The sequence below is a fragment of the Cucurbita pepo genome, chromosome 1 (genome assembly GCF_057944985.1).
Source record: "Cucurbita pepo subsp. pepo isolate OVF chromosome 1, ASM5794498v1, whole genome shotgun sequence".
In the NCBI taxonomy this organism is placed as follows: Eukaryota; Viridiplantae; Streptophyta; class Magnoliopsida; order Cucurbitales; family Cucurbitaceae; genus Cucurbita; species Cucurbita pepo.
Genome location: NC_141798.1, coordinates 14,409,405 through 14,552,799, shown reverse-complemented (window position 1 = coordinate 14,552,799; position 143,395 = coordinate 14,409,405). Strand labels below are relative to the sequence as shown.

The 143,395-nt window shown below is 36.6% G+C and overlaps 4 protein-coding genes and 40 non-coding genes across 44 annotated transcripts in view; 1 reads left to right on the top strand and 43 right to left on the bottom strand.

Moving 5' to 3' along the window:
* The window catches only part of LOC111799612 (zinc finger protein CONSTANS-LIKE 16), a 1,535-nt gene extending 355 nt beyond the window's left edge, over nt 1-1,180 (bottom strand). The window contains exons 1-2 of the mRNA XM_023683028.2: nt 97-1,180; nt 1-3 (exon numbers count right to left, since the gene is read on the bottom strand). The exon at nt 1-3 is cut by the window's left edge and continues 355 nt beyond it. Of these exons, the coding sequence (XP_023538796.2) occupies nt 1-3; nt 97-1,014 (921 nt within the window). The 5' untranslated portion in view covers nt 1,015-1,180. The remainder of the gene's footprint in view (nt 4-96) is intronic.
* A 40,774-nt stretch (nt 1,181-41,954) lies between these two features.
* Nucleotides 41,955-54,604, top strand: LOC147794868 (uncharacterized). The gene is made up of 6 exons (XM_087125854.1): nt 41,955-43,175; nt 44,189-44,309; nt 44,415-44,597; nt 44,687-44,780; nt 45,258-45,660; nt 54,560-54,604. The coding sequence occupies exons 1-6, from the start codon at nt 41,955-41,957 to the stop codon at nt 54,602-54,604; spliced, it is 2,067 nt and encodes a 688-aa protein (XP_086981980.1).
* A 9,387-nt stretch (nt 54,605-63,991) lies between these two features.
* Nucleotides 63,992-64,065, bottom strand: TRNAI-AAU (transfer RNA isoleucine (anticodon AAU)). Its single transcript has one exon. It is a non-coding gene; the product is annotated as a tRNA-Ile (tRNA).
* Nucleotides 64,066-64,660: 595 nt separating this feature from the next.
* Nucleotides 64,661-64,734, bottom strand: TRNAI-AAU (transfer RNA isoleucine (anticodon AAU)). Its single transcript has one exon. It is a non-coding gene; the product is annotated as a tRNA-Ile (tRNA).
* An 800-nt stretch (nt 64,735-65,534) lies between these two features.
* Nucleotides 65,535-65,608, bottom strand: TRNAI-AAU (transfer RNA isoleucine (anticodon AAU)). The gene has a single exon. It is a non-coding gene; the product is annotated as a tRNA-Ile (tRNA).
* A 705-nt stretch (nt 65,609-66,313) lies between these two features.
* On the bottom strand, nt 66,314-66,390 carry TRNAI-AAU (transfer RNA isoleucine (anticodon AAU)). Its single transcript has one exon. It is a non-coding gene; the product is annotated as a tRNA-Ile (tRNA).
* An 875-nt stretch (nt 66,391-67,265) lies between these two features.
* TRNAI-AAU (transfer RNA isoleucine (anticodon AAU)) lies at nt 67,266-67,339 on the bottom strand. The gene has a single exon. It is a non-coding gene; the product is annotated as a tRNA-Ile (tRNA).
* An 888-nt stretch (nt 67,340-68,227) lies between these two features.
* Nucleotides 68,228-68,301, bottom strand: TRNAI-AAU (transfer RNA isoleucine (anticodon AAU)). The gene has a single exon. It is a non-coding gene; the product is annotated as a tRNA-Ile (tRNA).
* A 248-nt stretch (nt 68,302-68,549) lies between these two features.
* TRNAI-AAU (transfer RNA isoleucine (anticodon AAU)) lies at nt 68,550-68,623 on the bottom strand. The gene has a single exon. It is a non-coding gene; the product is annotated as a tRNA-Ile (tRNA).
* A 925-nt stretch (nt 68,624-69,548) lies between these two features.
* Nucleotides 69,549-69,622, bottom strand: TRNAI-AAU (transfer RNA isoleucine (anticodon AAU)). Its single transcript has one exon. It is a non-coding gene; the product is annotated as a tRNA-Ile (tRNA).
* A 266-nt stretch (nt 69,623-69,888) lies between these two features.
* On the bottom strand, nt 69,889-69,962 carry TRNAI-AAU (transfer RNA isoleucine (anticodon AAU)). The gene has a single exon. It is a non-coding gene; the product is annotated as a tRNA-Ile (tRNA).
* A 573-nt stretch (nt 69,963-70,535) lies between these two features.
* TRNAI-AAU (transfer RNA isoleucine (anticodon AAU)) lies at nt 70,536-70,609 on the bottom strand. The gene has a single exon. It is a non-coding gene; the product is annotated as a tRNA-Ile (tRNA).
* Nucleotides 70,610-72,317: 1,708 nt separating this feature from the next.
* TRNAI-AAU (transfer RNA isoleucine (anticodon AAU)) lies at nt 72,318-72,391 on the bottom strand. Its single transcript has one exon. It is a non-coding gene; the product is annotated as a tRNA-Ile (tRNA).
* Nucleotides 72,392-73,209: 818 nt separating this feature from the next.
* TRNAI-AAU (transfer RNA isoleucine (anticodon AAU)) lies at nt 73,210-73,283 on the bottom strand. The gene has a single exon. It is a non-coding gene; the product is annotated as a tRNA-Ile (tRNA).
* Nucleotides 73,284-73,534: 251 nt separating this feature from the next.
* TRNAI-AAU (transfer RNA isoleucine (anticodon AAU)) lies at nt 73,535-73,608 on the bottom strand. Its single transcript has one exon. It is a non-coding gene; the product is annotated as a tRNA-Ile (tRNA).
* A 251-nt stretch (nt 73,609-73,859) lies between these two features.
* TRNAI-AAU (transfer RNA isoleucine (anticodon AAU)) lies at nt 73,860-73,933 on the bottom strand. Its single transcript has one exon. It is a non-coding gene; the product is annotated as a tRNA-Ile (tRNA).
* Nucleotides 73,934-74,832: 899 nt separating this feature from the next.
* Nucleotides 74,833-74,906, bottom strand: TRNAI-AAU (transfer RNA isoleucine (anticodon AAU)). The gene has a single exon. It is a non-coding gene; the product is annotated as a tRNA-Ile (tRNA).
* A 568-nt stretch (nt 74,907-75,474) lies between these two features.
* Nucleotides 75,475-75,548, bottom strand: TRNAI-AAU (transfer RNA isoleucine (anticodon AAU)). The gene has a single exon. It is a non-coding gene; the product is annotated as a tRNA-Ile (tRNA).
* Nucleotides 75,549-75,798: 250 nt separating this feature from the next.
* Nucleotides 75,799-75,872, bottom strand: TRNAI-AAU (transfer RNA isoleucine (anticodon AAU)). Its single transcript has one exon. It is a non-coding gene; the product is annotated as a tRNA-Ile (tRNA).
* A 615-nt stretch (nt 75,873-76,487) lies between these two features.
* TRNAI-AAU (transfer RNA isoleucine (anticodon AAU)) lies at nt 76,488-76,561 on the bottom strand. The gene has a single exon. It is a non-coding gene; the product is annotated as a tRNA-Ile (tRNA).
* A 247-nt stretch (nt 76,562-76,808) lies between these two features.
* TRNAI-AAU (transfer RNA isoleucine (anticodon AAU)) lies at nt 76,809-76,882 on the bottom strand. Its single transcript has one exon. It is a non-coding gene; the product is annotated as a tRNA-Ile (tRNA).
* Nucleotides 76,883-77,435: 553 nt separating this feature from the next.
* Nucleotides 77,436-77,509, bottom strand: TRNAI-AAU (transfer RNA isoleucine (anticodon AAU)). Its single transcript has one exon. It is a non-coding gene; the product is annotated as a tRNA-Ile (tRNA).
* A 248-nt stretch (nt 77,510-77,757) lies between these two features.
* TRNAI-AAU (transfer RNA isoleucine (anticodon AAU)) lies at nt 77,758-77,831 on the bottom strand. Its single transcript has one exon. It is a non-coding gene; the product is annotated as a tRNA-Ile (tRNA).
* A 904-nt stretch (nt 77,832-78,735) lies between these two features.
* Nucleotides 78,736-78,809, bottom strand: TRNAI-AAU (transfer RNA isoleucine (anticodon AAU)). Its single transcript has one exon. It is a non-coding gene; the product is annotated as a tRNA-Ile (tRNA).
* Nucleotides 78,810-80,207: 1,398 nt separating this feature from the next.
* On the bottom strand, nt 80,208-80,281 carry TRNAI-AAU (transfer RNA isoleucine (anticodon AAU)). Its single transcript has one exon. It is a non-coding gene; the product is annotated as a tRNA-Ile (tRNA).
* A 541-nt stretch (nt 80,282-80,822) lies between these two features.
* TRNAI-AAU (transfer RNA isoleucine (anticodon AAU)) lies at nt 80,823-80,896 on the bottom strand. The gene has a single exon. It is a non-coding gene; the product is annotated as a tRNA-Ile (tRNA).
* A 248-nt stretch (nt 80,897-81,144) lies between these two features.
* On the bottom strand, nt 81,145-81,218 carry TRNAI-AAU (transfer RNA isoleucine (anticodon AAU)). Its single transcript has one exon. It is a non-coding gene; the product is annotated as a tRNA-Ile (tRNA).
* Nucleotides 81,219-81,484: 266 nt separating this feature from the next.
* TRNAI-AAU (transfer RNA isoleucine (anticodon AAU)) lies at nt 81,485-81,558 on the bottom strand. Its single transcript has one exon. It is a non-coding gene; the product is annotated as a tRNA-Ile (tRNA).
* An 897-nt stretch (nt 81,559-82,455) lies between these two features.
* On the bottom strand, nt 82,456-82,529 carry TRNAI-AAU (transfer RNA isoleucine (anticodon AAU)). The gene has a single exon. It is a non-coding gene; the product is annotated as a tRNA-Ile (tRNA).
* A 1,398-nt stretch (nt 82,530-83,927) lies between these two features.
* On the bottom strand, nt 83,928-84,001 carry TRNAI-AAU (transfer RNA isoleucine (anticodon AAU)). The gene has a single exon. It is a non-coding gene; the product is annotated as a tRNA-Ile (tRNA).
* A 497-nt stretch (nt 84,002-84,498) lies between these two features.
* On the bottom strand, nt 84,499-84,572 carry TRNAI-AAU (transfer RNA isoleucine (anticodon AAU)). The gene has a single exon. It is a non-coding gene; the product is annotated as a tRNA-Ile (tRNA).
* Nucleotides 84,573-85,466: 894 nt separating this feature from the next.
* TRNAI-AAU (transfer RNA isoleucine (anticodon AAU)) lies at nt 85,467-85,540 on the bottom strand. The gene has a single exon. It is a non-coding gene; the product is annotated as a tRNA-Ile (tRNA).
* Nucleotides 85,541-86,212: 672 nt separating this feature from the next.
* TRNAI-AAU (transfer RNA isoleucine (anticodon AAU)) lies at nt 86,213-86,286 on the bottom strand. Its single transcript has one exon. It is a non-coding gene; the product is annotated as a tRNA-Ile (tRNA).
* A 250-nt stretch (nt 86,287-86,536) lies between these two features.
* On the bottom strand, nt 86,537-86,610 carry TRNAI-AAU (transfer RNA isoleucine (anticodon AAU)). The gene has a single exon. It is a non-coding gene; the product is annotated as a tRNA-Ile (tRNA).
* An 863-nt stretch (nt 86,611-87,473) lies between these two features.
* On the bottom strand, nt 87,474-87,547 carry TRNAI-AAU (transfer RNA isoleucine (anticodon AAU)). Its single transcript has one exon. It is a non-coding gene; the product is annotated as a tRNA-Ile (tRNA).
* Nucleotides 87,548-88,409: 862 nt separating this feature from the next.
* TRNAI-AAU (transfer RNA isoleucine (anticodon AAU)) lies at nt 88,410-88,483 on the bottom strand. Its single transcript has one exon. It is a non-coding gene; the product is annotated as a tRNA-Ile (tRNA).
* A 250-nt stretch (nt 88,484-88,733) lies between these two features.
* On the bottom strand, nt 88,734-88,807 carry TRNAI-AAU (transfer RNA isoleucine (anticodon AAU)). Its single transcript has one exon. It is a non-coding gene; the product is annotated as a tRNA-Ile (tRNA).
* A 250-nt stretch (nt 88,808-89,057) lies between these two features.
* Nucleotides 89,058-89,131, bottom strand: TRNAI-AAU (transfer RNA isoleucine (anticodon AAU)). Its single transcript has one exon. It is a non-coding gene; the product is annotated as a tRNA-Ile (tRNA).
* Nucleotides 89,132-89,543: 412 nt separating this feature from the next.
* Nucleotides 89,544-89,617, bottom strand: TRNAI-AAU (transfer RNA isoleucine (anticodon AAU)). Its single transcript has one exon. It is a non-coding gene; the product is annotated as a tRNA-Ile (tRNA).
* A 250-nt stretch (nt 89,618-89,867) lies between these two features.
* TRNAI-AAU (transfer RNA isoleucine (anticodon AAU)) lies at nt 89,868-89,941 on the bottom strand. Its single transcript has one exon. It is a non-coding gene; the product is annotated as a tRNA-Ile (tRNA).
* Nucleotides 89,942-90,191: 250 nt separating this feature from the next.
* TRNAI-AAU (transfer RNA isoleucine (anticodon AAU)) lies at nt 90,192-90,265 on the bottom strand. The gene has a single exon. It is a non-coding gene; the product is annotated as a tRNA-Ile (tRNA).
* A 1,746-nt stretch (nt 90,266-92,011) lies between these two features.
* TRNAI-AAU (transfer RNA isoleucine (anticodon AAU)) lies at nt 92,012-92,086 on the bottom strand. Its single transcript has one exon. It is a non-coding gene; the product is annotated as a tRNA-Ile (tRNA).
* Nucleotides 92,087-94,532: 2,446 nt separating this feature from the next.
* LOC111799749 (uncharacterized) lies at nt 94,533-97,258 on the bottom strand. The gene is made up of 3 exons (XM_023683212.2): nt 97,074-97,258; nt 96,400-96,605; nt 94,533-95,029 (listed from the first exon to the last, which is right to left on the bottom strand). The coding sequence occupies exons 1-3, from the start codon at nt 97,170-97,172 to the stop codon at nt 94,762-94,764; spliced, it is 573 nt and encodes a 190-aa protein (XP_023538980.1). The 5' UTR covers nt 97,173-97,258; the 3' UTR covers nt 94,533-94,761.
* Nucleotides 97,259-100,219: 2,961 nt separating this feature from the next.
* Nucleotides 100,220-101,728, bottom strand: LOC111799757 (uncharacterized). Its single transcript, XM_023683225.2, has 3 exons — nt 101,569-101,728; nt 100,962-101,193; nt 100,220-100,876 (listed from the first exon to the last, which is right to left on the bottom strand). Exons 2-3 carry the CDS (start codon nt 101,163-101,165, stop codon nt 100,559-100,561), a joined length of 522 nt encoding a protein of 173 aa, XP_023538993.2. The 5' UTR covers nt 101,166-101,193; nt 101,569-101,728; the 3' UTR covers nt 100,220-100,558.
* Nucleotides 101,729-143,395: the final 41,667 nt, after the last annotated feature.

Below are 143,395 nucleotides of genomic sequence, written 5' to 3'. Positions count from 1 at the left end.
CGCCTGCATCAAAGCAAATTTATTCAATTAATTAATTAATTAATTAATTAAGGTGTTGAAGGCAATTTTATTTACCAAGGACAAATTGAAAAATACCACGCAGTGGGGCCACCAGTTGTCCGGCTCGAAATCCGGGCGTTCTCCGGTCGTCCATGGAGACTTATGGTTACCCCAGGCTGCAATCACTGCATCACAGTCCAATTGCAACCCCACTTTTCTCTTCTTCTTCAATTTATCTTCTTCCACTTTCCAATCCTCCTCTTCTCTTTCGTTCTTCACTCCCACCATCTTCAATTCCTGCTCGTACTCCTCCAAGTTCAACTCGAATGGTTCTCTCATCAGATCCACCTCAGCCTCCAATTCATTTTCAAATCTACAATTTCCTCTGTTAGCTTCTTCACCATCTTCCTCCACCTTAACTCTCCGGGTTGACGTGTCATCTTTTTCTATGCTCAGCCCAATACCCAGCCCCTCCATGTCAAAGCACTCGCTCTCTAAATTCCTCCCCAGCAAGCTCTCCACGTCGGCAGCGAACTCTTCCAGATCCAAATCGGAGGGGAGGAACCCATGAAAATTCCCTGCCTCATCACCCATCGATTTGGAGGATTGGATTTCGTCAACAAACGGCTCAAACGTGGGGACTCTATACAACAGATGATCCTCTTCATTCTCTTCAACCCAGGTGCCTTCGTCCGCCTCTGGCACCAGGGAGAACGAGGGGTTGGACAGAAGGGAGACAACATCGTCGGACTTACGGCGTGGGCGCGGGGTGCGTGGCTTCCGGGTGAACCCGGATACCCAGGACGGAGAAGGGGGTTTTGAGGAGGCGGTGTTGAGACGGAGGCGTTGATGGCGGCGAGCAAGAGGGTTGGCAGAGTGGACGGCAGAGTCGCAGGATTGGCAGAGGAAAGCGTCGTCTGCGGCGCAGTACCAACGGGCACGCTTACGGACGCAACTGTCGCAGGCTCTGGCGGTCTTGCCGCCCACTGCGTTGGCTATGTTTTTGGTTAACATGTTTTGAAGCAGTTTCAATTTGGAATAACACTGAAAGGGGAGTGGAGAAATGAGAGGAAAAGTGGGTGCATGGAGGATGAGTTCGCGAAAAATTGTTGGCGTCGGGCGCTTTACTTAGAGGCAGAACATGTCAGAATAATGGCCCCACTTTTCTACTCACTCATTTTTACTGGATAAAAAGTATTTATAGAATTGAAGGCATGAAGTGTGATGATTATATTATAAAACAACACACACTTCAATTTAATCGTAAAAATAAAAATGAGAACAAAAATTGAGGATGGTTCGGGAAGTGTATGTTTTGTTTGGGTTCGCTTTAACGCCATATGACCCACATGTTGCTCTTTTTACAGTCCATGGAACAGCGGTGTATGTTTCAGCATTGCAGTTTGAAGGTTATCCATGGGCACGACGGAAGAGAGAGCGAGAGAGAGAGAGAGAGAGAGAGGTCTTATCTGGTTTCCAATTGGGTGAGGGTGTAACATGATCCTAATCTGTGGACTCCTATTGGGCAGCTCTCTAATCGCAGGGATTTCATGGTGGGGCGCACCCAGAAAGCGAAGCCAGTCTTGATCCTGTGGGGTTGAAGGGGACTTGGTGGGGTATTGTGGGGTATTGTGGGGTTTTGTTGGTTTGTCTCTCTTTTCTCACTTAAAAAGTTGAGTTCTTGTTTGGAGGTTAAATGGGTCCATTGGAGTGCCACCTAATTTTGGTCCCTCTAAATTATTCTTTCTATGCACTAAAATGAACGCAACCAAACCAAACCCATCCCTCTTTCTATTCAACCATTTTTCACCCCCCAACCTTTCCCTTTCCAGTAATTTGTGGGTTAAATTACTCCATTCCTCTTTAATCTTTCATCATGTTTGCATTTAATTTCTAAACTTTTACATTTTTCAAAACTTAATTCTGTAACTTTAAAAAATATTTTGAAATTTCTTTTATTATTATACCATAAATTTATTCTCTAAATTTTACAAAATTTTAAATTTAGGAGTCTCTATCGTTTATCTCCTTAAATTCAAACAAATTGACAAAGAAAAATATTATTTGTAGTGCTCTTCAAGATTGGGTGGAAAAATTCAAATGTTAGCCTTAATTCTTTTCTTTTCTTTTTTCCTTAATTTCCAATGAAAATAATGTTTTAAAACTAAGTTTAAGTGAGTGAGAATAATTTAATTACATAAGTTCCAAAATTTTATAAGGTTCAAATTTCTACTTCAAAATATAATAAATAAAAATCTCAAATTTAAATTAATTATATATCTCCCTGCAATTCAAATAAAAATATTATATACTTTAGCTCATATATATATATTTAATTCAATGAGTGAGAAATTCAAAACTCTAATCCCCATTCATTCCTATTAGATATCTTAATACATGGTACAAATTGAGCTATACTCATATTGACCATAAAATTTGTGTGTTACAACGTCCATGTACATAAAATTTCCAATTATTTATTAGCCAATCAAGCAATAGAGTTACTAAAATTAGTGAATTGAAATAAGATCGGGTGAAAATTAGTTGTTTTTCAAAATAAAAAATGTAATGATACATGCCCATGATTTGAATCGAGATTCAACACCTAATGACCTCAACATTTTTCTGCATCATTTGTGACAAGGTCACGTTACTTACTTCTCATTTATATGAGTGAAGATTATCCCCCACAAACCAATACAAGTCTTTCCAACATGCTTTGTTTTCACTCGCATGCATTTTACGAAAATTTTCAAGAGATCACATAACATAGAATTGCTCCAAGTAAAACACGTTTAACTATGACATTCCTATGATTGAACCACCGAAAATGAATTTGCAACTTATACGAATGACAATATCGCAAAGGAAGTCATGGACGGAAGTTAAGATAGTTACATTTATATTTAAATAGTATTTGTTAAGGTTGAATTATTTTGTTTCAACTATTTCCTTTATGATTATTTTTATTTGAAATAGATTTTATTTATGTTTAAGTCATTCCATTGTTTACAAAATACTTTTAAAAAAATTTCTATGCTTATTAGACGACCTTATTATTTTTAAAGGAAAAATAGGGTATTTACCAAAATAATAATAATAATAATAATAATAATAAAAAGAAAAGAAAGAAAGAAAAGAGACAAAAACGTAATTGAATTTTGGGCATTTTCTTCGGGTTTACTGGTGAGTTAGATGGGTCGGTTTGTGTTGTCCCCAGTGGGATGCCATTATTAGTATAATGATGTGTGCATATAGCCCACAGAGATATTGTCCATTTGGGTGTGGTACTTTTTTTTTTTTTTTTAAATTCTGCAGTACATTCTCACATTGATGTAACAATCATAGGAATTATGTGTATATTTTTAAAAATGTATGCCAAAATATTATTTTATAATAACTAATATCTTTCAGTCGTTGTCTTGGATGGAAATTATCTCAATTTGTGAATTATATTTATGGTTCTAAGATTTCGCCATAAATTAATTCCTTAACCTTATCTTCAAACTATTTTCATCCTTTCAACTCATTCCTCTGCTTCTCAATCTCTAATTCATCGTTCCTTTTATCCTTTAGCAAATACCAATTTTAAAAAGAAGGATAAGGAAACTGAGAGGGTTGAAATCTAGTTTAAAATTAGCTTCGAAACTAATTAAATGAACATCCATTCGAAAAATTTAATGACTTTAATTTAGGCCAACTAAGTAATGGTTCCATGTAACAACAGTAAAAAAAAACAAAAAAAAAAAATTATAATAATAATAATTTTAAATAATAATAATAATAATAATAAATAAAGAATAACAATTAAAAAAAGATAAATAATTAATTACGAAGAGAAAACGTTTCTTAAACCACCTAGTAGTTCCTGAAAAAAAAAACAAAAATAATAATAATAAATAATAAAAGTGTCTATCAGCAAATTTACCGTACTTGCTGCATAATTATGAGACTTAACCTGTAAGTTACCTTTCGCAGAAATTAAGTGATCTTATTTTCCCTTGTCTGACTTTTTATAAGAAATTAGGTCATTTCTCATTTTTCTTATCCAATTAATTATATTTTTTAATTAAAAATTACGAGATATTACGTCCGATTTGGCTGTGATTCCACTTACCACAATCACACTTCTGAGGTAGCGAGATAACTATTGAGCAACACATATTCTAATCCAACGTACAAGTCAACCGTGTGAAATTTGAAATTCATGGACAATATCGACGTATGTTCGAGCCTTGGTCAATTTGAGATAAATATTTTGAAAAATGTGAGTGAGGAAATACGTCCAATTTTTTTTTTAAAGAAAACAATTTTATAAACTAAAAAAAAGTAGGCAACAACAACGATTTTGATAATATATAACCTAGGTATAAAAAATTGACAACTAGTCATATCACTCTATAGTACATCTTGAGCCATTTTAGCCTTCGCAGGTGTAGACATGATTTTGGTGACCAGTCATACACCTCCGTATTGTCACAACAAGAAATATTAAAGACCCATTTAACATGAAAGCAAGTAAAATGCGTTTTGAAATAGGCATCTGGCCATAGACAATACGTCCTGGACAAACATGACTGAGACATTTGACTTGTGTTTATATGCAATACGCATTGGACATGCATGACCGTGACAAACGACTCGTGTTTTGTGGCCCCTCCACGCACTGTGTCTTGGAGCTTATTAACATATATCATGTTATAATATGCTATGACATGATATTTATGTGGTAGGTTATACTATGAGATGTTTGTGTTATGTCATGTTATGTATCTTGTTGTGACTTCCATGTTGTATGATACATGATGCCTCTATTTGTTAAACTATGCACACTATGTTAGCATGTTCACTTTAGATTTATGAAATACTCTTAAGTCATATGTTATTCATGAAAGTTATGTTAAAAGAACGGAGGTATGACCTGCATCATACATATATGTTATGATTTGAAGCTATGGGAACCTCATGCATTTTGTGTGTCACGTGCATCGAGATACTTTCTCCTTAAGATGGGTACAGACGCGTATACTACGATATTATGTACACCATGATATTATATACACTCCTTTCCCTTTGCAGCTTTTTTGGCAATGTGAGTGTGCGCTAGTCGAAGACCAGGTCTAAGAGGTAAGTATACAGGCCCTCCTGGGGTCCATGTGCGCATACGTGGGCCATGTGTAGAGAAATAATGCACATCCAATCGACACAAACTAGAAAGTCAAACCCAGGTCATAATCATAATAAAAGGATAGGTCCCAACATGGTTGCATGTGTTTGCATTTTCTAACCTCAATAGTAGGGTTACTTACTGAATATTTCTTAAAATACTCAAGGCACATGCTACTTTTATTTTTTAAGTAAAGGTCAGGCCCCTCTGCTTGGATGACGGCGTCACTGTAGAAGCCACGAAATCGAACCTAAGGTAGTTGTAATTCTTTTTAAATTGAAGCCCTTATGCTAGATCAAGACGTTCTCATTGCTTGACCTTATTGTTATTCTGTCTTCAGTTTTTTCATTATTTTTATTTTATTTAAAATGAATTATGCGAATGCTTAAGTCCATGACGTCGTTTGTGAAATGTTTTAAATGAACTATTCAAACATATTCGATATACCATGCATGTTGTAGCGGCTTTATTTTAGTAGTAAAAATAGGATTGTTACAAACGGTAAACGCTACATAAAGTTTCATGTATCAAACTCTGTTGCATACATAGTTAGCATATAAATTAGAGTTTAGGAAAATACTGGGCTTTGCATAGTAGTTCTCATGTCATAACATTTCGTACTCAAAACATAAACATCATTCAAGTTGGAACTTAAGTGAAATAGTAGGCCCTACGTATGATGGTATAGCATTTCATACTTAATCATGATCACCATTCAGTTACAGGTAGAGCATATGTAGGATACTAGGTCCGTCTTGCATCGAAATTCTCGATGTCAAGATATAGGATTTTATACTTAATCATAATCATCATTCAATTAGGGCATAGGTAGAATCCTAGGTCACATATCGTAATTCTTGTGTCGAGCTATATCATGTCATTCACTTTCATGTTCCTCATACAAACAATAGCTTGAATATTTATCCAATTAGCTACTTATCTCGAGAAACTTCAAAAGGTGAGAAATAGTATATTTCTTTCTTCAATAGTTATCGAAAACTCTCAATTAAGCCTTAAAATCACACTGAAAACTAGCATGGTTGAAACCCGCTAAAAGTTAGAGAAAATTGAACCAAATTGATTAAATTGAACTAGACAAATCAAAATAAACTAGATCAAATCAGTTGGATCAAGTGTGTCAGTTTGAACCACTCTAATGGATCAAAGTTCTACAATACTTATGTTTGATGTTTTAATTTTTTGTGTGGTTCTCATTTTAAAAAATAAAAATTTTATCGTGTTTCGATTCATTCCATGTGATATCTCATATTGGTTGGGGAGGAGAACGAAACACCCTCTATAAGGATGTGGAAACCTTTCCCTAGCAGACACGTTTTAAAGCCTTGAGGGGAAGCCCGAAAGAAAAAGTCCAAAGAAGACAATATCTGCCAGCGGTGGACTTGGGCCATTACACTCCATGTCAGTTACATTGCGATCGTGACAGTAAGTATCTGGTAATCAGATAATTTTATGAGAACCTAAGACTAGAGTATTTTTATATACACCCATGCTAGATGACACATGGACCTACATAAAAGTGATTATTGTAATATAAAACTTATGTAAAATTCTTATGGTCAATGCTAATAAATGATCCGACCCTAATATTTTTTTCAATATTGTTTTAGTCGTTTAATAAATTTAACCGTTTTCATCTAATTTAACAAGTTTTTCACCATTATTGTAAAATTTTTATCTCGTGATTTGCAGCAACTCCCAACAATCATGTACCATGGCTCCGTACAATTATTTTGGAAAATGAGTCGATAAAAATAGGGTAAACATATAACTTTCATGATCCCTAATTATTAAACATTTAAGGAAGGATAACATATTAGTTTAATAATGAAAATTTGTTATAACAAAAAAACATAGATAAAGTAAGTTACTAGATATTCAACCATTAATTCAAGGGGAAATGTATATTGACATTATATTATTTTGTGACAATAAGAAGAAAAAGTAGAGAATAAACTAAAAATATTTCATGCAAATTATATTTTAAACTTTTTATATTGTCATTTAAGTTGAAAGCTATTTATCGAAACTAACTCATTTGGGAGGCAATAAATATGTTTTTTTGCCCATAGATATTATTTTTCCACCATCTAAGCTTGGTTCACAGAAGTCCACGTGGTTGGTGTAAAAAAATTGTTTATGACGTATAAATAAACTTTGGAGGACAGGAAAATGATTTGATAGTAACACTAAAATGATGCCTAATAATGTCGCAATGAAAGGCATCAAATTTATAATGTCAAAGGGCAACTTAAAATAAAAAAAAAAAAAAAAAAAAAATTAAGGTCTTGTTTCTTTTCAAGGATTTGGTATTTATATATTTTCTGGGCAAAAATTGATATTAATTTTGTTGTTTTTAATTTTCAATTGAACTAAATAAGCTAATCAATCAAATGGAATAAAATTGACTGAAATTGATAGATTAATTTAGATTCATATGTATTGTTCAGTCATGACTAGACTCAGAACATTGTTGATGATTTTTTTTTTCTTTTCTTTTTTTTTGGATCTGTGACTTGTACCTTTATCATCAACAATGTGAGTGTAGTTATACTCCTATGGTTTGAAGATATTATATTGCTATGTTTAGGTGACACTATACGAGCATGTATGAATTATTTATGAACATGTAAGCACCTCTTTTTGATTAAGAGATCGTGTCATAGACAATTATAAGACCCAAGTCTTTAAGTGAATTTATCTTTCAATCTTTTTTTTTTAAAGTTTAAAATTTCGAATTTTTTTAAGAGTCTTAGAGATTGAATTACAGTAAATAAAATCAACGTTGAGAAAAAAAAAAAAAAAAGAGAGGTTATTTCGACCTCTAATAAAGGTGATAAGGAATCATGCGAACCGAAATAACCTAAGGAAAACTCTAATACCAAATGACAAGAAATCATTATAAAGGAAATAATATTCAAATTACCTTGTTGATCGAATATCTCAAGGCAAGAACACTTGTTTGATATTCCGAATCACTCCACAAGTAAGATCGATCATGATAAGCTTGAATGATTCTAAATATGCAATCTAAACTACATAGAATTGCAAAGAAACTTAGCCATTGGCTAAAGGAAAGAACAAATGTTTTTTTTACTACAATCAATGGTAACATACATGACTTTGTATAACTTCAAAACGAAACCCTTGACCTTCACGAGACATTTCAAGAGTTTGTAATATTCATACTTTATGACTGTAATTAGCGCAATGTAAATGTAACCTAAAAATAACTAAAAAGTTTTCAAACTTAAAATACAATAATAAAACATCATAAATCCAGTTTTCAATTATCTATCATAAATTTGTAATCATCTAAGAATAAATGAAGCCCCACAAGTATCTTGAAGACTTTGTTACATACATGAAGCTTGATTTTCTTTAATGTGGCATTATGTCTTGGTTCATATCAAATGGTAGCGACTTTGGGTCGAAATATGGTCAAGGTCTCTTCTCAAGAGAAGTTTAGTCAACATTGGAGAGCTAATCTGGGTGTTTGGCTCATCCTAGTTCCTCAAGAATGGAGGAAAAACGAGAGGTAAGATTTTTAGATTTTAGACTAAATTTTTCTTCACATCCATGAGATTTTAGGAGAGTTATGTTTTGAAATTTCAATATGTTGTTCTAGGGAAGAACTTGCACCACTTTTATGAAGAAAGCCAGAGTTGAATCAAACCAGAAGTTAGAGTTTTGACGATCTTCAATAACGGTAAATTTTTTAATTTTTGACCGATTTTGCATGAGATTATTTCTCTCCATATTTAATAAAAATGCATGAGGTTAATTTTGTTGGAGTGTTGGATTAAAATTCTACAATTTTGGTGAAGGAACCTAGTTGGCTTGAGTTCGGGAGAAAAAAAAATATGAAATTTGAAAGAAAGAAGAAAAAACATGAGTTCTAGAAAGAAAAAATAACAAAGGAAATCGCATATGCACGCAACCCACATTACGAATGGAAGTGGCAAACGTGTTGGGCGACGACTAGGACACGTCTCAAAATGAAAGTGGTGAAATGCAACCGGTTCTCGTGTGGACATACATCGATAGTAGAGGGAGGCACACATAAATAGAGGGAGACCTAAACTACCTCCTCTAACCTTATATGAGACCTAGCTTTGCCAATACATGATTTTGCCAATGAGAGCGTGCCACATTTCACGAGATAGCGCGAGTCTCGCCTAAGCATGTGTCTGTACTCGGACCTGAGCTGCGCACATGGGGTAAAATTAAAATAAAATAAAAATGTGTGAATGTCATGACCCAAATTTAGAAGCTTCACAATTTAGATTGAGAATAAAAAGATTGAAGAAAATAATAATAAAAAAAGTAATAAATATTAAATAAATAAAACGGTAAAATTAAAACTAGATTAAAAAGACAGACAACACCACAATAAAATATAAAAATTATTTTCAATTATAAGATATGGTTGTTGAAATTTATCATAATTACGGAAAGTGTTCCGGATACAATTATAAAATAAAATAGAAAAGACTCAGATATAAAATAGAGTAACGCTCCAGATCTCTATGTGATTATACAGCTCTCGAATGCTCCTTCACTTGATCGACAACCTACGAACACTTGAAAAAAAGAAGGGAAGGGTGAGTAAAAAAATACTCGCTTCTTTGGAATCTGTTAAGTTTGCGCCTCATTTAGGAATCCGTTAACTATTACCACACTCTATAGTGACACCTATCATGAACTAAACTATTTATATAGTCCCTTGTCTCTTATAAGAGTGGGTTTATTCCACACACAATACTAACCTATATACTACTTATGTAGTCCATAGTTCCTTCTCAAGGTGGTTTGTTCTACACACCATAGTATATCCTCAATTAGCTACTTGTGTAGTCCTTCGTCCCTTGTTAAGGCGGGTTATTATACACACTGTAGTTGTTCATCATGTTATCTACTCATGTAGTCCCTTGCCCCCTCTAAAAACGAGTTTGTTCCACACTCAATCGTGGTTTTTTATGTTACTTAATCGTGTAGTCCCTCATCTTCTCTCAAGACGAGTTTATAGGACTTAACATGTTTCTACTCACAATGGTAATTCTTTGTGTCATCTATTTATATAGTCCTTCGTCTCCTCTCAAGGCAAGTTTCTTCTACACACAATAGTAGTTCCTTGTGTCATCTATTTTTGTAGTCCCTCATCCCCTCTAAGGACGAGTTTCTTCCACATACAATGGTAGTTCTTCATGTTACCCTCGTCCATGTGGGTTTACGGGTCTTGCCCCATTTCTACACACAGTGGTAATTCCTCATATCACCTACTCATGTAGTTCTTATTGAATAAACGTTAAATGTTATTTTTAGTTAATTTTAGTGGGTTTTAAATTCAAAATTCAGTCGTAAAGGAAAAGGCCAAGAGTGTTGGAGATGAAAGGTCGAGAGCATTTATAGGAAATAGTGGCATTTTATGGGTTCGGAAAGAGTGGCATTCTGATGGGTATATTCAGTTTTAGAAGAGCTTATAAATACATTGTACTCTCTATTGTGAAAAAGAGAAAAAGAAAAAGAAAAAAAACAGAGAAGTAATAGAAGAGGGTTTTTTCAAATAGACAGTGTTTTTTGTCTCTTTCTTATCGTTAGTGTGTATGAGATTTATTTCACAAATTTGTGCGATTTCTTTAACAAATTGGTATCAGAGCCAATGACGAATGTGACGGGTCAAATGCCACTACCGCGACTAACGAAGACAAACTACGAGAATTGGAGCATTCAAATGAAAGCTCTTCTCAGTTCTCAAGATGCATGGGAGGTGGTCGAAGAAGATTTCGAAGAACCAAAAGATACCACGGGTTATACAGCGGCACAAAACAAGGCGTTAAAAGAGGTGCGATTAAAGGATAAGGCGGCACTATACATGTTGTTCCGAGCCGTTGACGAGTTGGGCTTTGAGAAGATTGCCAGTGCAATTACTTCAAAAGAAGCGTGGGACACTTTGAAAAGTCTTCAAAGGAACCGACCGAGTCAAGCAAGTGCGTCTCCAAACTCTTCGTGGCGAGTTGGAGAGCATGAAGATGAAGGAGTCTGAAAGTGTATCTGATTACGTCACACGTGTACAGACTGTGGTAAACCAACTCAACCGAAACGGAGAAATGTTAGCCGAGACGCGAGTTGTGGAGAAGATTTTAAGATCATTAACCAACAACTTTGAGAATGTTGTATGCGCGATAGAAGAGTCAAAGGACCTAGCGACGTTCACAGTCGACAAGCTTGCAGGTTCTCTCGAGGCATAGGAGCAACGTAAGAAGAAGAAGGAAGAAGCACTCGATCAAGCACTTCAAACCAAGGCGTCAATCAAAGATGAAAAGGTACTCTACTCTCAAAATTTTCAAGGTAGAGGTCGTGGCCGTGGAAATGGTTGCGGTGGTTAAGGCAGCAATTATGAAGGATACTATAAGGAGAAGGGACAGTCGAGCCAAGCAAATTGGCGTGGAAGAGAACGTAGTCGAGGAAGAGGCGGCCGATCAATTTTTTCCAACATTAACTGCTACAAATGTCACAAATATGGTCACTATGCGAATGATTGTAACTCCGACAAATGTTACAATTGTGGCAGAGTGGTGCATTTTACAAAAGATTGTCGAGCCGATAAAAAGATGGAAGGAACAACCAACCTAGCCTTGGAAGACGTAACAAATGAAGGTCTTCTCTTGATGGCTCAAAATGAAGACAACAGCAACGACAAAACTTTGTGGTACCTCGACTTAGGGGCAAACTACCATATGTGTGGTCACGAGTACCTATTCAAAGAGATGCAAAATATTGAAGATGGTCATGTGTCATTTGGAGATGCGTCAAAGGTGGAGGTCAAAGGCCGAGGTACGATACATTTCTTGCAAAAGGATGGTTTAACAGGGTCAATCCAAGATGTTTATTACGTACCAGACCTCAAGACCAACATATTGAGTATAGGGCAACTTACAGAGAAAGGTTACTCGATATTCTTAAAAGACCGTCTGCTACACTTGAAGGACAAGCAAGGGCGGTTGGTTGCTCGAGTCGAGATAGGAAGAAATCAGATGTACAAACTGAATTTAAGAAGCATACGAGAAAATTGTTTGTGAGTCGACGTAGAAGACAAGATCTCACTGTGGCATCTCCGCTTTGGTCACCTACATCATGGCGGCCTAAAAGAATTAGCAAAGAAGAATATGGTGCACGGGCTACCCAACATGGACTACGAAGGAAAATTTTGTGAAGAATGCGTGCTCAGCAAGCATGCGAGAACCTAAATTCAAATCAAGGCTGAATTTTGGGCTAAACAACCTCTCGAGTTGATTCATACAGATATATATTAGATAAATCCCTAGGTTGAAAATCTCCCTCAAGATCATTTATATTTTTAGTTTTTAGTTACTATTTTTTAGTTAACCCCACAATTAAAGTGAGTGGATTCACACGTCCAATGAATGACTTTAGTTCAGTTGCCATTTCCTTTTCTATTTTGAGGATATACTGTTATTTAAATATGCCAATTGAATGACAAACAGACATCGGGTCTTCAGCGCATACTCTCTCTTTGTTATTTTTCCGTTAGTTTCTTTTTCCAAGAGTATTCCTTGGACTTTTTCCTCAAACTTTTTCCTCAACGCTTTCCTCCTCAGTCAAAACAACAAGTGGTATCAGAGCCTAGTTTAATCCACCGGTGGTATATCATTGCGGAGGAGCCAAACTTTATCAAAAGCCAAGTTGAATAGCTCAATTGGTTAGAACATCGACCTAACAACACAGAGGTCTCAGGTTTAAGTAGAAGAAAATGTAAAGCGCAAAATTACACACATCGTGGGGTCCATCCCGAGCAGGCTCACTCACTCCTCCACGCCGTCGCCAAGTGCTGGTTTCTCCATCTTGCCACTAAGAGGCCGACGCCGTGAAGACAGACGTCGAGTTATCGTCAAGCAGGTGGTTAGGAAGACAAACGCCTTTGTGTAGTACCTGATGCTGACGTCTCTTTCCACCAAGCGCATCGCACAATCGATCTGGGAGGGTATCAAATCCCGTCGGGTTGGTGTGCAGCGAGTGTGAGAATTCAACATCGAGCGGTTGTAGAAGGAGCTCTTAAAGATCCGCTTTAAGGACAGCGAATTCGTCAATGAATTTTCAATGCGGATCACGGGGTGCCGCTTCAGCTGTCGACAATGGCTTGCACGCCTAAAGCTCCACGACAACACTGGCGAGAGTAACGATCCTCTAGTCGCAAAGGCAGTAAGAAGCCATGGAAATCTCGCGGGCGGGCGCACGCGCGAGAAAGAAGAGGATCAAAAGAAGGAGTCGACTGATGGCGGGCCGCTTAGATCAGTGAGAGGGGTGAGCCTGTCGACAATGGCTTGCACGCCTAAAGCTCCGCGACAACACTGGCGAGAGGAACGGGTCCTCCAACCGTAAAGGAGGCGGTAAGAAACCATGAAAATCTCGCGGGCCCCTTCCAACCGCAAAGGAGGCGGTAAGAAACCATGAAAATCTCGCGGGCCACTCAATCGGCTAGAGGGGCGAGCAGCATAGCAGCATGAGCTTGCGGGAAAGAAGGGGGGATCAAAAGAAGGAGCCGACTAATAGCGGCGGGAGGGGTGAGTCTTCGCTCAGATTGGCGAGAGGGGTGAGCAGCATGCACTAGTGATGGGTCCTTGATACAGGGGCAACAAAACTATATGAGGGGCTGCAGGCCCATCAAGCCGGTGACCCCAGGCGGCAAGACCCTCTTCCTCCTGCTCGTCGATGACAAAAGCCGCTTCATGTGATAAAAATGAGGCGGCAGAGGCAATTAAGCGCATTCGCAGGAGGCCGAATGCGGGAAGAAGATGCGAATGCTGTGCGGACCGAGGCGAAGAATTCACCTCAGCGAGCTGACTAAGGGCGGGCCAATCCAGTGCTAAAACTGCGGGAAGAAAGAAGGTGTCAATTGCTAGGCGTAACAACGACACCAATTGGGGAGCCAATTCAACTTAAGGAGGAGCAAGTGTTCGATCAGATCAGCGAGAGGGGCGAGAAGCATGAGCACTGGCGATGGGTCCTCAACACAGGAGCAATAAAACCATATGACTGGGGCTGCAGGCCCATCAAGCCGTCGACCCCAGGTGGCAAGACCCTCTTCCTCCTGTTGGTCGATGACAAAAGCCGCTTCATGTGGCTGATTCTCTGCTACAAGCGAAAAGTGAGGCGACAACGACAATTAAGCGCATTCAAGCGCGAGCGGAGGCCGAATGCGGGAAGAAGATGCGAATGTTGCACACGGAACGAGGCGGAGAATTCACCTCAGCAAGTTTTGGAAAGTACTGCGATGAGCTCGGCATGCAGAGGCAACTAACGGCGCCCTACTCCCCCAACAAAACAAGGTGGTGGAGCACCAAAATTAGACCATCGTCGGGACAGCAAGGTCATTGCAGATGATGGTCGGGATGTCCAGGAGGTTCTGGGGAGAGGCAATAATGACAGCCGTCTACCTCCTCAATCGGTCGCCAACACGAAGCCTCGACGGGAAGATGCCACACGAGACCTGGTACAACAAGAAGCCAGTGATACATCATCTCTGAGTGTTCGGCTGCGTCGCATACATGAATGTCGCGCGTCCCCACCTCGCCAAGCTCGATCCCAGGGGGCTGAAGGTCGTCTTCATCGGCTACGAACCCAGTAGCAAGGCATACAAGCTCTATGACCCTGCGGGGAGGGGGGGCAAGCTCACGTGTTGCGCGATGTCATCTTTGACACATTCTGGCAGTGGAACGACGTGACCGAGGCGAACATAAACCCAAACCAATTTGCGGTGGAGTACCTCATCACCGAGCTGGGAGAAGGAGGAGCGCAACATCGAAAACTGTCACCGTCGCCACACCACAGACTGCGGATTTGACGCTGGATGCCAATCACGATGATGGTCTGGTGACCAAGTACCGGAGGATGGAAGACCTACTAGAAGAAGGTGAACCACCTGGACTAGCGGCACGCGAGCTCGAAAATCGGAGTTCAAACAATAAGGAACTACTTGGACTGGCGGCGCGCGAGCTCAAAAATTGGAGTTCAAACAATAAGGTAGATACATACCATAGGGTCCCTAGATTGAAAATCTCCCTTAAAATGAAAATCATTTCTATTTTAGTTTTTAGTTACTATTTTTTAGCTAACCGCACAATTAAAGTTAATGGGATTCACACGTCTAGTGGAATGACTTTAATTCAGTTGCAATTTTCTTTTCTATTTTGAGGATATATTGTTATTTAAATAAGCCAATTGAATGACGAACAGACATCGAGTCTTCAGCGCATACTTTCTCTCTCTGTTATTTTTCAGTTAGTTTCTTCTTCCAAGAGTATTCCTTCAACTCTTTCCTCCGGCTTTTTCCTCAACGATTTCCTCCAAAGTCAAAACAACAATATATGTGGACCAATTACCCCCGAGTCTTTCACGAGTAAAAGGTATTTCATTTCCTTTATCAATGATTACTCACAAAAAACTTGGGTTTACTTTCTGAAAGAAAAATCCGAGGCATTTGAAATGTTAAAAAAATTCAAAGTGATGGTGGAGAAGGCAACTGGTAGACACATCAAAGCTGTACGATTCGATAGAGGCGGCGAGTATACTTCAACGACTTTCATGGAGTATTGCTAGGAGCAAGGCATAAGGCGCTTTCTAACTACACCGTACACCCCTCAACAAAATGGTGTGGCCGAGAGAAAATACTGAACCATTCTCGCATGGTTCGGTCAATGCTCAAGAGCAAAAGGATGCCAAAGGAATTTTGGGCAGAAGCCGTGCAATGTGCCATCTATGTGCAAAATCGATGTCCACATGCGAAGTTAGATGATCAAACACCACAAGAGGCTTGGAGCGGACAAAAGCCTACAGTTTCTCATCTCAAAGTGTTTTGTAGTGTGTCTTATGCTCAAGTACCGAATCAACAAATAACAAAGCTCAAAGACAAAAGCAAAAGATATATTTTTATTGGGTATGATGAGAAGACAAAAGGATACAAGCTACTTGACCTGATAAGCAAGATGGTAATGGTGAGTCGTGATGTGCGAGTAAATGAAGCAAACGAATGGGACTTGAACAATTCAACGGAAGTTAATATCGAAGTTGGAGAACCATCAATCGTTGCACCAATAAGTATATCAACAAACTCAGAAATTTCTGATGAAGAAGATGAACCACGACAACCCAAAATGGGAAGTTTGCGAGACTTGTATGATTCAACAAATGAGGTACACCTTGTATGTCTTCTAGCAGATGCTGAAAATATCAGCTTTGAAGAGGTGATGCGAGACAAGAAGTGGCGAACTGCCATGGATAAGGAGATTGAAGCGATTCATCGCAACAATACATGGGAGTTAACAGAATTACTGGAAGGAAGTCAGCCCATTGGTGTGATGCGGGTGTTCAAGGCGCAACTTGTTGCGAAGGGATACAAGCAAAATGGGAGAATCGACTATGACGAAGTGTTTGCTCTTGTTGCAAGAATGAAGACAATCCAATTGCTCATTTTCGAAGCGGCTCAATTAAATGGCGGATTTTTCAAATGGATGTCAAGTTGGCATTCTTAAATGGTGTGCTTGAAGAAGAAGTCTACCTCGAACAACCACCCGGGTACATGAAAATTGGAGAAGAGAAGAAGGTACTAAAATTGAAGAAGACGCTTTACGGATTGAAGCAAGCACCGTGAGCATGAAATACTCATATCGATACATATTTCAAGGAGAACAGGTACAAGCAATGTCCCCACGAGCATGCACTTTACAAAAAGAAGAGTGGAGGTAATGTGGTACTTGTTGCTCTTTATGTCGATGACCTCATTTTTTCAGGTAACAATGATTAGATGATAGAAGAGTTTAAAAGCACAATGACACGAGAATTTGAGATGATAGATTTGGGCTTGTTGAAGTTTTTCTTTGGTTTGGAGGTTAAAAAAGAGAGACGGGTATTTTTATATCACAGGAGACATGCAAAGGAGATTTTCAAGAAGTACAAGATGAAAAATTGTAAATCAGTATCAACACCAATAGAACCAAGTGCAAAACTCTCAAAGTACAATGAATGAGAATGAGTAGATGCAAATAGGTACCAGAGTTTGGTAGGAAGCCATTGCTATCTTACATGCACAAGGCCAGATCTTTTATTAAATGTCAGGATTATAAGCCGGTTCATGGAGGCGCCAATTTATTCACATTGGGAGGCATTGAAGCGAGTCCTACGGTACATCCAAGGAACGGTGTCACTTGGGTTATTCTACTTGAAAACAGAAGATTACAAGTTGGTTGGTTATTCTGATAGTGATTGGTGCGGAGACATAGACGATCGGAAAAGTACATTGGGTTATGTATTTTTTATGGGCAACACAACATTTACTTGACTTTCAAAGAAACAACCGATCGTGACACTCTCGACGTGTGAAGCTGAATATGTGGCAGCATCTTGGTGTGTTTTTCACGCGATATGGCTTAGAAGTTTGTTGAGAAAGATGGAGCTAAAGCAACAAGGTGCAACCGTGATTCAAGTTGATAACAAATCAGCAATTGAGTTGGGAAAGAACCTAGTGAACCATGAAAGAAGCAAACACATTGACATTCGTTTTCACTTTATCCGAAATCATGTGAAGGAAGGTGTTAGGTTATGGAGCCTGCTGCTTATTTATAGCTTGGTCAACGGTTATATCCAGTAAAGCTATATTTGGTAAAGCTATATCCGATAAAGCTAGATATGGTAAATAGCTATATATAGTAGATGGTTAAATCGGGTAAAGCTATATATAGTAAATAGCTATATATTGTAGATGGTTAAATGTGGTAAAGCTATATATAGTAAATAGCTATATATAGTATATGGTTAAATCTGGTAAAGCTATATATAGTAAACTAAACTATATATATATCCCGTCCGGTAGAGCTTTGAAATGTACTTTCTATTCTCTGTAATTCTCTCTTACTGTACACACTTGAAGAAGTCATCAATACAAATCCTTTTAGCCAGAGTTCTCCTTGCACTTTTCTCTATCCTGTTCTTTGTGTTCATCTAGATCGAGCGTGTGCGTTGTTGTGCGATCCTAACAACTGGTATCAGAGCTAGGCGAAATTCACCACGATCTGTGAAGATGGAAAGTTCAAAGATTGGAATTGAGAAGTTTGATGGATTCGATTTCGGTTTCTGGAAAATGTAGATTGAAGATTATCTGTACCAGAAAGATCTTCACGAACCTCTGTTGGGGGTGAAGCCGGATACCATGACCACGGAACAGTGGAAGCTCAAGGATCGACAAGCCTTGGGGCTGATCCGGTTGACGCTATCCAGAAACGTGGCATTCAACATTATCAAGGAGAAGACAACGTTAGATCTATTGAAGGCGCTGTCAAATATGCATGAAAAACCACGGCTATGAATAAGGTGTATTTGATGCGGAGATTGTTCAATCTACAGATATCTGAAGGTGGACCTGTTGCTGATCATATAAATGAATTCAATATGATCATAAGTCAACTGAGTTCGGTGGAAATTAATTTCGAAGATGAAATTAAAGCGTTGATTTTGATGTCATCCTTACCGAGTCATGGGATACTGTTGTTGCCGCAATCAGCAGTTCCCGAGGATCTGATAAATTGAAGTTTGGTGAAATTCGAGATGTAGTTCTCAGCGAAAGTATTCGCAAACGAGAAATTGGAGATTCATCAGACAATGCTCTTAGTGTTGATCGAAGGGGAAGAAGTAAACCGAAGGGCCCAAACAAAGGGTGATCAAAATCAAAGAACCGAGAAAAATCTCCAAATAGACCAAACGTAACGTGTTGGAATTGTGGAGAAAAAGGTCACTTTCGGACAGGTTGTAAAAGACCAAAGAGGAAGCAGAATCACAAATCTGGAGATGATGATGATTCTATAAATTCAGCAGAAGACATTGGGGATGCTCTAATCCTTAGTGTGGGCAGTTCGATTGAATCCTGGATTTTGGATTCAGGTGCATCTTTTCATTCATCTCCAAATAAAGAGTTGTTCCGGAATTTCAAGTCTGGAAATTTCGAGAAGATGTATCTTGCCGACAACAAAGATTTGGAGATTAAAGGAAAAGGAGATGTCTGCATAAAAACTCCGGCAAGAAATCAGTGGACATTAAAGGATGTCAGATATATTCCTGGTCTCAAAAGGAACCTGATCTCTATTGGTCAGTTGGACAGCACAGGTTATGCAACAAAGTTAGGGAAGAGTTCGTGGAAGATTATGAAGGGTGCTACGGTGGTAGCACGTGGCTCAAAATCTGGAACCTTATACACCACTGCAGGGTGTATGAACATAGCTGCTGTTGCTGAGAGTGCTTCAAATTCAAGTCTATGGTACAATAGACTTGAACATATGAGCGCGAGAGGAATGAAGAGGCTAGCTGCAAAAGATGTTTTAGAAGGTCTGAAATCTGTTGATGTGGGTCGTTGTGAGAACTACGTTATGAGCAAGCAAAAACGAGTTAGCTTCACAAGGACGGCTAGAGAACTGAAGAAAGTGCAGTTGGAAATGGAACCATATGTGGAGCAAGGTTCGACGAAGCAAGTGGGAGTTGAGCTTGAGTTGTAGGAAAACTCACTTAGTGATGTTGTAGCAGATACTCATGAAACTCTTGAGACTACTGCTGAGGAACCAGATGTGGAGCAAGGTTCCAAGACCACGATGCAAGTGGGAGTTGAGCTTGAGTTGCAGGGAAACTCACCTAGTGATGTTTTAGCAGATACTCAAGAAACTCCTTAGACTACTGCTGAGGAACCAGATGTGGAGCAAGGTTCCAAGACAACAAAGCAAGTGGGAGTTTGAGGTTGAGTTGCGGAGAAAATCACCAAGTGATCTTGTAGCAGATACTCAAGAAACTCCTGAGGTTGTTGCGGAGGAATCAGCAGTGGAGCAAGTGACACCTGAACTGGTGTTGAGAAGATCATCCTGTACTATCAGAGTACCAGATATGTATGTACCTTCATTACACTATCTGTTGCTGATGAAAGGGAACCACAACCCTTTGATGAGGCCCTACAGTTGGAGGATACAACCAAGTAGGAGCAAGCCATGAATGATGGGACGTCTAGGCTTCAAAAATGCGTTGTACTGAGATTGAGTACGTGACAATAGTTGAAGCTGGAAAGAAGACGATATGCAGGACTGACTATCTGGAAGAATGGGCAAGAAGTAGCACGAAGATATTCTTTACACAAATAGTCAGAGTGTCATACAGTTGGCGAAGGAACCCGGTCTATCATTTCAAGAGAAAACACAGAAGACGATACCATTTCACTTGCAGGTTAGTGAAAGATGGTGATGTGTTTGGAGAAGATAGAGGGTGCAAAGAATCCAGCAAACATGTTGACAAAATGTGTTGATGTTCGAATATTGAGGTTGTGCAAAGCCTCAATTGATATGGTGCCATGAAGACCATGAAGATGCTCATGGTTGTTTGAGAATGAAATTCTTGGTTGACTAGATCAATCTCCAAGTGGGAGAATTGTTAGGTTATGGAACATGCTGCTTATTTATAGCTTGGTCAATAGTTATATCCGGTAAAGCTATATTTGGTAAACCTATATCCGGTAAAGCTATATATGGTAAATAGCTATATATAGTAGATGGTTAAATCGAGTAAAGCTATATATAGTAAATAGCTATATATAGTAGATGGTTAAATCTAGTAAAGCTATATATAGTAAACTAAACTATATATATATCCCGTGCGGTAGAGCTTTGAAATGTAATTTCTATTCTCTGTAATTCTCTCTTACTGTACATACTTGAAGAAGTCATCAATACAAATTCTTTTAGCCAGAGTTCTCCTTACACTTTTCTCTATCCTGTTCTTTGTGTTCATCTAGATCAAGCGTGTGCGTTGTTGTGTGATCCTAACATAAGGAAGTGTGGAATTGCTGCATGTGGTAAGTCAGGATCAAGTTTCGGATATCTTTACAAAACCGCTACCGAAAGTACTTTTCGACAAATATAAGAAGATGATTGGCATGATAGATGGTAGAAGCATTTAAGTTTATGGGGGAGTTTTATTGAATAAACGTTAAATGTTATTTTGAGTTAATTTTAGGTTTTAAATTCAAAAGTCAGTTGTAAAGGAAAAGGCCAACAGAAAAGGCCGAAAAGGCCAACAGAAAAGGCCAACAGAAAAGGCCAAAAGTGTTGGAGATAAAAGACGAAGAATGTTTACCGGAAATAGTGGCTTTTTATGGGTTAGGAAATAGTGTCATTCTCATGGCTATATTTAGTTTTAGAAGAGCTTATAAATATATGTTACTTTCTGATCTTGAATGGAGATAAAAAAGAAAAAAAAAAAAAAAAAACTTGAAGCAAAAGAAGAGGTTTTTTTTTTTTTTTTTTTTTTTTTTTTTTTTTTTTTCTCATATAAATAGAGTGTTTTTTTTGTCTCTTTCTATCGTTAATGTGTGGGAGATTTATTTCACAAATTTGTGAGATTTCTTTAACAGTTCTTTGTTCCATCTCGAAGTGAGTTTACGGGCATTGGCCCGATTCTACACACAATAAAAATTCCTTAACTTGATATCATTTCTACTGTTAGCGGTCTCGTAAGTTCTCTTAAATTTCTTTGGTGTCGTGGTGGTTTATTAGGTTCTTAAGACCTCTAGGCGGTTTAAATCTCATCTCACGTTTCTTAACCACTCGAGGTCAGCTTTTTGAGGTTAATGCAATCTCTGAGTGCACACAAGTCTAGTCCTTTAATTGTCGCTCACGATCTTAGGGTGTAGAGTCTACTGGAAACTTATTAATCTAAGTCAACATATAAATTTCTCTAGCTCTAGCTCTCTAATATTATTCTAATTCATGCATACTTTACTAGAGAGATACTTTATCGATCACCTAGAGCACTAAAAACATAATCTAAACATTCATGCAATCTTATTAGAGAGATATTCTAATCAATTAACTAAGCACATATAATCCATTACAAGCATTCACATAAATCTAGCATACAATTTAACATGCAATTCAAACATGCTAAAGGGGAGATAATATCCATCAAACACCTGGAGCACTGATCACAAGTTTCCATTCCTCCTTTCTTGTATAGTGGAAAGTATTTGATAGACATGCACAATCTATTCTCATACTAGGAGTATTTTTGTCATTTCCAATGACATGCTTAGTCATTCATCTATAATTGTCCATTAGGGTCTTAAACTGCACTCTATCAACCTAATATAAGAAATACTTGCATACTAGTCATCCTAGCGATCCCTAAAAGTATTACTTGCATAGTCTGTGTGACTACATGCTTGGATGATGGGTGCCTTCCAGAGCTAGCTTTTTTTTGGGTGTTAGAAGCTCTAAAATTTTTAAAATTCATCTAACTACTTCAAGTAAAATTAGGGTAAGTATTGAAATTAGGATGGAAAACAAACAATGGGAGGTAGAGCGAGGCAAAAATAGGCTCACACACATGCATTATCACAACCATACTATGAAGAGAGTAGGTTGTGACCCTCATGTCAAGACAAGCAAAGCGGCGACCCTCAAGTGGTGCCCATCTAGCCACACGAGGACTTAGATGAGTACCATGATGTGGCCAATGAGGACGGAGCCTCACCAAACACACCATACAGAGTGACATCGAAGCTAGAATGAGACATATGCAAGATAAGGGCAACGAGTAGACAAGAAGGCCAAAGATTGGCTTGTTGAAGGGATAGGTAAGACCTGAGCTTTAATCTCTAAAGTTGGAGTTTCAAAGAGAATTTGGACATGCGGTTCTGGAGCCAATTCCATCCATATGAAACCTGAATTCTTGCTAATTTTATCGTCAATCAAACACTGGACGGGTGCTCCACGATACTGTATGACGGTTCACCAAAATGATGTCTAAATGAGGAAGAATAAAAATGCCTCAAAATATACAGTAGAGAGAGGCATGTTGTCAGCTCTTCATCACTCATGGTCCCTCTAACTTAAGCGAACTACCGTTTGGCACATATGTATCTCACAGTGTGGCGAGCATCTCGGGCATCTTCCTTTGAAAATGGTCTTTCAAGAACATTGACGGATGGCACGGGTGTGCCAGTATTTCACCCCAGTCCATGTGTCGGAGGTTTGATTATGCACTTGTTATCTGGAACAAATGCCATAAATGGTTTAGTATGGACACGGGAGAGTCCAATGCCCGATGAGAATCCAGATGAATGGATGTTCAAGATGTCCTGATGAGATGATCGACACATGGGTCAGTAACAAATGGATGTGTCCAAGTAAGCTAAGATGGCCGAGTTGTCTCAAGACACGAGATGGAATCACAATGCATGAGTTGTGTTGTTGGGAATGAAGATGGCGATAAGATGCAATGTTGTTTACGATTTAACATGCAGAGGTAAAGTCGAGCTGAATGACTTGGCCTAGTGTAGAGGCAAGTTACCTAGAGTCACAAACGATTTAACATGCATGCATGAGTGGTGTGTGTGGCCGAACAAGATTTGATTTAGCTAAAGTTGTGTTTGGTTGACGCAAACCTTGCCTAAGGTCCAATGGAACCACAACGGGCAAAAAGATGTGAATGTGACTTGAGTTTCCCCTTACGGCTTGTCGTGAGCATGTGAAGATCACTGTGCCACACCGTTAGAGAAGTACAATAGTGACATGTGTCACTACTTGCACGCATGCAGGAGGAGGCCCACATGCACGAACCACGTGGGCATATAGACGCACCTAAGGGGAGGAGACACATGTTCTTGGATGGCCATGTGGCACATACTAGTTGGCTAAATCGACTCCCACGTAAGAATTCTTCGCGATTTTCTTGGTGGCAACACATAATGCAATCTCAATGGCGCACAAGGACCGGGTCGAACCTCTAGATCAATTAGGGTAGGTGAGGGTTGGAGAAGCTGACGGGTCAGCTGTATTTCTCCTTGCTATTCATACCTATTTTCTTTGAATTTTGGGGTCAGGTGTCCTTCCAACTGCATTTCTCCACCCATCAATCGACACGAGTCTCGCTAATTCTCTACCTAACTCGAATTAACTTGAGTTTTCACAAAAGTTGTAAAGTTGTAGTCCAACTGGTACCCAAGAACATTTAAGCCTCCAAAATAGGGCAAAGTATAATGCCTACCAAATTGTATAACAAATGAAAGTTTAAAAAATAGGGGGAAAATGAAACATTTTCCAATTATTACATAACTTCCCGGATTTTTAATTTCTCAAGAATCTCAAGGTGGCCAAGAAGATAAAAATGATCAAGGAGGGGAAATAATTCTTAGAAAAATTATGATTTTTTTTTAGAAAAATAATATTAAAATATTTAGAAATGACCAAATTACCCGTGAGAATACGAATAATTACAAACATGCTCTTACTGACCAAAACAATATCTCCACCATACCCTTCTGCATAAAGTCTATGGTATCTCAAAATCCAATAGTTGAATCTCCTCCAAAATTGAACACAATCTAGAATATTCATAACTCATCCCATTCAACTGTGAGTAAAAACAAAAGTCGGTAAGACTTTAATCCAAGCAAATTTTTCAATGGAAGATCTAGAAAGATCAAGGATGAAATTATGGTGATTCTGGATGTCTCAACGTTGGTGGATCCACCCTCTATAGATTATGAGCATCCTCCCTCTATAAATTATGAGCAATGGGCAACTATTAGGAGCAAGCAAGCATTAGCAAGCCTTCAATCGAGAGTTATAAAACCTTCTATTTATGAGTATCGAGTTCTCCAACTTTACTCATATTCGAGAGCTACAGTCTACCATTTCCCTCAAAACTTGATGTAACAACAGGTAAAAAAAATAAAAAACAAAAAATAATAAATAAAAAAAATGGTAACCCATCTCTTTCTCTCCACCAATCTCTCACATCTCTTTTCCCAAATATCTCTCTTCAACACTCGGTGGAGAATTATAGCAATTCTGCAATAGATAAAAAGTAAAGAAAAGTGTAACTTATTTCCCACCTCTCTCCTTTAATCTCTCACCACTCATTTTCTAAAATAAGTTTATCAACCCTGTAATCCTTTCCTTCCTGTAAAAAAACAGATGCAGAATTCTTTCTTTCCTCCAAAAACAAACATAAAAGCAAGAAGGTTTAAGTAGATTTAGTTACGGCTACATAATTATTAGTTTCGCTAGAAGGAGATATACCATGAAGAGGTTAGTAGTCGTATTTTACATCTTCCTCTTACTTATGATTGAATGATATAAATTTGGTTATCATTAGTTAGTTTATTTATGAGAAGATATTAATTTGGTTACATTTAGTTATTTTTGAATTATGAATTAAATGAAAAGAATTTTATATGAGTTTGAAATCTCGTAGCCATTTTTAGAGAAAGAGTAAGAATGGATTAAAAATTTGGCAAGTGAATATAATTAAAAAAAAAAAAAACATCAAGAAAAAAGAAAATATGTGGAAAATGTTAAAAAGGGGTCCAAACAATAAGAGAAATGAGAATATCTAGAAGATATTAAATGGTTGGTATGAAAATAATAGTATAACAAACCTATATAAATATTTCAAGACTTTTAACTCATGCAAAAACTCAAATGCTAGCATGAAATATAACACATGGACTAATGTAAATTAGAAAAACAATTTTGTAGAAGTTTAAACTTGAAACTGATGTCATAGGCTCACACAAGTTGATTTGGATTTCAATGGACAAAATCAAACTTTCATGGATAAATTCGTGACAACAACGTAAGCTAATCAGGTAAGTGGCCTTACTATCGACATGGTTATATTTGATGTTGACATGTATCTCGTGGTTCTGCACGTGTCATATATATTGATATGTGTGAATTGTTTATGGATCGATATGCTTGTGATATGATATGTATATGTTATAATATGTAAATTGTGTGATAATACTTACGGTACGATGTGTTCAATGATATGTTTGAGATAGGATACAAGAAAAATGCACTAAACGTAATGTAATGATAGGAGTAAGATATGTTCATGAAACGTTAAGGTTAGGTTAATATCAAAGTGCTATGGATATGAGAGATTGATAAAAAATGATATAGTCAAGATCGATTGATAAAAGAATATGGTTACGTTATTGGTAGAAAGGGATATGATTATGATAGAATGATAGAACGATAACATTTAGATATGTTCTTGTAACGATATGACTAAGGTACGTTCATGTAACAATATGACTATGATAGGTATAAGAATGTTAAGGCTATGATAAGTTAGGGAACAATATGACCACGAAGTATTACGATATGATTTGATTATGATACATGTGAATGACGGATATATATGTATATATGTTGTGATATGATATGAAAATGATATGAAATGTGCTATGGTACGAGATATGTGATAAATTAACATGTTTATGATATGATATATTGTGATGCGATATGTTTGGTATGATATGTATATGATGAAAAATTGTTAAATGTTGTGATATGATATATTTATGTAATTTGAGTGATATGATGTGATTGATATGCAAAACGACGAACTAGCATGAAATACAACCCCGACGTATGCATGAAAGATATGACAAATGATCTGATAAACGATATGTGAAATGATATGAAAAATGATATGATATGTACGAAACGCCAACGATATTGTATTAAATGATAATGAAAATGAAAAAATGTTGGGACCTCATGCATTATTGTGTGCTCATGCATTGGGAGATACCTCTTGTCCTTCACGATAGTACGAACACATATGTTATGAGGTAGAAAAATGATCATTATGGTTATCATAATGTTGCGATGACCAAGCAGAAAAATGATCATTATGTTTATCATAATGCTGTGACAGTCAGGCAAGAAAACGATCAATATGTTTAACCTAATATTGTCGTGACAGCTACTACTTCTAATGGGTGTTCGGAATAAGAAGCTCCCAGAGTATGATGCCATTGCATTCGCATGTTCTTGCATTTAACCCTCAATAGTGTGGTCACTTACTAGGTATTTCTTTAAATACTAAAGCCACGTGCTACTTCTATTTCAAGTTAAGGTAAGACATTCTTGTATAACTGACGACGACATCACAACTCAAGACCATGATACATGCATAGGGTAGGCGTATTTATTTTCTTAGACTTAGGCTAGAATATGATGTTTTTAATTTAAACTTTTATTTATTTTATTTAGTATTTTGTTGTGTCGTCTTTAAAGATGTTTTCAAAAACCCTAAGTCCATGTGTGTGTTTTAAGATGAAGATATCGTTTTATGAAAGTTTAAATGAAGTATTTCCGCATTTAATGTTCATGATATGTATACAGTGACACCTTAAATTAAGTAGAAAATGTTTGGCAGTTACAATCTTACACATTTTAAACTAGATTATCCACATGTTTGGTGAGGAGGGGAAGCACCGAAAATGCCTAAACCCATTTCCCCAATCCTGACCCTCATTTTAAGAGTATGAAGGAAGGTCTGAAATCAAACTCGAGACTACGGGTAATTCGCCAAATGAGACCTATTCTAATCAGTTTCTGCACATCTAAGGATCATTTTCGTAAAAGACCGCAAAGAGAAGTAACCCAAAGCACGTTCGTAATCAAAGGGATTCAATATCGAGTAAGATTTGATTGTAAAACTTGATCACTATTTACAATCCAAAATACTCAAAATTGGATTAAATTGAGTTGCTTTAGTGAAGGAGTCGAGGACTAATTCAGCTCGATTCGAGCTGCCCAGAAGAAATTCAACCTTGTGTTATGGGTTGAGTTGCAGACCACACAGAGATCCCAAAATTAGCCTCATCCACACTAAGTCACCCTTTTAGATTCATTCCTCTAATTTAAGTGAAGTATGGAGAATTTTTTGTGAACTAAGCGTGGCCTAAGAGTGCCAAGATAACCATGCCTAATAACAAAATTATCGGGGATTACTCTAGCGAAAGATCAAGTTTTCTATCAATTTTGGAAGCTCATAATTTATGTTGTAGTCCACGAATAGGTAAGGTATCAATCCCAAACTCTTCCTTTACACTTCTTCTTTGAGTTTACTTGAAGGAATCAAGGGAAGAAATACCCTAGAATGGGCTGGAGAAGACCGTTTTCAAGTGGTGAAGAACAAGCGAGCATCTTCTTCCCCTGCAAGAGGAAGAAGCGATGATGTTGAACTGGCCACGTCAGCCCAAAAATCTCTCATTGGTTTTTTTTTTTTAATCAAATTGAACCTCTTTTTGTCGGGTTCTTATAAAATTCTCAATGGTTCCAAAAACTAGACTCTTTAAGGATGTTGCCAAAGAAAATTTGGAGAAAATTGAGTACCGAAAGCTTGAGAAACAAGGCCCCGACCACAAGACAAGAGGTAAGTAGTTATCTTGGACTTTTCTTAAAAAAAAAAAAAAAAAAAATCACTTGGATTTCAATACATACCATAATAAAAGTATTAATTAATGATACATTAAAGAAAAATATTAAGAACCTTGAGTTAAGGGTATATTTTTCTCGGAAATTAAACAACGTTAAATTGACTCCCTAAATAAACTTGCTGCCCATAAAATTTTAGTACTAGGCATAGTATGGTGTGTTAAAGTTAAGTATGAAATTTGGTAGTCATTGGACATACCTAAGTTGGTAAATCAAGAAAAAGTATAAAATAACCATAATACCCTTCTTCCATAATAACCCCATTTTACGACTTTTAAGATACATTAGTGGAACTTCATACACAACCTTAAAATGGGGTTATCAAGGTACTAGTAAGTTTTCACACCCATACGATCACGTTAGGTTGTCCTCTAATGTTTACCTCTATTAAATATATTAAGTTGTAAGACTACCTTATGGTATAATGTACCAGCCTAGGTTCATTATAAACCATGTGCCAAGAATATAGCTAGGATTATTTGAATATCATACTCATGGTAAATAAGTTGCTAGGTTTCATGACTACAATTATCTCCCATCATGTGGTGTGCTATGAGACTCCTATTCCTCTTTTAGGTGGGATCCCCTACATTATGTATCACGAGCAGGATGTTATGAAGGGCCTCCTATTTCCCTCACCTAGATGAGATGTCTTGTAATAGGACTTACTAGTAGGATGACATGATCATGACTACACAATTCATGTGTTCATGGGAGAGAATTAAGAGCCACTTTAGGAGAAGTTTTCAGGATGAGCAAGTGACATGTAACAAGATGAGCCCCTGAAAACCCAATAAGATTTAACATCCTAACTTAAGATCGTGATCAAGAGCCTACATGTAGGTTGTTGGATGATGGAAGTCCCACGTCGGCTAATTTAGGGAATGATCATGGGTTTATAAGTGAGGAATACTAACTCCATTGGTATGAGGCCTTTTGGGGAAGCCCAAAGCAAAGCCATGAGAGCTTATGCTCAAAGTGGACAATATCATACCATTGTGGAGAGTCGTGTTCGTTTAATAGAAAGTATTAGGTGACGGCTGGGACACGTCTCGAACATGGTGAAATCCGACTAACGTTGGTGTGGACATGCATCGACACTAGAGGGAGAGGCACATCACATCAAAAGAGGGAGACCTGAATCGTGTCGACCCCAAACTGCCTCATCCAACCCGATATGCCACCTGCCTCTATCAATATGACTTGATCCAAGGCTGCACCAATGAGAGCACGCCACATATCATGACCTTAGCGTGAGTTTCCCTCGAGTCGCGCATCTATACTTGCACGTGAGCTGCTCATATGGATGACCTCTTGTGCGTGTGTGAGGCGCACATGTTCTCCTTTTTGTCCCGTTTAACATCTGTTCAACTGTTTTTAGCCCCAATTTTGATACATACCTTGAATTAGGACCTACCAAACAATTTTTTTTTAATAAAAAATAGGAGTTCCTAACACGTGGAAAAGCTTCCTCAAGAAGGCACACGTCATCTCAATAAGTAACCATTCATATTTTTCTCATGTAGTACATGTAGGGAGCACTAGAATGTGCTAGCTTGGAAGAATGTCTTACCTTAAGTAGTTAGAATATGCATGATTATGCCTTTAAATGAGCGGTTTCAATGTATGTCATTAAAAATTACCAAAGTGTCTCCAAGATGAGAATTTAAGTTACATGTCTATTTTAAGGCTTTCTATTGTGTTAGAAATGAGAATGAGATGTGATCTGTGCTCGAAATGATTAACAAATGTTGTCTCCCTTTCGAGTTTGCATGAATGTTTAGATTATATTTTCTATGTTTTAGATGATTGATAGGAATATCTCCCTAACAAAGCATGCATGAGAGGATCAAGTTAAGATTACGACACAATAGCTAAAGTGATTTTTACGTTGACTTACGTCGGTACATTTTCAGTAGACCAAACATCTTAGGATCATGAACGACGATCAAACATATAGACTTGAGTGCACCTAGAGATTGGATTAGCCTTGAGGATCTAACCCTAAACATCCTTGAAATGTTAGATGAGATTTAAACTACCTAGATGCCCCTAAGAACCTAGTAAGTCTCCATAACACCCAAGAAAATTTAAGAGATGTTACGAGATCCCAAGTAGTATAAACGGTATCAACTTAAAGAGTCACTATCGTGTTTAGAAGTGAGCCAAAATCAAATAAACCAGCTTTGAGAGGGTATGAGGGACTACATAAAAAGTTGACTTGATGAGAAACTATTGTGTGTAGAAGCGGGTTGAGAGCGTAAACCAGTCTTGAGGGGGAACGGTGGACTACAAAAGTAAGTTAGCTCATGAATGTTGCCACTATTGTGTGTGAAAATAGTCAAGAGTCCCTTGAACGGGCTCGCTGTAATATAAACCAACCTTAAGAGGGGAGAAAGGCCACATGGATAGATTAAGTAGTTGGTAGTCACACACGCTTCTTCAATGTTAACGGTAAGGTTTTTTCCTATGAAAGGGTTGCCATTTAACCTTACATAGATTTGTTCATACCATATGTCATATTGTCTTATGAGATATGATGAGGTTGCACCTCAACCCAGGATATAAGACGTTCTATGATGTGCCTACGTAATCTTATTAAATATGAAAACTGAAAGTTGGTTCACCCCAATATGAGATTTGTTGTCTAGGAGATCTGCTGCACTTGAACTCGTTGAAAACCTTCTCGGCCCCAATTAGGTCTATAAAATGTAAGAGAACCGTTGTACAATTAGGACTAAAATTCCTAGAGCCTAGAGAGAAAGACCGTGGTAACTTACTTGGATAAGGATGCGATGAAAGCGTACAAGTAGGTTGCTTATTAAGTATTTTTTTCAAGTGTTCGCAGGCTGTCGGTTGAGGTGAGGGGGTATTCGAAAGCTGCGCGGTCACAGGGGAGGTCATCTCGTCCTATCAATCTGTCTTTGTATCTTAGATTTTTTGTTTTTTTTTTGTAATTGTATCCCAAACCCATTTTTCTACAAATAAATTTCAACCGTACTAGTTTGTAATTGGATTTCAATTTATTTTTAATTGTGGCGTTGTGGGTTTTAATTTAATTTAAATTACCTCTATTTTTATATTTTGTATTCTCCTTGCTTTGTTTTTGTTCATCTTTTTCATCACGGTCTAGGTTTCAAAGCTTTTAAATTGTGTCGTGACAAAAAGTATGAAAGTATTACGTGCATCGTGACATTCTACCACGATTTTCAAATACAGGACCTCAAGTATATTATATGAAATGAGAATGGATCACTGCTCTAGTACGTTAGACATTTATTGCATATATCATGATATTATATGCCCTCCTTTCTTTTTTGGTAGCGTGAGGGTAATTAGTCCCAAGTCAAGTTTAGGAGGTATATGAGCTTGCCTAGGTGGTATGGGCTTCCCAAATAGGCACGTCTAATTAAGTTTGTTTTAAAATGTGCTCTTTTAACCAATAGAGGAGAGAGATTTTAAAAATGAACGAGAGTTGTGTTTGATGATAGCTTAAATGGTTGAAGGCTAAAAATGGAAAAGGATGGAAATTAGGATTCCAAATCCAAAGGGGAAGCAGACAATAAGCGAAGCCACAGGTAAGAGCCATCTCCTTTTGTCCATACAACACCTGGCGCGGTCTCACATATCCATCCACGCGTCTTTCTTTTCCAATTATTTTGCATTCATCATCTTCTCCAACTAATAACCAAATCCCTTTTACATTAAACAAACAAAATAGCTCCCAAATTGAAACACTGGTTTTAGAGACCTTCCTTTTTTTATTATTTGGGTTTTTATTATTTGGTCTAGAGAGTTCACGTTAGTTAATTTAATGGAAGATCTTGAGTTTATAAGTGAGGAATACTATCTCCATTAGTATGAGACTTTTTGGGAGCCCAAAGTAAAGCCATGAGAACTTATGCTAGACAATATCATACCATTGTGGAGAGTCGTGATTCCTAACATGATATCAGAGTCATGTCTTAAACTTAGCCATGTCAATAGAATCCTCAAATGTCGAACAAAGAATTGTGAGTTTCGAAGGTGTAGTCAAAAGTGACTAAAGTGTTGAACAAATGGTGTACTTTGTTCGAGGGCTCCAGAGAAAGGAGTCGAGCCTCGGTTAAGGGGAGGCTTATAGCGTACTTTGTTCGAGGGGAGGATTATTGGCCCAAAGCAAAGCCACGAGAGCTTATACTCAAAATGAACACACATCAATGTTGGTTCAACTTGGCGGCTTACACAACTCCATATACCATTTTTATACGGTTTCCTATATTTTCGAATTTGTTTTTGACCTTTTAAGGGCATTTGAAGACTCTCATTTACTTAATTATGAATATTTTTAGTATTTATATTGGGAGTAATCACTGTGTTTAGTTAGACCAATTAATCACTGTGTTTAGGGTTTAGCTTTCAATAATCTGTCATTTTCGACCCTTCTGAAGTTGTTTTTGACTTTATCAAGGGCATTTGAAGACTCTCATTTACTTAATTGTGAATACTTTTAGTATTTAAATTGGGAGTGATCACTGTGTTTATCTGGACCAAGTTCAATAATGTGTTCTAAGGATGTGATATGGGTTGATATAGGTGAAGTTGAACATTGAAGTATAAATTAGTTAAGGACTTCGACCAAGGCCAAACTAGTAAATGACCTTTTATTGAATTTGGGAAAATTGAATAATGTATGATGACGCATGTCCTGTGACACTTGCATGCACCATAATATTTATGTTATGTTTACGTCTTCTATGTAATGACATATGATGCTATGTTATGTATGCATGTGATATCCACTATGCCATGTTGTGAATGAAATGAAACAATATGTATGTCATGCTATGTCTTGCCATGTAAAGCTATGTGATGGATTATGTAATGACTACCACATATATGTATTATGTCATGGATAAAAGGAAAAAGGAAATGATGTTGATGTTATGCTATGTTTGTAAATCATGGGGGCTCATGCATTTATGTATAACATGCCCATTGGGATACTTTCTCATTATGTTATGTAAGTACAGACACGAACATTCGATATTTATGTTCGTCATGATATCATGCGGGTTTTTTCCTTTTCTATGGCGTCCAGTGACGCGTTAGCGCGATATGCCCAACCAAGTCAGATCCAGGGAGTACGTATATGAATCCGCGTAGTGGGTCCATGTGTGAAGAAGTACCAAACATCAACCCTGCCCGGAACTGAAAAGAGTCGAAGGTCATGTTACGATTTTAAAGGATAGGTCTCATCATATATATGTGTGATTGCATTACTAGCCCCAAGAGTGGGTGACTTACGGAGTATTTCTTAAAAATACTCAAGCCACATACTACCCTTATTTTCCAGGTAAATGTAAAGCACCCCAGTATGAATGACGGTGAATGTTGGAATGACCACGAAAATCAAGATAGGCAGTATGCATTGTTTTTAAGTTAGTAGTTGACATGTGACTTTTCATTTTCGTACTCAAATACTAAGTTATTTCTAATTTCTTGTTTTAAATTAAATGTATAAGTCCATGACTTCATTTGAAAATGTTTTATTTGAATCTTCGCAAATGTTATTAAAGACATGCATGCATGCAGTGACATCCCTATTTTAGGTAAGAAAATCGGGGGTATTACACATACAAACTCAATAGAGAGATAACCTCCAACAGTCGCTCAGAGAAAAGGTTACAACATCTCATCCTCCTCTCTAACATAGTGGAAAATATCTAAAACATCATGAATTTTAGGGGATTTTTGGTAATTTTCTATGCATACATGGCCGGCTCATTCAAAATTGCTCTTCTGAAGACCGGACCATCCATATTAACCACCTCATGTAACGACCTTAAATTTTCTACTTAATCATTCATATCATGAACATTGAATGTGGAAATAGTTCCTTTAAACTTTCATAAAATATTATCTTTTATCTTAAAACACAACCATGAAGTTACGTATTCGTAAACATTTTTAAAACGACACAACACTAAACTAAATGAAATAAATAAAAAATTAAATTAAAAATATCATATTCTAGCCTAAGTCTAAGGAATAAGTGCGACTACCCTATGCATGTGTCATGGTCTCAAGTTGTGATGTCGTCATCAGCCGTACACGGGTGTCTTACTTTTATATGAAATAGAAGTAGCACTTGGCTTGAATATTTTAAAAAATACTAAGTAAGCAATCCCATTATTGGAGTTAAATGCAAACACATACAACTTCATGAATGGGACCTATCATATTAATCTATTTTCATATCGCGGTTATCCTAAATGGGCTAATTGGATGTGTATTTATTGTTTTACACATGGTCCACATGTGCGAGTATGGACCCACCAATCGGTTTGTACACCTCCTAGGCCCCTTTCTTGTCGGGCGAGCATTCTCTAGTAGTTGTTGATGTCGGACAACCGTTTAGGAATAGGGACTGTCGCAATATAAGGATAAACATAATGATCGTTTTCCTGCCTCATAAAGTACGCGTCTGTACCATCATAATAAATGAATATTCCCCGATGCATGAGCACACAATGATCCATGAGATCCCAACATTTTCATTCATTATCATGTAAAACAACCCCCTTCCATTTTTCTTCATATTATATCATCTTTTAACGTAGTTTTTAAAGCATGTATCGGAGTTGAATCTCGTATTATTCATAATCCTTCTTCCTTCTTCCTACTTCTTTCTTTCTTCTTCTTTTCTTCCTTCTTCCTTCTTACTTCTTCTATCTTCCTCCTTCCTCCTTCCTCCTTCCTCTTCTTCCATCCTCCTTCATCCTTCCTCTTCATCCTTCCTCTTCCTTCTTCATCTTTTCACTTAAAAATGTGAATAAATCTAAAATTATTATAACTTAAAATTATTACAACTTAAGGAAGACAATACAGACAACTGAATAATGAAATAATGAAATAATGAAATAATGAAATAATGAAATAATGAAATAATGAAATAATGAAATGTGGTTGTGTGGTTGTGTTTTACTTAATACTTACTAATTCAACTTGACTAATTCAAACGAGCAATAAGTTGCACTAAATTTTGACGGCCTCCTTAGTGCAAGCTTATTTTTCAATAACTCCGAGACATTTATGAAAAACTTCAAACTTCACTTTGCCAAGTGCCTTAGTAAATATGTTTGCAACTTGCTCATTAATATGTATTTTCTGCAATTCAACATCCTGCGATAACACTTCTCTCGAACAAAATGATAATGAGTTTCAATGTGTTTCGAACGAGCATGAAGCACCGGATTTCCAACAAGTTTTATTGCACTTTCATTATCACAATTAATTTGAATTGGCTGATTGAGTGTAGTCACCGTTTCTTGAATAAGCCTCCTGGGACACAAGCATTCTTGAGTAGCCATTGTTTGCCACATATTCTGCTTCACAACTTGACAAAGCAATGATACTTTGCTTTTTACTGCACCATGAAATTGCAACAGAGCCTGCTGTAAAATAAAAACCTGTTGTGGAGCGTCTGTCGTTCACATCACCAACCCAATCAGCATCCATAAGACACCTCAAGAAAAATGACTTTGATTTCTCATACAATAATCCATAATTTAGAGTGCCCTTGATGTAATAAAGAATTATTTTTGTTGAAATTAAATGAGTCTCATGTGGTTGATCCATAAATTGAGACACAACTTCTACTGCAAAAGCAATGTCTGACCTTTTGATAGTTAAATAGAATAAACTACCAACGAGGTGACGAAAGAATGTAGGAGCTTCTAATTACTTCCCTTCATTTCTAGCTAATTTGAGATTTGGTTCCATAGGAGTAATTTTATCTATTGAATTCTCTATATGAAACCGCTGCAATAAACTTGTTGCATATCCTTAATTTCCAAACTCAGAAAACAAACAGACAAGGCATCTTAGAGACTACTGATTACAACAATATCATCACTAGTAATAATCATGTCATCAACATAAACTAAGAGCAAGGTGCATACAGTTGCTGTTTTCTTAACAAATAAGCTCGGATCAACACATGAAGACTTAAAACCACAAAAATTAAGATATTGACCAATCTTACCAAACCAAGCATGAGGATGCTTGAGTCCATACAATGCCTTCTTAAGTCTGCACACATAATCAAGATATTCCCTAGAGGTAAATCGTTGCGACTGCTCCATAAAAATATCACAATCCAACTCTCCGAAAAGGAAGACATTTTTCACATCAAGCTGCCATAATTTCCAGCCTTTACTAGCAGCTAAAGAGATGATTGTCCGTAATGTTACCATCCTTGTGATTGGACTAAAAGTCTCATCATAGTCTCGGCCATATTGCTGAGAGAACCCACAAGCAACAAAACAAGCTTTGTGTCTATCAATTCTACCATCAGCTTTTTTTCTTCAACTTGTAAACCCACTTACAAGTAATTAAATCAGCATCACGAGGTTTTGGTACAAGCTCCTAAGTGTCATTTTTTTCAAGTGCTGAAAATTTCTTTCATTGCATTTTCCCATTATGAAATTCCTTTAGCTTCACTGTACAACTTCGGGTCATTTTCACTTGTATCTCCCATAAAAAACAAGACAGAATAGAAAATTGATTAATGTCAACTATAAAATCAGACAAATGACCGGGTAATTTCTTGTTTTCTTCTTCTTTTTTTTTTTTTTTTTTTTTTTTTTTTTTTTTTTTTTTTGAGGATTTTTTCTTATGTCCAATATTTGTAGTGGCTTCTGTATTCTCCTTAGCTTGAATGTCTGTCGCAATTGAAAAATCTTTTCTCTCTAATGTAGAATCATCAGGAAAGAGTGCAATAGTAGTTGTACTTTTGCTGCCATCTGCATCGTTTTTGTAACTTGAAATTTCATCAAACACCACATCACGAGATACAATAACCTTCTTTGTTTCCAAATCCATACACCTCCAACCTTTTCTATGAATATCATGGCCAACAAAAATGCATTTCTTGACCTTTGGGTCAAGTTTAGTTCGATTATGTTTCAGTACATGAACATAACAAATAGACCCAAAAATACAAAAATAACTCACATTGGGTTTACGATGATAAATCAGCTCGAATGGTGATGATTCTGTCCCTAGCCATGAAGGCAGTCGATTTACAACATGGCAAGCTGTTTGAAAAGTTGATGCCCATAACTCTCTTGGAAGACTCCTCCCATGCAGCCAGCAAACTGATGTAATATGAGCTAACTTGCGCTTAGCCACCCCATTTTGTTGCGGGGTTTATGGATAAGTCAGTTGATGCTGAATCCCAGGCTCCTTATAGCCTTCCATAAAATCATTTGAAAGAAATTCCCCTTCATTATCAGTGCGCAAGCACTTAATTTTCAATTCAAATTCTTTTTATACAGCATGCTTAAGCTGAATAAAGTTTGAAAAAGCTTCACTTTTGTGTTCTAAGAAGTATACCCAACTAAAACGGGAGAAATCATCCACAAACACCATCACATAATGAAGGCCGGTATAGCTTGTTGTTCGCGTTGGTCCCAAAAGATCAGAATGAATCAATTCCAATACTGTTGAAGCTCTACTCTTTGAGCTTGTGAAAGGAAGACGATGAGACTTGCCATATTAGCCTGGACAAATCTCATCATGCTGAATATCTTAAAAACAGGAACACCATCAAGAAGTTGTTTTGTGGATATTTTCTGCAATAACTGAAAATCCACATTACCCAAACGAGCATGCCAAATCGTTGAGCTTGCATTATGACCAACTTTCTTGATATATTCATCACTAGCTGATAAAACATATAAAGATTCTTTTCTTTTTCAACAAAACAGGATATCAGCATCAACATGTTTCACATTAGAAAGTATTTGAACATCTTTAGGACAAAAAAGAACATACCTTCCTCAATTTGTTATTTGTGATTCAGAAGCAAGGTTTTTCTTCAAACTAGGAACATGATAAACGTCCTTGAGTAGAACACTCCCATCATTCAATTCTCCTTCTTTTGTCACAGGATGCATTGAATTATCAGCTGTCATAATGACCTTCTTTTGACAATGTGGACGAACATCTGATAGAAGAGTTTCGTTTCCAGATGCGTGATGAGAACAACTAGAATCAACAATCCATTCTTCATTGTAGTCTATAAAGGCATGTGCATCTGCAGAGATATCATCTTGATGTACAGCTAAAGTCACATTTGTTGGCTGGTCAAGAACCTTAATAGTTAAGCAGTGTTCCCAAATTGGATCTGAAGAATTTTTACTTTCATGTACAGTATTTGCTTCTGATTCCTGCATTTTGACTCGGCAATTTGGCTTGATATGGCCTGACTTTCCGCAACGATGACACACCACTTTTCACTCGACAATCTCGTTTAAAATGGCCAGGTTTTTCACACTTGTAACAAGCTTTAAATGACTTTTTGACGACTCCTCATTTCTGAATTGATTCCTATTGCTTGATAAAGGCCTTGAATGAAAATTTTGTCTTCTTTGACATACAACACATCTTCTGACTTTGGAGAAGGCTTGTTACTGCTAGTCATTTTCTTAATCAGAGCTTCCTGATTAGAAAGCAAATTCTTCAATTCATCTGATTTGCCCACCCTTGTATTGAGGAAACAAATGACATAAAGTATTTTCGTAATCCACGAATAAGATAACGCCGTAATTGAGTATGACTCACTGGCTCCTCAGTATCTAATTCTGAAATTTCAAAACACAAATTTTTCACTTTCAAGAAGTACTCTTCAACAGAAAAATTACCTTGAGTTACTAGAGCTAGTTATTCTCTAGAAATTGCAATCGAGCAATATTTTTCTTAGTGACTTTAAATCACGAACGAGATCAATATGTTCTTTGCTAATCAAAGTTCGCAAGGTAAAGAAGGCTTTTCCACATTTGATCTTCCATTTTCGGCGTGATTCAGCATTTTGTGGAGTATATGCTGGAATTTCTGTGTCATCACCTTCAATTAAATCCCACAAATCTTGCCGGGTAGATAAGCTTCCATACAAAACTTCCCATAATTATAATTATTGCCAACAAGCTTTTTCATAGTTATACCATAGAAGCACTTCCACCATTCATCTGGTTGAGTAATAATATCAAACCTTTGGTAGTCAAGTTTACGGTTCACCTTGTTGAGTAATAATATCATACCCTTGGTTACCAACCTGGCTACCAACTATCACAGTATCTTCCACTAGTGTGAATAAATCTAAAATTATTATTACTCAAAGAAACAATACTGAGATAACTCGTGTTGTTGGAACTGTGTTTTACTAACTTCTATTTCAACTAAAATAATTTCTATAAATAACTCCTATAACACTCGGCTGAAATAGGTTACTCCTACTAAAAATGAACAACTCAAGTCATTCAAACCAGCAACAAGTTCACTAAATTCTGGCACCTTCTTCTTCCTTCCTTCTTCCTTCTTCCTCCTCCTTCCTTCCTTTCTTCTTTCTTCTTCTTCCATTTTTTTTCTTCCCTTTGCAGAATAGAGGACGAACAAAAGTGTACAAATTATAGTCGAAAAATATATTTATGTAAACACTTTTTTTTCTCTTTTTTATATATATATTAATCTGCAAAAATTTAAGAATTAAAAAAAAAAAAAAAACACTAATCTCTGATTGGAAATCAAATCATAAATCTGACATTCTTCCTCATCTTTCATATAGTTTCTCAGCTGCCCAAGTTTTCCAAAAGTTGTATTTCAAATTTTCTACTTTTTTTTCATGTACAGATCATGAACACCCCCATTTTCTTTTCTTTTCTATTCTCTTCTTTTCTTTTGCACGCCACTCTAAATTATAACTCCCAAAACAACACCCCCTTGCTTTTTTCTAATGTCACCCAAACAAAACATGGATATTTTGGGTACACAAGAAACAAAAAAAAAAAAAAAAGACAGAGAAAAAGATGAAGAAATTATTGGTACTAGTTGTGCAGAGGATCCGGGCAGCTGGGGACTGTTCGTTTGTTGTCTTCGAACCCTCTCATTCCATTGAAATAGTTCCGGAGCAGCTTCTCCTTGCTTCCTCCACCGCCGCCCACGTGGGTTTCCTCTGGAATTAGATTCTCCGGGAAGAGTCTGGCAGAGACGGCGCGGGGTTGGTGGCAGAAGACGACCCAGATGAATAAAGCCATAACCAAGAAAGTAGAGAGAAATCGGCGCTGTCGGGTCGGAGTGACGCCGCCGCACATTGCTGATATGGTTTTTTGAAATGGGTTTTTGGTTTGGATTGTAATTTATAAATGAAGGATGGAGTTGGAATAGAGATTTGCCAAAAAGTTGGGGTTGAATTGGAATTATAGGCATTTGATGCGGGGAGTTATTTGGGCAAAGGTAGAAGGTTGACGATTGGTGGAGAGAGAGAGAGAGAGAGAGCGAGAGAGATGGAGATGGAGACAGAGACAGTGAAGGTGAGACCCATTAGTGGGGCGTGTGAACTGAGATGTAAATAGTAACATAGTGACCTCTCTAAGCCTAAGTTCTGAATTCTCTCAAATTTCTATCATTATTCCTATTTTTAACTCTTCTTAATATAATTATTTTATTCTTCACAACAAATGGCTTCACATTTCTTCAATAATTGTGGACTTCTAACTTCGTTCAATCTCCCCAACACATCCAAAACAAAAATCTCAATAATAGATGGTTCAAAAATTATTATTATTATTTTTGTATGCAATCCCATCTCAGGTACTGTTTAGGTTTTTAATTAATGTAATTATAATTTTAGGAGATAAGAATCTTATTACTTCCCAAGTTTTTCAACCATATATTATTTGATTATTGTACCAAAAATAATATATATATTGTAATTCAAATGGAAGTGTGAAAGCGTATCTTTACCCTTCACAGTATTGTTTGATTTGGTTTCTTTTTCAATCAAAATTAATATTTTTTCAACCTATATATTTGAAGAAAACGAAACAGTTGACACTAAAATTTGTTTTTTCTCTTATTATTAAACTAATTTTTTTTTTTTTTTTTTTTTTTTTTTTTTTTTTTTTTAAATAAAGAGGAAAGGAACCCAATAATTTTTCACACTTAAAATTTTTGTGAGGTAAGTTGGTTGTGTTACGGATAGTTGACCGTTCATTATAAGGCAAATATCTAGATATTTGCATTACATTACCGGTTACCATATTTGCCATTTTATTAAAGGCCAATATATTGTATTCATTTATTATTTTTTCTTTTTATCGCTATTTTCATATTATTTGTAATTTACCATATTTCTGTATTCTGTAAATGATTATAAATAAGAGAACTCTCACCACCATTTAGGTGTGGTGGATTCAGCAAACATTCACATGGTATCAGAGCCCTTTCGGTTTAACAACCTTGATCCTTTCTTCTCTATGGCTTTCGAATCTTCTTATCATCTTCTTCCTTTCAATACTCTAATCCATATGATCACCATCAAACTTTCTTCCTCCAATTATCTTCTCTGGAAAAGCCAACTTCTCCCTCTCCTTGAGAGTCAAGACATGTTGGGCTATGTCGATGGAACTATGGTTCCACCACCTCGCTTTGAACCAGAAACCTCCTCAACACTCAACCTCAAATATTTGGCATGGAGAGCAGCCGATCAACGACTTCTCTGTCTCCTGCTCTCCTCTCTCACTGAGGAAGCCATGGCTGTTGTCGTTGGTCTATCTACTGCACGTGATGTTTGGCTTGCGTTGGAAACTACGTTCAGCCATCAGTCGAAAGCTCGTGAACTGAGACTCAAGGATGACTTGCAGTTGATGAAACGTGGCACCGAACCTGTTGCTGAGTATGCCCGTGCCTTCAAAAAAATTTGTGACCAACTTCATGCTATTGGCAGACCCGTCGAGGACATTGATAAAGTGCACTTGTTCCTTCGTGGACTCGGCACCGAATTTTTAGCTTTTTCTACTGCTCAGATGGCTCTCACGCCTATCCCCTGTTTTGCAGATTTAGTCTCTAAAGCTGAAAGTTTTGAGTTGTTCCAGCGCTCCCTTGAGTCCTCTGACACCACTCTTACAGCATTCACAGCCACTAATCGTGGTCGCACCCATGGAAGCCACCCTGCTTCCTTTACCAACAAGCGAGGTCGTTCTTATTCTCACAAAAACAACTCTTCTAATCGAGGACGAACCCACTCAAGTCAGGGTCGTCGACCACCTCACTGCCAAATATGCCGCAAAGAGGGCCATTATGCTGACCGCTGCAACCAACGGTATGTTCGACCTGGTTCTTCTCATGCTCACCTTGCTGAAGCCTTTAACACGTCATGTTCTATTGCTGGACCCGATGCTGCTGATTGGTTTCTGGATACTGGAGCTTCGGCCCATATGACTGCCGACCCATCTATTCTGGATCAGTCTAAAAATTACACGGGTAAGGACTCTGTGATCGTAGGAAACGGTGCATCCCTACCCATTACCCACACCGGTACCCTTTCTCTTGTTCCAAATATTCACTTATTAGATGTCTTGGTTGTCCGTCACCTCACTAAAAATCTTCTTTCCATAAGTAAATTAACGTCTGATTTTTCTCTCTCCGTTACATTTACTAATAATCTTATTACTATCCAGAATCGTCAAAGAGGAAGGGTGGTGGCAACCGGTAAAAGAGATGGAGGGCTATATGTGCTGGAGCGCGGCAACTCTGCTTTTATTTTAGCCCTTAGAAACAAATCTTTACGTGCTTCATATGATATATGGCATGCTCATCTGGGTCATGTGAATCATTCTGTTATTTCTTTTTTAAATAGAAAAGGTCATCTTTCTCTTACGTCTTTATTGCCTTCTCCATCATTATGTAATACTTGTCAGCTTGCGAAAAGTCATCGATTGTCTTATTCCCGCAATGAACGTAGGTCGTCTCATGTGTTAGATCTTATTCATTGTGATCTTTGGGGTCCTTCTCCCGTCAAATCAAATTCGGATTTTCTTTATTATGCTATTTTTATTGATGATTATTCTCGATTCACTTGGTTTTACCCTTTAAAATTTAAATCTGATTTTTTTGATATTTTTCTTCAATTTCAAAAATTTGTGGAAAATCAATATTCTTCTCATATCAAGGTATTTCAAAGCGATGGTGGTACCGAATTTACTAGTACTTGTTTCAAAACTCATTTACGTAATTCTGGCATCCACCATCAACTCTCTTGTCCATATACACCTGCTCAAAATGGTCGTGCTGAGAGAAAACATCGTCATGTGACTGAGACTGGCTTGGCCCTTCTCTTTCACTCTCATCTTTCTCCTCGTTTTTGGGTTGACGCCTTCAGCACTGCAGCTTACATTATCAACCGGTTGCCTACTCCACTTCTTGGAGGTAAGTCACCCTTTGAACTTCTTTATGGCTACACTCCATATTATGACAATTTTCATCCCTTTGGTTGTCGTGTTTATCCTTATTTGCGTGATTATATGCCTAACAAGCTTTCTCCCCGCAGCATTCCTTGTATTTTTTTGGGTTATAGTTCTGCTCATAAAGGGTTTCGCTGTCTTGATCCTGCCACAACTAAGCTATATATCACCTGCCATGCTCAATTTGATGAAACTCACTTTCCTACTATCCCTAGCTCCCAGGCCCAACCTCTTTCCTCTATTCCTATTTCAAATTTCTTGGAACCACATCTTCATCATATTGATTCATCCCCCCTACCACTTCATCACCGCACATTCCTCGATCCAATTGATCCCCGTGTGATATTTGTTCTGACCTTGTAGATGAGTCTGTGCAGGTTGATACTTCTCTTGCAGGTTCCACTTTGCCACCCTCGACTTCTAATTCGACCTCTATTGAACCTCCTGTTGATTTCTCTTCTTTGGGCACTCATCCTATGATCACACGAGCCAAAGCTGGTATATCCAAGACTCGTCATCCAGCAAATCTTGGTATTTTGGGCTCATCTAGACTTCTTTCTGCTCTTCTTGCATCCACTGAGCCAAAAGAATTCAAATCTGCAGCTAAGAATCCTGCTTGGGTGGCTGCCATGGATGAAGAAATTCGAGCGTTACAACAAAATGATACTTGGACTTTGGTTCCTCGCCCTGCCAACACCAACATTGTAGGCTCTAAATGGGTGTTTCGTATTAAATATTTGCCTGATGGATCCGTCGAGCGTTTCAAGGCTCGTCTTGTTGCCAAAGGTTATACTCAGGTTTCTGGTCTTGACTACACTGACACTTTCAGTCCGGTGTCAAAGCTACCACTGTCCGTGTTGTGCTTTCTATTGCAGTCACAAATAAATGGCCTCTTCGACAACTTGATGTCAAGAATGCTTTTCTCAATGGAACTCTTATTGAACGTGTTCATATGGAACAACCTCCTGGGTATATTGATCCTCGATTTTTCACTCATGTTTGTCTATTAAAGAAAGCTTTCTATGGCTTAAAGCAAGCTTCTCGTGCTTGGTTTCAGCGTTTTAGCTCATTTCTTCTCACACTTGGGTTTTCTTGCAGTCGCGCTGACACGTCCCTTTTTGTCTTTCATCAGCAATCTAACCTTATCTATTTGCTTCTGTATGTTGATGACATTATTGTTACCGGCAACAACTCATCTCTTATTGACAGCTTTACTCGCAAGCTTCATTCTGAGTTTGCTACCAAAGATTTGAGTTCTCTCAATTACTTTCTTGGTCTTGAAGCTTCACCCACTCCTGATGGTCTCTTTATTAGTCAATTAAAATATGCTCGAGATATTCTTACTCGTGCTCAGTTGCTCGATAGCAAACCAGTTCACACTCCCATGGTTGTTTCTCAACACCTAACTGCTGATGGTTCTCCTTTCTCTGATCCTACTCTCTACAGATCTCTTGTTGGCGCCCTTCAGTACTTGACTATTACGCGTCTAGATATTGCCTATGTTGTCAATTCTGTCAGTCAATTCTTGCATGCCCCTACTGTAGATCACTTTCTTGCTGTCAAACGTATTCTTCGCTATGTCAAAGGAACACTCCACTTTGGTCTTACCTTTTGTCCATCCACTGTTCCTAGTACGCTAGTTGCTTATTTGGATGCTGACTGGGCTGGTTGTCCCGATACTCGTCGTTCTACATCCGGCTATTCTATTTACCTTGGTAACAATCTCGTTTCTTGGAGTGCCAAAAAGCAACCTACTGTCTCACGCTCCAGCTGTGAATCTGAGTATCATGCTCTTGCCACAACTGCTGCTGAACTTCTTTGGGTTACGCATCTTTTGCATGACCTCAAGGTCCCTATTTCACAGCAGCCCTTACTCTTATGTGACAAAAAAAGTGCTATTTTTTTTTTACCTCTAATCCCGTTTCTCACAAGCGGGCCAAACATGTTGAACTAGATTATCATTTCCTTCGAGAACTTGTTATCGCTGGCAAACTTCGCACACAATATGTACCCTCTCATCTCCAAGTTGCTGACATCTTCACAAAGAGTATTTCTCGACCTCTCTTTGAATTTTTCAGATCCAAGCTTCACGTTCATTCAAATCCGACGCTTAGCTTGCGGGGGTGTGTGTTAAGGATAGTTGACCGTTCATTATAAGGCAAATATCTAGATATTTGTCTTACATTACGGGTTACCATATTTGCCATTTTATTAAAGGCAAATATATTGTATTCATTTATTATTCTTTTCTTTTATCGCTATTTCCATATTATTTGTAGTTTACCATATTTCTGTATTCTGTAAATGATTATAAATAAGAGAACTCTCATCACCATTTAGGTGTGGTGGATTCAGCAAACATTCACAGGTTGGCTATTTTTTTTTTTTTTTTTTTTAGAATGGTTGGTTTGTGGGAATATGATTTATTAAAAAATGCCAGGTGAGAATCGAGATTAACAGTATTTTAGTAGATTGTCTGATTCTAAAATTTATTATACTTTGCATATATTTATAACCATGAGCGTCATTTTTCATATGTATGGGAGGCTCCATCTATATTGATAGGATCTGCATTTGTAGCATAATAATTGATTGTTGCGAGGTCGTACCCTTCCATATATATATATGATATGTATGATAAAATCTATGTAATTTTAACATGGTATTGTGTGCGGAAAATATGAAGAGGTCACCAACTACCGTCAAGCAATAAATTTGTCTAGTTAAAGGCATGGGTTTCAAAGGATATCATACTATTTGGCTCAACACACTGTGGTCATTCTCCATTACAATCATAGTACTATATGAAGACTAGTAGAGAGTCACCAACTATTTTTTGTTGTGAATTGTCTTGATTAACAAGGTTTATATATTTAACTTAGTTCGATCAGCTAGGAGGTCACGCCCCACGTGTTTAAAATGAGTTTTATCTAATAGTAGGAGAATAGTAAAGAGCATACTTGAACCGGATACTTGAACCAGCTAACCAAAAGTAAGACCCACATGTTTAATATAAACACAAATGAGTTGCTAGGGTCTACTATAATTGTGGTAATAGATTGCAACCTCTAACCTATGGAAGTTTTACCATCTAAGAAATACGGTAAATGATTTAATTTTATGATATGAATGACTATGATCCAACCAATGATGCTTATTTTCTGAGTACTTTTATACTCGCAAATGTTATCTTTCTTTTCATTTAGTGTCTAAACTTACCTAGCTTGTAAAGATGGTGTACCATAGCATCAAAACTATGAAGCAAAAATAGATCAATTTCGGATGTAAGCTCCAGTGTTCTTTGATTACATTGTGTTATTTTATATTATTTTGAGCAGCAATGATTTTGTGAACATTTTCCTATAATTTAAACTAGCATTTATTCCCCTCATCCCAATGGCCTATATGAAAAGTTGGATTGTTATGTTGACAAGATTTTAATGTAACCCTAAGCTAATTGATGTATGATAAAATATGACATCATAGGAAAGGACGATAGAGGTAGAGGTGGAAGAAGACGAGCTCAAGTAATACCCAAAATTCCTCAATAGGTGAACTACCATCGAGACATGTGTCTGATAAACCGTGCTCTCAACTTAGCTTTAGTAACACTAACTTTAGAAGTTTTGCACTTTTAAAACTGCAACAATAGATCAATTAGGACAAAGGATGTATGATAAAGAGGCCAAATAACAAGTACAGTAATGATAGGTATGTTGCCCATTCATGATCACCACATATTTGTGTTATCTAATTATGTTCTACCCCATTCAAGACTACACTTGTGAAACAAGTACAGTTAGAAAAAGATTAATTCGAGCCTAGTTTATTAGTATCTGTTAGTGTTAGTGAAGGAATGAATGATTTGTTAGTGTTAGTGTTGGAATGAGTGATTGAATGGTTGATGAGAATATATATTATAAAGAGCTAGAAGGCTATATATATATTACATATAGAACATAAAAAGATATTTTCTAAGCAAGTAAATAAATTAAAACTAAATCAAATCAACTCCTAAGATTTGATCAGAAACATTAACGGAAAAATACTAACTGACAGCAATCTAAAACAGGTGATCTTTAACACTTCTCCTTGTTTAGATGCTGCAAACTCTAAGCCTTTTCCTGAACACTCATCTTACTCCAATTATCTTTTTGTTTAGAGGTCGATCAACCAACTCTCAGGTTTTATTTTTCTCGATCATCGAAAGCTCCTCCTGCATTGCAGCCATCCAATGTTGACTGTTTTTTTACATCATGGAACCCTGCAGGCTCACAAACAGCTACATTACATCTTTGATAAATATCAGACAACAACCTTGTACCTCTGACAAGTGCACCATCAACCAAAGCATCTTGTCGTTCATCTTCAGACTCTTCTTGTTGTTCATCTTCAGACTCTTCTAGTCGTTCATCTTTAGACTCTTCTAACATGCAAGTTTCAAATGATGTCAGGTCCTTCACAACTTTTGTTGAAATTCGATTTTGCAAGTACACAGTAGCGTTTGCTACTTCTCCCCAAAAACATTTTAGAAGATTCTTCTCATGAAGCATGCATCTTGTCATCTCCCTTATGAATCTATTCTTCCTTTCACTGACGTCATTTTGTTGAGGAGTGTATGGTACTGTCAATTGATGTTCAATACCAGCCTCTTCACAAAACCTGTTAAAAGTTTCTCAAGTGTACTCCTTGCCATTATCTGATCTTATAGTCTGAATCGAGCATGCACTCTGGCCTTAAATTTCCAAAATACACCCGCAACTTCTAACTTTTGCTTCAGCAAGAAGATCCAACACATTCTTGTTAGATCATCAATAAAAACAATGTAATAAAGATTACTATTTAATGATGGTGTTCGCTGAGGACCACAAAGATCAGTATGAACCAGCTGCAGTTTTTTTGAGGCTCTCCATGCCTGTTTAGGAAAGGGTTGCCTATGTTGCTTCCCAAAATTACAAGCACGGCAAAGAGGTATGTCATCATCAATGTCAGCGAGTCCTTCTACCAGCTTCTTTGACCGCATCTGAAGCAAACCTCGATGATGAAAGTGCCCAAGTCTCTTGTGTCAAATCTCAGTAGCACTAGCTCTGGATATAAAGGTCATCTACTCTTTCTCCATCCGATTTAGAGCAAAGCTTTTTCCTTTCATTTTGACATTGAACAAGTCTTTGCCACTAACATCTCTGATCAAGCACGACTTATTCTCAAACAACATTTTATAGCCCTTATCAAGTAATTGACCAACACTTATGAGATTTTGATCAATTTAGGTACAAATAAAATATTTGGAATAAATTTTGTACCTTCATAGCTTGATATAACTACTATGCCTTTTCCCTTGACTTCCAAGTGTTCACCATTGCCAATCCTCACTCTCTTAATTCCTCAAACAACTCATTGTCATATGTCATATGATTTGTGCACCCACTGTTAATGAACCAGCTCTGGCTTGATTCTTTGCCTGAGAAACAAGTGACCACAAAGAATTGATTTTCTTCTTCTTGATTAGCTACCTGTGCATCTACTTCTTTCACCTAACCTTTGACTTTGCAGATCAAAGCTTCATGTCCAAGTTGATTGCATCTAGAGCATTTGGCGTCAAGTCTTCTCCAACACTTGTATGGTGGATGACCTTTCTTCTCACAATGACGGCAAGGTGGATAGGATTTTTTGGAATCTCCTCCTTTTGTCTTATGATAATTGGCAGATGAATCTCCATTCGTCGATTGGTTTTTAAATTTTTTCTTGTTTTCATACCTGCTGTTGTCTTGATGCTTAACAAGTAAGGCACCTTCAATCATCCCTTCTTACCTCATAGATCTCTTTTGCTCTTGTGGTTGTAAAGCATTCAAGAGCTCTATAAGAGAAATCTTTTACAGATCTTTGGTATTTTCCAGAGTAGTAATGGTGGCTTCAAGCTTCTCTAGAACAGTGACCAATAGCTTTTCAACGATCCTAGAATCATTTAACATAGAACCAAGCAATCTCACCTTGTTGGCAATGCTGAGAAGCTTGTCTTTCATCGGCTCAGACTCCTTCATCTTCTGCAACTCGAAATCCCTAATCAAATTCAGGACTCTCATCTCCTTCATATTCAGCCTTGAGGTAATCCCAGATTTCCATTGCTATTTTGAGGGACATTATTCGCATGAAGATCATTTGAGATACAACTGTAAATAGGCAAGCCTTTGCCTTTGATTTTCTTGTCTTCTTTCCTTCTATGCTTTGATTTGTGCTACAATAGGATTTGCTAGAAGTGGAGGGACCTCTTAATTCTCTTCTATTGCTTTCCAGAGATCCAAAACCTCCAGATAAGTCTCCATACGAACGGCTCACATTTGATAATTGTCTCCATCGAAGACTGATGGTGCAACAACTGAAAAACTGGATTCTCTTTCCATTTTGATCTCATGTTTGGTTGAATTCATGTTTAAACTATTTAGGTAAGTTCATAGCCATATTTCAAAAATATTTAATATTAATTTCCACAATTAAGTCTTAAACATGTATGGGTTAACGTCACTAATTAAGTTAAGAAAATTAGGGGTGTTATAGATATTATTTGATGATTTAAAATTAATTACGAACTTCTTAGGTATATATACACAATATTCTAAAAGATATTTATAATCACAATAATCAATTATTTAATTTATATTTCAGAAATATAGAAAAATAAAAAGAAAAAAATATTTATATAAAATCATATAGAAAATGTCCTATTCTATTTTGACGTTGTGTTCGAGTCATCGAAACAAAATCTTAGGAGATTAATTTTTAGATTTGAAAAACAAATTTATAGAAGTAGATGAATATAGATAAAAAGAGGGTGTGATGTAGTTAGAGAACATTGAAGGGAGTTTGAAGTAGTTGTTAAAATGTCAATCCCATAATAACACAACACAACCTGTCTTTCAGTTCTTATTTTGTAGTGAAGCTTTTGGAAGGGTTTCGTTTGTTTTTATTGTACAAAGGAGAAGAAGAAGAAGAAGAAGGAAAAAGGGTAAGACATTGACGTTGATATTGGTGGTATTATCCAAAGTCACATCTGTTTGTGGTGTGTACCCCTACTAAACAACTCACTTATTCCAAATCACTATACCGACACCCACAAGAAATTTTCTTTTTAGGTCTTTGACACATGCTACATAATCCCCAAAACCCAATCAAATCATCTTTACCTTCCTTCTCCTTTTTTTATTGCCTATGTATTCACATTTTTCCTGAATATACTAAATTAAGTGACATAATACTTCACTTAAATATATTTAAAAAATAATTATTTATAGGAAAAAAAAAAAAAAAAAAAAAAAAACCAATAATTTACAAACATTCAATTTTTTTTTTAAAGAAAATACCAAGTTGAAGTGAGGGCCGTTAGGTGCAACGTTCTAATTACCGACTTTCAATTCAATTGTGTTTTTGTTTTCAATAAAACAATATTTAGATTTAGCTGAGTTAGTCATATTAAAATTAAAGTTTTAAATTTTATATCACATGTGTAAATAGGTGAAGAATCAATAGTCTTTTTTAGTTAAGTTTTCAATTTCTTTTGACTTTGGACACATTTGTAGATGCATTCACATTTTCTTTTTATTGTTCAATACATCCTTACCTGCCATATAAATTTGGGTGTTTTGTCGGTCCAATTTCATATGATTTATTATTAATTTGGAGATAATTAATATCTTTAATATAATAGAAAAGAGTATCAAGATTTAAACTTTAATTTTAAATGAAAAACTATATTTCAAAACGTGTATTAATTTAATTTTTTTTTTAATAAATTTATTATTATTATTTTTTAATGACTTTTGTACTTTACCTTTTGCTTTCGCTGTTAAAAAAGATTGCTTTTCAACTGAACAACTAAATGAATAAACAAATGGTTAAATACACTTAATAGCCTATATATTCTTTTTTTATATATAAAATTTTCTACTGTACATGAAAAAAATAATAATAATAACCTGATAGCGAATACATTATTTTTTAAAAAAAATATTTAAATTTATTAAAAAAATATTTGTTTATTAACATATGGTGCTTAAATAAGTATTCATTTGATGTAATAACGGTTGGATGTTGGATGATGGAAGTCTCACATCCACTAATTTAGGGAATGATCATGTGTTTATAAATGAGGAATACTAACTCCATTGGTATGAGGCCTTTTGGGGAAGCCCAAAGCAAAGCCATGAGAGCCTAGGCTCAAAGTAGACAATATCATACCATTATGGAGAGTCATATTCGTCTAACAATAACTAAAAAAGAATTAAACAAAAGAAAATTAAAAAACGAAATAAAAAAATGAATACATTGGGCCCGATAATATTTAAAATATTTGCATGGTGACAGCCCTTGATCCGCTTCCATCCTTGACCACCTCCTTTTTGTCACCTTTAAATATTAGAGAATAGGAATGAGTAAAAAAAGATTCATTAGGTAACCTACTTATAGATTTTTAATCGTATCCTTAAGGTGTGCTACAGTACCACTCTTTCTTGTCGTTACATGCATATTCAACAAAATAGAAAAAAAGAACCTCTCATGCAAAAATCATGACCAAAGTATAAAATTAAGGTTAAGATAAATTAGATCCAATAATATCATGTTTTCAAAGCTATTTCCACAGTCTTGAGCTTCAAAAATTTCTATTAGAAACTTCAAAATTGTCAACAAAACTCTCTAAATTTGTAATTTTGTTATGAACAAAAAGTTCCCATGATCCTAACAAAATGACAATGAAACTAGGGTATATATAGAAAAACATGAGACACATTGAGACACTATGCATAAAGTCTCAAGGCAAACAAAATATTTGTGGTAAATAATGAAAATAATCATTGCATCGAGTCACTATATGTTCTCGTTGCTATGGACGATGCTTCAACATGCACTCGCCTTCACTTTTGCATCTTCTTTTTGTAGCATCTAGATGTTCTATATAACGTCTAAACGACACTTCAACAACTTAGTTTAGACAAAAAAACATCACACCATTGTCCCTTCAAGACTCAGTCTTCCATTTGTATCCAATTTCTTTCAATTTTTTCCTTCAAATTTTCTAAATTTACTGAAATAACTCAACTAATACAAAATAAATAAAAATTTACATAATAATGGTCTGTTAATTGTCAAAACTAGCTATAAATAAATTCTAGAAATAGCTTATCACATCTTTCATTTTCAAAGAAAAAAAAAAAAAAAAAAAAAAGAAAAGAAAAGAAAAGAGAAGAATTGGAAGGGTTTGACCATCTTTAGATATAAACACAGAAACTAGTCTCTTCTTGGATTTTCTTTGTTGTTTCATCCATCTCTAGTTAAGCAAGCATGATTTACTTTAATTAATTTAATCTCAAATCAATAGACATTTTAACTAACCCATCATCTTCTAATTATGAATCAAACTTATTAAACAATAATAATTAAGTTCCCCCTCACGTATTGTTAATAAAATGTTAAATTTATTGGAGTTTTTAAAATTAAGTCACCATTGGATGTGGAAAGAGTAGTCTCAATCAGCCATTAATGAGATTGGAGCTTCTCTAAGAATGCATCTCCTAATAAACTCAATTATTGTGGCTTTAACTTTCAAATTATTTTGTCAAATTATTGGTCTCAAAAGAATTATATTCTACTCTGAAATTGCAAAAATGAAAAAAATGAAAAAAGAAAAAAAGATGGGATTGAAAAACTTGGAGGTTTGAAATGTTATAAAATGGAATGTGGAGTTGGAAAAGTAATGAGAAAAGTGGGTTTTGTTTTGTTAAGTAAGCTCATGGTTGTGTGCAAAGAAAAGACGAAATATATAGTTGCCTGAAATAGTTGTTTCTTCTTTTTTCTAATTCAAAACATTCAAATCATTTTTTCCATTATTATTATTTCTTTAATTTATGTGCACAAAGGGCCAATTTTCTAATTCATTTCTCCATTTTTTTTTTTTTATTTGTAGGTATACGTTTTCTATTGGTAAGATCTCATTCTTTTGGGCTCCTATAAGTAACCAATTTGATTTTAGGCAAGTGATACTTGTAGGGATCACTAGGACGAGCTATCATGCAGGCATAGTGTACTATAGGTGGTTAGAATATGTGTAATTAGAACCAAGGATAAGCGATTTTGGTGATTACGACATGTGCATGATGAACCCCTATTGAGCGTAGAAACAGGTGAACCTGTAAACCAGTCCTAATTGGACTAGGGACTACGTGGGTAGGTGGAAAGCCCTATTGAGTGTAGAAACAGGGAAACCTATAAACCAGTCCTTGTTGGACTAGGGGCTACACTGGTAGGTGACAAGATAAGAACCCCTATTAAGCGTAGAAACGAGTCAAAGCCGATGTTGCGACTTCGTAAACCATCCTGGTTGGACTAGGGACTATGTGGGTAGATGGTTTAGCATGAACAACTCTTATTGAGTGTAGAAACAAGTCAGGGCTGATGCTGCGACTTTGTAAACTGGTATTGTAAGAGATGAGGGACTACGTGGGTAGGTGGTTTGTCATGAACAGCTTCTATTGAGTATAGAAACGGGTCAAGGCCGATGTCGCGACACCGTAAACCAGTCTCGACAAGGGACTAGAGACAACACGGGTAGATGAACAATACAGAATTACTTGGATCATCGTTTAGACCAAAGGAAAGCCATGGAAATCTACTAGGAGAAGGAAGGTTGAGAGCCTACAAGTAGGTTGCTTACTGAGTATATTTTTATATTCACCCCATTTTCTCTTTCTTTTTTTCAGGTACCAGTCGAGGTGGAGAAGTGTTCCAGAGTTGCACTGTCATAGAGGAGTATCGTTCCGGAGCATCAGTCCGTTTTCACATTTGGAGTCTTTTTATTTTTCGTTTGTAAAATGTTGTACAATGTCGTTTTAATATTTGGATTTAAGTTTTATGTCGTTGACTTCTTTTTCTTGTTTTAAGTTTTATCGATTTTTATCTTCTATTTTATTTTATCGAATCTGCGTAAGTGAATGCGCATAGATGAAGAAAAAAGGAGGAATCAAGGTATGAAATTGTAAATGATGAAAAAAATTGGACTGACAAAGCACATCTAGTAACCATGTAGGACGGCATAAACGACTAATCAGTAGATGGAGAAATGAGAGGAATCAAGGCATAGAATTTTAAATGTTGAACTTGAGATCTACACGTTGTTAGCACAAACGCTCTAACCAACTAAGGTGTAAATGATGAAAAAAATTGGGATGCAAAGCATATCTAGTAACCATGTAGGCCGACATAACCGACTAATCAGTAGATGGAGAAATGATGTTGAACCTACGATCTTCACGTTATTAGCACAAACGCTCTAACCAACTAAGCTAATAATAAACCTTGCTCACTAATACACATTCCTCACCACACAACCATTGCATTTGCCTACTACAAATAAACTATGACTTTCTCACTAACAAGCTAACAAAACCCTATGGACACGACAACGGTTGCATTGGTCCATTCAAGTTTCAAACCTACCACCTTCACATTATTAGCACAACATTCTAACCAACTGAATTATTAGGCCTTGTTGATTGAAATACATCCACACCACACAACCGTTGCAAGCACATTCTACTAACCATGTAGGACGACATTAACGACTAATCTGCAAAAGTGAATGGGCGTAGATGAAGTAAGAAGAGGAATCAAGGCCTGAAATAAAAATGTGAAAAAAAAAAAAAAAAAAATCTCCAATGCAGCAAGTGCAACCTTCGTATTATTAGCACAATGCTGTAACTAATTAAGCTAATAGACTTTATTGATTGAGATCAATACTCACCACACAATAAACTAGGGCTTTCTGAATAAGAAGCTAACAAAACCTTATGGCTTCCTTGACAAAGCACATTCTAGTAACCATGGAGAACGACTGAAACGGCTAATGCGCGTAAGTGAATGGTCATAGATTGAGAAAGGAGAGGAAAATTGGCCCTATAGGTTTCGAACCTACAACCTTCGCATCATTAGCACGACGCTCTAACCAACTAAACTAATAGGCCTTGCCAAATGTTACACATCCTTATCACTCATCCGTCGCATTTGCCTACTACACATAAATTACGTTTGCATTATTAGCACGACTCTCTAACCAACTGAGCTAATAATCCTTGCTAATTGATACAAATTCCCACCACACAACCATTGCATTTGCCTACTACACATAAACTATGGCTTTCTTGACAAAGCATATTCTAGTAACCATGTAGAACGACATAAATAGCTAATCAGCGTAAGTGAATGGTCGTTGAGAAAGGAGAGGAATCTAGAATTGTAAATGATAAAAAAAAAATATGACCTCCAACCAACAGAGCTAATAGGCCTATTGTAGATGAAAAAAGGAGAAGAATCAAGGCATGGAATTGTAAATGATGAAAAAACACTAGCCCATGCAAGTTTCAAACATGCGACCTTCATGTTATTAGCACAAAGCTCTAACCAACTGAACTAATAGGCCATCCTTATTGATTCACATCCACACCACACAAACGTTGCATTTGCCTACTACACATAAATTATGGTTTTCTTAATAAGAAGCTAACAAAACTGTATGACTTTCTTGACAAAACACATTCTAGTACCCATGTAGAACGACATAAACGTATAATCAGCGTATGTGAATTACCGTAGATTGATAAAGGAGAGGAATCAAGAGATAGAATTGTAAATGACGAAAAAACACGATGCTCAAACAATCAAAGCTAATAGGCCTATTGTAAATGAAAAAAGAAAAAAAAAAAAAAAAAAAAAAAGAAGAGAATAGTCAAAGACGCAGAATTGTAAGTAATGAAATTTTTTTTGGCCCATACAAGTTTCAAACCTACGATATTCGTATTATTAACACGACACTCTAACCAACTAAGCTAATAAGTCTTGTTGAATGTTACAAATTCTCAACTCACAGTCGTTGCATTTCCCTACTACACATAAACTAAGGCTTTCACAATAAGAAGTTAACGAAACCTTATGGCTTCCTTGACAAAACATATTCTAGTAACCATGTAGAACAACATAAACGGCTAATCAAATACGACGCTCTAAAAAATAGAGCTAATAGGCCTATTGTAGATGAAAAAAAAGGAGAAGAATCAAGGCATGGAAATGTAAATGATGAAAAAAAACTAGCCCATGCAACTTTCAAACCTGTGACCTTTGTATTATTAGCACGACTCTCTAACCAACTGAACTAATATACCTTACTAATTGATACAAATTCTCACCACACAACCGTTGCATTTTCCTACTATACATAAATTATGGCTTGACATAAATGTTTAATCAACGTAAGTGGACATAAACGTTTAATCAACGTAACTGAATAGACGTAGATGGAGAAAGGAGAGGAATCAAGGGCTCTAACAACATGAGCTAATAGACAAAGAATTGTAGATGAAGAAAGGAGAAGAATCTAAGGCATGGAATTGTAAATGATGAAAAAAATTAAAATGATGAAAAAAATTAACTCATGCAAGTTTCAAACTTGTGACCTTCACATTATTAGCCCAACACTCTAACAAACTAAGCTAATAGGCCTTGTTGATTGATAAACATTCTTACTACACAACCGTTGCATATGCCTACTACACATAAACTATGGCTTTCTCAATAAGAAGCAACAAAATCCTATGGTTTCATTGAAAAAACACATTCTAGTAACCATAGGATGGAATAAACCGCTAATCAGCATGAGTGAATAGGCATAAATGGAGAAAGGAGAGGAATCAAGGCATAGAATTGTAAATTATGAAAAAACAAGACGTTCTAACCAATGAAAAAAATGTGATGAAAAAAAAAGGAAAAGCAGGTATCAAACCTATGAACTTCATATTATAAGTACGACGCTCTAACCAACATAACTAATAGGTCTATTCCAGATGAAAAAAAAAAAGGTGATGAAAAAATATTGGCCCATATAAGTTTTGAACCTACGACCTTTACATTATTAGCACAATAGTCTAACCAACTAAGCTAATAGGCCTTGCTAAATGTTACACATCCTCACCATATAAATGTTTCATTTGCCTACTACACATAAACTAAGGATTTCTCAGTAAGAAGTTAACAAAACCCTATGGCTTCCTTGACAAAGTACATTCTAGTAACCATGTAGAACGACATAAACGACTCATCAGAGTAAGTGATGGCTATAGATTGAGAAAAGAGAGGAATCAAGATAGAGAAATTTAAATGATAAACAAATACCAAGCTCTAACAAACAAAACTAATAGGCCTGTAGATGTAAAAAAGAACAGAATCATGGAATTGTAAAGGATGAAAAAAAAATTGGCCCATGTAAGCTTCAAACTTGCGTGTTATTAGCATGATGCATAGGCCTGGCTAATTGATACACTTTCTCACAACACAACCCTATCATTTTCTTACTGCACATAATAACGATTCAGATTTTCCATTTTTGCCTTATTTGGTTAAGATTTTATTTTTATTTCTATAAATGACAAGATATTATGCTAAGCGTATATTCTTGTCGGAAAATGTGCAATTTCCGACAATAAAGTTATTACCTTAATGGAAATGTTATGAGACACTTTATATTACTATGTTCAACCCTTCTCTTTCCTTAAAAACGATTTTTGCTCTTGAAAGTCACCTTCTGCTGTGTCCGAGGGTGTCTGAAAGAACGGGAAAACTAAGAGTGTTAGAGGGAAAAGCGTGTGGGTTGGTTTACTGGTTTTCGGTGAGTTCTCGAAACATTGGGTTGCTATTTCGAAGGAAGAATGGAGTAGAAGTGAAGTATCGACGTCGAAATCGTTGCGTCGAAGAAGGTTGACTGTCTGAATCAAAGAAGTTGTGCTGCGTGACCGTCGTCGGAATCGAAAGCGGAGAAGGCGGCATCGTCGATTAGGATTTCGTTGTCTGGTGGGTAAGGAAGATGACAGGTCATATTCGGGTCGGGTCTCATGTTCGGCCTCTAACCCAGCCCACAGATGAACGCGGGCCGCATTCGTTTCGGCCCAACAACGATCCAGCAGACGCACGCCTGTTGCGCACTTTCCTAACTTCGTACGCGTACTCACAGCTCGGCTTGGCGTGTACGTCGGCTCGGATCCGTCAATTTCCGCAACTCGGCTTGGTGGCTTAATTGGTCGGCTTGACTTATCAGCTCGGTATCGCTATAATATATCGATTCCTAGGTTTTTGGCCCTTCTGAAGCCGTTTCTGCCCTTAGTTTTTCTATATGAGGTTAGTATGGTTCCTATTCGTCAAAGACAGATTGTGTTGGGAGTTTATTTTGATAAATAACATGAGATTTAGCTACGGTTGTTATGAAAGGTTACTAAATTTTTATGTGGTTATTATAGAACGTATTTAACCGTTGGAATTAGCCTGTTGTGAGTGACTTCGGCCAAGGCCATCGAGGTAAGTGACCTTACTCTTGGAGTTAGCTTACTACGTGTTGTATGATGGTGCGTGCCCTGTGGCCCCTGCAGGCACCATATTCTATGTGATATGACTATATGATGTATGAATTATGTGACTATTTATGCTATGGAAAGTTATGAATTATGTGACTGTTTATGCTATGGAAAGTTATGAATTATGTTGACTGTTGACTGTTAACTGTTTACGCTATGAAAAATATGGATTATGTTGACTGTTGACTGCTTACGCTATGAAAAGTTATGGATTATGTTGACTGTTGACTGTTTACTCTATGAAAAGTTATGGATGATGTTGATTGTTGACTGTTTATGCTTTGAAAAGATTGTTGATTTGCTAGTATTATATGTCATGAAAATGTTGATCGATGTCATGGATACACGTAGTATTATCGAGTCATGTCATGAGATGTTTTTGGAACTGGAATGTATTTTTATGTTATGTAATATGTCATGTAATGTAAATTATGTGACATGCCATGTAATGTAAGAAACGTATATGTGATGTTAGCAATGCTTATGTAACGCCATGTTAGGTATGTTAAGGGACCTCATGCATATATGTATATCACTTACATCGGGATACTTCCCCTTTATGTTACGAAAGAATGAAATACGATATTTATGTTCGTCATGATATCATGCGGGCCCCTTTTCTATTTTGTGGTGTTCGGCGACGTGTATTACGTTGTGCCCGACCAAGCCAAGCAGGGGGTACGTATACGAGCCCACTTGGTGGGTCCATATGCACGTACATGGACCGTGTGTGAAGGAGTACACACATGCAACCCTATTCAGAATAGAAAAGCGCCCAAAGCCATGTAAAGTTTACAAAAAGTTAGGTCCCACTCATATGTTGCATGTGTTTGCATTACTAACCCCAACAGTGAGGTGAATTATTGGATATTTCATAAAATACTCAAGCCACATGCTACCTACATTTTTCAGGTAAAGGCAACGCACCAATGTACGGTTGACGGTGGAGCTGAGGACACCATGGAAGTGGAGTAAAAAGTTAGGTCCCGCTCATATGTTGCATGTGTTTGCATTTCTAACCCCAACAGTGGGGTCAATTACTAGGTATTTCATAAAATACTCAAGCCACATGCTACCTACATTTTTCAGGTAAAGGCAAGGCGCCAATGTATAGTTGACGGTGGAGCTGAGGACACCATGGAAATGGACGAGGGACATTTTTAGTAGTTTATGTTTATTTGACTGATTTAATTTGAAGCGTTCAACATGTTTATTTGACTGATTTAATTTAAATCATTGAACGTTGTTTATTTAGATTTGTTTTGAATTCAGTTACTGAAGGTTTTATTTCCCGCTACTGAAGATTTATTTTGGATTTTTTGACCTTTATGAAAGACTTTTGTGTTTTACAAGGTTTTTTATGATGAGCTTCCACATAATGAGTCATGTATGCATGGGTGACGTCACTAGTTAGGTCTAGAAAATTAGGCGCGTTACATAAACTATCGAAAAAACACTCACACCAACTGAGCTAATAGGCCTATTGTGGATGAAAAATGGAGGAAGCCAATGATAAAAAAAACATGTGACCTTCGTATTATTAGCACAATGATCTAACCAACTAAGCTAATAGACCTTACTTATTGATACAAATCCTCCCCACACAACCATTGCATTTGCCTACCACACATAAACTATGGCTTTCTCAATAAGAAGCTAACAAAACCTTATGGCTTATTCTAGTAACCATGTAGAAGAACAACTCTAAAAAAAGTAAATAAATGGTCGTAGATTAAGAAAGGAGAGGAATCAAGACCAATTCTCTAACAAACTAAGTTAATAGGCGATGCTAATTTATACAAATTCTCATCACACAACCGTTGCATTTGCCGACTATACATAAACTATGACTTTCTTGACAAAGCAGTAACCATGTAGAACGACATAAAGGAGCTGTAAATGATGAAAAAGAATATGAACTTATGGTCGTAGATTGAGAAAGGAGAGGAATCAAGACATAGAGAAGAATCTAAAGCATGAAGCTGTAAATGATGAAAAAGAATATGGGTCATGAAAGTTTTGAACCTACAACCTTTGCATTATTAACCCAATTCTCTAACCAACCAAGTTAATAGGCGTTGCTAATTTATACAAATTCTCATCCCACAACCGTTGCATTTGCCGACTATACATAAACTATGGCTTTCTTGACAAAGCAGTAACCATGTAGAACGACATAAGGGCTAATCAGCGTTAGTAAATGGTCGTAGATTGAGAAAGGAGAGGAATCACGACATAGAATTGTAAATGATAAAAAGACACGAAGCTCTAACCAACCGAACTAATAGGCCTTTTCTAGATGAAATAAAAGGTGATGAAAAAATATAATGAGTGTAAGTGAATGGTCGTAGATTGAGAAAGGAGAGGAATCAAGACATAGAATTGTAAATGATAAAAAGACACGAAGCTCTAACCAATAGAACTAATAGGCCTTTTCTAGATGAAATATGAAAAAATATTGGCCAATGCAGGTTTCAAACCTACGACCTTCTTGACAAAGCACAATCTAGTAACAAATGACATAAACGGCTATGGGAGTAATCACTAACTAGTGAGAGGGCAAAAAGAGGGGGGAAGAACAAAGGAAAGAGTGATGCCCACATTAAATCAATTGATTCGTCATGGTAGAGAAGAAAAACGGCGCACGGACCGTACTCTAGCTTAAGATCAATGTCCCCAGAAGCAAGGAGTATGCCCCCGTCTTTCCACGAGAACACCGAAAAAATCTAATTCAGCTCCACGTAAGATAGCCAAAGTACGGTTGAGCAATCGACATGATATATTTGCAGGAACATTCTATGGTCTTAATAAGAGGAGGTAGAGTGAAAGATTGAGAAGGGAGAGGATTCAAGACATAGAATTGTAAATGTTAAAAAGACAGATGCTTGGCCCATGAAGGTTCCGAAACTACGACCTTCGCGTTATTAGCACAACGCTCTAACCAACTGAGCTAATAGGCCTTGCCAAATGTCACACATTCTCACCACACAACCGTTGCATTTGCCGATTGCACATAAACTATGGTTTTCTTAACAAAGCACATTCTAGTAATGAACGACATAAATGACTAATCATCGTAAGTGAATGGTCGTAGATTGAAAAAGGAAAGGAATCAAGACATAGAATTGTAAATGATAAAAAGACAGACGCTCTAACCAACAGAACTAATAGGCCTTTTCTAGATGAAAAAAAAAAACGTGATGAAAAAAAATTGGCCTCGGTAGATTTCAAACCTGCGACCTTCTCATTGTTAGCACGACAATCTAACCAACTGACCTAATAGGCCTTGTCAAATGTTACACATCCTCACTGCACGGCCGTTGCATTTGCCTACTGCACATAAACTATGGCTTTCTTGACAAAGCACATTCTACTAACGAATGATATAAACGGCTAATGAGCGTAAGTGAATGGTCGTAGATTGAGACAGGAGAGGAATCAAATTCTAGAATTGTAAATGATAAAAAGACACGACACTCTAACCAACAAAACTAACATGTCTTTTCTAGATAAAAAAAAAATTGAACCATGCAAGTTTCGAACCTGCAACCTTCACATTATTAGCATAACACTCTAACCAACTGACCTAATAAGCCTTGTCAAATGTTACACATCCTCACTGCACAGCCGTTGCATTTGCCTACTGCACATAAACTATGGCTTTCTTGACAAAGCACATTCTACTAACGAATGATATAAACGGCTAATGAGCGTAAGTGAATGGTCGTAGATTGAGACACACGACACTCTAACCAACAAAACTAACATGTCTTTTCTAGATAAAAAAAAAAAATTGAACCATGCAAGTTTCAACCTGCAACCTTCACATTATTAGCATAACACTCTAACCAACTAAGCTAATAGGCCTTGGCTAATTGTACACATCCTCACTCCACAGTCGTTGCAGTAGGCTAATGCACATAAACTATGGCTTTCTTTATAAAGCACATTCTAGTAACGAACTACATAAATGGCTAATAAGCGTAAGTGAATGGTCGTAGATTAAGAAAGGAGAGGAATCAAGGCATAAAATTCTAAATGATAAAAAGACACAACCTGCGACATTAGCGTTATTAGCACAACGGTCTAACAAACTGAGCTAATAGGCCTTGCTGAATGTTACACATCCTCACTGCACTGCCGTTGCATTTGCCTACTGCACATAAACTATGGCTTTCTTGACAAAGCACATTCTAGTAACGAACGACATACACGGCTAATCAGCGTAAGTGAATGGGCGTAGATTGAGAAAAGAGAGGAATCAAGACATAGAATTGTAAATGATAAAAAGACACGATGCTCTAACCAACTAAACTAATAGGCCTTTTCTAGAAGAGACTTACGCGTTATTAGCACGACGCTCTAACCAACTAAGCTAATAGGCCTTGTCGAATGTTACACATCCTCACCCACTGTCGTTGCATTTGCCTACTTCACATACACTATGGCTTTATTGAGAAAGCACATTCTAGTAACGAACGACATAAACGGCTAATTTGCATAAGTGAACGGTCGTAGATTGAGAAATGAGAGGAGTCAAGACATAAAATTGTAAATGATAAAAGACACGACGCTCTAACCAACAAAACTAATAGGCCTTTTCTAGATGAAAAAAAAGGTGATGAAAAGAGAAATGAGAGGAGTCAAGACATAAAATTGTAAATGATAAAAGACACGACGCTCTAACCAACAAAACTAATAGGCCTTTTCTAGATGAAAAAAAAGGTGATGAAAAAAAATTGGCCCATGCAGGTTTTGAACCTGCGACCTTCGCGTTATTAGCAGGACGCTCTAACCAACTAAGCTAATAGGCCTTGCCGAATGTTACATATCTTCACCGTACTGCCGTTGCATTTGCCTACTTCACATAAACTATGGCTTTATTGAGAAAGCAAGACATAGAATTGTAAATAATAAAAAGACAGCTCTAACCAACAGAACTAATAGGCCTTTTCTAGATGAAAAAAAAGTGATGAAAAAAATTTGGCCCATCCAGGTTTTGAACCTACGACCTTTGCGTTATTAGCACGAAACTCTAACCAACTGAGCTAAAAGACCTTGCCAAATGTTACACATCTTCACCGGACTGCCGTTGCATTTGCCTACTTCACATAAACTATGGCTTTCTTGAGAAAGCACATTCTAGTAACGAACGACATAAACGGCTAATTTACGTAAGTGAACGGTCGTAGATTAAGAAATGAGAGGAGTCAAGACATAGAATTGTAAATGATAAAAAGACACGACGCTCTAACCAACAAAACTAATAGGCATTTTCTAGATGAAAAAAAACGTCTAACAAACAGAACTAATAGGCCTTGCCGAATGTTATAGATCCTCGCTGCACTGCCGTTGCATTTGCCTAGTTGGCCTTTTCTAGATGAAAAAAAAAAAGTGATGAAACAAAATTAGCCCATGCAGGTTTCGAACCTGTGACATTCGCGTTATTAGCACGATGCTCTAACCAACTGAGCTAATAGGCCTTACCGATTGTTATAGATCCTCGCTGCACTGCCGTTGCATTTGCCTACTACACATAAACTATGGCTTTCTTGAGAAAGCACATTCTAGTAACGAACGACATAAACGGCTAATTTGCGTAAGTGAACAGTCGTAGATTGAGAAATGAGAGGAATCAAGACAAAAAAACTTGGCCCATGCACGTTTCAAACCTGCAACCTTCGCGTTATTAGCACGACGCTCTAACCAACTGAGCTAATAGGCCTTGCAAAATGTTACAGATCCTCGCTGGACTGCCGTTGCATTTGCCTACTACACATAAACTATGGCTTTCTTGAGAAAGCTTATTTTAGTAATGAACAACATAAACGGCTAATTTGCTTAAATGAACGGTCGTAGATTGAGAAATGAGAGGATTCAAGACATAGAATTGTAAATAATAAAATGACAACTCTAACAAACAGAACTAATAGGCCTTTTATAGATGAAAAAAAAATTGGCCCATGCATTCTTCGAACTTGCGACCTTCGCGTTATCAACACGACGCTCTAACCAACTGAGATAATAGGCCTTGCCGAATGTTACACATCTTCACTGGACTGCCGTTGCATTTGCCTACTTCACATAAACTATGACTTTATTGAGAAAGCACATTCTAGTAACGAACGACATAAACGGCTTATTTGCGTAAGTGAACGGTCGTAGATTGAGAAATGAGAGGAATCAAGACATAGAATTGTAAATGATAAAAAGACACGACACTCTAACCAACAGAACTAGTAGGCCTTTTCTAGATGAAAAAAAAAGTGATGAAAAAAAAAATTGGCCCATGCAGGTTTCGAACCTACGACCTTTGCGTTATTAGCACGACGCTCTAACCAACTAAGCTAATAGGCCTTGCCGAATGTTACACATCTTCACCGGACTGCCGTTGCATTTAACTACTTCACATAAACTATGGCTTTCTTGAGAAAGCACATTCTAGTAACGAACGACATAAACGGCTAATTTGCGTAAGTGAACGGTCGTAGATTAAGAAATAAGAGGAATCAAGACATAGAATTGTAGACCTTTGCGTTATTAGCACGACGCTATAACCAACTAAGCTAATAGGCCTTGCGAAATGTTACACATCTTCACCGGACTGCCGTTGCATTTGCCTACTTCACATAAACTATGGCTTTATTGAGAAAGCACATTCTAGTAACGAACGACATAAACGGCTAATTTGCGTAAGTGAACGGTCGTAGATTGAGAAATGAGAGGAGTCAAGACATAGAATTGTAAATGATAAAAAGACACGACGCTCTAACCAACAGAACTAATAGGCCTTTTCTAGATGAAAAAAAAGTGATGAAAAAAAGTTGGCCCATGCAAGTTTCGAACCTGCGACCTTCGCTTTATTAGCAGGACGCTCTAACCAACTGAGCTAACAGGCCTTGCAGAATGTTACAGATCTTCGCTGCACTGCCGTTGCATTTGCCTACTACACATAAACTATGACTTTCTTGAGAAAGCACATTCTAGTAACGACATTAACGGCTAATTTGCGTAAGTTGAATTGTAAATAAGAAAAAGACAGCTTTAACCAACAGAACTAATAGGCCTTTTATGCAGGTTTCGAACCTGCGACCTTCGCGTTATTAGCACGACGCTCTAACCAACTGAGCTAATAGGCCTTGCCGAATGTTACACATCATCACCGGACTGCCATTGCATTTGCCTACTTCACAAAAACTATGACTTTCTTGAGAAAGCACATTCTAGTAACGAACGACATAAACGGCTAATTTGCGTAAGTGAACGGTTGTAGATTGAGAAATAAGAGGAATCAAGACATAGAATTGTAAATGATAAAAAGACACGACGCTCTAACCAACAGAACTAATAGGCCTTTTCTAGATGAAAAAAAAATTGGTCAATGCAAGTTTTGAACCTGCGACCTTCGCGTTATTAGCACGACGATCTAACCAACTGAGCTAATAGGCCTTGCCGAATGTTACAGATCCTCGCTGCACTGCCGTTGCATTTGCCTACTTCACATAAACTATGGCTTTCTTGAGAAAACACATTTTAGTAACGAACGACATAAACGGCTAATTTGCGTAAGTGAATGGTAGTAGATTGAGAAATGAGAGGAATCAAAACATAGAATTGTAAATGATAAAAAGACACGAGGCTCTAACCAACAGAACTAGTAGGCCTGTTCTAGATGAAAAAAAAAGTGATGAATAAAAAATGGGTTTCGAACATGCGACCTTCGCGTTATTAGCACGACGCTCTAACCAACTAAGCTAATAGGCCTTGCCGAATGTTACAGATTCTCGCTGCACTGCCGTTGCATTTGCCTACTACACATAAACTATGGCTTTCTTGAGAAAGCACATTTAAGTAACGAACGACATAAACGGCTTATTTGCGTAAGTGAACGGTCGTAGATTGAGAAATGAGAGGAATCAAGACATAGAATTGTAAATGATAAAAAGACACGACGCTCTAACCAACAGAACTAGTAGGCCTTTTCTAGATGAAAAAAAAAGTGATGAAAAAAAATTGGCCCATGCAGGTTTCGAACCTGCGACCTTCGCGTTATTAGCACGACGCTCTAACCAACTGAGCTAATAGGCCTTGCCGAATGTTATAGATCCTCTCTGCACTGCTGTTGCATTTGCCTACTTCACATAAACTATGGCTTTCTTGAGAAAGCACATTTTAGTAACGAATGACATAAACGACTAATTTGCGTAAGTGAATGGTAGTAGATTGAGAAATGAGAGGAATCAAAACATAGAATTGTAAATGATAAAAAGACACGAGGCTCTAACCAACAGAACTAGTAGGCCTGTTCTAGATGAAAAAAAAAGTGATGAATAAAAAATGGGTTTCGAACATGCGACCTTCGCGTTATTAGCACGACGCTCTAACCAACTAAGCTAATAGGCCTTGCCGAATGTTACAGATCCTCGCTCTACTACTGTTGCATTTGCCTACTTCACATAAACTATGGCTTTCTTGAGAAAGCACATTTTAGTAACGAACGACATAAACGGCTAATTAGCGTAAGTGAACGGTCGTAGATTGAGAAATGAGAGGAATCAAGACATAGAATTGTAAATGATTAAAAGGCACGACTCTCTAACGAACAGAACTAGTAGGCCTTTTCTATATGAAAACAAAAGTGATGAAAAAAATTAGCCCATGCAGGTTTTGAACATGCGACCTTCGCGTTATTAGCACGACGCTCTAACCAACCGAGCTAATAGGCCTTGGCGAATGTTACAGATTCTCGCTGTACTGCCGTTGCATTTGCCTACTACACATAAACTATGGCTTTCTTGAGAAAGCACATTTAAGTAACGAACGACATAAACGGCTTATTTGCGTAAGTGAACGGTCGTAGATTGAGAAATGAGAGGAATCAAGACATAGAATTGTAAATGATAAAAAGACACGACGCTCTAACCAACAGAACTAGTAGGCCTTTTCTAGATGAAAAAAAAAGTGATGAAAAAAAATTGGCCCATGCAGGTTTCGAACCTGCGACCTTCGCGTTATTAGCACGACGCTCTAACCAACTGAGCTAATAGGCCTTGCCGAATGTTATAGATCCTCTCTGCACTGCTGTTGCATTTGCCTACTTCACATAAACTATGGCTTTCTTGAGAAAGCACATTTTAGTAACGAATGACATAAACGACTAATTTGCGTATGTGAACGGTCGTAGATTGAGAAATGAGAGGTATCATGACATAGAATTGTAAATTATAAAAAAACTACGCTCTAACCAACAGAACTAGTAGGCCTTTTCTAGATGAAAAAAAAAAGTGATGAAAAAAATTGGCCCATGCAGGTTTCGAACCTGCGACCTTCGCGTTATTAGCACGACGCTCTAACCAACTGAGCTAATAGGCCTTGCCAAATGTTACAGATCCTCGCTGCACTGCCGTTGCATTTGCCTACTTCACATAAACTATTGCTTTCTTGAGAAAGCACATTTTAGTAACGAATCACATAAATGGCTAATTTGCGTAAGTGAATGGTCATAGATTGAGAAATGAGAGGAATCAAAATATAGAATTGTAAATGATAAAAAGGATAAAAAGACACGACGCTCTAACCAACAGAACTAATAGGTCTTTTCTAGATGAAAAAAAAAGTGATAAAAAAAAAAGTTGCCCATGCAGGCTACGAACCTGCGACCTTCGCGTTATTAGCACGACGCTCTACCTAACTGAGCTAATAGGCCTTACCGAATTTTACTGATCCTCGCTGCACTGCCGTTGCATTTGCCTACTTCACATAAACTATGGCTTTCTTGAGAAAGCACATTGCATTTGCCTACTTCACATAAACTATGGCTTTCTTGAGAAAGCACATTTTAGTAACGAACGACATAAACGGCTAATTTGCGTAAGTGAACGGTCGTAGATTTAGAAATGAGAGGAATCAAGACATAGAATTGAAAATGATAAAAAGACACGCGCTCTAACCAACAGAACTAGTAGGAAATAAATTTGGCCCATGCAGGTTTCAAACCTGCCACCTTTGCGTTATTAGCACGACGCTCTAACCAACTGAGCTAATAGGCCTTGCCGAATGTTATAGATCCTCCTGCACTGCCGTTGAATTTGCCTACTTCACATAAACTATTGCTTTCTTTAGAAAGCACATTTTAGTAACGAACGACATAAACGGCTACTTTGCATAAGTGAACGGTCGTAGATAGAGAAATGAGAGGAATCAAGACATAGAATTGTAAATTATAAAAAGACACTACGCTCTAACCAACAGAAGTAGTAGGCCTTTTCTAGATGAAAAAAAAGTGATGAAAAAAAAATGGCCCATGCAGGTTTCGAACCTGCAACCTTCGCGTTATTAGCACGACGCTCTAAACAACTGAGCTAATAGGCCTTGCCGAATGTTACAGATCCTCTCTGCACTGCTGTTGCATTTGCCTACTTCACATAAACTATGGCTTTCTTGAGAAAGCACATTTTAGTAACGAATGACATAAACGGCTAATTTGCGTGAGTGAACGGTCGTAGATTGAGAAATGAGAGGTATCAAGACATAGAATTGTAAATTATAAAAAAACTACGCTCTAACCAACAGAACTAGTAGGCCTTTTCTAGATTAGTAGGCCTTTTCTAGATGAAAAAAAAAGTGATGAAAAAAATTGGCCCATGCAGGTTTCGAACCTGCGACCTTCGCGTTATTAGCACGACGCTCTAACCAACTGAGCTAATAGGCCTTACCAAATGTTACAGATCCTCGCCGCACTGCCGTTGCATTTGCCTACTTCACATAAACTATGGCTTTCTTGAGAAAGCACATTTTAGTAACGAATGACATAAATGGCTAATTTGCGTAAGTGAACGGTCATAGATTGAGAAATGAGAGGAATCAAAACATAGAATTGTAAATGATAAAAAGACACGACGCTCTAACCAACAGAACTAATAGGTCTTTTGTAGATGAAAAAAAAAGTGATAAAAAAAAAGTTGCCCATGCAGGCTACGAACCTGCGACCTTCGCGTTATTAGCACGACGCTCTAACTAACTGAGCTAATAGGCCTTGCCGAATGTTACTGATCCTCGCTGCACTGCCGTTGCATTTGCCTACTTCACATAAACTATGGCTTTCTTGAGAAAGCACATTTTAGTAACGAACGACATAAACGGCTAATTTGCGTAAGTGAACGGTCTTAGATTTAGAAATGAGAGGAATCAAGACATAGAATTGAAAATGATAAAAAGACACGCGCTCTAACCAACAGAACTAGTAGGCCTTTTCTAGATGAAAAAAAAAATGATGAAATAAATTTGGCCCATGCAGGTTTCGAACCTGCCACCTTTGCGTTATTAGCACGACGCTCTAACCAACTGAGCTAATAGGCCTTGCCGAATGTTACAGATCCTCCTGCACTACCGTTGAATTTTCCTACTTCACATAAACTATTGCTTTCTTGAGAAAGCACATTTTAGTAACGAACGACATAAACGGCTACTTTGCATAAGTGAACGGTCGTAGATAGAGAAATGAGAGGAATCAATTCATAGAATTGTAAATTATAAAAAGACACTACGCTCTAACTAACTTTGCTAATAGGCCTTGCCGAATGTTACAGATCCTCGCTGCACTGCCGTTGCATTTGCCTACTTCACATAAACTATGGCTTTGTTTAGAAAACACATTTTAGTAACGAACGACATAAATGGCTAATTTGCGTAAGTGAACGGTCGTAGATTGAGAAATGAGAGGAATCAAAACATAGAATTGTAAATAATAAAAAGACACGACGCTCTAACCAACAGAACTAGTAGGCCTGTTCTAGATGAAAAAAAAAGTGATGAATAAAAATTGGCCCATGCAGGTTTCAAACAAGTGAGCTTCGCATTATTAGTATGATGCTCTAACCAACTGAGCTAATAGGCCATGTAATGTTACACATCTTCACCGTACTGTCATTGCATATGCCTACTTCACATAAACTATGGCTTTATTGAGAAAGCACATTCTAGTAACGAACCACATGAACTGCTAATTTGCGTAAGTGAACGATCATAGATTGAGAAATGAGAGGAATCAAGACATAGAATTGTAAATGATAAAAAGACACAACGCTCTAACCAACAGAACTAGTAGGTCTTTTCTAGATGAAAAAAAAAGTGATGAAAAAAAATTGGCCATGCAGGTTTCGAACCTGCGACCTTTACATTATTAACACAACGGTCAAACCAACTAAGCTAATAGGCCTTGCCAAATGTTACAGATCCTCGCTGCACTGTCATTGCATTTGCCTACTTCACATAAACTATGGCTTTCTTGAGAAAGCACATTTTAGTAAGACATAAACGGCTAATTTGCGTAAGTGAACGGTTGTAGATTTAGAAAAGAGAGGAATCAAGACATAGAATTGTAAATGATAAAAAGACACACGCTCTAACCAACAGAACTAGTAGGCCTTTTCTATATGAAATAATAAAGTGGTTTCGAACAAGTGAACTTCGCATTATTAGCACGACGCTCTAACCAACTGAGCTAATAGGCCTTGCCGAATGTTACAGATCCTCGCTGCACTGCCGTTGCATTTGCCTACTTCACATAAACTATTGCTTTCTTGAGAAAGCACATTTTAGTAAGACATAAACGGCTAATTTGCGTAAGTGAACGGTCGTAGATTTAGAAATGAGAGGAATCAAGACATAGAATTGTAAATGATAAAAAGACACACGCTCTAACCAACAGAACTAGAAGGCCTTTTCTAGATGAAAAAAAAAGTGATGAAAAAAAATTTCGAACCTACGACCTTCGCGTTATTAGCACGACGCTCTAACCAACTGAGCTAATAGGCCTTGCCGAATGTTATAGATCCTCACTGCACTGCCGTTGCATTTGCCTACTTCACATAAACTATGGCTTTCTTGAGAAAGCACATTTTAGTAACGAACGACATAAATGGCTAATTTACGTAAGTGAACGGTCGTAGATTGAGAAATGAGAAGAATCAAAACATAGAATTGTAAATGATAAAAAGACACGACGCTCTAACCAACAGAACTAGTAGGCCTGTTCTAAATGAAAAAAAAAGTTATGAATAAAAATTGGCCCATGCAGGTTTCGAACCTGCGACCTTCGCGTTATTAGCACGATGCTCTAACCAACTGAGCTAATAGGCCTTGCCGAATGTTACAGATCCTCGCTGCACTGCCGTTGCATTTGCCTACTTCACATAAACTATGGCTTTCTTGAGAAAGCACATTTTAGTAACGAACGACATAAACGGCTAATTTGCGTAAGTGAACGGTCGCAGATTGAGAAATGAGAGGAATCAAAACATAGAATTGTAAATGATAAAAAGACTCGACGCTCTAACCAACAGAACTAGTAGGCCTATTCTAGATGAAAAAAAAAGTGATGAATAAAAATTGGCCCAAGGAGGTTTCGAACAAGTGAACGTCGCATTATTAGCACGACGCTCTAACCAACTGAGCTAATAGGCCATGTAATGTTACACATCTTCACCGTACTGTCATTGCATATGTCTACTTCACATCAACTATGGCTTTATTGAGAAAGCACATTCTAGTAACGAACGACATAAACTGACACGACGCTCTAACCAACAGAACTAATAGGTCTTATCTTGATGAATAAAAAAGTGATTAAAAAAAAGTTGCCCATGCAGGCTTCGAACCTGCGACCTTCGCGTTATTAGCACGACGCTCTAACTAACTGAGCTAATAGGCCTTGCCGAATGTTACTGATCCTCGCTGCACTGCCGTTGCATTTGCCTACTTCACATAAACTATGGCTTTCTTGAGAAAGCACATTTTAGTAACGAATGACATAAACGACTAATTTGCGTAAGTGAACGGTCGTAGATTGAGAAATGAGAGGTATCATGACATAGAATTGTAAATTATAAAAAAACTACGCTCTAACCAACGGAACTAGTAGGCCTTTTCTAGATGAAAAAAAAAGTGATGAAAAAAATTGGCCCATGCAGGTTTCGAACCTGCGACCTTCGCGTTATTAGCACGACGCTCTAACCAACTGAGCTAATAGGCCTTGCCAAATGTTACAAATCCTCGCTGCACTGCCGTTGCATTTGCCTACTTCACATAAACTATGGCTTTCTTGAGAAAGCACATTTTAGTAACGAACGACATAAACGGCTAATTTGCGTAAGTGAACGGTCGTAGATTGAGAAATGAGAGGAATCAAAACATAGAATTGTAAATGATAAAAAGACACGACGCTCTAACCAACAGAACTAGTAGGCCTGTTCTAGATGAAAAAAAAAAGTGATGAATAAAAATTGGCCCATGCAGGTTTCGAACCTGCGACCTTCGCGTTATTAGCACGACGCTCTAACAAACTGAGCTAATAGGCCTTGCCGAATATTACAGATCCTCGCTGCACTGCCATTGCATTTGCCTACTTCACATAAACTATGGCTTTCTTGAGAAAGCACATTTTAGTAACGAACGACATAAACGGCTAATTTGCGTAAGTGAACGGTCGTAGATTGAGAAATGAGAGGAATCAAAACATAGAATTGTAAATGATAAAAAGACACGACGCTCTAACCAACAGAACTAGTAGGCCTGTTCTAGATGAAAAAAAAAAGTGATGAATAAAAATTGGCCCATGCAGGTTTCGAACCTGCGACCTTCGCGTTATTAGCACGACGCTCTAACCAACTGAGCTAATAGGCCTTGCCGAATATTACAGATCCTCGCTGCACTGCCATTGCATTTGCCTACTTCACATAAACTATGGCTTTCTTGAGAAAGCACATTTTAGTAACGAACGACATAAACGGCTAATTTGCGTAAGTGAACGGTCGTAGATTGAGAAATGAGAGGAATCAAAACATAGAATTGTAAATGATAAAAAGACACGACGCTCTAACCAACAGAACTAATTTGTAAATGATAAAAAGACACGCGCTCTAACCAACAGAACTAGTAGGCCTATTCTAGATGAAAAAAAAAGTGATGAATAAAAATTGGCCCAAGCATGTTTCGAACAAGTGAACTTCGCATTATTAGCACGACGCTCTAACAAACTGAGCTAATAGGCCATGTAATGTTACACATCTTCACCGTACTGTCATTGCATATGCCTACTTCACATCAACTATGGCTTTATTGAGAAAGCACATTCTAGTAACGAACGACATAAACTGACACGACGCTCTAACCAACAGAACTTATAGGTCTTTTCTAGATGAATAAAAAAGTGATTAAAAAAAAGTTGCCCATGCAGGCTTCGAACCTGCGACCTTCGCGTTATTAGCACGACGCTCTAACTAACTGAGCTAATAGGCCTTGCCGAATGTTACTGATCCTCGCTGCACTGCCGTTGCATTTGCCTACTTCACATAAACTATGGCTTTCTTGAGAAAGCACATTTTAGTAACGCACTATGGCTTTCTTGAGAAAGCACATTTTAGTAACGAATGACATAAACGACTAATTTGCGTAAGTGAACGGTCGTAGATTGAGAAATGAGAGGTATCATGACATAGAATTGTAAATTATAAAAAAACTACGCTCTAACGAACGGAACTAGTAGGCCTTTTCTAGAGGAAAAAAAAAGTGATGAAAAAAATTGGCACATGCAGGTTTCGAACCTGCGACCTTCGCGTTATTAGCACGACGCTCTAACCAACTGAGCTAATAGGCCTTGCCAAATGTTACAGATCCTCGCCGCACTGCCGTTGCATTTGCCAACTTCACATAAACTATGGCTTTCTTGAGAAAGCACATTTTAGTAACGAACGACATAAACGGCTAATTTGCATAAGTGAACGGTCGTAGATTGAGAAATGAGAGGAATCAAGACATAGAATTGTAAATTATAAAAAGACACGTCGCTCTAACCAACAGAACTAATAGATCTTTTCTAGATGAAAAAAAAAGTGATGAAAAAAAATTTGCCTATGCAGGTTTTGAACCACCTTCGCGTTATTAGCACGACGCTCTAACCAACTGAGCTAATAGGCCTTGCCGAATGTTACAGATCCTCGCTGCACTGCCGTTGCATTTGCCTACTTCACATAAACTGTGGCTTTCTTGAGAAAGCACATTTTAGTAACGAACGACATAAACAATTAATTTGCGTAAGTGAACAGTCGTAGATTTAGAAATGAGAGGAATCAAAACATAGAATTGTAAATGATAAAAAGACACACGCTCTAACCAACAGAACTAGTAGGCCTTTTCTAGATGAAAAAAAAGTGATGAAAAAAAATTGGCCCATGCAGGTTTCGAACCTGCGACCTTCGCGTTATTAGCACGACACTCTAACCAACTGAGCTAATAGGCCTTGCTGAATGTTACAGATCCTCGCTGCACTGCCGTTGCATTTGCCTACTTCACATAAACTATGGCTTTCTTGAGAAAGCACATTTTAGTAACGAACGACATAAACGGCTAATTTGCGTAAGTGAACGGTCGTAGATTGAGAAATGAGAGGAATAAAGACATAGAATTGTAAATTATAAAAAGACACTACGCTCTAACCAACAGAACTAGTAGGCCTTTTCTAGATGAAAAAAAAAGTGATGAAAATAAATTGGCCCATGCAGGTTTCGAACTTGCGACCTTTGCGTTATTAGCACAACGCTCTAACCAACTGAGCTAATAGGCCTTGCCGAATGTTAAAGATCCTCGCTACACTGCCGTTGCATTTGCCTACTTCACATAAACTATGGCTTTCTTGAGAAAGCACATTTTAGTAACGAATGACATAAACGGCTAATTTGCGTAAATGAGCGGTCGTAGATTTAGAAATGAGAGGAATCAAGACATAGAATTGTAAATGAGATTTAGAAATGAGAGGAATCAAGACATAGAATTGTAAATGATTAAAAGGCACGAATCTCTAACCAACAGAACTAGTAGGCCTTTTCTATATGAAAACAAAAGTGATGAAAAAAATTAGCCCATGCAGGTTTTGAACATGCGACCTTCGCGTTATTAGCACGACGCTCTAACCAACCGAGCTAATAGGCCTTGGCGAATGTTACAGATTCTCGCTGTACTGCCGTTGCATTTGCCTACTACACATAAACTATGGCTTTCTTGAGAAAGCACATTTAAGTAACGAACGACATAAACGGCTTATTTGCGTAAGTGAACGGTCGTAGATTGAGAAATGAGAGGAATCAAGACATAGAATTATAAATGATAAAAAGACACGACGCTCTAACCAACAGAACTAGTAGGCCTTTTCTAGATGAAAAAAAAAGTGATGAAAAAAAATTGGCCCATGCAGGTTTTGAACCTGCGACCTTCGCGTTATTAGCACGACGCTCTAACCAACTGAGCTAATAGGCCTTGCCGAATGTTATAGATCCTCTCTGCACTGCTGTTGCATTTGCCTACTTCACATAAACTATGGCTTTCTTGAGAAAGCACATTTTAGTAACGAATGACATAAACGACTAATTTGCGTATGTGAACGGTCGTAGATTGAGAAATGAGAGGTATCATGACATAGAATTGTAAATTATAAAAAAACTACGCTCTAACCAACAGAACTAGTAGGCCTTTTCTAGATGAAAAAAAAAGTGATGAAAAAAATTGGCCCATGCAGGTTTCGAACCTGCGACCTTCGCGTTATTAGCACGACGCTCTAACCAACTGAGCTAATAGGCCTTGCCAAATGTTACAGATCCTCGCCGCACTGCCGTTGCATTTGCCTACTTCACATAAACTATTGCTTTCTTGAGAAAGCACATTTTAGTAACGAATGACATAAATGGCTAATTTGCGTAAGTGAATGGTCATAGATTGAGAAATGAGAGGAATCAAAATATAGAATTGTAAATGATAAAAAGGATAAAAAGACACGACGCTCTAACCAACAGAACTAATAGGTCTTTTCTAGATGAAAAAAAAAGTGATAAAAAAAAAGTTGCCCATGCAGGCTACGAACCTGCGACCTTCGCGTTATTAGCACGACGCTCTACCTAACTGAGCTAATAGGCCTTACCGAATTTTACTGATCCTGCTGCACTGCCGTTGCATTTGCCTACTTCACATAAACTATGGCTTTCTTGAGAAAGCACATTTTAGTAACGAACGACATAAACGGCTAATTTGCGTAAGTGAACGGTCGTAGATTTAGAAATGAGAGGAATCAAGACATAGAATTGAAAATGATAAAAAGACACGCGCTCTAACCAACAGAACTAGTAGGAAATAAATTTGGCCCATGCAGGTTTCGAACCTGCCACCTTTGCGTTATTAGCACGACGCTCTAACCAACTGAGCTAATAGGCCTTGCCGAATGTTATAGATCCTCCTGCACTGCCGTTGAATTTGCCTACTTCACATAAACTATTGCTTTCTTTAGAAAGCACATTTTAGTAACGAACGACATAAACGGCTACTTTGCATAAGTGAACGGTCGTAGATAGAGAAATGAGAGGAATCAAGACATAGAATTGTAAATTATAAAAAGACACTACGCTCTAACCAACAGAAGTAGTAGGCCTTTTCTAGATGAAAAAAAAGTGATGAAAAAAAATTGGCCCATGCAGGTTTCGAACCTGCAACCTTCGCGTTATTAGCACGACGCTCTAAACAACTGAGCTAATAGGCCTTGCCGAATGTTACAGATCCTCTCTGCACTGCTGTTGCATTTGCCTACTTCACATAAACTATGGCTTTCTTGAGAAAGCACATTTTAGTAACGAATGACATAAACGGCTAATTTGCGTGAGTGAACGGTCGTAGATTGAGAAATGAGAGGTATCAAGACATAGAATTGTAAATTATAAAAAAACTACGCTCTAACCAACAGAACTAGTAGGCCTTTTCTAGATTAGTAGGCCTTTTCTAGATGAAAAAAAAAGTGATGAAAAAAATTGGCCCATGCAGGTTTCGAACCTGCGTTATTAGCACGACGCTCTAACCAACTGAGCTAATAGGCCTTACCAAATGTTACAGATCCTCGCCGCACTGCCGTTGCATTTGCCTACTTCACATAAACTATGGCTTTCTTGAGAAAGCACATTTTAGTAACGAATGACATAAATGGCTAATTTGCGTAAGTGAACGGTCATAGATTGAGAAATGAGAGGAATCAAAACATAGAATTGTAAATGATAAAAAGACACGACGCTCTAACCAACAGAACTAATAGGTCTTTTGTAGATGAAAAAAAAAGTGATAAAAAAAAAGTTGCCCATGCAGGCTACGAACCTGCGACCTTCGCGTTATTAGCACGACGCTCTAACTAACTGAGCTAATAGGCCTTGCCGAATGTTACTGATCCTCGCTGCACTGCCGTTGCATTTGCCTACTTCACATAAACTATGGCTTTCTTGAGAAAGCACATTTTAGTAACGAACGACATAAACGGCTAATTTGCGTAAGTGAACGGTCGTAGATTTAGAAATGAGAGGAATCAAGACATAGAATTGAAAATGATAAAAAGACACGCGCTCTAACCAACAGAACTAGTAGGCCTTTTCTAGATGAAAAAAAAAATGATGAAATAAATTTGGCCCATGCAGGTTTCGAACCTGCCACCTTTGCGTTATTAGCACGACGCTCTAACCAACTGAGCTAATAGGCCTTGCCGAATGTTACAGATCCTCCTGCACTACCGTTGAATTTTCCTACTTCACATAAACTATTGCTTTCTTGAGAAAGCACATTTTAGTAACGAACGACATAAACGGCTACTTTGCATAAGTGAACGGTCGTAGATAGAGAAATGAGAGGAATCAATTCATAGAATTGTAAATTATAAAAAGACACTACGCTCTAACTAACTTTGCTAATAGGCCTTGCCGAATGTTACAGATCCTCGCTGCACTGCCGTTGCATTTGCCTACTTCACATAAACTATGGCTTTGTTTAGAAAACACATTTTAGTAACGAACGACATAAATGGCTAATTTGCGTAAGTGAACGGTCGTAGATTGAGAAATGAGAGGAATCAAAACATAGAATTGTAAATTATAAAAAGACACGACGCTCTAACCAACAGAACTAGTAGGCCTGTTCTAGATGAAAAAAAAAGTGATGAATAAAAATTGGCCCATGCAGGTTTCAAACAAGTGAGCTTCGCATTATTAGTACGATGCTCTAACCAACTGAGCTAATAGGCCATGTAATGTTACACATCTTCACCGTACTGTCATTGCATATGCCTACTTCACATAAACTATGGCTTTATTGAGAAAGCACATTCTAGTAACGAACCACATGAACTGCTAATTTGCGTAAGTGAACGATCATAGATTGAGAAATGAGAGGAATCAAGACATAGAATTGTAAATGATAAAAAGACACAACGCTCTAACCAACAGAACTAGTAGGTCTTTTCTAGATGAAAAAAAAAGTGATGAAAAAAAATTGGCCATGCACGTTTCGAACCTGCGACCTTTACGTTATTAACACAACGGTCAAACCAACTAAGCTAATAGGCCTTGCCAAATGTTACAGATCCTCGCTGCACTGTCATTGCATTTGCCTACTTCACATAAACTATGGCTTTCTTGAGAAAGCACATTTTAGTAAGACATAAACGGCTAATTTGCGTAAGTGAACGGTTGTAGATTTAGAAAAGAGAGGAATCAAGACATAGAATTGTAAATGATAAAAAGACACACGCTCTAACCAACAGAACTAGTAGGCCTTTTCTATATGAAATAATAAAGTGGTTTCGAACAAGTGAACTTCGCATTATTAGCACGACGCTCTAACCAACTGAGCTAATAGGCCTTGCCGAATGTTACAGATCCTCGCTGCACTGCCGTTGCATTTGCCTACTTCACATAAACTATTGCTTTCTTGAGAAAGCACATTTTAGTAAGACATAAACGGCTAATTTGCGTAAGTGAACGGTCGTAGATTTAGAAATGAGAGGAATCAAGACATAGAATTGTAAATGATAAAAAGACACACGCTCTAACCAACAGAACTAGAAGGCCTTTTCTAGATGAAAAAAAAAGTGATGAAAAAAAATTGGCCCATGCAGGTTTCGAACCTGCGACCTTCGCGTTATTAGCACGACGCTCTAACCAACTGAGCTAATAGGCCTTGCCAAATGTTACAGATCCTCGCCGCACTGCCGTTGCATTTGCCTACTTCACATAAACTATTGCTTTCTTGAGAAAGCACATTTTAGTAACGAATGACATAAATGGCTAATTTGCGTAAGTGAATGGTCATAGATTGAGAAATGAGAGGAATCAAAATATAGAATTGTAAATGATAAAAAGGATAAAAAGACACGACGCTCTAACCAACAGAACTAATAGGTCTTTTCTAGATGAAAAAAAAAGTGATAAAAAAAAAGTTGCCCATGCAGGCTACGAACCTGCGACCTTCGCGTTATTAGCACGACGCTCTACCTAACTGAGCTAATAGGCCTTACCGAATTTTACTGATCCTCGCTGCACTGCCGTTGCATTTGTCTACTTCACATAAACTATGGCTTTCTTGAGAAAGCACATTTTAGTAACGAACGACATAAATGGCTAATTTGCGTAAGTGAACGTAGATTTAGAAATGAGAGGAATCAAGACATAGAATTGAAAATGATAAAAAGACACGCGCTCTAACCAAGAGGAAATAAATTTGGCCCATGCAGGTTTCGAACCTGCCACCTTTGCGTTATTAGCACGACGCTCTAACCAACTGAGCTAATAGGCCTTGCCGAATGTTATAGATCCTCCTGCACTGCCGTTGAATTTGCCTACTTCACATAAACTATTGCTTTCTTTAGAAAGCACATTTTAGTAACGAACGACATAAACGGCTACTTTGCATAAGTGAACGGTCGTAGATAGAGAAATGAGAGGAATCAAGACATAGAATTGTAAATTATAAAAAGACACTACGCTCTAACCAACAGAAGTAGTAGGCCTTTTCTAGATGAAAAAAAAGTGATGAAAAAAAATTGGCCCATGCAGGTTTCGAACCTGCAACCTTCGCATTATTAGCACGACGCTCTAAACAACTGAGCTAATAGGCCTTGCCGAATGTTACAGATCCTCTCTGCACTGCTGTTGCATTTGCCTACTTCACATAAACTATGGCTTTCTTGAGAAAGCACATTTTAGTAACGAATGACATAAACGGCTAATTTGCGTGAGTGAACGGTCGTAGATTGAGAAATGAGAGGTATCAAGACATAGAATTGTAAATTATAAAAAAACTACGCTCTAACCAACAGAACTAGTAGGCCTTTTCTAGATTAGTAGGCCTTTTCTAGATGAAAAAAAAAGTGATGAAAAAAATTGGCCCATGCAGGTTTCGAACCTGCGACCTTCGCGTTATTAGCACGACGCTCTAACCAACTGAGCTAATAGGCCTTACCAAATGTTACAGATCCTCGCCGCACTGCCGTTGCATTTGCCTACTTCACATAAACTATGGCTTTCTTGAGAAAGCACATTTTAGTAACGAATGACATAAATGGCTAATTTGCGTAAGTGAACGGTCATAGATTGAGAAATGAGAGGAATCAAAACATAGAATTGTAAATGATAAAAAGACACGACGCTCTAACCAACAGAACTAATAGGTCTTTTGTAGATGAAAAAAAAAGTGATAAAAAAAAAGTTGCCCATGCAGGCTACGAACCTGCGACCTTCGCGTTATTAGCACGACGCTCTAACTAACTGAGCTAATAGGCCTTGCCGAATGTTACTGATCCTCGCTGCACTGCCGTTGCATTTGCCTACTTCACATAAACTATGGCTTTCTTGAGAAAGCACATTTTAGTAACGAATGACATAAATGGCTAATTTGCGTAAGTGAACGGTCATAGATTGAGAAATGAGAGGAATCAAAACATAGAATTGTAAATGATAAAAAGACACGACGCTCTAACCAACAGAACTAATAGGTCTTTTGTAGATGAAAAAAAAAGTGATAAAAAAAAAGTTGCCCATGCAGACTACGAACCTGCGACCTTCGCGTTATTAGCACGACGCTCTAACTAACTGAGCTAATAGGCCTTGCCGAATGTTACTGATCCTCGCTGCACTGCCGTTGCATTTGCCTACTTCACATAAACTATGGCTTTCTTGAGAAAGCACATTTTAGTAACGAACGACATAAACGGCTAATTTGCGTAAGTGAACGGTCGTAGATTTAGAAATGAGAGGAATCAAGACATAGAATTGAAAATGATAAAAAGACACGCGCTCTAACCAACAGAACTAGTAGGCCTTTTCTAGATGAAAAAAAAAATGATGAAATAAATTTGGCCCATGCAGGTTTCGAACCTGCCACCTTTGCGTTATTAACACGACGCTCTAACCAACTGAGCTAATAGGCCTTGCCGAATGTTACAGATCCTCCTGCACTACCGTTGAATTTTCCTACTTCACATAAACTATTGCTTTCTTGAGAAAGCACATTTTAGTAACGAACGACATAAACGGCTACTTTGCATAAGTGAACGGTCGTAGATAGAGAAATGAGAGGAATCAATTCATAGAATTGTAAATTATAAAAAGACACTACGCTCTAACTAACTTTGCTAATAGGCCTTGCCGAATGTTACAGATCCTCGCTGCACTGCCGTTGCATTTGCCTACTTCACATAAACTATGGCTTTGTTTAGAAAACACATTTTAGTAACGAACGACATAAATGGCTAATTTGCGTAAGTGAACAGTCGTACATTGAGAAATGAGAGGAATAAAAACATAGAATTGTAAATAATAAAAAGACACGACGCTCTAACCAACAGAACTAGTAGGCCTGTTCTAGATGAAAAAAAAAGTGATGAATAAAAATTGGCCCATGCAGGTTTCAAACAAGTGAGCTTCGCATTATTAGTACGATGCTCTAACCAACTGAGCTAATAGGCCATGTAATGTTACACATCTTCACCGTACTGTCATTGCATATGCCTACTTCACATAAACTATGGCTTTATTGAGAAAGCACATTCTAGTAACGAACCACATGAACTGCTAATTTGCGTAAGTGAACGATCATAGATTGAGAAATGAGAGGAATCAAGACATAGAATTGTAAATGATAAAAAGACACAACGCTCTAACCAACAGAACTAGTAGGTCTTTTCTAGATGAAAAAAAAAGTGATGAAAAAAAATTGGCCATGCAGGTTTCGAACCTGCGACCCTTACGTTATTAACACAACGGTCAAACCAACTAAGCTAACAGGCCTTGCCAAATGTTACAGATCCTCGCTGCACTGTCATTGCATTTGCCTACTTCACATAAACTATGGCTTTCTTGAGAAAGCACATTTTAGTAAGACATAAACGGCTAATTTGCGTAAGTGAACGGTTGTAGATTTAGAAAAGAGAGGAATCAAGACATAGAATTGTAAATGATAAAAAGACACACGCTCTAACCAACAGAACTAGTAGGCCTTTTCTATATGAAATAATAAAGTGGTTTCGAACAAGTGAACTTCGCATTATTAGCACGACGCTCTAACCAACTGAGCTAATAGGCCTTGCCGAATGTTACAGATCCTCGCTGCACTGCCGTTGCATTTGCCTACTTCACATAAACTATTGCTTTCTTGAGAAAGCACATTTTAGTAAGACATAAACGGCTAATTTGCGTAAGTGAACGGTCGTAGATTTAGAAATGAGAGGAATCAAGACATAGAATTGTAAATGATAAAAAGACACACGCTCTAACCAACAGAACTAGAAGGCCTTTTCTAGATGAAAAAAAAAGTGATGAAAAAAAATTGGCCCATGCAAGTTTCGAACCTGCGACCTTCGCGTTATTAGCACGACGCTCTAACCAACTGAGCTAATAGGCCTTGCCGAATGTTATAGATCCTCACTGCACTGCCGTTGCATTTGCCTACTTCACATAAACTATGGCTTTCTTGAGAAAGCACATTTTAGTAACGAACGACATAAACGGCTAATTTGCGTAAGTGAACGGTCGCAGATTGAGAAATGAGAGGAATCAAAACATAGAATTGTAAATGATAAAAAGACACGACGCTCTAACCAACAGAACTTGTAGGCCTATTCTAGATGAAAAAAAAAGTGATGAATAAAAATTGGCCCAAGCAAGTTTCGAACAAGTGAACTTCGCATTATTAGCACAACGCTCTAACCAACTAAGCTAATAGGCCAATTAATGTTACACATCTTCACCGTACTGTCATTGCATATGCCTACTTCACATAAACTATGGCTTTATTGAGAAAGCACATTCTAGTAACGAACAACATAAACTGACACGACGCTTTAACCAACAGAACTAGTAGGCCTGTTCTAGATGAAAAAAAAAGTGATGAATCAAAATTGGCCCATGCAGGTTTCGAACCTGCAACCTTCGCGTTATTAGCACGACGCTCTAACCAACTGAGCTAATAGGCCTTGCCAAATGTAACTGATCCTCGCTGCACTGCCGTTGCATTTGCCTACTTCACATAAACTATGGCTTTCTAGAGAAAGCACATTTTAGTAACGAACGACATAAACGGCTAATTTGCATAAGTGAACGGTCGTAGATTGAGAAATGAGAGGAATCAAGACATAGAATTGTAAATTATAAAAAGACACTACGCTCTAACCAACAGAACTAGTAGGCCTTTTCTATATGAAAAAAAAAGTGATGTAAAAAAATTGGCCCATGCAGGTTTCGAACCTGCGACCTTCGCGTTATTAGCACGACGCTCTAACAACCTGAGATAATACGCCTTGCCGAATGTTACAGATCCTCGCTGCACTGCCGATGCATTTGCCTACTTCACATAAACTATGGCTTTCTTGAGAAAGCACATTTTAGTAACGAACGACATAAACGGCTAATTTGCATAAGTGAACGGTCGTAGATTGAGAAATGAGAGGAATCAAGACATAGAATTGTAAATGATAAAAAGACACGTCGCTCTAACCAACAGAACTAATAGATCTTTTCTAGATGAAAAAAAAAGTGATGAAAAAAAATTTGCCTATGCAGGTTTTGAACCACCTTCGCGTTATTAGCACGACGCTCTAACCAACTGAGCTAATAGGCCTTGCCGAATGTTACAGATCCTCGCTGCACTGCCGTTGCATTTGCCTACTTCACATAAACTGTGGCTTTCTTGAGAAAGCACATTTTAGTAACGAACGACATAAACGATTAATTTGCGTAAGTGAACCGTCGTAGATTGAGAAATGAGAAGAATCAAAACATAGAATTGTAAATGATAAAAAGACACGACGCTCTAACCAACAGAACTAGTAGGCCTGTTCTAAATGAAAAAAAAAGTTATGAATAAAAATTGGCCCATGCAGGTTTCGAACCTGCGACCTTCGCGTTATTAGCACGACGCTCTAACCAACTGAGCTAATAGGCCTTGCCGAATGTTACAGATCCTCGCTGCACTGCCGTTGCATTTGCCTACTTCACATAAACTATGGCTTTCTTGAGAAAGCACATTTTAGTAACGAACGACATAAACGGCTAATTTGCGTAAGTGAACGGTCGCAGATTGAGAAATGAGAGGAAACGGTCGCAGATTGAGAAATGAGAGGAATCAAAACATAGAATTGTAAATGATAAAAAGACACGACGCTCTAACCAACAGAACTAGTAGGCCTATTCTAGATGAAAAAAAAAGTGATGAATAAAAATTGGCCCAAGGAGGTTTCGAACAAGTGAACTTCGCATTATTAGCACGACGCTCTAACCAACTGAGCTAATAGGCCATGTAATGTTACACATCTTCACCGTACTGTCATTGCATATGTCTACTTCACATCAACTATGAGTTAATAGGCCTTGCCGAATGTTACTGATCCTCGCTGCACTGCCGTTGCATTTGCCTACTTCACATAAACTATGGCTTTCTTGAGAAAGCACATTTTAGTAACGAATGACATAAACGACTAATTTGCGTAAGTGAACGGTCGTAGATTGAGAAATGAGAGGTATCATGACATAGAATTGTAAATTATAAAAAAACTACGCTCTAACCAACGGAACTAGTAGGCCTTTTCTAGATGAAAAAAAAAGTGATGAAAAAAATTGGCCCATGCAGGTTTCGAACCTGCGACCTTCGCGTTATTAGCACGACGCTCTAACCAACTGAGCTAATAGGCCTTGCCAAATGTTACAAATCCTCGCTGCACTGCCGTTGCATTTGCCTACTTCACATAAACTATGGCTTTCTTGAGAAAGCACATTTTAGTAACGAACGACATAAACGGCTAATTTGCGTAAGTGAACGGTCGTAGATTGAGAAATGAGAGGAATCAAAACATAGAATTGTAAATGATAAAAAGACACGACGCTCTAACCAACAGAACTAGTAGGCCTGTTCTAGATGAAAAAAAAAGTGATGAATAAAAATTGGCCCATGCAGGTTTCGAACCTGCGACCTTCGCGTTATTAGCACGACGCTCTAACCAACTGAGCTAATAGGCCTTGCCGAATATTACAGATCCTCGCTGCACTGCCATTGCATTTGCCTACTTCACATAAACTATGGCTTTCTTGAGAAAGCACATTTTAGTAACGAACGACATAAACGGCTAATTTGCGTAAGTGAACGGTCGTAGATTGAGAAATGAGAGGAATCAAAACATAGAATTGTAAATGATAAAAAGACACGACGCTCTAACCAACAGAACTACTTTGTAAATGATAAAAAGACACGACGCTCTAACCAACAGAACTAGTAGGCCTATTCTAGATGAAAAAAAAAGTGATGAATAAAAATTGGCCCAAGCATGTTTCGAACAAGTGAACTTCGCATTATTAGCACGACGCTCTAACAAACTGAGCTAATAGGCCATGTAATGTTACACATCTTCACCGTACTGTCATTGCATATGCCTACTTCACATCAACTATGGCTTTATTGAGAAAGCACATTCTAGTAACGAACGACATAAACTGACACGACGCTCTAACCAACAGAACTTATAGGTCTTTTCTAGATGAATAAAAAAGTGATTAAAAAAAAGTTGCTCATGCAGGCTTCGAACCTGCGACCTTCGCGTTATTAGCACGACGCTCTAACTAACTGAGCTAATAGGCCTTGCCGAATGTTACTGATCCTCGTTGCACTGCCGTTGCATTTGCCTACTTCACATAAACTATGGCTTTCTTGAGAAAGCACATTTTAGTAACGAAGGACATAAACGACTAATTTGCGTAAGTGAACGGTCGTAGATTGAGAAATGAGAGGTATCATGACATAGAATTGTAAATTATAAAAAAACTACGCTCTAACCAACGGAACTAGTAGGCCTTTTCTAGAGGAAAAAAAAAGTGATGAAAAAAATTGGCACATGCAGGTTTCGAACCTGCGACCTTCGCGTTATTAGCACGACGCTCTAACCAACTGAGCTAATAGGCCTTGCCAAATGTTACAGATCCTCGCCGCACTGCCGTTGCATTTGCCAACTTCACATAAACTATGGCTTTCTTGAGAAAGCACATTTTAGTAACGAACGACATAAACGGCTAATTTGCATAAGTGAACGGTCGTAGATTGAGAAATGAGAGGAATCAAGACATAGAATTGTAAATGATAAAAAGACACGTCGCTCTAACCAACATAACTAATAGATCTTTTCTAGATGAAAAAAAAAGTGATGAAAAAAAATTTGCCTATGCAGGTTTTGAACCACCTTCGCGTTATTAGCACGACGCTCTAACCAACTGAGCTAATAGGCCTTGCCGAATGTTACAGATCCTCGCTGCACTGCCGTTGCATTTGCCTACTTCACATAAACTGTGGCTTTCTTGAGAAAGCACATTTTAGTAACGAACGACATAAACGATTAATTTGCGTAAGTGAACGGTCGTAGATTTAGAAATGAGAGGAATCAAAACATAGAATTGTAAATGATAAAAAGACACACGCTCTAACCAACAGAACTAGTAGGCCTGTTCTAGGTGAAAAGGTTTCGAACCTGCGACCTTCGCGTTATTAGCACGACGCTCTAACCAAATGAGCTAATAGGCCTTGCTGAATGTTACAGATCCTCGCTGCACTGCCGTTGCATTTGCCTACTTCACATAAACTATGGCTTTCTTGAGAAAGCACATTTTAGTAACGAACGACATAAACGGCTAATTTGCGTAAGTGAACGGTCGTAGATTGAGAAATGAGAGGAATAAAGACATAGAATTGTAAATTATAAAAAGACACTACGCTCTAACCAACAGAACTAGTAGGCCTTTTCTAGATGAAAAAAAAAGTGATGAAAATAAATTGGCCCATGCAGGTTTCGAACCTGCGACCTTTGCGTTATTAGCACAACGCTCTAACCAACTGAGCTAATAGGCCTTGCCGAATGTTACAGATCCTCGCTACACTGCCGTTGCATTTGCCTACTTCACATAAACTATGGCTTTCTTGAGAAAGCACATTTTAGTAACGAATGACATAAACGGCTAATTTGCGTAAATGAGCGGTCGTAGATTTAGAAATGAGAGGAATCAAGACATAGAATTGAAAATGATAAAATGACACACGCTCTAACCAACAGAATTAGTAGGCCTTTTCTAGATGAAAAAAAAAAGTGATGAAATAAATTTGGCCCATGCAGGTTTCGAACCTGCGACCTTTGCGTTATTAGCACGACGCTCTAACCAACTGAGCTAATAGGCCTTGCCGAATGTTACAGATCCTCGCTGGACTGCCGTTGCATTTGCCTACTTCACATAAACTATTGCTTTCTTGAGAAAGCACATTTTAGTAACGAACGACATAAACGGCTAATTTGCATAAGTGAACGGTCGTAGATTGAGAAATGAGAGGAATCAAGACATAGAATTGTAAATTATAAAAAGACACTACGCTCTAACCAACAGAACTAGTAGGCCTTTTCCAGATGAAAAAAAAAGTGATGAAAATAAATTAGCCCATGCAGGTTTCGAACCTGCGACCTTCGCGTTATTAGCACGACGCTCTAACCAACTGAGCTAATAGGCCTTGCCGAATGTTACAGATCCTCGCTGCACTGCCGTTGCATTTGCCTACTTCACATAAACTATGGCTTTCTTGAGAAAGCACATTTTAGTAACGAACGACATAAACGATTAATTTGCGTAAGTGAACGGTCGTAGATTTAGAAATGAGAGGAATCAAGACATAGAATTGTAAATGATAAAAAGACACACGCTCTAACCAACAGAACTAGTAGGCCTTTTCTAGATGAAAAAAAAAGCCAAGACATAGAATTGTAAATGATAAAAAGACACACGCTCTAACCAACAGAACTAGTAGGCCTTTTCTAGATGAAAAAAAAAGCCAAGACATAGAATTGTAAATGATAAAAAGACACACGCTCTAACCAACAGAACTAGTAGGCCTTTAGATGAAAAAAAAAGTGATAAAAAAAAATTGGCCCATGCAGGTTTCAAACCTGCGACCTTCGCGTTATTAGCACGACGCTCTAACCAACTGAGCTAATAGGCCTTGCCAAATGTTATAGATCCTCGCTGCACTGCCGTTGCATTTGCCTACTTCACATAAACTATGGCTTTCTTGAGAAAGCACATTTTAGTAACGAACGACATAAACGGCTAATTTGCGTAAGTGAACGGTCGTAGATTGAGAAATGAGAGGAATAAAGACATAGAATTGTAAATTATAAAAAGACACTACGCTCTAACCAACAGAACTAGTAGGCCTTTTCTAGATGAAAAAAAAAGTGATGAAAATAAATTGGCCCATGCAGGTTTCGAACTTGCGACCTTCGCGTTATTAGCACGACGCTCTAACCAACTGAGCTAATAGGCCTTGCCGAATGTTACAGATCCTCGCTGTACTGCCGTTGCATTTGCCTACTTCACATAAACTATGGCTTTCTTGAGAAAGCACATTTTAGTAACGAACGACATAAACGATTAATTTGCGTAAGTGAACGGTCGTAGATTTAGAAATGAGAGGAATCAAGACATAGAATTGTAAATGATAAAAAGACACGACCCTCTAACCAACAGAACTAGTAGGCCTGTTCTAGATGAAAAAAAAAGTGATGAATAAAAATTGGCCCATGCAGGTTTCGAACCTGCGACCTTCGCGTTATTAGCACGACGCTCTAACCAACTGAGCTAATAGGCTTTGCCGAATGTTACAGATCCTCGCTGCACTGCCGTTGCATTTGCCATAAACTATGGCTTTCTTGAGAAAGCACATTTTAGTAATGAACGACATAAACGGCTAATTTGCGTAAGTGAACGGTCGTAGATTGAGAAATGAGAGGAATCAAGACATAGAATTGTAAATTATAAAAAGACACTACGCTCTAACCAACAGAACTAGTAGGCCTTTTCTAGATGAAAAAAAAATTGATGAAAAAAAAAGTGATGAAAAAAAAAGTGATGAAAAAAAATTGGCCCATTCAAGTTTCAAACCTGCGACCTTTGCGTTATTAGCACGATGCTCTAACCAACTGAGTTATTAGGCCTTGCCGAATGTTACACATCTTCACCGTACTGCCATTTCATATGTCTACTTCACATAAACTATGGCTTTATTGAGAAAGCACATTCTAGTAACGAACGACATAAACTGCTAATTTGCGTAAGTGAATGGTCGTAGATTGAGAAATGAGAGGAATCAAGACATAGAATTGTAAATGATAAAAAGACACAACGCTCTAACCAACAGAACTAGTAGGCCTTTTCGAGATGAAAAAAAAAGTCAAGTTTCGAACCTGCGACCTTCACATTATTAGCACGATGCTCTAACCAACTGAGCTAATAGGCCTTGGTGAATGTTACACATCTTCACTGTACTGTCGCTGCATTTGCCTACATCACATAAACTATGGCTTTATTAAGAAAGCACATTCTAGTATCGAACGACATAAACGGCTAATTTGCGTAAGTGAACGGTCGTAGATTGAGAAATGAGAGGAATCCAGACATAGAATTGTAAATGATAAAAAGACACAACGCTCTAACCAACCGAACTAGTAGGCCTTTTCTAGATGAAAAAAAAAGTCAGGTTTCGAACCTGCGACCTTCGCATTATTAGCACGATGCTCTAACCCAACTAAGCTAATGTTACACATCTTCACCGTACTGCCGTTGAGATTGAGAAATGAGAGGAGGCCCATGTAGGTTTCGAACCCGCAACCTTCGCGTTATTAGGACGACACTCTAACCAACTGAGCTAATAGGCCTTGTCGAATGTTACAGATCCTCTCCTCGCTAACTATGGCTTTCTTGAGAAAGCACATTTTAATAACGAACGACATAAAACGGCTAATTTGCGTAAGTGAACGGTCGTAGATTGAGATATGAGAGTAATCAAGACATAGAATTGTAAATGATATTGAAGAAAGCACACTTTCGAACCTGCCGACCTTCGCGTTATTAGCGCGACGCTCTAACCAACTGAGCTAAAGATCCTCGCTGTACTACGGTTGCATTTGCCCCATGTAGGTTTTGAACCTGCGACCTTCGCATTATTAGCATAACGCTCTAACCAACTGAGCTAGTAGGCCTTGCCGAATGTTACAGATCCTCGTTGTACTGCCGTTGCCTACTGCTCATAAAACAGAACTAATAGGCCTTTTCTAGATTCAAAAAAAGTGATGAAAAAAATTTGCCCATGTAGGTTTCGAACTTGCGACGCTCTAACCAACTAAGCTAATAGACCTTGCCAAATATTACACATCCTCACCTTACTGCAGTTGCATTTGCCTACTGCACCTAAACTATGGCTTTATTGAGAAAGCACATTCTCGAAAGGAGATGAATCAAGACATAGAAGAATTGTAATTGATAAAAAGACGCGACGCTCTAACCAACAGAACTAATAGGCCTTTTCTAGATGGAAGAAAAAGGGATGAAAAAAAATTGGCCCATGCAGGTTTCGAACCTGCCGACCTTCGCGTTATTAGCACGACGCTGTAACCAACTGAGCTAATAGGCCTTGCCGAATGTTACAGATCCTCGCTGTACTGCCGTTGCATTTGCCTACTGCACATAAACTATGGCTTTATTGAGAAAGCACATTCTATCGTAGATTGAGAAAGCCGTTATTAGCACAACGCTCTAACCAACTAAGCTAATAGGCCTTGTCAAATGTTGCACATCCTCACCGCACTGCCGTTGCATTTGCCTACTGCACATAAACTATGGCTTTATTGAGAAAGCACAATCTATCGTAGATTGAGAAAGGAGATGAATCAACACATAATTGTAAATGATAAAAAGACGCGGCGCTCTAACCAACAGAATTAATAGGCCTTTTCAAGATGAAAAAATGCTTCTATCGTAAATTGAGAAAGGAGATGAATCAACACATAGAATTGTAAATGATAAAAAGACGCAACACTCTAACCAACAAAATTGTAAATGATAAAAAGACGTGGCGCTCTAACCAACAGAATTAATAGGCCTTTTCAAGATGAAAAAAAATTTGCTCTAACCAACTGAGCTAATAGGTCTTGCTGAATATTACACATCCTCACTACACTGCCGTTGCATTTGTCTACTGCACATAAACTATGGCTTTCTTGACAAAGCACATTCTAGTAATGAACGACATAAACGGCTAATCAGCATAAGTGAATGGGCGTAGATTGAGAAAGGAGAGGAATCAAGACATAGAATTGTAAATGATGAAAAAAAATCCTACATCCTTCGCATTATTAGCATGACGCTCTAACCAACTGAGCTAATAGGCCTTGCTTATTGATACACATTCTCACCACACAATCGTTGCATTTGCCTGGTACACGTTATATTGCTTTCTCAATAAGAAGCTAACAAAACCTTATGGCTTCCTTGACAAAGCACACTCTAGAATAACACTCTAAGAGCCTTTCTAACACTTTGCCTGTTTTCTCATACAATTTATCTTTTGGAACTGAAGCATATAATGTTTGAATCGAGGACATAGAAATGGGAATGAGATGAAGAAACATATTATCTTTATTATTATTATTATTTACTTATTTTTAATACATTTATTTACTCTATTAAAATAAATTTTTATGATCAACCACATTTTTAAAAAGAAAAAAATAAAATTTTCCTTTAATAATTAAAATGTAATGCAATTTCTACCCTCCAATAAGATTTATTTTAAATTTTTATTAAATTATTTTTCCTTTCAGTCAATACATACATTTGGTTTAAATTGATAATATTTCTAAGAAAATTAGAGTTAATTTGTGATTAATCTAAGTTAGAAGTTTTAAAAATCTTGATATATTTTTTTATTCTAATATGTTCTTCCTTACAAAAATAGTGTTAAACGATGTGCCAACCTAATTGTAATTAATATGTATTAGTTTTTTAAGTTGGAGGTTCAAATTTTCACACTTTAAATTTATTGTACTTTAAAAAACCGTTATAATTTAAAAGTTTCATAATCACTAATACATAATAGCTAAATGTAAAATCCAATCTTCTAAACTAGTGTTTGATAACATTGGATTTTAGAAAAATTAAACTCGAAAAACTTTGGTCAATAGTAAACTACGACTTAAATGGGGCAAGATTAACCATGCCTTTTTATCTTTTATTAACTTTTTGAAATTTGTGTTACAATCGCCGCACTACACATATATGTTGTATTTTACATTCTCGCTTTCACATATGTAAATCATGTAGATTCGACCGAGCCAAATTTGCACATCAACGCACATAATATTTTTAAAATACATTTATCTCCACGTCATGTATGAGATTGGTAAATTAATAAAAATATCTTAAATTATGTTTTTTTTTTTTTCTCAAAAATACCCTTTAAATCTTTTAAAGTTTCAATAGTGCTCTTAAATCTTTTTAAAAAAATCTAAAAAATATTCTCAAACTTCCACAAAAGTTCAAAAATACTTTTACTATTAGTTTTTTTTTGCAACGGTTAACATTTTATTTCAAAAACACTCTTAAACTTTCAAAAAAAACTTTAAAAAATACCCTTTACTTTGCAAATGTTTTAAAAATACCCTTGAGTTTTTAAAATTTTCATTAATACCCTTAACTTTTTTTTAAAAAACTTTGAAAACACTTTTAAACTATTTTAAAAAATTAAAAAATATTCATGAACTTTCAAAAATAATATTAAAAATTTTGAAAATAATCTATGAAATGTCCATAGATGATATTTGTTCGAAGAATTCTTTTGAATTTTTTTATAAAGATAAAAGGATGTTAATTTTATTTTTAAAATTCGAACAATATCTTTTAAATTTTAATTTCTTTTAGTCGAAGGTATTATTAATAAAACTTTTTAAACTTCAAACAGAAACGGTGAATATTTTTATTAATTTAGTCTTTAAAAAAACTGTCCCTACAATGAAAACAATTGAAATGGAATATGAGCAGACAGAGCAGCATTCTGAAGTCTGCTTCAAAAGCAACATATATAAATCAATATAACCTTCAAATTTTCAGCTTCAAACCACTTGAAAATTGCTGCAGAATTTTGAGCAAACCATTTTCTGTTCTTACATCACTTGTTTACATATCTTAACCACAAAAAGTGACTATGAAACTATATATCACAATCAGTAATAATCATAAACATCACCCACCCACCAATGAAGGCCATGATGGAAGCTTTAAGCAGCCTATCACATTTGAATTGAATTGAATTTAGGCATACCCTGTCATCCCAACCGTTGAACTTGAACGCTTTGCTTTGTGCGATGCTTGAGAAGATGTTGCCTTGGTGAAGTACATGTAGTAATACACATTAAGAATCATGGTTGCAACCACAAACACTGCCCCAGCAATGAACACTCCTTTCCTTAATGTTTCACATGCTAAGTTTTGAGCATATATCATTCCTCGATACTTTGTATGGTATGCATTTTTCGCTGCACCCGCAATTAGACACGCTTCCGCTACTATAAATGTTGCCCTGAAGATTTGTAAGATGTTCAAAAAGATTTTAGTCTTAAGCACAAACAAGCCTGTAGTTGAGGTGTGGCTCATCGCCTAAACAAAATGGTGCAAAAAAAGGGCCTATTGGAAATAGAAGTTCATATAAATCTATGATCAGCAAAAGCTTATAGGTAGCATAAAATATGAGCTTCGTAACTTGGGTCAGCTACATTTATTTAACCTATGCTATAAACAGATCCGTAGAAAAGAAAACCCACATGTCAAGGCGTAATCCGAGTTTAACAGCCATGGAAACTTTTAAATACATCAATTATCTTCGTCCTCGAATTTCAAATGGCAGAGAGGAAGAAAGGGTAGCACATTTCTTGTAGTACCTTAAACAATATCAATGCCACACACACAGGATTGTGGTACTTGTTCATGTGTCTATACACAGCATGACTCAAGACTAGAAGAACCACAAAGATAAACTCTATTCACATGAAGTGAAGTCAAGTTTCCTTAAAGTTCAACTTAAGTTGCATTTTATGCCACATTGAAATAAAGTCAAACTTAACTTAAGCAACAATGGATTCAAACTATTTTAAGCAGGACATCATTTATTAGGATGGTTACAAATTCTTAGGTGGATGATTGAAATCTACTGTTTTTGGATCTATAGTGTTTTATTGGTGTATTTTCAGTTTTAATACTTTTTATTTACTTTTGAGATGCATTTACATGATGGTTAATTATGGTCATAAACTTTGAAGGTTAAACAATTGAAACGTCTCGTGGAAGGCCAAGAGTTTCATGATTGTATTTGTAAAAGAGGCTAGAAAAAAGTAGTAATTTGTGCATCTTTTTAGCCTAGAGCTATGTCTATTTGCAATCTATGTAGTTTATGGTGCATGTGACTTGATTAATTTTACTTATGGAGTGATTGGAAATCTCAAATAAGTTTTCTTACCTTATGATATTTGATCAACTAGGTAATCTAGATTTTACTTTTCCTTGAGCTGATTCCTTATCGTTCTGGAGTTCTTGGATATTTTAAACCTAAAAGTTTTATTTTTCAATAAGGTTGGTAGATCGAATTTCCAAGAGTTCCATATCATTTGGAATTAAACCATCTTGATTTGAAGCTTTAGTATATGTGATCTAGGGATTTGAATATCGACAAGGGTTCTTACATCCAATTGGCTAGAGTTTTCATAGGGTTACAGGACCAAAAACCTAGCAACATGTAAAAAAAATATTGATAACTGAATGCAAACTTGCTAAGAATAACATGTATCGTGGTAAAAATAGGAGGTAAGAGCATAACAGAGTATTTGTTCCACAAATAACAGCACATTATTGTTCATTCTTCTGGAAAAAACAAAAGGAAGAAGAAGAAATTCTCACCATGAGGATAAAAAGTAAATAATAGCCCATGCCCGATTTCCTCCCGGGGTTAAAGGTCTCCCAAAACACATGCACTTTGTGACACCCATCAGCAATGATTCACCAGAGAGAAGAAATAAGAAACCTCCTACACCATAACCAGTTGCCACATCCGAGTCGTACACACAGTAGGTCGCGTTCCTTTCCTTGTCTTCAAACAGAGTCCCCTGTTGAAGTATACATAACCCTCATCATAATGCATATTCAATTTACTTCACCAGGGAGTACAACCAAGTGGTAAATTTGTGCTGTTTCCAATTTTCATGCCTTAACTTTACACATCTTTCAGAATTATCAAAAATGCAAAGCTAAATGGTCCTGACTGTTATAAAGACGTGATGATACTTATGAACTAATTTATAGATCCAAATAACAACTAATTTATAGATCAAATAATGAATCATATCTCTCCATTGAAAACAAGAATCAAAATGCAGTAAACATTGAAGAAGAAGAAGAAGAAGAAGAAGAATCAATAAACATTTCAGCACAAATCTCCATTCAAGAACAATCCAAGAACAACATCAAATCACAAAGATGCAAAAACTTTCCAGCTCAGAAAAACCCACATTCATAAAAGCACAAATAATTCAAACAGTAAAAGCAAAATTTCAAAAAGGGGGGTTGGCTCATACCACACTTCTTCGTCTCTCGGCAGCAATGGAGAACCCAAAAGCTACTAAACACAAAACCACCACAAGAAGATGAACCAGAGTCGACCCTTTGCCTTCCATTTCTCTCACAAATCGCAACCAGGGAGAACTGAGAGAGGCTCCCAAGAGCTTAAGACTGCGAGTGAGAAAAGTGTGGGCAATCCTTTGTACATAGTGGGCGGCAGGGTGTGAAAAAAGCCGTGAAAGTTGTCAGGAAAAGGACCGATTTGTTAGATCCCACGCGGAGTTTTAGCACGTGAATTGCACGCGGAATTTTATACATATGAGAGAAAGCGTGCTGCTCACGTGGCTGGGAGCTTTAAACAGTGGTTTTGTTAGCCTACGGGAGAACCCATTACAAACTTTGTAGATCACGACGCCGTGGAGTGAGAAAGATAATTTATTTTATTTTCATCGCCTTTTTTTATATTCTTGTTAACTTTCGGACATCCGTCGGATTAAAGTGGGACTTTGGTCGGAACTTTTTGACTTCGTAATCTGTAAAGTAGTTGACAAGTTTATCAGATTTTCAGATTTGCCACTCAAGTATTTTTGTATCCAATAATTCGGCCCATGGGCTTGGCCTATGAATCAATCCTTTTACGCGTTATGTGATTATTTTGTATATTAAATTGTGAATTGTTGAGGTTGAAGATAGGCTCTAAATTAATTCAACATTGTGGGATTTTTCTTTATTATTATTATTATTATTATTTTGTAGGCATGAAAACTTAAGACAATTATCTATGTGCGGGACCGAAAAGGGAGATGGAAGCTCCACAAATACTATACCAACTGTTATCAGCCTACAGGCTACCTTTATTTTTCTCCAGAATTATCGTGGTGGTTTTCTAGGTCTCTAGGACGTCAAGGTGGTTTAAATTTTATCTCTCATTTCAAGGACGCTTGGGGTTAGTCATCAGGCCAAACCAATCTCTAAGTGCACACAGATCTAAACCTCTGATCGCTCACAATCCTATGGTGCAAGGTCTGTTGGAAACTTATTGACCTGAGTCAACATATAAATCCACTAGTTGTCGGGCTCTAATCTTAGTTTACATTTTCTATGCATGCTTTATTAAAGATATATTCTTATCAATCACCTAAGTACGTAATCCTCAATTCAAACTTCACCTTAGTTATATTTGGGAACCAAGGAGGTCTATTGGATCCCTAGGATGGTAGGGCGGCTTAACGCAGACTTCCAACTCTAGACTGCTCTATTCTGACTCCTCGAGTCTTTCTTAGTCTGGAAGCATTAGAGTCTAGATCCTTTGACTATCACTCACGATTCTAAGGTGCTCAATCTACGAGAGACCTCTAGTTAAGCTAACTCTAATGTATTAGCTCTATGGAGATAAACATGCTCTACATGGAGAACACACAGTCATATACCTAGAGCTAACACATACTGTATCATGCACGCATACAAGCAAATAAGCTCAAAGGGGACATAACATCCATCAATCACCAAGAGCACAGATCACAATAGTTCATCCTCTGTTCTAACACAATCAAAAGCATATAAAACATCATTTATCACAAATCTCATCATAGTGGCATTCTTGTAATGTCTTACATCATACATACCACACTCATCCTTAAAGCTCAACTAGTATTCTAGTCATGCATATTTTCTTTCTAGCCTCACGTAATACATAAGACAACATGGTTCTCGAAAATCTCAACTTGGGGGCATAACAGTAATTTTACCATAACATACATACAGTATATACTCATCCAAAAACGAAGTATTACTCCTCAGAATCTGTGTGGTTACTTGCTTAGATGATATGTATCTTCCTAAGTTAGCTTTACCGCATGTTAGGAGCTCCAAATTCTGAAAATTTATGTGGTAGGTCCTAATTCAAGTAAAATTAAGGTTAGGGCACTCACGCGTGTTGAACACACCAGCCACGCGCACTAGGGGGTTCTTACGAGCGAGGAGTTCGCATAGTTGTAGGTTGCAAGCGAGTCGATTGTAGTTAGGTTGGGTTGCGCTTTGGGTTTGGGCCTTTGGATTTCAGGTCATGTGTGGTCCCTTGGATCGGGTTTGGGTCGACCCAGTCTGGGTTCATTACGCGTGTCGACCCTCAGCGTTGGACGCATTCCTCCACCGATTTCCTGCCACATGTCGCTCGTGGGCTTCGCTATGTTTCTCTATTCATTGAGTGATACGTGGTGGCCTCTTTCTCTTTCCGGCGTATTTTGATTTCCATAAACGTTAGATTTGCGTTTTAAAACTATTTTCTTCGAATTTTTGTAATTTAACACACAAAATTCGGATTAATTTCGTTTCTTCACCAAAGTTGTAGAGTCTTAAAACACCTTCTTAGACATATTTTTCTTGAATTTTTTACTCAACCTCACGATGAAATAAGGATGTTGAAAGTAAGCAAAAAATTCATGCTTACCGTTCTTGACCGAACTTTCTAATCTCCGATTAGCTTATAATTTCTTAACATTTTTCATAACTTCTCGTAGAAAACTCAAATGAAGACGATTCCTTCATGAAAGTTGTAGACCTTCAATCCTACTACACATTTATATTTTTCTCATAATTTTTAGTCAATCACAGCAATAAATAATCTGAGTCCAAAATCTATCCAAAATGGTTAATTTTACAAACTTGCATATTCTTGACGTTCATCAGAACACTGCCATTCAGTTAGAATCAACTTTGACTTGAAACTGGTGTGAAATCCTTCTACTATCATGTTAAAAATTCAAAAGTTAACTCCAAAAACTCCTTTCGAGTTTGAAAGAACAAACAATGGGGAATGAGACAACACGGCAACCGATCACATCACATGAACAAGCAAAAACACATGTTTCCAAGTGACCCAATCTTTCTCAAATGGCTGAATGGAATCACAATCATCAATAACCTTCATTTCCTTGTCCTGCAAATACGGTTTGAAGAAAGACCAACTAGTGCGAATCAAGAGGATCAAAGTGAACACGGTGATACCCTTCACAGATAAGACTCAAAGCGTTCATGCCTCGTTTACAAACCTAATTAACAATATCTCCATAAATTGACTAAAGACAATATCTCCAAAAAACGGGTCATATATTTTGTAGAAGAAGTAAGAAATGAAAGCATAAGTGTAGAAGAGAAATGAAAATTTAAGATATGAATGCTTGTGTTTCATACTCAATTTGCAGCTTCATTTGTACATGTTTTCTCATTCACAAGCTGCTATGAATAATCTCTCTCTCAGCCTTTTATTCTCTCTCTTAATCAACCCTCAACTCATCTAAATAGACACAAACCTAACAACGCCCTCTTTTCCTTCACATAATATTTACTTTCATTTCCTTTCCACGTTATATACAATAATGGTGTTTTTCTCAAAAACCTTCCTTTTTCTAAATTTCAATTTTTTAATTTGTAGAAAAAAATGTTTTCTTTCTTCTTCATCCACATCACTGGATCGGCTCCCCTCAAATCGGTTAGGTTTTTATTAAGCCAGGGCAGGGATGCTGCGGTTTCGCCTCTCCCTGTCCAGACGGCAATCGAACCCCTCGATTCTCACCGCTGGGATGTTTCCGAAGTTTGGTCGAACCCAGCCGCCATTCCGATCGGTTGATGGTGGCGGCGAATACGGAGGAGGAGCCACCTCCGGCGAGAAGACGGGGAGCATCTTTGGCTTCTCGTTCCCAAATCTAGCGTCTTGGATTAATGGGTTAGCTACTCTGCTGGGCGGCGTCCCACATAAATACGGCGGCGACGAGGCTAATTGTGTACTACTACTGTTAAAATTCTCCAAATCACAACCTCCCTGTTAACCGCACACAAGAACAAATTAATTAATAATCCTCTTGTTGGATCAATTTGAGTTTTAATAGCTTTGCACAATTATGTACCTTAAAGAAGAGAAGATCCAAAGCATCATTAGCAGCTACGGAATCAAAACGATGTCTAAATGGGTTGTCGTTGACGGTGGTGTTAATGAGTCCGAGACGGCGAGGCTTTGGGCAAACCAGTCGTTCACGGCGGTCGGTGTCTGCAGCTCTCATCATCTCTTCACGCACTGAAAACACGTTCCGTTGAATCGCCACCTGGTTCATCTTCTTCCTTTTTGATTCTTTTTTCTCTCTGTTAGTACGGACAAGAGTATAGCCTTATTAGATATAAGAGAAAAACAAGATCTGGTCAAACAAATCAAAATCAAGCAGCTCAAGTTCACATCTTGAACACAAACAAGAAAAGAAAAGAAAAAAAAAAAAAAAAAACCCAATTCACAGAAACAAAAATTAAAATCAAGAACACAAAAAAACGAATCGCCCAATAGATCTAGCACAAAAATCAGATTTTTTTTTTTTCTTTTTTTTGAACTGAATCATGCAAGAGGTTAAGAAAGTGGGAAGTAATTGGTGTTGTACAGAGATCTGAAAATTGCAAGTTTGAGATGGAAGTTAAAAGCAATAAGAAACAGAGTGAAAGAAAAAAAAGCCAGAAGAGAAACAATACCTGAAGGGAAAGGGAGTGTAAGCAGAGATGAATTTTCCCGAGAAAATGTTGAGCGGAAAGAGAAAAGGGGGAGGAAGAAAGGGGAAGGAGACGAGGAGCGTGTTATAAGATGGGGCAAGTCGACATGAGAATCAGATTTCTTAATTATTAAATTAAATTAAAAGGAGCAGAGAGAGAAAAGGGTAATACATTATTGGGCAACAGCAAAGCACAGCTAGAGAGAGAAACAGAGATAGAGAAGGAGACAGGGAGATTTCCTCTGTCTTCACCCCTTTTTTTTTTTTATTTATTTATTTAAGGAAAATATTATTAAATTTGAATGCCTATTTTTAAAAAGATTAATGCTACAATTTAGATATGATTAGAGATTTTAATTTAAGTGGAAAAGGCCTATCGATCCAAAGTATATATAATTCATAATATAAGTTATACGATAGAAAATAAATTAGAATTTAATTCAATTGCAATTATATAAATCAATAAACTAATTTGTAGGGATTTAAATTAATTGATATGATAAAATAAAATGGTATGTTGCTTGAATTCATTTTATAATATTTTAAGGAAATTTGAAATATTAATTCAGGTAAGAAAAAATAGAAAAATAAAAGATGAAAACTTTAGGAAAAAGAAAAAGAAAAAGATAATGTGGTTCCACCTCTGTTGTTGTTTTTATTTATTATAATAATTTTATAAAGAAATTGGTGTGATCCATTTGAATGTGAAGCTTGTGGATGTGGCCGTGTTTTTTTTTTTTTTTTTTTTTTTTTTTTTTTTTTTTTTAATTTTCTATCATCACGTGGATAGACATTTTCTTTTTAATAAAAAATTATTATTTTTAGAATAATAAAAAGGCCCGCTATGGTTATTGTTATATATATTAAATGCATCCCATTCCATTAATTATGCAATTGGATTATAAAACATGCAAGTTGACGATATGTCGACCACGACTTGTGAAGTAACAATTATTAAAATAAAATATAATTGTAATTCAAAACATGGGGGCGGGGCCCACTTCCTCCTTCGATCTAATCTGATGTTCGTGTCCATTCAAATCTCTTTTTGGATTCCCTTCCATCGTCTCTCCTTTTTTTATTGACTTTTCTGAGATACCGCTCTCAATTGGATTTCTTTGTTCTAAATTTTTATTTTATTTTTAATTTCCATTTTTAATGTTGACTTTTTTTTTTTTTTTTAAGAAGAGAAAAAGAATTGTTATCCTAATTGAAACTTAAAAGGAATAAGAATGAAAAAAAAGGTTGGGTAGGAAGCGAAGAATAGTTTGTTGACGTGATTGATATGGATATTGGAATGGAGATTGTGTTCATACTTTGAGTGTGATGGGCAATATGTTTACAAAGTTTTATGTTCATTAATTTAATTTGTCGTTTTACATCCACTATGTATTTTTATTAGATTATTAAGATTTAAATACTTTTAAATAAATCTTTCATCTAACTTAAATGTTTCAAAGTTTAGACTAGATTGTGATAAGATCTTATATCAATATGATGTCTCTCTCTAAACATCTTTGTGTAAGATTCATTAACGACTCTTCCGTAGGAACCACCACAAGATCCAAAAGTATAAGAGAGTGACCTTGTGTGCTAGCTAATTATTGAGTCTACTTGTGTGATCCCTCATCCCCTCTGAAGACGAGTATACAACACAAAGGTCCTATTCAAAAGACTCATGGTCATTTCCACATGGTAATGATCCCTAGTTGCATCAACGAACTATCCTATTTGGTCGAGGTCAAGCTCGACAACTCCTGCATTCCTATCGCTTGATAGTGGTTCTAATGGTCCAACCTAGGTGACTGATAACGCTAATGGTGTATTAGAGGAGATAGAAGTACAAAGACTCTAGTAATACCATTCACACGGCTAAGTCTGGTAAGCTTTCTTAGTCATTTCTGGGTCCCATAGAGGTTAACTAGGTTTTTAGGCATATAGGCAGTTTAAATCTTAGACACTATCTTTAGACTAACTCTTTGGAGTTAATCTGATTTTTGAAGCACTAGGGTTTAGATCTCCGATCATTGCTCATGATCTTCAATACTCGGTCTACTAGAGACGTTTTGACCTAGGTCATCGTAAAATCGTCCAAACTTTTGCACCATATTCTTAATTCAATATGTTTATACATGCTCAAGTAAGAAGATAACTCAATTAATCATTTGGAGTACAAATCTCATTCTCAATACAGATTATCTACTACAGTAGAAACATCGCATACAACATAAAATTCAAAAATCTTATTCTAGAAGCATTTTAGACCTTCGTAGACATCATGCATAACATACTTAACATTTTAACTCAATCCAATGTCCTAAACATAATTGTTCAGTATAATGTTGGTAACGATACTTTAAAGTTTCATGCGTAATTGTTTTTTTTTTTTTTTTTTTTTTGAGTTTATAACCAATAAGTAGAAGGAAATTAAGTATTAAGTAACATGATAATGAATCTTATATGCTTGGTCTACCAATGAAAAACCAAATTTCTGGCCATCTGGATCGTACATTAGCAATTAATTAGTATGGTACTTTAGTTTGGTTCTTAATCTAGTGGCCTAGAATACTACGAAATCTTGTGGCACCTCTCAAGGAAGCGCAGCACCGACAGCTGATTGTGCAACGCGTAATGGCTGTTACAGTAGGTTAAGAGGAATGCCTTGCATTGAATGTGGCTTACCCTTTGTAGGTATTAGCAATTCAAGATTGCACTTCACTACTCCACGTGTGTGGCATATGGCTGACTATTATTTTTCAAACTAAGAAAGATTTTAAATATGAGGGTCAACTAACTTGTATTACTACAGCTTATCAGCGCATATTGCGATCTGTGAATCCAAATTTTAAAATCACCTCTCCCAACTCATACATTCAACATGTAAATTTTTCTTGTAATGGAGAAAACAAAAGTATACACCATTAAACAAATTCCTCTATTGTAATAAGATTCCAGCTAAATCACACTAATCACCAACCCCTCAATGAACCGTGAAATCGAGGCAACCATGGTAGAAAGGATTTGGAAAATATACTCCCCACCAACTCCTAAAAATAAGAAAAAGAAAAAGAATACTAATGAATTAAGCTATATAAAATATATTTCCTAACTAATCATAATTATACAACCAAATATATTCCACAAATATCTTTATATATTAAATCAAATTTCTTAATACTCCTCCAAGTTGGAGAGTGCATGTCAATCACACCGAACTCGTCAGAAAATCAAATTTTTTGTCTTCCCAAAACTTTAGTGAAAACATTTGCAATTACATTTTATTCGAAACATAATTGATGATTCCAATTTATAACTTTTTCGAAAGTATATGACACTCTATTTTTAATGTGCTTCGTACATTTGTGAAAAATTGAATTGGTTGCTATACACAATGTTGCTTGATTATCACAATACAACCATGTTAGTTCAAACTGCAGAACTTTCAAGTGGGGAAGAATGTATCTCAACCAAGTTAACCCTAAACAAGTGTAATAGCACAAAATAAAAAAATAAAAAAAATAAACAAATAAGTAAACAAACAAATAAAAAAAAAAAAAAAAGAGAAAGATGACTTCCTTTAACAAAAAAAAAAAAAAAACTCTCACATTTCTCTCCACTAACTTCTCATCTCTCCTCCAATTATCTCTCCTCAACCTACCACGTAAAATATCAGAGATCTTGTTAAAAGAAAGAAAATGAAAAAAAAAAAATTATATTTGAGAAAAACAAAAATGGCCTTAACTGTGGATGTAGATTTAACTGAAGATAGATCTAACCAGATTTACTACGGAGAGAAAAAGGAAAATAGGCCTCTATCAGGAGGGAAAGGAGAAAATTTTATCCATAAGTTACATCTTCCTTTTTCTTTTATTCTCTTTCAATTAAAAAAAAAAGAAAAAAAAGATTGAAAATGGCTTCAGTCACTTGCAGGTAAATTGCATAGTTATTCTTAGGAAAGAAAAAAAAAAATACTGTAAACAAAATTAAATAACAATAATGTAAATTGCATAGCCATTTTTCCTAAAGAAAAATTAGAATGGATTGAAATGTCTTTTATTAATTGGATAGTCATTTTTAGGAAAGAGAAGAAAACTCCCATCCATTAAAAATGGCTTAGGTTAATTGGATAGTCATTGGTAAGAAAGAAAAAAATACAGAGAAATAAAGTGGCACAGTAGGGAGAGAAAGAAAATGGAAAATGTGAGAAATTATTATTATTTGTACCTAGAGAATATAATATTATAACAAACAATAGTTGAATGGAATGATTCAACCGGCATAAAATAATATTGACATATTTTAATTTAAGTTTTACCATCCAACAAAATTTAGAAACAATGAAAACGTGGAATTCAATTTTTACCGGAGACTGTCTTAGAGTCGTACTTCACATTATTAGTTGAATTATTAATTAATTCACATTATTAGTTGAATTATTAATTAAAATGTGAAATACTAACGAAAGGTGATGAACGGTGCGATATGAAGCGAATCCTGGCAACCTTTGGAGCAGCTCTCGAGGAACGGGAGCTTACGTTAATTAAATTAGGGAATACTTCGGCTAAGGTCAACCAAGTAAGTGGTCTTACTATAGGATAGACTAAAAATTGTATGAATTATGATGATGTATGAACAGTGTCATACGATGTCGTTTTATAGTATGTGATGATGTATGAGTTATGACGATATATGAGGTGTATCGTATGATGCCGTATATTAGGATATAATGATGTACGAGTGTATGATGATGTATGAGTTATGATGCTTGATGATGTGCGTAGTATATATATATTTCGATGAATGACGTACTTGATATGCTTGATGCATTTTATGACAATATGATGAGTATGATGATTGCGTGACGTTTATCTTAATATGATGATGTTTTCCATATTGAGCATGTTATATGATGATGAGTGCCATATTGCATCATGTTGTTAGATCGACATAGAACACACCCCGAAGAGCATGAAAATGATATTAATATAAATATCCATGAGTATGTGTTACCTAGAGTAACAAAGAGATAAGACTAGAGGGTTGTGTCGGAAGAGACATTATGATGGATTTAGAGGGACCTCATGCATATTGTATGTTCATAAGCATAGGGTTGCTTCCCCTAAAGATGATGAGTGCGGACGCGCACAATATGATGATGAGTGCGAAAACACACAGTATGATGATGAGTTCGAATGCACACAACATGATGATGAGTGCGAATACGCACCGCATGATGATGAGTGCGAATATGCACCATGTGATGATGAGGGTGTTCATGAGGCGCATGACACTATGGAGTTCCGCTGATCTCCGAACGTTGCTACAGATTAGCTTGACCAGAGGGTCTAGAGGGTGTGCAAACGCTTTGGGGATTCACACTCGCACGTATGAGTCGGGTATAGGGAAGTAATACACATCCAATTTGTCCGAGACTAGAGGCCACCCCTATGATGTTAGAGATAGGTCCCTAAATCATGATTGCATGTGTTTGCATTTTCATGGCCCCCTATGGTGGGGCCACTTACTGAGTATTCTTTGAAATACTGAGGCCGTGTGCCACATCATTTTTCAGGTAACGGCAAGACACACTTGTACTGAGGACGGCGACATCGCGAGCAGAGACTGTGGCACGTGCATAGGGTAGATTCATATTTATATTTCTTGTTATATGTTAGAGTAGGTTGTTACACATTTCATTGTTTTAAATTATTTTGTATTGCTTTTATTTTTCTCTAAATTTTAGTATTTCGTATTTAAACACGTAAGACCATGGCTGTGTTTTCCAAAGAACAATATGTTTTAAATGTTTTCGACATTTATACTATAGATGAAGTTTTCTTTTAAGAGTTATTTTTCCACATTAGAGATGAGCATGAGACGTGAATAGCGACTCTGAGTATGTGGAAATTTAGGGTTGTTATAGTTGGTATCAGAGCTCTAGGTTTTAGATTCTGTAGACTAGCTTACAATGTAGGCTTGGCACGTTCCGTGGTTCCAACGTCGATGCCCCGTCACCGTTAGGTACGCCTTGCATAAGATAAGAAAAGAGAAACGCTTTCGAACTCGCATGCAATTTTCTGTGGATATTACTGAAATTGCTGTGATATTTCATATATTTATTATAGAGTATGATGTGATTTGTCGCATGCTGAGTGGTTTTGTTTGCAATATGATGTGACTTTGGTATATGTACTTTTAATAATATGTATGCATAGTGATGAGCCTTAGACTTAGGCAACCCTATCTTTGTTTCTAGAACCATGCTGCCCATACGACGCGAAAGAGTACGACGAGGACGAGGACGAGGACGACTCATATTAGAGAAAGATGACGAGGTGAGGCTGAAGAGAGCTGCCTCGAGGTCAGAAAGAGGATTCAAATTAGAACCTTAGTAATTAAAGATAGAGTAAAGAATGACCAGACAAGAGTAGCCGACCAAACTCTAAGCATAGACCTAATTGTAGTAAAGATGACCAATTTCGACATAATACTAGGCATGGATTGGCTAGTTGAAAGTTATGCTAGTATAGACTATCGTAAAAAGGAAGTGGCAATCTCATCACTGGTTGGCTCTAGCTTCAAATTTAAAGGCACAAGTATCAGGACACTCCAAAGGTAGTATCGATGATGAAAGTAAAGAGATTAGTCCAACAAGGCGGATGAGCTATAATTAGCATGTGTCGTAGACGTAAGAGGAAAAGAAAAGACCCTAGAAAACGTGGCAATAGTAAATGAGTTCCTGGATGTATTTTAGGACGACCTACCTGGTATACCCCCTTCCCAAGTGGTCGACTTCGTCATCGAACTCGAGCCGGGAACTGGGCCTATTTTCAAAGCACCCTATTGCATGGCACCAGCAAAGTTGAAGAAACTCAAGGGGCAATTACAAGACTTACTGGATAAAGGGTTCATTCGACCTAGTGTATCTCCTTGGGGTGCGTCAGTGTTGTTTGTTAAGAAGAAAGATGGATTGATGCGTCTGTGTATCGGTTACAGAGAGCTAAATAAGAGAAACATAAAAATAAATACCCTATGCCTAGTATAGAAGATTTATTTGATCAAATGAAAGAGGCAACGATATTTTCTAAGATAGATCTGCGGTCAGGTTACCATTAAATAAAGAGTAAAGAAAAAGACGTACCAAAAACAACAATTAGGACAAGGTACGATCACTACGAGTTCGTAGTGATGTCATTTGGCCTCACCAATGCTACAGCTGTGTTAATGTGTTAATGGAGTTAATGAACCGAGTGTCCAAGGACTGTCTAGACACTTTTGTGATCATGCTCATTGATGTCATCCTAGTGTACTCGAAAACAGTTCCTTGAACACCAGGAACACCTCTGAAAGTCCTAGCCACCCTAAGAGAAAACAAGTTGTTCGTCAAGTTCTCAAAGTGCGAATTTTGGTTACGAAAAGTCTATTTCCTAGGACACGTTGTGTCAAAGGACGGAGTATCCGTAGATCCCATTAAGGGAAAAACGGTCACAAAGTGGAAACGCCCAACTACGGAAACATCAGTACGGAGTTGCTTGGGACTAGCGGGATACTATCAAAGGTTCGTGCAGGACTTCGCTAGGATAGTCTTGCCTTTGACACAGTTAACGAGAAAAGAGGTACGATTTACATGGAATGATGCTTGTGAGGCATTACGATGGATTTAGAGGGACCTCATGCATATTGTATGTTCATAAGCATAGGGCTACTTCCCCTAAAGATGATGAGTGCGGACGCGCATAATATGATGATGAGTATGAAAGCACACAATATGATGATGAGTGCGAATGCACACAACATGATGATGAGTGCAAATATGCACCACATGATGATGAGTGTGAATACGCACCGCATGATGATGAGTGTGAGTATGCACCATATGATGATGAGGGTGTTCATGAGGCACATGACACTATGGGGTTCCGCTGACCTTCGGACGTCGCTACAGATTAGCTTGACTAGAGGGTCCAGGGGGTGTGCAAGCGCCCTGGGGATTCACACTCGCACGTGTAAGTCGTGTGCAGAGAAGTAATACACATCCAATTTTTCCGAAACTAGAGGCCACCCTTATGATGTTAGAGATAGGTCCCTAAATCATGATTGCATATATTTGCATTTGCATGGCCCCGTATGGTGGGGCCACTTACTGAGATTCTTCGAAATACTCAGGCTGTGTGCCACATCATTTTTCAGGTAAAGGCAAAGACACACTTGTACTAAGGACGGCGATATCGCGAGTAGAGACTGTGGCACGTGCATATGGTAGATTCATATTTATATTTCTAGTTATATGTTAGAGTAAGGTGTTACACATTTTATTGTTTTAAATTATTTTGTATTGCTTTTATTTTTCTCTAAATTTTAGTATTTCGTATTTAATCACGTAAGACCATGGCTGTGTTTTCCATAGAACAGTATGTTTTAAATGTTTTCGACATGTATACTATAGATGAAGTTTTCTTTTAGGAGTTATATTTCCGCATTAGAGATGAGCATGGGACGTTAGTAGCGACTCTGAGTATGTGGAAATTTAGGGTCCTTACAACAAGTATTTGTCATAGCTCGATATTCGGCTTAGCTGAGGATCTAGACACATTGGTTTGCTTTTTAGACTTCCAAGAAACAATTTAATTTCCTAGGAAGATGCATAACCCTGAAATAGACCGTTTCGTAGTTTGACAACCACTCTAGTCAGAATGACAATATGCTTGTAATCTCAAGTTGTTTTTAAATAGCAATAGAATTCCTTGACCAGGAGTACCTTTGATGTAGTTCAGAACTCGAAGAGCTGCCTCTCAATGTGATTTTCTTGGTTCATGCATAAATTGATTAAGCATATGAACTAAATACACTATGTCAGTCTGGGTAACAGTCAAATATATTAATCTACCAATCAACCGTTTGTATTTGCTTGGATCATTCAACTTCTGTCCTTCTTTTAAAAAAAGTTTCATTTTGCTCCATAGAAATTTTTTCTCTAAAGAATGTCTAAAGCATACTTCCTTTGAGACATAAAAATTCATTTTCTAGATTGATAAAATTGAATGCGTAGGAAATATACAACACCCAAAAATGAAGGAAAGCTATCTATGTAAGACCCAAAGGACCCAAGGAAATAAATTAAGAGGATTGAGCATGGCCAAGGGTCTTAAGCAAGTCATTTCTATACCCTAAGAAGTAATTTTAAGGACATAAAGTCTTTGGAGAAGGATTGGGAATGAAAGTGTAAGCGAAAAGGAGAAATGATCATTTTTCCAATTATGAAGGATCTTTTCAGATATTTAAATCCTTATCTAGAAGGAATTTCAAGATGGTCAAGAAGGAAAAAATGACCAACAAGGATGAAAAATTCTTAGGAAAATTAAAGATTTTTCAAGAAAATAATAATAAAATATTCAAAAATGGCAAATTACCAAAATATCCCTGAAGTTAAGGATAAATATGGATTTGTCATTCTGCTAAAAAATGAGAACCTTCAAAGTGCCTTCTGCACAAAATTCTTCAAATCTCTACTCTCGGCCGTTGGATCTCCTCCAAACTTGGATATATTCTAGTACACTCATGGATCATCATATCCAACGGCTAGGATTCAAAACCAAGGCCGGTGAGGTTCTGATCGGAGTAGATATTTCCAATGGATTTTCGAGAAAATCCAACCGCCAATTCATGACGATTCTGGAGCTCTCAATGTCGGCTTGAGTTTCCCCTATAAATTCTGAAGTTAGGGCAATCGTTTGGAACAAGAATCGAGCAAGGTTGAGCTCCTAGTCGTTGGCAATAAGTGTTTAGATTTTGAGTCTCCTACTCTTGGGTTTCTTCCAAATTTGAGAGCAATTCTCCACCATTTCCTTTCAAACTTGTTCCTATAGCTTCTAAACAAGATTACCCACAAGTTTTATGAAGGAATAGAGTACTGAAAGTGCCTAGAAACCATTCCCCCAATCCAATCCACCATTAAAGAGCTTCAAGGAAAACTCAAAATTCCAATCTGAGGATACACAAGAATTTGCCGATCAAGGATGATCCCAATAAGTTTCTGCACCTCTAAGGAATGTTTCCATAGAAGAGCACGAAGAGAAATAACCTCCGGAACGTGCCCAATTGAAGAAAATCTGTTTTGGGCTCAAATTGGAGGTAAGTGTCGAATTCTTATCTATGACCTGTTTTCCTTGAAATTAAGGATTCCTTTAGCTTCAGAGGAAGACTTTGAGTAACTTTGATGAAGGAATCAAGAGCTGAAACGTCGTAGAACAAGATATCCAAAAGATTGAAAAATCAGAGGTGTTGGGTAACTTGCAGATCGAGAGTGGTTTCTCAAAATTAAGATCCCACACTCAAAGTCGTTCCTCCAAACCAATTCCTTAAGCTTGAGGGAAGAATAAGGATGAAGTTCGATGAAGAAATCGACCCCTGAAAATCTCTAGGATCGAGTACCCAATAAGAAATCCTCTGTTTTTACTCCAGCGAGAAATCATATTTTGGACGAAATTTGGAAGCAAATATCTTAGGCTAAAATCCACGAAAAGGTACGAAATCAATCCCTAGCTCTTCTTTGTAAAACCATCTTTAAGTTTCATGAAGAAATCGAGGGGAGAAACGGTGTGATTGGAGCTGGGGAGGGCAAGTTTCAGACGACGGCGTTATATGCCGGTCGCGTCTTCTTCCCATATGGAGGAAGAAGACGATGATGTGGCTGGTTCAGTTGAACTGGCCATGTCAACCCAAAACTCGACCTTCCCTCAATTTTTCTGAGTTTTAACCCCCTTCCAGACTGGTTCTCATGAAAAAATTGATGTCTCCAGAAACTAGACACAATAAGGAGTCTGTGGAAGGACATTTGAGGTAATTTAGGCATTGGAAGCTCAAGAATGGAGGTCCCAAACATTGACAACGAGGTAAGTAGCCACCTTGTACTTTTTGTTAAGAAATACTTGTAAGAATTACTTGGATTTTAATATAAACCCTAAACCAAGTATGAACTAAGGATACATGAAAGAAAAATCATAGGAACCGTGAGTTAAGGCCTTGAACCGAACAAATTGCTCGAGATTTAGGTAACGTTAAAATAACCAACTAGATAAACTTTGATGCCTATGAAATTTTAATATGAGCATACTATAGCATGTTGAGGTTATATATGAAATGTGGTGGTCATTGGATAAGAATAAGTAGGTAGACCAAGAAATGGTGCAAATTGACCATAATGCCCTTAAGGAAGACTACCTACGGTTCATGACCTAGATGACCTCCAAATGCTGTGAAAATCTGTGGTAGATCTTATTTTATGATTTTTGATGATACGATAAAGTTTGAAAGTCATTGGAATACGTTAAGTAGCAAAACCAAGAATTAGGGGTAAAATGACCAAAATGCCCCTATGACTACTTATGAAAAATCAAGGTCTATACGTGCTCTAAATGATTTGCTACTTCTTATAAGGTCTATTATGAAGGACATGAAGATATGCTTGAGGTTACAAGAAACACCTAAAGGAAACACCACAAGAATCAAGACTCTTCTAGAATCCTCTAAAGAACTCCCCAGGAATCTAAGACCTTCTAGAACAACACATGCTAAGATGGGTTCATATGGTTAAAAATGCAAGTTACAACTTATGCCGCAAGGAATTACGAACCTTAGGAACTTACAAGATTGAGAACCAAGGACAATAACACACAAGCTTTACAACTACCCAACTATGAAGAATGCTAGGTACCACTCAAGGACGAGGGACCAAGGTCCCCAAACACACAAACTCAAGAATGCTAGGTAATACTCTAATCATGTCTAAAGTGACCTGTGACCTCCCACCAAGCGGTGCTTTATAAGGCCCAAGAATTCCTCTTCTAGGTGGGATGCCCTGCACCATGTTTTCCTTTGCAGGATATCATGTTTGACCTCAAGTTTCCCTCACCTAGAAGAAATGCTCTGCACCAAGTTATGGGTACCAAAAAGATTTACAGGATGCCATGTTTAAGTATGCACCGAGCAAGTGACCTTTATGGCCTATCATGGGGAGTAGTCTAGGGCCATGAAGGAACAAGAAGAGAGTAAGTTACCTTAGCCAAGAATCAAGAACCTCCTAAGACCTCCCACGGTACAACATGCTCATGACTTAGACTACGCTGCTTGAAACGGATGAAGCCTTGAGCGTATGTTAAGTAGATTGTATTATAGGGCAAGCCCTTGATGCAGTATTAGACTACATCGCTTGGAACGTAAGAAGCCTTGGATGTAGGTTTTCAGACTACACTGCTTGGAACGCATGAAACCTTGAGCGTAGGTAAGCAGACTGTATTATAGGGCAAGCCCTTGATGCAGTATTAGACTACACCGCATGGAACGTAAGAAACCTTGGATGTAGGTTTTCAGACTATGTCGTTTGGAACACATGAAGCCTTGGACATAGGTTAAGCAGACCATATCGAAGGGCAAGCCCTAAGATGCGGTAAGACTACGTCTCTTGGAATGCATGAAGCCTTGGACACAGGTTAAAGCTATGTCGCTTGGAACGCATAAAGCCTTGGACACAGGATTGTCAGGTGCATGTTTAGTGTCGTAAATCCTAGGGGGAGTGTCTTGGAGAACGAATCAAGAACAAAATAAGAACCTAGAAAGTACCAAGAACAAGAGAAAGATCAAGGTCTAGAACATGGATCAAGATCCTAGTTCTAAGGACAAGAACCAGGAACCAGGAACCAGGAACCAAGAACCAAGAACCAAGAACCATATTACTAAGGCCTTTAAAGGAAAACCAAGGTTTTAGAATCCAAGGACCAAGGTCTTCAGGATAGATCAAGATAAGAACCCCAAGTCAAGAACAAGAATTAAAGGGCCTAAGTACTTACAACAAGAACAAGAACAAGCAAGAACAAAGAATGTGGTACCCTAGCATATTAAGGACACAATTAAGAGCCTACAAGTAGGCTACTTACTGAGTCTTATACTTATTCCTTATTCTCCATTTTTTTCAGGTGATAAGGAGCTGGTTGAGGTCAGGAGCAAACTCTGGAGCAGGTGCCATAAACTAACCTCACCCGTCATCCTCAACCCTTTTGTCTTAAAGTTTTTTGTGTCCGTTTCTTATTTTGTGTTTTAACTAGTATGTTGTGTTTTGAATACTTATGTATAAACTCTATTTAATGTAATGTAAATATAATGTTTTAAATTCCTTTGTTTTATTTTACGAAAAATTTACCGCCTTTTTGAGTCATCGAGTCAGCCCGGTCCTTACAAAATATTTGAAATTTCCTAAATCTTTGATAAGGAATTTCTCGAGTAACCAAGTCTTGAGATGTTAAATTTCTTTGAGATCATTGCATGTCAATAGAATATCATCAATATAGATAAGAAATGCAGTGAAAAAAATATCTCTACTTTTATAAATAAAGAGTAATTGACTTTTGAATTTTGTATAGTGGTAAAGAATATGAAGAACGAGAAGCCTGTTTTAACCCGCAGAGAGACTTATGTAGCCAACATACTGTATTCTTCTTCTGTCGGCGAAGACTTGGTGGTAAAGACATGTAGACTTCCTCGTCTAGATTACCATGGAGAAAGACATTTTAAACATCCAGCTAATGAGTGCACTATTTTCGAGCTGCAACAATAGTGAGTAAGCAACAAAGTGTTCTAAGTTTCATTGTAGGAGAAAATGTTTCTTTGTAATCAATATCTTTAACCCGAGTGTATCCCTTTTCTACCAACTGAGCTTTATAACGTTCAATAGAATCATCAGAATCATCAGAATTGTATTTAATCTTGTACACCCAACGACAACCAATAGCTTTATGGCCAGGTGGTAGAGGAACGAGAGACCAAGTATGATTACGTTCCAAAGCTGCAATTTCAGCATTCATAGCCTGCTGTCATAATGGGTTGCCAACTACCTCATCATAGGTTTTAGGTTCTGTCTGGACTGTAATAAGAGCTAGAAAAGCACGTGTTGGATCGGTATGGCAACCCTAGAGGGGGGTGAATAGGGTTTTAACGATAAAAGTGTTTAAACGTGATTAATTTTTTTAATGATGAAACTTTTTACAAATAAGTAGAAGATGATAATTACTATAACAAAGTAATTCAAGTCAAAACAATAATCAAGTAGAACATGCAATAAATCACAATAATAATTTTGAAATTAAATAGAAAAGAGTTAGAGAAAATGACACCGTAGTTTTATAGTGGTTCGGTCAAACTCGACCTACTCCACTCCCCAAGCGCCTCTTGGGAATTTGAATAAAGAACTTTCTCGACTCTTTCCACGGATCTGAGCCAAACCGCTACACCGCTCTTTTTACGAGTTCAAGAGCAAACTCAATCCTTTCCACGGCGCAGGATCAAACCGATACAAGTATTTGAGTTTGATAATAACACACCACAACTCTCTCAAAGAGTAGATTTACAATTTGGGATACTCACAACTATTTCCTCACAATACAATAATAATCCCTCTCAAGAATAAGATGAAAAGAAATAAACTTGTAAGCTTGGAGAGAGCAACAAACAATGGAGACTTTGAACAAATGAGGATTGGAGAATGTATGTAAGTTGTGTATTTTAAAATGTGGGGAAGATGAGTTTATATAGAGGAGAAAAGTGGCAAAATGTAGGATTGAATATTGACCATTGGATTGTGTTAGGAATAATGGAAGGTGGAGATTAAAAGTAAATAAATAAGAAAATTTTCTAAATTCATTTATTTCAAAATTTTAATATAATAGTAATATAATATAATAATAATAAAAAGTTATGTGAGTAACGGTCAAATGAAATTCAAAATTTATTATAAATATAATAATATAATAATAATAAAAACTATGTGAGTAACTACCAAAATTTTAAAATATAGTAATATAATAATATAATATAGTAATAATAAAAATCGATGTGAGTAACGGTTAGGTTCAAATTTATATTTTGTAAAAATAACTTTATTTAAAAATATAATAATAAGAAAAACTCCACCATTTGTTACTCTCCCAAAATCATAAATGTCATACTTTGATATATTTTGATTTGTCCATCATTTTGATTTTGCTGCCACATCATCACGTCGGGTATGTTGTCTCGACTGTAATTTCTTCGTTTTAGCTCTGATTTGAGTAATTGAAAAGTCGTTGAAATTGTTATTCCCGACCTTATATTGTGGACAGTTCAAAATACTGAAAATAGTTAATAATTAAAAAGTAGGTTTGTTATCATTAAAACATCAATTAATTTGATTGAAATTAATTAAAGTGAGATGAAGGGCCAAAAAGCCAACAATCTCCCCCTTTTTGATGTTGACAAACCATTTCAAGAAAAATTCATAAAAACCAAGGTAATACACCATCCATGTAATAATACCAATACATGCTAATATATTATCATAAATTTTACTCAAGCATATTCTCCCCTATATTAATGCCTCAACCTCAAGAAATTATGAAACATCAAACAAGTAAATGATTCATAAATAATAAAACAACAAACTTTGAGCATATTTTTCTTAATTTTCTCCCCTTTGTAATCATCAAAAAGAACAATTGAAAGAGAATACATTTAAGAATGACATAATGGCTCCCCTAAAAACATGCATTAAAAAATTATAAAATTCAAGATATATCACAACTAATAATAGCAAGCTCAAGCCTATTTTTGCAAAAATTTTCTTCATTCAATGGCTTGGTGAAAATATCGGCTAGTTGATTATTTGAGTTTACAAAATCAAGAATAATATGTCCATTTTGTACATGTTCTCTAATAAAATGATGTCTAATGTCAATATGTTTAGTTCTAGAATGATGAATAGGATTTTTAGTTAAATTAATAGCACTTGTATTATCACAAAATATAGGCACACTATGAAACTTTAATCCAAAATCACAAAGAGTTTGTTTCATCCAAAGAATTTGAGCACAACAACTAGCAACCGCAATATATTCCGCTTCGGTAGTAGATAAGGCAACCGAATTTTGCTTTTTACTAAACCAAGAAACTAAGGAACTACCAAGAAATTGACAAGTTCCACCAGTACTTTTACGATCAAGTAAGCTTCCGGCAAAATCCGCATCAGAATATCCTACCAATTTAAATTCAACATTTCTAGGATACAACAATCCTAAATCAATAGTTCCAAGCAAATATTTAAATATTCTCTTAACCGCATGTAAATGAGATTCCTTAGGACAAGATTGAAATCTAGCACAAAGACACACACTAAACATAATATCGGGTCTACTAGCGGTCAAGTAAAGTAAAGATCCAATCATACCTCGATAAGTTTTAATATCCACACTTTTACCTTTTTCATCCTTGTCAAGCTTAGTGGATGTGCTCATGGGAGTTTTTGCAATCTTACCTCCATTGAACTTGAATCTTTTGAGCAAATCTTTAGTGTATTTCTCTTGATAGATGAAGATACCATCCTTGAGTTGTTTGATTTGAAGTCCAAGAAAGAAACTAAGTTCTCCCATCATACTCATCTCAAACTCACTATGCATACATTTAGCAAATTCTTCACATAAAGAAGGATTAGTAGAACCAAATATGATATCATCCACATATATTTGCACTAATAGCATATCGTTTTCTTTAATCTTAATAAAGAGTGTAGTGTCGAGTTTGCCCATTTTAAAATCATTTCCGATAAGAAAATTACTAAGTCTATCATACCAAGCTCTTGGAGCTTGTTTTAAGCCATAAAGAGCCTTTTTCAACTTATAGACATGATGAGGAAATTCTACATTTTCAAATCCGGGAGGTTGTTCTACATAAACTTCCTCCATAATATAACCATTCAAAAATGCACTTTTCACATCCATTTGATATAATACAAAATTTTTGTAAGAAGCAAAAGCAAGTAATATTCTAATAGCTTCTAATCTAGCAACGGGTGCAAAAGTTTCTTCATAATCTATGCCTTCCTCTTGACAATAACCTTGAGCTACAAGCGTAGCTTTATTTCTAATGATATTCCCATTTTCATCCATTTTATTTCTAAAAATCCATTTGGTTCCAATAATAGAAGTATTAGATGGCCTAGGGACTAATTCCCAAACTTTGTTCCTTTCAAATTGATTTAGCTCTTCTTGCATGGCTAAAATCTAAAACTCATCATTTTCGGCATCCTTAAGACTTTTTGGTTCAATTTGAGAAACAAAAGCAAGATTATTAAATAAATTAATAGAAGAGCGAGTTTTCACACCTTGTTCGAGATCACCAAGAATCAAGTCCTTGGGATGAGACAAGGCATACCTCCATTCTTTTGGCATTGATGAAGAACCTTCTTCCTTTAAGCTCACCTCTTCTTTACTCGTAACCATTTCTTTGTCGTTGTCACTAACGAGTAAATCTCCAAAATTTCTTTCTAAATCATCACTACAAATAGACTCATTAGAAATATTATTGCAAAATTCATCAAATACCACATGCATAGATTCTTCAATAACTAGAGTTCTCTTATTGAAAATTCTATAAGCTTTACTAGTAGATGAATAGCCAAGAAAAATACCAATATCCGTTTTTGAATCAAACTTTCCAAGCTTTTCTTTGTTGTTCAAAATAAACATTTACAACCAAAAACTTTGAAATACCCAACATTTGGAATTTTATTATGCCAAAGTTCATAAGGAGTTTTATTTAATGAAGGTCTAATTAAAACTCTATTTAAAATATAACAAGCGGTACTAACGGCTTCCGCCCAAAAATATTTAGGTAAATCATACTCATTTAACATTGATCTAGCAAATTCTTGTAAAGTACAATTTTTCTTTTCAACCACACCGTTTTGTTGAGGAGTCCTCAGGAGAGGAGAAGTCATGAGAAAGACCATTATCTTCACAAATTTTTTTGAAAGGCAACACTATCAAATTCTCTTCCATGGTCACTCCTAATTTTAGTAATTAAAAACCCTTTTTCATTTTGAACTCTTTTTACAAAACTAGCACATCTTTTCAAAACATCATTTTTATGTTTTATCATCAAAACCCAAGTAAATCTTGAAAAATCATCCACTATCACAAAAGCATAATAATTTCTTCCATAACTAGCTATTTTAGAAGGGCCAAATAAGTACATATGAGTAGTTGAAGAGGTCTAATAGTAGAAATCATATTTTTAGATTTGAAAGAAGACTTAGTTTGCTTACCCATTTGACAAGCGTCACAAATTTTATCTTTTTCAAATTTAAGTTGAGGAAGACTTCTAACTAATGAATTTTTTGAAATATTTGAAATCAAGTACATACTAGCATGTCCTAGTCTTCTATGCCATAGCCAAGAGTTATCAAGCAAAACCGAAAGACATTTATCATTTATAGGACAATCATTCAAATCAATAGTATACACGTTATCATCTCTATTTCCTACAAACAAAACTTTTCTATCACTAGCATTTTCAATTATGCAATTATTCTTATCAAATACAACTCTAAAACCTTTATCACATAATTGACTAATGTAAGTAAGTCATGCTTTAAACCATCAACTAACAATACATTTTCAATGAGAGTACAAGAGTCATTACCTATAGTACCCTTACCAATTATTTTACCCTTCTTGTTATCACCAAATGTTACTAAGCCACCATCCTTCTTGGAAAGATCCATAAACTTGGATGGATTACCCGTCATGTGTCTTGAGCAACCACTATCCAAGTACCACTTATTTTTCTTGGAGGCTTTCAAACAAACCTACAAACAAAGATATTCAAAATTGACATTTTGGTACCCATACTTGTTTGGGTCCTAGAAAGTTAGTGTTCACAAATTTAGGAATCCATTTCATATTTGCATTCATATTAAAGACATTGTATTCGGATAAGTAACAAGAATAATCTTTATGTCCAAACTTACCACATGAAAAACAAACAACATTATGCAATAATTTATTTCTTGGACTAAATTTGTGTATTCTATTTTTATTCGAAAAATTATTTTCTAAAATATTGTTAAATTTTGTATTTTGAGAAACTTTTCTTCCTAAACTAATGTTTTGAGAATTTTTCAATTTAAAGCACTTAGGTCTAATATGACCTTCAACACCACAATAATGACATATAGGCACAAATCTAGATTTATCATACTTAGATACAAATTTACTGTTAGATTTAGACAAGATAGGGGATGCTTTAACAAATATTGTTTTAGAACTTGAAGGTGTAGAACATTCATCAATATAGCCTAATCCTCTTTTATCACCATATGACTTACCTCCTTCAAGTATTTTATCTAATTTTTGAGCACCTATTGTTAACATTTTAATAGACTCCTTAGCCCTACCAAGTTCTTGCAAATTATTTGATTCATTTTCTGTGAGCAATTTAATTAATTTATCTTTTTCACAACAATCATGCTCAAGAGACTTGACTTTATCAATTAATACATTTTTCTCATCACAATCAAATACATGCTTTTCACAAGGTACATCAATTTTAACAATATTATGATCCTTCTCTTTTAAGCAAGAAATTTCATTTAGTAAAGACTTATTTTCAATAATTGAAGTCTTATATTTCTTTTTAAGCACAACATACTTTGAACTAAGTTTTTCTAAATCAATTGTCATCTCATCAACAAGTTTAAATAATTCATGATAAGAAAGAGATTCAAGAGTTACCTCATCTTCTTGTTCATCTTCTTGTTCATCCTCTTTGTCACTATGAGCCATGAAGCAAAAATTTGCTACTTCTTCATCACTTCCACTTGCACTTTCATCACTATCATCCCAAGTAGCCTTCATTGCTTTCTTCTTGGATTTCTTAGATGATTTGAGGAGAGGACAATCCGTTCTTATATGACCCGGATTTTTACATTCATAACATATTACCTCATCGTTTTTGCTCTTTTCACCTTTTGACTCTTTTTGATTTGTGAAATGTTTCTTGAATTGTTTCTTCCTTTTAATAAAATTTTTATACTTACGTGTGAAGTAGGCGACATCATCTTCATCAAGGACGTCCTCATCTTCAGAGTCAACTTTGATGGACTTTAGGGCTATACTTTTCTTCTTTTTGGATTCTTCTTCCATGTGCCCGTTCATGGTAATCTCATGTGTCATGAGAGAACCAACGAGTTCATCCAAAGGAAGCTTTGTGAGATCCTTTGCTTCTTGAATCGCCGTCACTTTTGCCTCCCAACTTTTAGGCAGAGACCTAAGAATTTTTCTTACATTTTCGGAAGTAGAATATACTTTTCCAAGATTTTTCAAAGCATTTAAAATATTAGTAAATCTAGTAAACATATCACCAATAGATTCATTTTCCTCCATTTTAAATAGTTCATAATTATGAACTAACATGCTAATTTTTGTTTCTTTAACTTGATTGGTTCCCTCATGAGTTACTTCAAGAGTTTTCCAAATTTCATATGCCGAAGAACACATACATACTCTATTAAATTCATCATTACTTAAGGCACAATACAGACAATTGATAGCACTAGCATTCAAAGAACATTTTTTCATATCATGCTCATCAAATTCATTTTCTAATTTAGGCACCTCAATATTATTAACAATTTTTATTGGAATGTAAGGACCATTACTAACATTTAACCACAATTGATAATCAACGGATTGCAAATAAATTTTCATTCTAGCTTTCCAACGTGTATAATTTGTTCCATCAAAATAAGGTGGCTTAGAAGTTGATTGTCTTCACTAAAACCATTTTTAACACGTAGGTTTGCCATAAGCTCGAACAATAAAGTTTAGATAAAAAATTTATAGAAGCAACCTGCTCTGATACCAATTGTTGGATCGGTATGGCAACCCTAGAGGGGGGTGAATAGGGTTTTAACGATAAAAGTGTTTAAACGTGATTAATTTTTTTAATGATGAAACTTTTTACAAATAAGTAGAAGATGATAATTACTATAACAAAGTAATTCAAGTCAAAACAATAATCAAGTAGAACATGCAATAAATCACAATAATAATTTTGAAATTAAATAGAAAAGAGTTAGAGAAAATGACACCGTAGTTTTATAGTGGTTCGGTCAAACTCGACCTACTCCACTCCCCAAGCGCCTCTTGGGAATTTGAATAAAGAACTTTCTCGACTCTTTCTACGGATCTGAGCCAAACCGCTACACCGCTCTTTTTACGAGTTCAAGAGCAAACTCAATCCTTTCCACGGCGCAGGATCAAACCGATACAAGTATTTGAGTTTGATAATAACACATCACAACTCTCTCAAAGAGTAGATTTACAATTTGGGATACTCACAACTATTTCCTCACAATACAATAATAATCCCTCTCAAGAATAAGATGAAAAGAAATAAACTTGTAAGCTTGGAGAGAGCAACAAACAATGGAGACTTTGAACAAATGAGGATTGGAGAATGTATGTAAATTGTGTATTTTAAAATGTGGGGAAGATGAGTTTATATAGAGGAGAAAAGTGGCAAAATGTAGGATTGAATATTGACCATTGGATTGTGTTAGGAATAATGGAAGGTGGAGATTAAAAGTAAATAAATAAGAAAATTTTCTAAATTCATTTATTTCAAAATTTTAATATAATAGTAATATAATATAATAATAATAAAAAGTTATGTGAGTAACGGTCAAATGAAATTCAAAATTTATTATAAATATAATAATATAATAATAATAAAAACTATGTGAGTAACTACGAAAATTTTAAAATATAGTAATATAATAATATAATATAGTAATAATAAAAATCGATGTGAGTAACGGTTAGGTTCAAATTTATATTTTGTAAAAATAACTTTATTTAAAAATATAATAATAAGAAAAACTCCACCATTTGTTACTCTCCCAAAATCATAAATGTCATACTTTGATATATTTTGATTTGTCCATCATTTTGATTTTGCTGCCACATCATCACGTCGGGTATGTTGTCTCGACTGTAATTTCTTCGTTTTAGCTCTGATTTGAGTAATTGAAAAGTCGTTGAAATTGTTATTCCCGACCTTATACTGTGGACAGTTCAAAATACTGAAAATAGTTAATAATTAAAAAGTAGGTTTGTTATCATTAAAACATCAATTAATTGATTGAAATTAATTAAAGTGAGATGAAGGGCCAAAAAGCCAACAGCACGTTGAGTAGGAGAAAATGAGAGAATGAAAGGTAATGATTAAGAGGATACCTGGTGCCAGTGCTGGGACTTGAGCTAGATGTTAAATAATTGGTTGCAGAAGACATCTCATAATCATTATGGCAAGCTAAAGGTTGTTTGGTACATGTAGAACATCAGGGTGGAACTGATGTATCAAGTGAGATAGAATTAGAATTAATGGGTGAATTTAGTGAAAGAGATGATGAAATAGGAGGAACATGGATCTTTGAGTAAGATGAATCAGGGAGTGGTAAAATGGGAGTCGAAGAAGCTAATGAAAAAGAAAAATTATCTTCACAAAATTTAATATCATGGCTGATAAAGAATTTGTGAGATTGTATGTCATACAACTTAGTAACCTTTGTGATCACTAGGATATCCTATGAAAACACAAGACATTGATCAAGATTCAAATTTTTTGTTTAGGATGAACTACAGTTGCATAACATTCCATCTTAGTGGGAGATGGTGAAACTAGTGACGAAAGAGAAGAAACCTAGCTACATTTAGGATATGACGATGCTTATGTTCTACGACTCCATTTTTTTTGTGGAGTGTAGACACAAGTATGCTGAAGTTCAATGCCACAAGAAGTAAAAAATGGTTGCAAAGATAGGAACTCAGTCTCAGTGTCTGATCGTACTATAGTGTGAAATTGGGTTTGAAAAAAATTTAACAAAGTTCATTGACAAATGTTGTACTCCTGATTTATGTTGCATAAGAAAAACCAAAGTACATGGAGTAAAATCATCAACAACAATGAGAAAAATATGCAAACAAGAATAGGTAGGAATTTTATGAGGTCACCAAACATCACAATGTAACAAATCAAGGGCAAAATGTGTCGATATTGAGCTTCTTGGAAAAAATAACCTAATTTTTTATTTTTGCCAAAGGGTAAATACTACAGTTATGACAAAAAGTAACATTATTAAGATGCAATTGATCAACTAGAAATTTAAAACAAGAAAATGAAAGATGACCTAGGCGTAAATGGCACAAATCAGATGATTGAGATACTTGATGAGCTGAAGATTTGGTTGGAGACGAAGAAAGATGAAAGAGACCTCCTAATTGTTTACCCAAGCCAATCATCTTCCCTATAGCCAAGTCTTGCATAACACAAGAATCAGGCGAGTAGGTGACAAAAAATTTCAAATCATTGGTAATTTTGGCGAGGGTCATCAAGTTTAAATGGAATGAATGCACACATAAAATATGGTTTAATTTATGGTCAGGATTAAAAGAAACATTGTCAGTATGTGAGACATGTGCTATCCCTCCATTAGACTAATTTATTGTAGAAATGATTGTAACCTTTAGTTCAGTTATAACACAAGCTTTGGGTATTAAATGATCCGTAACTCCATTATAGATAATCCAGGAATTAGAACTAATAGAGTTAATGGATAATGCAGATACTGGAAACAAACCTGCACATTGATGTAACTACCAGAATTACCAGAAGAACGATGATTGAGTGTAGATAAGGTTTGTGCTATCTGTTGTAACTGCTCAAAAGAAAATTTTGGAATGGAGGTGATTGTTCTTCTGTAATCAGCTGAGAAGCATTAGCCATATTTGTAGATGATCGATATCCACAATTGCTGTGCTGATTGACTTGTACTGCCTTTCCATAATTATTTTTTTGTCGACATCGATCTTTTGTATGTCCACTTTTATCACAAAATTTACAGTGAAAATTAAGGTTCGACACTCATCAATTTTATGATCAGTTCTATTGCAGTGTTCACATGATTTGTCTATGGTGAATTTTGAATATGTTGTCTTCTTCTGCACTAGTGCTGCAATTGAGAAATTCTCAGTAGATTCAGAAGTTACTTAACGTTGCATCTCTTCTTGTACAAGTAATGAATAGATTTACCTCACATTAGAAAATGGAGTCATCATCAATATGTTAGATCTCACTATCTTATAAGACTCATTAAGCACCATGAATAGTGCATCAACTTATCTTCTTCCCATTGATCATGTACTTGGCCTTGATTATTGGTAAATGGTGTGCGATGTGCTTCCAATTCATCTCGGAGTGCTTTGCGCTTGGTGAAATATGTTGATAGTGCCATGGTTCCGCGTACCATCATTGCTATTGACATTTGTATCTGAAAAATTTGTTGGTGCATTCTTTTGTGAGAATTGATCGTGAAGATCAACCCACACTTGATGAGCTATCTTGATATGAATAATACCTTCAACTCAATGAGTTAACCAAGATAATATCATACTTTTACACGGATTCTAGAGTTTAAATTTGCATCTTGAGATGGTTCTTAAGTGTGCCATCAATGAAACCAATTTTCTTTTGTGCAATAAGAGCATGCATAACTGATATACTCAAGGATCGAAAATTTGTCCCATTTAATTTGATTGGAACAAGTGAATATCTTGACTGATCAGAGTAATGAATGTAATATGATGTGTTAAACCAACGTCCCAAGTTTTGAATATGGATTTAGCTGATTCCAACATTAAAAAAAAATAAAGAAATTTTGATATTTAAAACACCAAGATTAGTGCTCTCATACCATGTTAAAAATGAAAAATAAAGGTGGGATTGAAAGTACCATGTTGATTAATGTTCACAACCTTTTAAAATGGGATACAAAGTACTAACTAATCCTAAAAACAGGAGAAAATATACTCCCAATCAACTCAAAAAATAAGAAAAAAAAAAAAAAAATACTGATTACAACTATATAAAATATATTCCATAACTTTACACTTGAACAACAAAATATATTCTACAACTATCTTTATATCTTAAATCAAATTTCATAAAACCATACATTTGTGGTTGCCATTATCAACACAACATACTCAAATTCATCGACTTTGCTTGTTAATTTCATGGTGAAAAACTTGTACAAAAGTAGAATGCTACATTTGCTTGTTAATTTCATGGTGAAAAACTTGTACAAAAGTAGAATGCTACAACATAGCAGTTCTTAATCGTCCCTGACTTCCGTTGATAAATTTCATCAACCACTTCATGGAATGTCCTTAAAGTAACCAGAATAGAGAATATTCATACATAGAACCTTCTCCAGCAATTGACTTCCCACAAGTCTTTATCTCCCTGTGTGGGTCAATAACTAGACACATACTATTAGGAATCAACCTAAAAGCTTTGAATGATAGGTTAGTTTTCGTTTGGGTTAGGCTAAGGCGAGTGGAAAATAGAGAAATTGTGAGTGTAGAGATTTTAGGAGGAAAGTTGGGTTGAATCATTTTTTTATAATTTATTTTTGTATGAATTGTCTGCTCTTACACGTTTTCTCACATAATCTTTATAATAATTTTTAGGTTACGAAACTTGCATCATGACTAAAATGATAAAGCAAAAATAAATAAAAAAATTAAAATAAAATAAAAGATGAAAATTTGACAAAATGTAAATTGAAATGAAGTCAACAACACCAAAATTAAATACAAAATAAAATTTAATTACAAGACGGTATTGTTCAAATCATTACAAAAGTGAAATGGGTTTGGGATACAATTATAAAATAAAATACAAAAGACTCCAAAATATAAAAACGAACTAACACAACAGAACTACCCCCTCTATGACCTTACAACTCTCAAATGCTCCTCCACCTTGATTGGTAGCCTGCAAACACTTGAAAAAAAAAAAAGAAAAAAGAGAAAAGGGTGAGTATATGAATATACCTAAGAAACAATCTACTTGTAGGCTCTTATCGCATCCATGACTTAGTTGAACACAACAGACTTTACTCTAGGCTCTATGTGTATAGTTGCTATGCACAATCTTGGCTTGCTAGCTTAGCCTACACAATAGTAATTGGTATCTAGTGTTGAGGCGGTACCATAAGGAACACTCTCTAACAGATGGGTTAAGCATGGTGAGTGCTAGCTTGCTTGTCATCCAAATAAGGTAGTTGGTAAGCCCATCCCATAGGCCATGTAGTAGCAGGTCAAGGGTGGAAGGATCCATCACGCAGGGTAATCTAACTAGCCTCACTCCTAGCTCAACGGTACCGTATTGGAGCGAAAAGGAAGGTGGAAACTCTGTAAACACTATACCAACTGCTATTGGCTTACAAGCTACCTTTATTTTTCTTCAGGGTTTCCATGATGAATATCTAAATCTTTAGTGGCGTCTAAGTAGTTTAAATCTCATCTCTCATTTCCAAGACGTTTGGGATTAGTTCCTCGGGCTAAACCAATCTCTGGGTGTACACACGTATAAACCTATCCCTCATTATCCTGGGATGCAAGTGTTCGGATATGGAGCCTGATGCCTATTTATAGTAAAGATCTAGTAGAGATATGTTTGATAGATATTTCGTAAAGATCTGATATAGATATATATGGTACATATTTGGTAAAGATTTGGTAGAGATATATTTGGTAGATTATATCTAGTAGATTAAATCTTTGAAAGCTATATTTATTAAATTGAAACCATATATATACCCCATTACGCAGTGCTATCAAAATGTACTTTCTTCTTTCTATGTATTCTATACTGTTGTACATACTGGAAGTCATCAATAAAACCTCTAGCCAATATTCCTCCTTGAATTTTTTCTCTCCTATTCTTTGTGTTCATCTTGATCGAGTGTGTGCATTGGTGAGCGATCCTAACAACTGGTATCAGAACGAGGCGAAACTCACCACGATCTGTGAAGATGGAAAGTTCAAATATTGGAATTGAAAAGTTTGATGGATCCAATTTCGGTTTTTGGAAGACTCAGATTGAAGATTGTTTGTACCAGAAAGGTCTTCACGAACCCCTGTTGGGGGTGAAGCCGAATACTATGACCACGGAGCAGTGGAAGCTCAAGGATCATCAGACGTTAGGGTTGATCTAATTGACGCTGTCTAGAAATGTGGCATTCAATATCGTCAAGGAGAAGACAACATCAGATCTGTTGAAGGCGTTGTCAAATATGTACGAGAAACCGTCGACTATGAACAAGGTGTATTTGATGCGGAGACTGTTCAATCTACAAATGTCTGAATGTGGATCTGGTTCTGATCATTTATAAACAAATTTAGTATGATTGTAAGTCAACTGAGTTCGATGGAAATTAATTTCGAGGATGAAATTAAAGCATTGGTTTTGATGTCATCTTTACCCGAGTCGTGGGATACTGTTGTTGCTTCAATCAACAGTTCACGAGGATTTGATAAATTAAAGTTTGATAAAATTCGAGATGTAGTTCTCAACGAAAGTATTCGCAAATGAAAAATCGAAGATTCATCAAGCAATGTTCTCTGTGTTGATCGAAGGGGAAGAAGTAAATCAAAGGGTCCAAACAATGGGCGATAAAAATCAAGGAACCGAGGAAAATCAACAAACAAACCAAACGTAAAGTGTTAAAGTTTTGGAGAAAAAGATCAGTTTCGGACAGATAGTACAAAGAAGAAGCAGAATCACAAATCAGAGGATGACGATTCTATACATTTAGCAGAAGAGATTCGGGATGCTTTAATCCTCAGCGAGGACAGTCGGATTGAATCCTAGATTTTGGATTCAGGTGCATCTTTTAATTCATCTCCAAACAAAAGTTGTTTCGAAGTTTCAAGTCTGGATATTTCGAGAAGGTGTTCTTGCCGACAGCAAAGATTTGAAGATTGAAGGAAAAGGCGATGTCTGAATAAAAATTTTGGTAGAAAATCAGTGGACATTAGAGGATGTCAGATATATTCCTAGTCTCAAGAAGAACCTGATCTATATTGGTTAGTTGGATAGCACAAGTTATGTAACAAAGTTTGGGAAGAATTCGTGGAAGATTGTGAAGGGTGCTATGGTGGTAGCACGTGGCTTATAATCTGAAACCTTATACACCACTGTAGGGTGTATGAACATGGCTCCTGTTGCTGAGAGTGCTTTAAATTCAAGTTTATGACATAATAGACTTGGACATATGAGCGTTAAAGGAATGAAGATGCTGGCTGCGGAAGGAGTTTTGTTAGGTCTGAAATCTGTTGAAATGAGTTCTTTTGAGAACTGCATGATGAGAAAACAGAAATGAGTTAGCTGCACAAGGACTGCCAGAGAATTGAAGAAAGGTACCGGGAGAACGAAGCAAGTGGGAGTTGAGGTAGAGTTGCTTAAAGATTCACCTAGTGATATTGTAGTTGATACTCAAGAAACTCCTGAAGACTATTGCTGAGAAACCAGAAACGGAGCAAGTGACACCTGAGCAGGTGTTGAAAAGATCATCCAGAGCTATTAGAGTACCAGATAGGTATGTACCTTCTTTACACTATCGGTTGGTGATTGATGAAGGGGAACAAGACCCCCTTCATGAGGCCTACAGTTGGAGGATACATTCAAGTGAGAGAAAACCATGGATGATGAGATGTCTAGGCTTTAGAAATGCGTTGCTATTTCATCTGCTGAGGTTGAGTACGTGACAATAGCTGAAGCTGGAAAGGAGATCATATGGATGACAGACTATCTAGAAGAATTAGGCAAGAAGTAGCGTGAGAAGATTATTCAGGTAGATAGTTAGAGTGTCATGCAGTTGGTGAGAAACCCGGTCTATCATTTAAAGACAACACATAAGGCGATACTATTTCACTCGGAGCTTAGTGGGAGATGGTGATGTGTTTGGAGAAGATAAAGGGTGGAAATAATTCAGGAAACATTTTGTGATGTTGGAACATTAAGGTTGTGCAAAACCTCATTTGGTAGGGTGCAAGATTGAGAATGAAATTCTTGGTTGACTGGATCAGTCTCCAAGTGGGAGATTGTTAGAATATAGAGCCTGATGCCTATTTACAATATAAATCTGGTAAAGATATGTTTGGTAGATATTTCGTAAAGATCTGATAGAGATATATATGATAGATATTTGGTAAAGATTTGGTAGAGATATATTTGGTCGTAGATTAAATCTTAGAAAGCTATATTTAGCAAACTGAAGCCATATATATACCCGCAATGCTATCAAAATTTACTTTCTTCATTCTAGGTATTCTCTACTGGTGTACATACTTGAAGTCATCAATAAAACCATTAGCCAATATTCCTCATTGAATTTTCTCTCTCCTGTTCTTTGTGTTCATCTTGATTGAGTGTGCGTTATTAAGCGATCGTAACAGCAAGGTCTACTGGAATACTAACCTAGATCAACATTTATCTTAACTGGAGTAAGAGTGCTACATTGACGCCAATCAAAATAATTTGTCACGATCTCAAGTCGTGACTAAATATATTTTATTTACAAATCAAAACTAGAGTTTGAATACATTGGACCCGATAACAAAACAAGTTAAAACATTTGAATAATTGAAATAGAGTGTGGTTCTCTATGACACTTGCTCCATTTAATGATGACTTATTTTTGTTAGGATTTATGCCCTAATTAATTATTTAATTTTTCACAATAATTTGGATTAATTCATTTTTAATTTAATATTATCCATTGGATGAAAAGTTAAGGTTATTAATATAATCTTGAACCATATGTGATTGACATGTAGGATAATTATGTTTAAGTGATAACCTAAAGAGTCTATAGTATATGGATGAGTTTGGGTGCTTTATCTTGACAACACTATTTATACGACTCACATTGTAATTGTTACAAATTATTAGATCTAAATCATTTAGGTGGAAACATGTGAGTGGGGTTATACTCAATGTGTTTATATAAGACTCGCTGACGAAATGTTTAATCTTTCTTTATTAGTCCGTTAATTGAGAATATTATTTTCCAGGACGATCATATGAGATTCGATCTTAATCCTAAATGAGTTATCAACTCTTGTCTGTGATGACTTGTCCTTTGATTTGCATCGGTGAGAATGAATTTTGTTGCAGTTTCAATATACCTACTATTTTGAGAACATGACCAAATAGGAGCTCGAAACACAATTTCACGAGATGGAGTTCACTCCTTCCCATATATGCTACGTAGATGAGTATTTCCTTTAAGTGTGGATTTCAGGACTTGAACAATGGGACCCCGACCTCTCACTGGCCCGAGAGGGACTTAGGTTATAATTTGATTATAAAAAATTGTTCATTAGAGAATTAGTGGTCCTTAACTTGAAAGATGCAATTAAAGGAGTACGGACTTTTAACATATAAGGTCCTTACTAGCTCATAGTAAAATGTTCAATTTTTTTTTTTTTTTTTTTTTGAAGGGTCCAAATTAATATTTAACCTTCTACATATATTAAATATAAAAGAGAAAATAGATTTAATTTGAAGTGTTTAAATTAATATTCAATATATTAAATATATTAAAAGAGAAATATATTTTTTGAGTGTCAATATCATCTTTACTCTATTAGGTTGCTTAATACTTGTTTGGACAACGGTAGGAGCGGATCTTGTTATGACCAAGTATTTGGCCAAAGGCATGAGAATGAAATTTTTCTCCAATAAGAACTCTGTTTCGAGTAAGACATCGAAATCATCCATTTTGACAATGACGAAGTTTGTCTGAACGCTTCAGGTTCCTAGCTTGAGGGTGACCCTATTTGCTACTCCCAGAATAGGTAGTCTCGTGGTTTTCACGACCTTCATCTTCTCAGAGTCTCGGTGTCAATTTATGTTCAATCATTTAGCCTCAATCTCAATCATAAAGTTATAGGTGGATTGTCAATCAACCATTGTGCTCTTAGTCAATCTATGGTTGACCCATGCCTAAATATACATGAGACCTTTTTAAATCAGCTCTTTTGACTCTCACACTTTCTTTTGTATGACGAAAAAACTTCAGAGCCCCCCATACAAGGGTTGACTATGCTTTGCGACGATAACTTTTTTGTTTCTACCCCTCCGATTTTGGTTCTGAGTCTGCATCCAATGCACCCTCGAAGGCTTGCAGGGTCGTTTTCTTGGGGCACTCATTTACTCTATGATTCCCCCTACATAGGAAGCATGGGGAAGTGGACAGTTGAAGTAATTTTGATTGTAGAGCCCTCGACCTAGGATTCTGTTTCTTTGTTGGGGTTATTTCTATTCTCCCCCTCAGACTCTAGGTCTATCTCCTCCCTCTTTCTTGGGTGAGTTGGATCTATTGTTACGAGTGCCTCCACTTGATGAGGTTTGGCTTTATCCTACATCTTTAGATTGTTCATTACTAAGGTTAAATAACATTTCGACAATAGAATAGGTCGTGGAGAGGTATTGTACTCTCTAACCGTATAATTTGGAATTCACCCATGACTTCAGTCCTTCTTAGACATATCTTAGATTTCCAACATCAGCACTAGTAACTGTTTGACATACTCTCATAAATTTTTCGTGTGCTTTAAGTTCTCACAATTTTGTTCTAGCCAATTTTTGGAAATTTTAGGAAAGAATTGGGATCGAAGCTATTGTTTTAGTCTTTCCCAAGTGTCTATTGTGCATCAACCCTCTTTGATGTCCATATACTTCAACCTCTACCAAAGTTTTGCATCCTCTGTTAGATGCAGGGTGGCCAAGGTGACCTTTGCTTCCTCTGTTACAGTGTTCATGGCTTAGAACTATTTCTCACGGTTGAAGATGAGTTCTCGAGGGGCATGGCATCTGGAATCCCACAAAAGGGTTCGGCTCTTGGACCTTGAACTTATTGAATTGAACCGCTTCCTCTGTAGGGATTTGGTTTTTCACCGTTGTAATTGTGAGGTTTACTCTAGCGCTTAGATTTGTCATTTCTACCCTGATCATGTCGAGGGACGCCTTCACATCTTAGGATAGCTAAGTGACCATCTGAACGATTGCTTTGTGAGAGTTGTCTAAGCCATCAACTCGCTTCTCTATTCGGGCAACAGAGCCCATCGTGCTATCTTCCCTCTCGAGGCTACTAGTCTTTATGGCTTATATTTTTAGGTTTTCGGTACATCAGTTAATGGATGGGCAACCCATCCAAATAGCCTTCTTCTACATCCACAATGTCGGCCTTGACAGTAAGTTCTTTCACATGCTCGTCCAAGTACTGAATACTATCTAGGACTTCACATTTGTATGTTTTTCTATGTCAACCAGTTGGTCGACATAGGGCTGTTGAACACAACTCTCTATGGAAAACACTTGTACTCTTTATTAAGACCATCAAGAAGAGAATACAAGACATTGCGTAGAATACTACTACTTTGTATTGCTTGGGATTTCTTGGGATGATGAACTAAGTAGGGTGGAAGGGTATTTATAATAGATGATGGGTAATCTATTCCTAAAATTTCTCAACGTGTTTACTAATGTATGTAAATCATTTTCCTAAATTTATTACAAAATTTCTAATTCATTTTCCTAAATTTATTCGTAAAATTCCTAAATCATTTTCCTAAATTTAGTCCTAAAATTTCTAAATCATTTTCCTAACATACAATGTTGGGTTTAACTCTATTGGGCTAGTGATGATATTTTAGCACTCCCCCGTAGCACTAGTCCTCATTCGTTGCACCATGTTAAGCTAACAACGAAAGCTCTCATGTTAGCTCTTTTGTAAACACATTTGCTACTTGGTCATCCGTATTCTTCCTTCATCGCTTTCTTTCAAGCTTCTTCATATGTCTCTAACTTATTATCTCCGTCTTCTACAATAGCTGTGTTGGCATACTTAGGATTGGACCTTGGATTCTATTGGATCGCCTAAGTTGTTGATGTGTCGTTTCATTTTTATCAGATTCTCTTGATTGAATCACTTTTTGTTCGTCAACATCAATATCACTTGGATCTTCGGCACATCAACATTTAAATGAATGTGCGTAGTTTGCTCCCCCATCTTCTGGTGTAAAATTTCTTCGATTTTGTTTGAATCGGGTAAGTCTTTCTTCTCTAAGGACCACCATGAAGATGCTTCATCGAAAACTATATCTCTTGATGTATAATATTTTTACTTGTTGGATCATAACACTTTCACCCTTTCCTTTGATTGTCATATCCAACAAATATGCACTTGATTGCTTTCTTGTCAAACTTGCTACGTAGATGGTCAGGCACAAATACATAGCAAACACAACCAAATACTCAGAAGTAGCTAACTATAGGTTTCATGTCGCATAGTATCTCAAATGGTGAGACAAACCCTAGCCTTGGCTAGGGAAGCTTGTTGATCACATAGGCAGCCGTTCGCATAGCTTCATCCCAAAATCTTCCTAGAACATTCTTTGCATGGAACATGCTTTGATATATTTCTACAAGATGTCGATTCTTTCTTTCTGCTACACCATTTTGTTGTGGCGTGTTGGCACATGTAAACTGACGTCGTGTCCCACACTCGTGTAAATATTGATCGAACTCATTTGATGTGTATTCTCCACCATTGTTTGAACGTAGACAACAGATCATCACTCCCATTTCTCCTTCGATCATCATCTTGAATTCTTGAAATTTTGAAAATGTGTCATACTTTTCTTTCATAAAGAAAATCCACACATATCTTGAGTAATCGTCAATGAACGTCACCATGTACCGCATTCCACTGATCGATGCTTGTTTGACATGTTGACATCCAACACACAACGTCTATTTTGACTTCAAGTTGAGGTAGACCTTTGAGCATGAATTTTTCCATAATCAGCTTCAACTTGTGGTAGCCAACATGTCCCAATCTTGCATGTTATAGATCTGTTGTTTCATTCTTCCGTGTCTTGTCAACATAGGCAGACTCTGCAGATAGAATGTAAACGGAATGCACTCTTCGTCCTTTTATTGTCGGCTTTCTTGTTATATTAATATCTTCATAGACTTTCACATCTTCTGGTCCAAACAAGACATAGTTTCCTGATGTTGTTAGTTGTGATACTGAGAACAAATTCTTCTTTATTCCTGGTACATGATAGACATTATGCAGTGACACTACATTAGATTTATTGCCAGGCATGATTGTCGTATTGCCGATCTAAGCAATTGACAACTGTGTGTTATTTGATGTGCGTACCATACGACTTCCTTTGTACTCTTTCTTGTCTTGAAATTTCCTCTGATCGCCAGTCATGTGGTTTGAGCATTCTGAATCAACGATCCAATCATTCTCATAATCGATATGGTCTCTCATCATCGCCATGAGTGCTTGCTTGTTAAGAATGAGATAGAAAATATAATTGGGAAGGTGTGTATTATCATTGATATTGATATCATTTAAATAGGATACAAAAAGTACAAATGAGGAAAATATAAAATAATTAAATACTGAGAATAAAATAAAATATACTCTAAATCAAATCATAAATGGAAGAATATTAAGATATAATATCTAAGATATATTCCATAAATAATATATCTCAACACTCCCCCTCAAGTTGGAGAGTGTATGTTAATCACGTCCAACTTGTCTTTAACTTGTCTTTACGGTAGGTCAATAACACCCAAGTTGTCTTTCACTCTTGTCTTCTCAGTAATGAAAATATCCGTAAAAAAATAGACCGCCTTTGATTGGTTTGCATTTTTAGACTTTCAAGAAATTATTGAATTTTCAAGAAAGATGCAAGACTCAGAAATAGGCCGCAATGATTGACTCGAGGATTGGTAACTTGTCCCATTTAATTTGATTTGGAACAAGTGAATATCCTCCCTGATCACTTCTTTGTCCATGCATAAATGCTTTAGAAATAGACCGCAATGATTGACTCGAGGATTGATAACTTGTCCATTTAATTTGATTTGGAACAAGTGAATATCCTCCCTGATCACTTCTTGGTCCATGCATAAATGCTTTAGTGGATAATAACACCAAGATCGATGCTTTGGATCACTTGAGAGGCTATGAAAGAAAATACGAACATCTTGAATATGTCACCTTTGAGCTTGGTGAGAAATTTGAAGATGCTTATAACGTATTCTTGATATTGGATGATTGACGACGGTAAAGGCTTCACTGATTGGTTAGGGTTTGGCTTTAGGTTTAATACTCCCCTTGGACTCAGAGTCCAAGGGGGTATTAGGAATACCACGATCGGTGCTCTGATATTAGGAATATCAAGATCGGTGCTCTGATACCATGTTAAGAATGAGATAGAAAATATAATTGGGAAGGTGTGTATTATCATTGATATTGATATCCTTTAAATAGGATACAAAAAGTACAAATGAGGAAAATATAAAATAATTAAATACTGAGAATAAAATAAAATATACTCTAAATCAAATCATAAATTGAAGAATATTAAGATATAATATCTAAGATATATTCCATAAATAATATATCTCAACATTGCTCATCTTCTTCTATGGCATACAGTACCTCTGCATCACATTCCTCTTCCATCTCCATGTTGGAGGATGCCACATTGCTTTCGACATATTTTTTCTTAGACCAACGATCCCTGGACATGTGGTCATTTTTCCCGCAATTGTAGCAAATGCCCTCAAATCCCCGGAGAGTTATTGTTATCGTTCTTCTGAGCTCTCCGTAGTTATGCAGTTCCTTGGTGACTTCTTCTTTTGTCACCATTATATCCAAGTTTGGTAGACGACCTATTATTGCTCCAGCTTTCACTTGTGTAGAGTGCTTCTTCTTCACTCTTCAGTGTGATGCTTCCCATTTATTTAGCTCTGGCTTCTTGGCTGGCTAACAAATTTTTAAACTCTACAAGTGATGGTGGAGTGGGCCATCCTTGTACAGCAATAATGAAGCTTTGTTATTCTGGTCGCAATCCGTGGATAATGATCATTTTCATTTGATCTTCTCCAATTACAGATTTTGGGTCTAGTTTAGTAATCTCCCGACAAATCGACTTGACCTTGTGGAAGTACTGAGCAATCGTCATGTCAAGTTGTGAAATTGACAACAACTCGTTCTCCAGAAGTTATAGTCTCGTATCGTTCTTCTTTGAGAACAACATCACAACGTGTCCCATGCTTCTTTCGGTGTCTTGTCATCCCAAATATACTCTAACATCCCTTCTTCAATTGTGGTCTTCAGAACAAACATTGCTTTGCCTGCTTTGATTCTCCATTTGCGTAAGGTGTTGTTAGAATTATCCTCTGGCGGCGTAGTTTTGCACCCGCCAATAATCTCCCAAAGATCATGTCCTTGTAAATAGGACATCATGCATGTTGTCCACGTGTTGTAGTTGTTGTTGTTGAGTTTCTTGATTCCTCCAACGAAAATCACCCTTCGTGTGGACTATACCTCAGTAATACCAAACATGTTCTTTCGACACAAGACTTGCAGAGTCATAGACTGCTCACGACACAAAAGAAATTCACTCATTACTCATCTTAAGAAATCGTTTCTGATGTGGAAGATCAGATAGAGCTGCAACCACAGAGCATACTTAGAATTCTAAGAGATCAGATAACCTACACTAATCTCACTCTGATACCAAATTGTTAACTCTTTGTGGGAAACACTCATCTTTATTAAGACCAATCGAGAAGAGAATACAAGACACTGTGTAGAATACTACTCCTTTGTATGACTTGGGATTTCTTGGGATGATGAACTAAGTAGGGGGAGGGGTATTTATACTAGATGATGGGTAATCTATTCCTAAAATTTCTCAACGTGATTAAAGTATGTAAATCATTTTCATAAATTTATCCCTAAAATTCCTAAATCATTTTCCTAAATTTATTCATAAAAAGTTCCTAAATCATTTTCCTAAATTTATTCCTAAAATTCCTAAATCATTTTTCCTAAATTTATTCTTAAAATTAAATTATTTTCGCAACGTATAATGTTGGGTTTAACTCTATTGAGCTAGTGATGATATTTTAACAGGGACTTGTTAGACTTCTTGGTTGTGGACATATTTACCGAATCACTTTTGGAGCCAACTCGACTCTAATACCAATTGTCACGATCGCACTCTTACAAGACGCTTGCATGCGATTGTGCGGTACTCACTTTCACCCTTGAGTGAGTTAGCGAACTGAGAATCGTGACGCCTTCAGCTGAACGACGTATACTCAAGACTCTGGCCCCGCTTTAAGAAGAAGGTTTTAGAAAATGGGGGCAGAGATATATTTTAGAAAGAAAGTTTGAAAGAAAGATTGAAAGAAATGAAGAAAGCAATGTTATAAGCTAGTAAGCAAAGAAGTCAACACAACGACTTAGATAGCATATAAGTCCGAGCAGGAAGAATTGACGACTAGTTGCATTCCTCTATAGTATATTCTCAGACATTTCAGGTTTACTAGACATAGACATAATTTTGCCAAAACATCATACACTTAGAAAATAAAGTAAGAAACTATACATCATGAATGCGGTGAAGGAAAGCAATAAAGTGGTACAATACAAAGGGTTTGACATGCAACGGGCATGCGTCCATGGGCAACATGCCTTGGACAAGCATGACTTGACACTCTGCAACGCACTAATAGTAAAAGTGTTTAAGTTGTTAGACTCTTCAATTGAACATACAACGTAGTCAAACCCTTTGGTCATTGTTCTCAAGATTTTTTTTTTCAATGATCATCACTTGCGGCATGTTTTCACCATGAATCTTCATCTTATTTGCTAGGGTGAGTGTTCGAGTGAAGCATGCATCTACACTCTTACCAACATTAATTTATAGGACTTTGAACTCCTTCCTAAAAGCTTGAAGTTGGGCACTTTTGACTCTTGTGAAACTCTGGCACTTCTGCTTCATAGAGTCTCAAACGTGTTTGACTGTGTCTCTATTAAGGATTGTTTCCATAATGCGTTGATCTCAAGTCTTTCAAGTTCTCGTAATGTAATTGTTTTCTTTTTTGTTGTGTTTTGGTAATCTCTAATCTTCTACTTCTTAGGGGATTCTAGTCTCCACCAAAAATTAATATTACTTTGAACAACTAAATTTTTCCATAGGCATAAACCAATAATCCTCTTGGCCATCAAACATAGGAATTACAAGTTGAAAAAAATTATTTTCAGACGCCATACTTTGATTCTTTTTCAGTTCACTTTTTCCCTTCTTAAGAAATTGCGGTTTCTTTTGTTTCACAACCATGCCTCATGACTCTGTACCAAATTTTGTGAACTCTTAACATAAATTAACTCCACTTAAATTTAGTGGTCATAAAAACTCACTAAATAAATATTCCAAGTAACAATTCCAATCGAAAAAAAATTAATGGAGTGATCAAGAATACAACCGAACATAAAAGTACCAGAGAAACAAACATTTATATTAAAATTATATGTATATGTTATATAAAAAAAAAAAAAAAAAAAAAAAAAAAAAAAAAAAAAAAAACTGCATAGCACAGTGTATTAGCGAGAGATTAGAATGTCATAGGTTTGACTCTCCCCCTTTGATCGATTAAAAGTTATTCCGCTATTTAATTTGTTTGTATTGAAAGGGTCCACACATTATTTTTCCACCTTGTATAGTTATTACTGGTTAATTTTTTAGTGGCCAATATTAAGATTAAAAATCTTGAAATATTAATGAAAATAAAAATGAAAGCCTCCGTAAATACTTTTGAAATTCTAATTTTATCTTCCTTCTCACTCCTACTATAGTTTTTATAAGATTATATCATAATATAGAACAAAACTTTTGAATCATTTGGCGTTGGTAGTCTAACACATTACAAGTCTTTGGTTTAAGTCCCAATTGAAAAAAATAACAAAAATGTAAGAAATTAAGAATTCTAATGAACACACGCGTCGTCCAATTTACTACTTATGGCAAGAAAGTTTTTTAAACCTACATCTTTGATAATATGCTTCTAACGATGTTCTTGGTTGTCATGTTCTTGCCCTAAGCTACCATGTTCTTGCCCTAAGCTACTCCATTTTGTTGAGAAATGTAGACGGTAGCGAGTTGTGCTTATAACGATGTTCGTGATTGTCCTATTCTTGCCCTAAGCTACTCCATTTTGTTGAGAAATGTTGACTGCAGCGAGGTGTGCTTATAACGATGTTCGTGATTGTCCTGTTCGTGCCCTAAGCTACTCCATTTTGTTGAGAAATGTAGACTACAGCGAGTTGCTTGATAATATAATAGTTTTGCAAAGAATTTACTTCTTCTAGCAAGAAATTCTTTGAAACTTACTTCTATAATAATATGCTTATAATGATGCTCGTGATTGTCTTGTTCTTGCCATTAAGGTACTCCATTGAAACCTACTTCTTTCATAATATGCTTAATGATTGTCATATTCTTGCCTTAAACTACTCAATTTTGTTGAGAAGAGTAGACTTCAACTCGTGCTCATATGATAGTTATGCAAAACATATTAAATTTGTGAGATGTGAATTTAATATTCCCTATGTGTAGACAATGAATATAATTCTATAGTTTCTTTCTCAAAAGATTTTTATAATGATGAAGAATGGTGGATGCTTCAGATTTTTTTAGTGAGAAAATATATCTAGACCTTATAGTTGTAATCATCAATAAAAATTATGAAATATTTATTCTTACTATTGGCGGGAGGTTTGGTGGGTTCACAGATGTCAACATGTACCAACTGCAGTCTTTGTGATGTTCTCCATAAACTTTATGTTGAAAATGCATCCTTATGTTGCTTTCCCACCCTGCAATCATTGCATATTTGGGATGGTCCGTCCAAGTATAGTAACCCTCTCGCTATTTGTTTATGTTATATAATGTTTTCAAACCCTTAAAACCTATATGTCTATATCTGCAATGCCAAAGGTGAGTATTCTTCAAGAATTTCTTCGAAGTAAGTAGTGGATTTTAGGCGTGATTCTTACCAGTAATATGAACATTATGTTTGTCGACATGGTTGTTTGCATAATATGCTCCTCCTTGGGATGGTAGATTCTACATACTTCATGTTGTATCAACCTGTTAATTTTCACTTATCACGAAGGGGCTAGCTTAGGGCAAGAACAGAACAATCACGAACATTGTTATAAGCACAACTCACTGCAATCTACATTTCTCAACAAAAATGAGTAGCTTAGGGCAAGAACAGGACAATCATGAACATTGTTATAAACACAACTCGCTGCAGTCTACATTTCTCAACAAAATAGAGTAGCTTAGGGAAGAACCGAACAATCACGAATATCGTTGTAAGCATATTATCAAAGAAGTATGTTTCAAAAAAAGATCCTGCAAGAAGCAGTGAATTGAACCACGCATGTGTTCAACAGAAATCTTACATTTGTAGTGAAAGGACTTGAAGTGGTGTAGATCCCAACATATTGGAGTAGCTTTTCTTCCATTTTTGTTATTTTTTCACTTATCACGAATGGGCTAGCTTAGCGCAAGAAAAGATAATTATGAACCATTATAAGCACAACTCACTGCAGTTTACATTTTTGAACAAAATGGAGTAGCTTTGGGCAAGAACAGGACAATCATGAACATCGTTATAAACACAACTCGTTGTAGTCTATATTTCTCAATAAAATGGAGTAGTTTAGGGCAAGAACAGGGTAATCACAAACATCGTTATAAGCACAACTCGCTGCAGTCAACATTTCTCAACAAAATCGAGTAGCTTTGGGCAAGAACAAGACAATCACGAACATCGTTATAAGCACAACTCGTTGCAGTCTACATTTCTCAACAAAATCTATGAACAACGGCTTCTTTGCAAACATATGATTGCTACACCCTGAGTCAAGGAACTAAACATCTTTTCTCAACTGATTATCTCCACATATACATCAACAATATTTGTTCGCTTCCTTCTCCCATTGAGATCACCCATATCTTAAATGTCCCAACTGATGATATATAGTAGTCAACGGTAGCTTTGTTGAATACTTGTCTACCTCTTCCGCAAAAAACTTCACGAGTTCGATCACCTCGTCTTCTACTAATTCTATTATATATCATCTTTAATGCTTGTTTGTCATCTCCCCGTCCATTCATCCTTTGATTATTTATATTGAATTGTAAGTTTTAATTAAATATTTAAAAATAAATTAATAGATGTTTGACGAATTAATTAAGGATGTATTTTGGAAGATGAATTCTACTAGAGGCTCATAATTTTCAAGTAAAAGCTATCGGGTTCAAAGTCAAATTTTCCACTCAATAGCCCCTTTCTTCATCAGCTCGTTCTTGATCTTAATAGGATTTGATTCCTTCATGAAAGATGTTCATCTAAGTACCATGAAGGTAAAGGAAATGTTAACTTTAGAAAAAAGGGAGTGGAGAGAAACAAATTTCTTTCAATTGGGCACGCTCACTTCGAGGTCTTTTACATAAATACTATTTGAAGGTAAAAAAATTGAATGGGATAGGTAAAACACGTGGATTCGTTTATAACCTCGTATTGCAATTCCAAACTTTTCCTTAAGCTTCTTTAATTGTGGGCGTCTTGGCCATATAGTTTTGGGGCACCTTCAACCCACGATTCTTTCATTAAAGTTATGGGCTATCTTACTTAGAATGTGTAGGAATAAGTTGGAAGGAAAATGATTATAACCCTCAAATTTAAAAAAATCCGAGGAACACATACTTAAAATCTAAACTACTATAAGTCTGGTTGGAGGCTCATCGTTGCTTGGTTTTTTTTCCAAACGGTAGCCCATGCTTTATAATCTATAGATTGAGCTTAAACCCACTTTGAAACGTCGAGAACCACCGTGAATTTGAATTCAAGATTTCAGGAATTTTTGTCAGTAATATCTTCTCCAATCAGACTTTCGCCAACTTCTATTTTGAATATGAGCAGTTGGATTTACTGAGTTGTGTGTCATATGAAACCTACTGATATTGGATAAAGATATTTAAGGTTTTCAAAGGTTGTGGTGGTTCTCGTTTAAGTGCTGATCTGACTTATGGAACTCTCTTTTGTACTAACTTGTCTTGCTCCACCTTTTTCATTTGTTGTCTATGCATATCTAATAAGGTGGCAGCCTTAAGCGTGGTGGCGTAATTGCTTGCGAC

Coding starts and splice junctions, on each gene's coding strand:
- LOC147794868 (XM_087125854.1), top strand. CDS start 41,955: ATGTTGGGCTATGTCGATGGAACTATGGTTCCACCACCTCGCTTTGAA. Junction 44,310..44,414: donor GATCACACGAGCCAAAGCTG/GTATATCCAAGA, acceptor TCAAATCTGCAG/CTAAGAATCCTGCTTGGGTG. Junction 44,781..45,257: donor CATATGGAACAACCTCCTGG/GTATATTGATCC, acceptor TACTCTCTACAG/ATCTCTTGTTGGCGCCCTTC.
- LOC111799749 (XM_023683212.2), bottom strand. CDS start 97,172: ATGGAAGGCAAAGGGTCGACTCTGGTTCATCTTCTTGTGGTGGTTTTG. Junction 96,606..97,073: donor CCGAGAGACGAAGAAGTGTG/GTATGAGCCAAC, acceptor ATACTTCAACAG/GGGACTCTGTTTGAAGACAA. Junction 95,030..96,399: donor ATTTACTTTTTATCCTCATG/GTGAGAATTTCT, acceptor ACAAATCTTCAG/GGCAACATTTATAGTAGCGG.
- LOC111799757 (XM_023683225.2), bottom strand. CDS start 101,165: ATGAACCAGGTGGCGATTCAACGGAACGTGTTTTCAGTGCGTGAAGAG. Junction 100,877..100,961: donor TGGATCTTCTCTTCTTTAAG/GTACATAATTGT, acceptor TGCGGTTAACAG/GGAGGTTGTGATTTGGAGAA.